The 116,882-nt window shown below is 30.7% G+C and overlaps 11 protein-coding genes across 12 annotated transcripts; 2 read left to right on the top strand and 9 right to left on the bottom strand.

The window, feature by feature from the left end:
- Window positions 1-18,389: 18,389 nt before the first annotated feature.
- LOC130811390 (uncharacterized) lies at window positions 18,390-19,975 on the bottom strand. The gene has a single exon (XM_057677681.1). It carries the CDS (start codon window positions 19,639-19,641, stop codon window positions 18,571-18,573), a length of 1,071 nt encoding a protein of 356 aa, XP_057533664.1. The 5' UTR covers window positions 19,642-19,975; the 3' UTR covers window positions 18,390-18,570.
- Window positions 19,976-23,853: 3,878 nt separating this feature from the next.
- LOC130811392 (protein CURVATURE THYLAKOID 1A, chloroplastic) lies at window positions 23,854-28,328 on the top strand. Its single transcript, XM_057677683.1, has 5 exons — window positions 23,854-24,262; window positions 26,411-26,505; window positions 26,617-26,724; window positions 27,427-27,498; window positions 28,058-28,328. Exons 1-5 carry the CDS (start codon window positions 24,100-24,102, stop codon window positions 28,121-28,123), a joined length of 504 nt encoding a protein of 167 aa, XP_057533666.1. The 5' UTR covers window positions 23,854-24,099; the 3' UTR covers window positions 28,124-28,328.
- Window positions 28,329-30,847: 2,519 nt separating this feature from the next.
- LOC130811391 (uncharacterized) lies at window positions 30,848-36,901 on the top strand. The gene is made up of 3 exons (XM_057677682.1): window positions 30,848-31,043; window positions 32,099-32,917; window positions 36,628-36,901. Exon 2 carries the CDS (start codon window positions 32,170-32,172, stop codon window positions 32,905-32,907), a length of 738 nt encoding a protein of 245 aa, XP_057533665.1. The 5' UTR covers window positions 30,848-31,043; window positions 32,099-32,169; the 3' UTR covers window positions 32,908-32,917; window positions 36,628-36,901.
- A 723-nt stretch (window positions 36,902-37,624) lies between these two features.
- On the bottom strand, window positions 37,625-39,242 carry LOC130811393 (eukaryotic translation initiation factor 1A). Its single transcript, XM_057677684.1, has 2 exons — window positions 38,750-39,242; window positions 37,625-37,979 (listed from the first exon to the last, which is right to left on the bottom strand). Exons 1-2 carry the CDS (start codon window positions 39,002-39,004, stop codon window positions 37,800-37,802), a joined length of 435 nt encoding a protein of 144 aa, XP_057533667.1. The 5' UTR covers window positions 39,005-39,242; the 3' UTR covers window positions 37,625-37,799.
- Window positions 39,243-40,256: 1,014 nt separating this feature from the next.
- LOC130811389 (BTB/POZ domain-containing protein POB1-like) lies at window positions 40,257-48,121 on the bottom strand. 2 transcript variants are annotated; one of them, XM_057677680.1, is made up of 6 exons: window positions 47,660-48,121; window positions 44,279-44,398; window positions 42,434-42,555; window positions 42,276-42,339; window positions 41,726-42,005; window positions 40,257-41,538 (listed from the first exon to the last, which is right to left on the bottom strand). In XM_057677680.1, exons 1-6 carry the CDS (start codon window positions 47,931-47,933, stop codon window positions 40,722-40,724), a joined length of 1,677 nt encoding a protein of 558 aa, XP_057533663.1. In that variant the 5' UTR covers window positions 47,934-48,121; the 3' UTR covers window positions 40,257-40,721. The 2 variants fall into 2 exon arrangements, with proteins under 2 accessions (XP_057533663.1, XP_057533662.1); XM_057677679.1 differs by having other exon boundaries at window positions 42,434-42,552; window positions 47,660-48,113.
- Window positions 48,122-56,240: 8,119 nt separating this feature from the next.
- LOC130811388 (uncharacterized) lies at window positions 56,241-60,907 on the bottom strand. Its single transcript, XM_057677678.1, has 3 exons — window positions 60,425-60,907; window positions 56,908-57,037; window positions 56,241-56,808 (listed from the first exon to the last, which is right to left on the bottom strand). The coding sequence occupies exons 1-3, from the start codon at window positions 60,586-60,588 to the stop codon at window positions 56,752-56,754; spliced, it is 351 nt and encodes a 116-aa protein (XP_057533661.1). The 5' UTR covers window positions 60,589-60,907; the 3' UTR covers window positions 56,241-56,751.
- A 628-nt stretch (window positions 60,908-61,535) lies between these two features.
- Window positions 61,536-66,042, bottom strand: LOC130811387 (uncharacterized protein At5g41620-like). Its single transcript, XM_057677677.1, has 3 exons — window positions 65,399-66,042; window positions 64,067-64,192; window positions 61,536-63,225 (listed from the first exon to the last, which is right to left on the bottom strand). The coding sequence occupies exons 1-3, from the start codon at window positions 65,822-65,824 to the stop codon at window positions 61,783-61,785; spliced, it is 1,995 nt and encodes a 664-aa protein (XP_057533660.1). The 5' UTR covers window positions 65,825-66,042; the 3' UTR covers window positions 61,536-61,782.
- Window positions 66,043-71,396: 5,354 nt separating this feature from the next.
- On the bottom strand, window positions 71,397-77,479 carry LOC130810216 (putative phosphatidylinositol 4-phosphate 5-kinase 11). Its single transcript, XM_057676192.1, has 7 exons — window positions 77,334-77,479; window positions 75,432-75,597; window positions 74,744-74,857; window positions 74,028-74,215; window positions 73,447-73,535; window positions 72,802-73,012; window positions 71,397-72,077 (listed from the first exon to the last, which is right to left on the bottom strand). The coding sequence occupies exons 1-7, from the start codon at window positions 77,477-77,479 to the stop codon at window positions 71,696-71,698; spliced, it is 1,296 nt and encodes a 431-aa protein (XP_057532175.1). The 3' UTR covers window positions 71,397-71,695.
- A 6,886-nt stretch (window positions 77,480-84,365) lies between these two features.
- Window positions 84,366-88,798, bottom strand: LOC130811386 (F-box/kelch-repeat protein At3g61590). The gene is made up of 2 exons (XM_057677676.1): window positions 88,257-88,798; window positions 84,366-86,599 (listed from the first exon to the last, which is right to left on the bottom strand). The coding sequence occupies exon 2, from the start codon at window positions 86,580-86,582 to the stop codon at window positions 85,374-85,376; it is 1,209 nt and encodes a 402-aa protein (XP_057533659.1). The 5' UTR covers window positions 86,583-86,599; window positions 88,257-88,798; the 3' UTR covers window positions 84,366-85,373.
- Window positions 88,799-102,742: 13,944 nt separating this feature from the next.
- Window positions 102,743-104,061, bottom strand: LOC130811385 (uncharacterized). Its single transcript, XM_057677675.1, has one exon. The coding sequence runs from the start codon at window positions 103,788-103,790 to the stop codon at window positions 102,993-102,995; it is 798 nt and encodes a 265-aa protein (XP_057533658.1). The 5' UTR covers window positions 103,791-104,061; the 3' UTR covers window positions 102,743-102,992.
- Window positions 104,062-105,284: 1,223 nt separating this feature from the next.
- LOC130811384 (BAG family molecular chaperone regulator 6) lies at window positions 105,285-111,887 on the bottom strand. Its single transcript, XM_057677674.1, has 3 exons — window positions 111,566-111,887; window positions 107,359-109,253; window positions 105,285-107,244 (listed from the first exon to the last, which is right to left on the bottom strand). The coding sequence occupies exons 2-3, from the start codon at window positions 109,198-109,200 to the stop codon at window positions 105,418-105,420; spliced, it is 3,669 nt and encodes a 1,222-aa protein (XP_057533657.1). The 5' UTR covers window positions 109,201-109,253; window positions 111,566-111,887; the 3' UTR covers window positions 105,285-105,417.
- Between the last annotated feature and the right edge of the window lie 4,995 nt (window positions 111,888-116,882).

Genomic DNA, 116,882 nt, shown 5'->3' with positions numbered 1-116,882 from the left:
CCATCTTGCTTGAATTTGGTGCTTTACATCTCTAACATTCTCTCATTTTGAGAATTAATATTCCAAAATACTTAGAGATGGTCATTTTCATAACAACATTTTTTTCCATCGATCACCTAAGGTTCTCCCATTTGCTCTTTTTTTCATGAAAATTGCGTTGAAAGTAGTTTGTTTTAGAGCAACTTGTTCACTACCCTTTTCTTTCTAGAGTCAATCCTAGAAAAGTAACAAGCTAATTTAAATCGAACTCCATTGAATAAAATTGAAATGAATTAAAATTTATCAAATTGATGCATTGGTTAGGTTATGAAATTCTATTAATATGAAAAATTGATCACTAAATTTAAAAATCACCACATGATTTTTGACATAAACACAAACTTATTGTATATTCATCTCAAATTATTTTGATCGATTAAATTTTCAATAAGTTCAAAATAATTCAATTCAATCAAACGTTACATAATTTTAGTACTTTGAGTAAAAACAAACTAATATCGTGTAGATGTTTATATGTAGAAATCGTAAACTTAATTTAGTTCGATTCAATAAAATAACTTTTATAATTCAATTGATTTTAATTGAAAAGAATTTCCAAGCTTAACAAATGTCGTTTACCAAATTTTTTTTCTAACTATTTGACAAACAAAATACAAAAGCCAAGAGCAAAACAAAAATGCCAAATAAAAATCATTTATAAGTAACCTTTAAGTCCTAAATACAACTTTAAGGTAATTAATTTTTATACACACAAATTGTTGAATGAGGCAATTCCACTATGAGAATCACCCAATACATGGATTAAATACTAGTTGAATTATTTAAAGTTAAACATTGATGTATAACTTTGTTAGTTAAACACTAGTGGAAAAAACCACATCTGTTGCATGACATATGCTGCGGTTATATACAAACGCATCATAAAAGAAATAGGCAAAAAATATATATAGAGCATATGCTGCGATTTTTCATGAACCGCAACAAATAACTGTTTTAAAAATTTGCAAATAAAGAAATGATGGTATATACTGCGGTTCTTAAAGAACCGCAACAAATAATGGTATAAATGCTCCGGTTCACCATAAACCGCAGCATAAAAGTGATTCTTTTTTTGAAAAGCGCCTTTTAACGTTCCATTTTCAAGAGTTTGCAGCTACTGTTTTCATTTTACAAGTTATACGCACTGTTTCATCAAACGTATTCCTTAAGCTTTTCTTTCTTCCTCAAGCTTTACCTGGTGTTTCATCTTGTTTTCATTTTAACGTATTCCATTTTTCATCTTGTTTCAAACATAAAATTTTCAAGCTTTAAATCGTCGAAAGCTGTTGTTCTTAAACCACATAATCAAGCATTTTTTTTCTTGTTCTTTTTCAAGACCCACGAAATTAAGGTACAATTCTCTTTTTTAATTTCTTAAACCTTTAATGGTTGCAAGCTATTCAAGACCCACGAAATTTAGGGCTTTTTTTATACTAATTTTGTTTTTGTGTTTCATTGTAGGTTACATACCCACGAAATCAAGGTAATTTCTTAAACTTTTAAGTTTTGCAAGTTCATATTTTCATTTTTTACTTGTAATTTAGTGCTAAAGATATCAATTTCTAGAGTTTTTATATGTTTAGGACTTGAAATTTTCTTGTACATATATATGTTAAGTTTGACAAATTCTCAAGTGGGTAATTGAAATTTTGTGCGAGGACATCAATTTTTCACAATTTTGTTTTCTTTGTTGGGATTTTCTGTTGTAATGATGTTTGTGTTGTTAGTAGTAAATGGGCATTATTGATATCAATTTTGTTGTTAGTAGTTAATTGTTATTTTGAAAATTTATATTCTACCTATTTTTATTATTACTTTGTTAATTAGGCTTAATTTTGAGTTGTATTATTTGTAGAGTTAATTAGGTTTAGTTGAATGAATGTTTTTATTAATATATACGAAGGGTTAGTTAAATAAATGATATTATTAATTAGAATATACATATTATTATTAGGGTTAATTAGGGTTAAATGAATGATTATTACTTTGTTGAATTGGTCGATTAGGTTAAGTATATAAATATTTTGATTTATGTATTTTGTTTTTAATTAATCACACTTAGGATGACAAAAGACCGTTCTTGGATGTATGATAGCATTGAATCGTCTGAATTTTTTGATGGGGTATTAGAATTTTGTAGTATTTCCGTTGAACATCAAGTTAGGAGGGGGGGAGGGGGGAGTTGGTTTTTATTGTCCATGTGTCAAGTGTGGCAATGTATCAAAGTTAAATAGTGTTGACATCCTTAGGGAGCACATACTTCAACGTGGGTTTACGCCTCAATATCATGTTTGGGTTTGGCAAGGTGAGGAGGGAGTTTACAAAGAAAAAAGTGTTGTTGAGGATGTCAATATTGTGGATGTTAATGAGGATGTAATAGATCGTGTTGATGGGTATGAGACAGATAAAGAGAATGTCGATGAGGAAGTAGATCATTTTGATGAGATGATGGAGGGAGTCGAGGATGAGTTAGGAAAACGTCCTTGTGTTTTTGACTTGTTGATAGAGGCTTCTCAAAAGCGTTTGTACCCTGGATGTACAAAGTTCACCAAACTACCAGTCGTGTTGACAATTTTCAACATTAAGTCAAAGTTTAATTGGAGTGACATTAGTTTCACAATGTTATTAGAAGCGTTAGGTGAGATGCTTCCTGAGGGAAATGAACTTCCAAAGTCGACATATTATACCCAAAAGCTCATGTGTCCTTTCGGCTAAGAGTGCCAGAAGATTCATGCGTGTCCGAATGATTGTGTATTGTATCGGAATGAAAATGAGAACTTAGAAGGGTGTCCTAGGTGTGGGTTATTGCGTTACAAGCGTAAAGGGGCTCGGGATGCTAAAGGGCCCCGGCTAAAGGGCCCCCGGTTTTCCTGGAACCGCAACATATAATGTTTTTTTGTGCTGCGGTTTTAAACCGCAACACTTAAAATAAGTCATTTGTTGCTATCACTAATGCTTATGGTCAAAACCGTAGTATATAGTGGCCAAAAAACCGCAACATTTAAGGTTTTTTCCACTAGTGAAATGACTTTTACATTGACCTTTTGATTAAGCTATGGCTTTTGACTTGTTAATTGGTGAAAAAAGTCAAACCAACGTATATGGTTAATGGTAAATGACTTTATAGTTAGTTGAAAAGTTGGCTTTAAAGTCAAAATAAAAAGTTGAATTTGTTATTTCTTCCGTTTTATTTCAAATGTCACATCTGCTTTTTACACGTTGCCAATATACTAATTCAATAAACATTTGTCAAATACTCTATAATCCCGTAATTTTTTGCCAAAAAGTCTCATGATGTTTTGTGAATTTTTTTAATAAAATGGGATTAGTTCATAAATATGGGTGTGATGAGTTGGCCTTAAAGTGGGTCCAAAGGAGTGCATTGAAAATAGAGAAGTGATAATAGTTTATTCGCACCCACGTTCACCGTACACGTGGTAGCTTATAACTCGATCTACGCGTCCATCTTTTCTTGGTTTTTGTGGGAAGTTAGTGATGCTGAGGGGCCAACGCAACAAAGTCCACCCATGTCATGTGGCTTACTTGGATTTTTGTCTCTTCATTTTACCCTTTTTCTTTATTATTTTTTAAATATCAAGATTCAAGTCAATAATTAACAAAATAGATATTACCAAACGATTCTTTATTAGTGTATAATATTTGCTATATTTTTGTTTTTGATTATATTAAATTTGTTGTTATATTATTATTTTTGCAAAAAAATTACATAAATATCTATTTTACTTTTTTTCACTTTAATTTTCTTTTATTTATATACAATTAAACCAATCTCATCAAAGTGATTATATTTTCGTCTTTTTTCATTAATATTTTTTTATTACTTATACACGGTCTAAATTTAGTAAAAAATACAAATCGTAAGTATTTGTAAGATATTCTTGTATGGAACAGTTTACAGTGAAAAATATTATGTCGTTTGATCTCTCACAAAAGCAGAACTTATTAAATTGGATTAGATTATGGCGCATAGATACTTTCAAATCCGGGGTTGGCCGATTACCAAACGGCTTTCTTTGGCTTCTTATGCTTTTTTACTTGATTTGCTAAGGATTTCCATACTCAACGGTGCTTGTTCATTGTCGACAAAGATATAGAGGGTGTTTGGCAAAAAAAAAAATTGTTGAATAATTTTAGCTATTTTGATACTAAAAAAAATTAAGTGGTCAAACCAGTCAATGCTAATATTTGATAAATTAGTTAGTTGAAACAACTTATTATTATGAATAAGTTGTTTTTGAACAAGCTGCTCATAGCAGCGAGTTCAAAATCTGAGCAGCGAGTTCAAAATCAGCTGGTCATATCAGTTAATAAAATTCGCTGATTAAATAAGCTATTATATTCAGCTATCATCTACCAGCTATCAGTTGTTTACCAATTAACCCATACTCTTTTGTACCAGTTAAATTACAATAGGAGTATCACCAATTTGTACAATTTTTAAGAATAAATGTTACTCTTATAATCTCAATGAAATAGAAAAAATATCAATTCAAAATTATGCTTCATTCCTCCTTTCCAAACGTGACATTTATTTATTAGATTCTACTCATTGGTCAACATTAATTTATATTGTATTTTTAATCTATAAGTTTAAATAGTCAAATGACATCATGCTCGATTCACCTTAATATAAATTATATTACTTCATTATCAACTTTTATTATTTTCAACTATTTATGATTAGAGATATTTTAGATTTAAATACATTGGATACGGAAAAAAAAATGAAATCCAAGGTATCTTAATTACTTAAATGAGGTTACATAGAAAATGATTATTTAGATGGCTTTTTAGAAATAACGTTAAATAAAAGATAATATATGAAGTATATAAAATTATTTAAAAATATATTTATAATTAGCGGATGAAAAATTGATTTGATTATATATACATTATACATGATACTCATACAATAAATGATTAATAGGGTTTGGCACTGTATTATCATAAAGTGCAAGTCCAATTTCTACCTTGTTCCATCACCTACCACCACTCATGACTAATCCATGGAATTAAACGAAATAAAATATTTATTTCGTTTCATTATATTTGTAATTGATAGTGAATAATATTCACATAACATATTATAATCAATCATAAATATTTAAAAACGGAGTTAATAATTTATGAATTTTGAAAATCCCAATTTCCAACCTAGGTAAAATCTTGAATGATAAATAAATGTTAAATATACGTGCTTATTGTCATTTGATTTGCAACTAATTTTTATTTAGGATAATCGCATTTACATCGCACCCTTTCACCTTTTGTTAATGGTCCTCACTTCTTGCTATTCTCTTTTTAATCTCATTTACAAATTCGTTATTTCTTTTAATCTCAACCACATAATTCTTTATTCGATTTATTATTTGACATATATATATATAATATATAAATTATAAATTAAAAAGTAATATTTATACCATATAATATTTGACGAGCAACACCACCACCACCGCTAGAGTTATAATCTCTAAAAATTAAGGTCCAATCTCTAAAATTTAAGGTTGACTATATAAATCGATATACATAGTATTAGTTAGTAAAAAAAAATAATAAATGTAACAAAGTATGACTTTTCATAGCTAGAATTCTTCCATTTAGAAAAGGGCACAAACGAGATAAATCATGTGTGTTTCAAAATTGAAGATGTCATGTCATCTACTGTTGCAAATTGAAGGACATTTTGTTATAACTTGGTTGTTAAGGTAGTTATTGGATGTGATGCAATTAACTCTTCCTTCAATTTTAATTTATTTCACTAAACAAAGGTTTTGGTCTTTAATTTTCATGTATTTTGATGATTTATCTATGAATTTTTCTAGAGTCAAGAGCCTTTTTGGCTACAATTCCTTTATGAGTATGAATTGTCGCATTCATCCCCTTTTCCAGATTCTAATTATAGTTTTCTATGAGCAAGTTACATTGGATATGATGATGATAATGATAAATTGGAATACAATGTATCAAAATTAAAAGAACGTCTCAAAATTCTAACTCTAGAAAATCAAAATGACATAATATATGCCTCGATCTCTATGAAATATTAGTATATTTAAAAAGTGGTTTAGACATTAAAAAATAGATAAACTAACTTGTATAAAAATAATCCGAATATTTTCATAAAATAATAATTGCAAAACTAAATAAACGCACTTTAAATTAATAAAAGGTTTTTAGTTCATGAGAGTATGGGATAGTACTACAAGGTTTACCATGCCATAGTGGTTGATGCTTCATAACAAACAAGACCATGGTCAACTGGTCATCACAATAGCTTTTTTGTTTCATCGTCTTTTAATTTCTGTGTTATAGAAGTGAATGTTGGATTATTTTTTACAATTTTTCTTCTAAAAAGTTATAAGAAACTATAAGAAATTATTTTATATGCATTCTTTGAAAATACTACCTAATGTGACATATTTGACATTCGTTGACTGGCAAATATGAGATTAGACCAGCACGTAAGACATACAAGACCCCTTTAATTTCCCCTAATCTCCTTAATTACAACAGAACAGGTTCCTATAAATAAAAATGGAAGGAAACCGGTAAAAGGTAAAGAGGGAAGGGGAATGAAAGGGGTCACTTGCATCTCACATGTTGGTCAAACCTCATATTTGCCGGTCAATAAACTTTTTCTGTTAGGTAGTACACATGCGGGGTTTTTTTTTTTTTTTTGCAAAAGTGATATCATCATGTAATTTCCTATATTAAAAATGTTCCTTCCGTCCTATTGAATTTACATCATTTTAATTTTTGTCCGTCTCATTTAATTTGCATTATTTTTATTTTTGAACAAACTACTTTCTTTTAATCTCATTCATATTTTAGCGCTTATTTAATTTTACCTACACGATTAATTTTAATTTTTATTTTTTACCACCAAATTAAGAAGGAGAGACTAGTAGTATTAGGTTTACCGTTACATCATTGAATTTGAAAGGTGTAGGACATGGAGCTAGATCCGACGGCTGAAACAGCAGAGTGAGAGATGAGAATGACAAATGAAGAAATGAAATCCTAACCGTAGATGAATACAAAAAATAAAAGGCCAGGAAAATGCCCGGTCATGCGGTCAGGTGTCCCACGTGTAATGTGATTGCTATGGTGGGGACCACACATAAAGCTGAATAAGTAAGGTGTACCCGTATTAAATTGGTGTTCTGTGTGTTGAAATCATACCAAATGGGTTTGTGGGTCCCAAATCTGACGTAGGTTTCTTACACCCACCAATCATCTTCTTTCATCACACGGGAAACCACCACGCCACGTCTTCAATCCTATATATTTCTATATTGTCTTTTTCTTTTTGTTTTTTAAAATTTTTTTTTAGAAGAAAAGTATCCAATTGTGAGAGTTAAAAGGTGTTTATTCAGATTATCAGGTTGATTTCGGGTCACATGTTTTATGTCGGTTTGAAATCGGGTCTTGTGTCCAGATTGATTTTTATATAGTTTAAAATTCATTTTGAAGTTAGACCAAACTGAATTTGGTTACAAAATGGGATAAATATCGAATCATCGTGATTATTTTGAATACTTTTAGTTGGAGTTAAAGGAGAATCAAATTTCATCTTTGTTAAAATAAATATCGTTTGTTTATAGTAAAGTTCTGAAATCGATCTTCACTTAATTTTTCATTTCGCTTTATTATGAAAAAATATATTAAAAAAATAAAAGATTGTTAAGAGTTATGAAAACATCAATGATATAAGCAACTGTCTTTTGATTTTTATAAATAGTAACTAACATTTTATTAATTGATTTGACCAATCAAAAGTATATTATGATATGCTTGCTAGTTGCTACATATAAAAATGTAAATTAATTGTTATTTATTAGGAAAATGTATTCAAATAGTCGAAAGTCTAAATTTTTAGTTTTAATGTAAAATTCATTTAGAAACTAATTTTTTGTTTAACTAATACCGGAATCACAAGATAAGGAATTAACCAAAATATCCCTGTCCAACACTAGTTTAGATATTTTTTGGTTGCAATTTTTGTTCTTTTACAAGGTCCAAACTCCAAAGTATAAAATACGAACTGAATCTTCAAATAGTTTAATAGAGATATACTCTCTAATGTTACTCTTAAACTTTACTAGGTAAAATTAGATTTTACTTAGTTGAAATATATACTCCCTCCGAATCAATTTAGTTATCCAATTTTCTTATTTGGCAAAGTCTTTTTAGTTGTCCCATTTCTATTTTTATCAATCTTTTTTACCTAAATATCCTTAGTTCACACAAGTACTTACGAATATACCCCCATATACCTTACTTACCCAACTACCCTTCACTATTTACTTTTCACTACTTACCCTTTACTACTTATCCTTTTTAATGGACCCCACACCATCCTTAATAACCGTGTCCAAACAAATGGAACATCTAAATTGATTCGGAGGGAGTATTACTTTTTTGAGTAAAACTTTTATTATAATTCTCACTTAGCCTCATCATATCGTACAATTTAATCAAATAAAATAAAATTTTAGTAGGATTGTAGAGTATAGTGCTTGATTGCTTGACTTAGGGGTGACTTGGCGAGAATCTTTTATTATAATTCATAAGTTCTAATTAAATCAAACAATAGAAAGTATTAAATCTTTGAATTTTTGATTCCATTCAAAAGGGTTGTGCTTAAAGATGGCAATCGAGAAAAGATATCATTGAAAATTTATTTAAGTAGACCAGTTCGATTTGGACAAGAATAATTGAGTCGATTTAATATTAATTAAAAATGGGTCATGTACTGAATCAATCTTCAATCGAGTCCAGTTGATTCATATACGACTATGGTAATTAAGTATTTGATATTGATAGGCTATATATGAGGTTTAATTTGGAAAGCAAAAAATGTCATTTGAGTAAAGAAGTAAAATGTTGGAGCTTTGGAGATATATGGAAGAATAAGTGTTGTTATTTTACTGTTGCTTGTCCTAAAGTGAAATCGACTTTTAATGTTTGTAAGTTTCATCTTGAAGCAAAAGAAAGGTTGAGTTGGCTTCAGGTTGTACTTTGTTCTGTTCAAATCGGGTGAATCTTGATAGCTTTTTAAGTTGTTAATTGTATTGATTTTATTGCACGTAAAATTATTAATCTATGATTTTATGGTTTTTTATTCATCAAGGGCTTTAACATTGATCTAACACATTATTGATTGTTATTTGTTAGACTTGAATCTATAGTTCACAATAGAAACACAACTAATAAGCACAAACCTAACATATACCAAGACATTTAGTATTTTGATATATTTATCGAGGAAAGTTTATATTTGCTATTAAGCCCTTTTTTTTCTATGATTATAAGTCTAACAAAAACAAGTTAGCTCGAAGGGCTTAATGGGTTGTCCCTAGGAAACATCTTTGATGTCTAATTTAATAATGATAATAAGAATAATAAAATGATTACCTAAATTATCCAACTATAAGTACACAATAATGATAATAAGAGCAGCAATTGACGTACCTCAATCCTCATGGATGATGTATAAGGATTGTATTAGTTATAGAATATTTGTTGGTAGAATGGGAAAACTAAGGATGGTTAAAAGTTCTCATTACCCTTAACTATGAACGTTGTAATGATTAGACTTTTATATATATGCATTATTTGCTTGGTCGTTGTTATACAAGCACACTATCTTACCAGGTAAAGAAGTTGATTCTTTGCCGATGTATAAGAAGCCAACGTAATAAAAGGTTACGGGTTTAAATCTTAACCACTCTTTATTTAAAGTGGAATATTCAGTGCCTGTGTGCATCTACACTTCTAGCCCAATGGACTTTCATGTGGGAGGGCGTGTTAGAGAGATCTTAACTATTAGCTTAAGCTTTTTGTTGAGTTAGTTCCTTATGACAATATCTTAGGGTTCTATTGTCCTCAGAAGCAAGCTTCTTCGTAATGAGTATGTTAGAACGTCGCTATGAGCAAAAACTCATAATACATTCTCAAATAACTAAATTGGTGAATATATTTCAATAGGTTATTTTAATATGTTATTTTAATTGTTTATTTCTCTTATTATGTATCATTAAAAATCAATACTAATATACATTAAGATAAAATAAGATTTTACTAGAATTTGTTTTAATATATAGATTAAATAAAGAATAATAATTAAATTTAATTTAATTGGTGAATAATATTAAAAAACAAACTAAAGAAATGAGATCTTTAGTAGAATAGGGGTAATATTAATAATTCCAACTTATCCATCCTTTGAAAAATATCTTAAATATTAATTATTCCGTAATTATCCTAAGTATGAGATTTACTTTCTCCAAAGAGTAAACTAGTTTAATATGTAGATTAAAACATTTGTATTTTATATTTCCTCCGTTCCTTAAAAAATTTTTGACAATAAATGCGCATAGAAATTAAGAAAAATAGAATCATTTAGATAATGAATATACTCCTATTATTTTATTGAATAATAAATTTAATGGAGTTAAGAAAAGTGAGAACCATAAATATTAAAAAAATATTAAAAGAAAGCTAGTGAAAAAATATAGAGACCAGAACTAATAATAAATATTTTGATAAAGTTAATGGAATATATTTGAGAACTATAAAAATTATTAAAATGTTAGAATGAAATTAATAGAAGATATACTGAGATCATAATCATTATTAAAATATTAAAAAAATAAAGACAAATAAAATTATTTTTATATAAAATTTATAATATAAATAAAAAAAATATATAAAAACAAAAAATAAAAACTTTTTTAAAACAAGGAGTGGAGAACATCTTAAACTTAATTTCTTATAAAGTGATGACTAACGATGATGGATCTCCACCTTACCGGTATAAGGTATTTGCTTAATTTTAGTTTTTTTTTTTAAAAGAACAAAATGTAGACGCGGCGGTTCTAACCGACAGGGTGACGTGCCCTGCAAATGCATGATCTAATACGCAATATGGAGTGGGACCCATCTTGACATGGACCCACCCTAGTATCTTTTCTTTTCTGTTTTACTCTACGTGTAAGATTAGCAACTAATATTTTGAGAGACCGTTTTTTAAAAGATGTCTTTTAAATCCAACCCATTAAAATTTAATGTCTACTTATATAAATCATAATGCTTATTTATTATATCTTTGATATCTACTCATAATGTCTCAAATGTTTACTTATATTATTTTTAATACCTACTTACAGTATCTCCAAAAACATATATTAGGCCGACCTAATTAGAGCTCACAAGAATTTGTGGAAGGTTAGAACTAGCAAGGTAGTGTCTCATACAAACCACTTAACTTAATACTTAATTTACATTATTTTTTATTTTTAGTCTGTCGTATTGATTTTACATTTCATTTATTAATAGTCACTATTCTTTTAAAATACATGTACCAACTTATTCTCTTTTCATATTAGCCTCTCATTTTCATTATCAATTGTTTTTTTATCTTGTTTTCTAACGTAATTTTCATTTTCGCTAATTTTCATTTGAAAATATAAAAATATCAAAAAAAAAGAAATTTAAAAATATCAAACAAAATGAAAGTATATAGATATTGTTTCTATATATATTAAGCAAGATAGTAATAAAGTATATTTCAGAAATAATACTTTGTATATTTACAATAATAAACTTTATATTATAACAATTGTGATTGAATTAATGGCATTATTTCATGCATTTGCATATGAAATTAAGTTAGTAAAAATATGGTTAGAGAAACAAATAAAATCACAACATAAATTCATGTGTGAGATAGTTTCATCGTAAGACGTTCTCTATATGAGTTGAATAGCCATCTAATACGACTATTAACATATAAGCTCCTAATTTTAAGGTCGTTTCACCTAGAGACATCTCATCCAAGAGTAACTCATAAAAAATTGGAAGCAATGGAAGGGCAGCCTTAGTTTGTAGGTTTCTCTGTCTTTGAAGACCTTTCTCGAGCCGAGGGACTCTTTGACCGTACTCTCTTCTATGGGTATGAACTGCCGTCGTTCTTCCCTTCCCAAACCCTAATCATAGTTTTTTCTATGAACGGGATACACTGGGTATGATGATGATGATGGAAGGACAGCCTTAGTTTGATGGACTATTTTTTTTAACCTTGTTATCATCGTAATTATCGGAAGACATCCATTATGACTACCTTACTACCTTTTTACTAAGGCCCAAGGCCCTAATTAAGTAAGCCCATGCTAATCAATATACGACGTAAATGGGTTCTGTGGCCCAGAAATGACAACATAAAGTTAAAACTTTAATCAACTACTCTTAGGGTATGTTTGGATGGATGTAAATATTTTAAGGGGTGAAAAAAAAAATCAAAGTAAGAAAATAAAATTGATAAATGAAAAATTAGTGAAATTTAATTGTTGTAGTGGTGGAAGAATGGTTGCAAAGTGATGAAAAATGAAGGGAGCTCTCAATTTTATGGGGTAAATATTTATTCTAGGGGAGGGTGGGGGAATATATTACCTCCATAATAGGGGAAATTATCTTCTTTTTCCTTAATTATTTTTATTTTATGCTCATTTTACCTTCTTCACAACTATCTCAACTACTTCAAATGCATCTCTATTTGCTTTTATTTCATTAGTTTGACTTTATTTCCCCCTTAATTATTTACACACAATCTAAGCATGTCCTTAGTGAGATGACTTTAAAACAAAAAAATTCATATTCTTATAATTTATACTAGTTTGGTTACTAATTTTATGTGTGGAGCATATTTAATAATGAGACCAACTTATACAACAGTTTATGAACGTTCAATGCAGATATAATAACTCGACTCTCAAAGTGTAGGACTAAGAGCAAAAGTAAGGTGCTGTTAAGCTCTTTTGGCTTAAGATTGTTATATGTTGTAAAAACATAGCACTAGTTTTATATTGAGACTGTCGAACTGTGAGGCGACTTAAATAGGGTCAATCCAAACTAGTTAAAAAAATTACTTTCTGTATAAGTGAGAATTTGATTTTCATTGTTTTTTTTTCATGTTATTTTACTATTGATTCTTTTATATAGACCCGTCTAACAGTGAGACGGTTCATAAGCAATGTGTTGCCTTAGGGCCATTAGATTTGCATATTGTATCTAATATATTGCCTCCTATAGTAAAACTTAAAAGTATATTACTAATTTACTATCTCTATCTCATAGCATTACCCTTAAGGCCACACTTGTGTTAAAATATTAAATATTAGGATAGAAATCCGTGTAATGCTCGGATTTTTAAGTATGTTAATATTTTTATGAAATTTTAGATTTCAAACGATACTTCACATTTTTCTTAAAAATCAAAATTGTAATTATGTTTGTCTAACTAACAATATAAGTGACTGGTTTTAATAATCAACATTGTGAATTTTATGTACTTCAAGTAATTTCCTAAATTGCTGTATAATTTTATACACGGTGTAATTTTGTAGTTAATATGATTATTAAATATTTATGAGAGAAAAAAAGTCAAATTAAGAAGACAAGACTATTAGAGTATTTGATTATGAGAATATGAATATTGTTAAGGGTAAAAAAATGGTTGAGAAGTGACACAAAAGAATGAATGGAGGAGTTGGTCCCCTCATTTTTTGGTAAATATTTATCCTAATGCTTTAACTCTTTTTCTCTCAAAATAAGAATAATTATCTCCCATTTCCTTTGTCGTCGTGATACTATTATCAGTGATGGATCTAGAATCTAAAAACACTAATAGCACCAATAAATAAAGTATCAACAAGCATTATAAAAAAATCCTCAAAATTCATTAATTTATTTAAAAATTTAAGCAAAAACCATTTTATCAGTAAGCAAGATCCATTAGTAGGATTAAAGCAAGACACAAAAATAAATAAATTTTACACTTTCACTATAAAATTATTAACATTGAACTCAATTTTACTTGGGCATATTAGATTAGTACAGGTTGTGTTAAAGTCATAACATTTTCCTAATTTTTTATCTTAAGTTCTAAACTAACAAAGCTTATAAAACTACAAATATTGATATAATTTAACTAATTTTTTCAGTATGGTTCATGATTTGAATTGAAAATGGATGAAATTTAGAAGTACTCCCTCCATCTATTCCTATTTAGTGTTCATACTTTTCATTTTAAACAATTTTATTTGTTGTTATAAATTAATTAAGCTTAAATATCTACATATATTAATATAATTTAATTAGTTTTTTCAATATGATTCTAAAAGATAATTAAATATCATCTCTGTTTGAAAATAAGTTCTACGTATAATAATTTAGATTATTTTAAAAAAATAATACACGGTACACATTAAGTTCAAATTTCACCTAAGTACAGTTATTAAGTAACTTTGTTCCATAAATTTTTTCCTCACTATCCAATATACTTATTTAATGTTTAAACTCTAATAATTTTTACATTATGATGAAATTATAAAAAGTAGATATTAGTAATATTTACTTTGAGACGAATCAAGCTTTGCCCTCAAGTTAATCAAAACATTTTCAATTTGAGCCCATTTTATGAAGAGAAGAAATAAGCTAGAAAATTTAAAAAATATCAAGGGTAGCATATGCTACCCTAGGTTATAGTGAACATTCACCAATGACTTTTATATTGTCTAATTTTCATCTTTCCATTGAAATTCACTTAAACTTACTTTTTCTCTATAGTTTGATAGATCCTAAGTACAAATGAGGTGAAAATCATAGAAAATAATAAGTGGTAAATAAAACATAGTGGAAGAATTTTGTAAATAAGATAAAAACGTAAGTTAAATAAATATTGCATAATAATTAAAGAAATAATATGAGACATGATAAAAATATAAAAGGGCAAATTCTATAAATTAAACTAAAAAAGAAAATAACACTAATTTAACGGAATAGAGGGAGTACGTACATTGATAGCTTTAGTTTACCCAAGACTATAACTTAGCTCGGCAAAGTTTATGGAAAGAAAAGATTGATTCAGAATTGATTGTCGAAGCCAAATTGAGTTAAGTCTTGGAATCATCAAGATTGCATAAAAAATGTGTGTTTGGTTGATGAAACATTGTGAAGAAGTGTACAAAGAAATTATTGCCATGTTGATGCAATACATGATCAGGAATAAACATGAAATTTTATAGAAGTAAAATTTTGATTTCCTGTTTAAGCATTCAACTGAGAGGTCTTCCGCTCGACCAAATAAAAACCAAATTTATAGTCAATAGGTTTCAATCAAAGTTGCTCGATCGACCAAAGGTTCCGCTTGATCATATTTTGTTGATTTCACGAATTGAGATGATTGAAACATTGTGAAGAAGTATCACTACAATAAAAATTACTTTTCGCGACATAGGATTTAGTAATATAAAAAAATGTCATTAATTTATATTTTTAACAATATAAAAGTGATTTAGTGACAGTTTATTTGACCTTTATTGACATATGTAATTGTTACTATAGTCCATAGTGATATTTATGAGAAATGTCACTAGATCCTATGTCGCTAAAAACTTTAGCATTATTTTTTTATTATGCTGCTAAAGGGTTACTAAATCCACTATATATATCATTACATCAAAATTAAAATAATGTCATTTAAATTAAATGTCACTGAATATATCTTATTAAAAGTATATTATATTGTAGTGTTGGGAAAAGAGTTATTGCCATTTTGGTGCAATACTTTGGGGAATAGTCATATGAAATTTTATAAAAGCAAAATTTTGATGTCCAGTTGAAGCACTCAACTAGGACCGCCCGGGTCTTGGACCTTAAAGGTCTAGATTCGACCCGATCTTAATTTTAAGGGTCTAGGTTTACCTATTTTTGGACTTTATGGATCCGGATTGAATATGGATCCATGACCTTAGGCTCCAGGTTCGGGTTCGGGTCCGGGTCTACACTTTTGAGACCCATATCATACCCATGGACCCATTTACATCTTTTTTTTAAAAAATTATATATTAACTATTATGTGTATTTAATTGTTTGATTTGAAATTTTGTTATATTTTTGAACATTGTGTGATTTTGAACTTTGTCAGTTCATGTAATTTAAACTGTGGACATTGTATCTATACTTTAAGAATTAAAGGCTTAATAATTATTTCGTTATAAGAACTTAAATGTTGAAAAACTTTATACATTTCGCTCACTTGCTTTGTTGATTTAACAAAATTTCACATGATTTTTTCGAGTGTTAATGTGGTTTAGGTGAATAGTAAAAAAGTCAACTATAATAATTGTATAAAACAGAGAATATATTAAATTATATTAATCTTGATTTAGTTTAATTACTTAATTTTTAGGTCCTAATTTTTTTTTAAAAAAAGTAAAATAAAAAATAATACAATCTTACACAATACTTCGAAGGGTGGAGCAATAATACACCACAAACTTTAAAGCTCTATTTGTTTTATTTTTTAAAAAAATTTTGAGTCATAAAAACAAATAACTGAGCTAAATTAAAAGCAATATAAACTTATGTCAACTAATATTTAAAATTATTAAATTTAAAAATCCTGTACAGTTAGACACTTTATATGTGCTTAAACCCATCCTTATACTCCTATTAAGTAATGGCCTAATGAGTGCTTAGCTTGTTTGATGCATTATTAGATAATTATGAGTTAACTTGCATTGTTAGATATTTTAAGTAAGGCAGCTAGCATATTAATCAACTAATTAAATGAATAATTATTGATTAACAACCTATGATAGGTTCATGTGAATAAAGTAATCTTGCATAAGCTATAATGGCTTTAATCTGGTCTCAATCATGAGCAAGACTTCACAACTACTTAGATATAATATTTTTATTTGTCTTCTATAGAAATGGAATATAATTGATAGTCCAATCTGTTGGAAGAATGATGTTATGTAAGAAAGATATATTACTATTACTATACTATTTAAAATTATATTGTAAAATCAATTTTATTATTTTTTCATTCAGAGTAGATAAGAGATCTCGTACATATAGAAAAAGAAAAATTTATTCTTTCTCATGTGCGACGAGAATTAAAACCTTGTCATAACGATACAAGAAGAAACTCTCCGATTTTTTTCATTAGACTAATATAGTAAAAAAGCCATTTATTATTTTGATTCCTTTTATAAAAGAAGCCTAGCTTTAATTTCCCTTTTTCTTTTCCATCTTATCTATTTTTTTTTTTGGGAGATTTCCATCTTTTTCTTTGGTAATGAAAAATTAATCTTCTTTTGCATTATGATTACTTCTATATTTTTGTGAAACTGGTTTGAAATATGGAATTAGGGCATGTTTTTGAAAAGGAATGGACCTTACAACTTTAATACCAAATTATCTTATGTGGATTTCAAGCTCATCAATAGAAGTATATTATTCTTATATACTTTAAGAAAAAAACATTTTGTGGGTTAAAAATTTATTTTAGAATTAGAGTGAAACAACAAAAATATAATACGAAAGTATTTATGAGCGACAAAAAAATAAAAATGAAGTTTCTTCTAATTTGACGGTCCTGTGTTGTAGCTTGATTTACATATAAAGATCATGCTTCAATCCACCTTAAACTCTTCATTGCATTAGTTATGTCTAACCAATTAGATACCTTTTTTTAAAAAAATTATATCTAATTATCGTAATTAATTTAAAAAATGCTTATGATTAAAATTATGAGTCCGCCACTAATTATCGGTGATTCTCTCATGTATAAAAGAGCATGATTACATAAATAGTTGATGATATTTAATAAATTTGTCAGCATTATGACTTGTTTTATTTCACTTTTTAAAAGTCATAATAATAGACTAATGGGAAATGTGTATAATATACCTGTCTTTTTTTTTAAAAATAATTTTTTAGGCATGGTTTTTTGATGTTATATGCTGGAATTGATAGATCTATTCTACCAAACTGTTTGTATTTATATTCATTTCCTGTAATTTTGTATACAACCAACAAGTTAACAACCTCTTTTGGCTAAAATTATGTACTACATTCTAATATCTTTAAATAACTCCTACCTAATTAAGTGCACATTATAGAGTTAGATATATTTACGCAATTTAATAAAGAGGTTTTTTTTCTGATCTATAACTTTACATAAATAATAAGTGCACTTGATTTAATAAACCCTTTAATATAGTCTATTATAAACCATAACCAAAAAACTATAAATTTTTTACGACCTAATCAAAATGAGGGACAAATTTAATGTAAAATCTGTTTGGCAAATATTATTAGTTGGAGTTATAAGCTGATTTTACCAACTAGAAATATTAGCCAATAAACTTAATTATTTAGATGATTGATCAACCAAAAAATCAAAAACTAAAAATCAAAGAAAAAGAAATCTACAAACATTGAAACACTCCTTTACTCTATAATCATAAATCATAATGCAAGAAGATTAGGGAAAACTTTTTCATTGATTACATGATATATTATTTACAAGTTTTCAAGGTATGCTTATAAAATAAGAGTAGAAAATATTGTACACAAACTATATATTTATCCAAGGAAGAGAATAACAAATTTAAATGTGAAAAAAATGAAATAAAATAATTAAATTGGTCATATTCAAGGAGCTAAATCTTCTTCAAGAACACCTTGAGTTCTAGACATAGAACCCATAGGTAACTTACTATTACCAATCCATTTTATTTGAAGAGAGATATTTTTTTCAGCTATTTTTTCCATTTTTTCCAATTTCCGCAATCTAAATATTTTGTAACCAATAACGAAACACAATACAATCGTCGTCAAACTTATGATTCCAACTAAAAATCCAATCATCCACCATAACCATATCGCGATGTTTCTCTTTCTTTCTCGTCTACTTTTAGATGTAATTGAAGGGGAAAATAAAGGTGAAGGAGAAGATGAAGGTGGAGGTGATAAAATAGAGTCATTATGTATAGGCATTGCTATAGCAAAATGCCCTAAACCTTGTGATAAACACGTATTAGGACTTAACATATCACTCAATTCAACTAAACTACTTATAGGATCAAATCTAACACATTTTCTCAACATGTTTTCCTTTGTGTTATTATGTCTCCCTACTCGGGCCGATGATAATGATGACAATGTAAATTCTTCTGATCGTGTAAACTTAACCTTCATAATAACCTCACCTTTCGAGGTGAGATTAAGAAGGTTAAGCCTATTAAAGCTCGTATTTCCACTTAAATCTGATGCATTATATACTGCGATTCCTATTACTTTTGTAAGAAACGTGTAACCAGGTAAATCAAAATAATGAGAAGATAAATTTCCAAAATTTTCATACATAATGGATAATCTTTTTACATAAGGTATTGTGATAATTTTTGGTGGAATATCAAAATAACTAAAATTAGCTCCTTGAGACCATAATGTTCTACTCCTTAACCTTAAAATAGAAATTTTCATATTAGAAAATTTAGAAGGGAGATTAGTAATGTTGTATAGAACACCAGTATGAGATTTATGAGCTAATGATCTAGTAGAGTAATTATAGAGATAATCATCTAGATTAGTAGAATAATTACTCGTATAAGCAGAATATACTGAATGTGATGATGACGATAAAATAAAACCCGAGAAATTTAAGATGAGAATAACCCATATAGTAAAAATTGCATACCTAATGTTGGAATTTGGACCCATTGAGATTTTCCCACATTATTGCTTATGAAAATTTAATCTTAAATCATAGGATTAGTGCCTTAATTACTCCATAATCAGCAAAAAGTGAGATTAATAATATGATTTGTGTGTGTTTAATTTGATGATTAACAGTATGAGAGAATTATTAATTATTATGGTTTATATGATGAAAATGGAAATGTTTTAGCCAGAAAAAATGGAAATTAATAGGGAAATAAATGGGAATAGGAAGAAATTTAAGGGAAAAAAAAGGGTGTACTGGATAGAGTAGTATAATTATGTAGAAGAAGGGAAAGGAGCATGCTAGACTGGCATCACCAGAGAATAAAAAGGAAGAAATGCTTTTTGAGTTGTTCAATAAGCTTAGACTTTGGTTTTTATTTCTTGACACTTAGTCACCTAAGAATACGACATTATTTATTGACCAAATACAAATCATCATCATGATGGAATCAGTATTGAATGTATTTTGTTTATAGAAACTATGATCAAACTCTGGGGACAAATAGAAGACAATAACTCCTACTCATAATAAAGGATGCGGTCAAAGAAATCTCCGACTCAAGAAGGATGCCCAAATAGAAAATTTCATGCAGCGAGAGAAAATGAGTGAAGTTAAACTTGCATATCTGCACCTTTCAACAAAAATTTTGATTATTAACACAAAAATAAAAAAGATAAAAATAAGTATATGAGTTATCATGTAAATAGGCAAAGAACAAGAGCAAATACAAATATTACTTTAAAATAATATTCTCTCTCCCTTTTTGTCCCTCTCATTTTGCACAAGTTGTAAAATGAGTGAAAATTAGTGGAAATGAAAATTGAGTTAGAGAATAAGACAAAAAACAAATTGATGTTAGAAATGAAACGTTAAGATGGAGAAAAAGTATAAGTTTGATGATGAGATTAAAAGAAAGAGAGTGAGACCATTGCCAAAAAGAAAAATGTGCAATATTAATAGGACAAATGGTATAAATTAAGAGGAATAGAGAGAGTACTACTTGTAGTTTGTCCTATTGAATTAGCATCAAAGGAAATGTATGTTTTTAATTTAAAGGAAAATGTGAATATTTTATTATAAATAATTAAAAGAAAGAATAACTTGTGCGGAAGAAATAAAAAGAAAGTTAAAATATACAAATGAGATGAGAAAAAAGTGATGAGCCATTGTCTAAAAATAAAAATGATGTAAAATGAGTGGGATAAACCAAAATAGCAAATAGTGCTAAATGATAAAAGAGGGAGTATAAATGATTATGGTTATGGTTTTTGATCATGTGTATTTGATAGTTACTTTTTGGTTTGCACTTAGCTTTGTAGTGGTATTTATTTTTAAGTTTTAAATTCGAGTCAGTTGATTTATGACTTTTTTTTTTTTACTTTTTACTATACTCCTAACTAATTTTTACCAAACATCTTCAAAATAGTGAGCTAAAGTCGCTAAGCCTATCAAATTAATCAGTATTTTCAATTTGTCAGATCATCCAACAACACTAAGATGATTAATTTTATGATATGATCAATGATTGGATTAGAGGATTATTATATGGTTAAATGCGTACAAGTAGGTTGGTGCAATTTGTAAAAGATTGTTTGGTAGATGCTTATTATGAGTAAGAGAACATTGTATGATGCACGAATTGTGCTTTTAATCAATTAGTGGACTATTTGCCAATTGATTAGAAGCTTTTAATCACTATAATTTAAATTTGAATAAATAAATTATTATTGTTGTTATTATATCATTTGTCTATTTCGATCACTTATCACTTATATTGTAAAAATTTTATATGGGTGAAAGCAACAAAATAAAAATCAAAACGGCAAAAAAAATATATATAAAGCAATATAATTATTGTAAAGTATTTTATTTGTGGCTTTGAATTTGCATCAATAACTCAGATATATAAATAATTTTTTAATTTATATGATACGAATTCGAATGGACATAGGAAGTAACTGATCGAAAGACTTATTAACTAACTAACAACCAACAAAAATTAATTACTAATCCCACAAACAATGAATTATCAAAATTAGGTGTACAAACGAGTAATATATACTCTCTTATGTTTGTTAGGTTGAAAGACATGAAGGAAAAGGAAGGAGAGGTAATTAAATAAAAAGATTACTTAATGATTAAAGGTATCGGATGGGATTTGTGTTTAAAGTAAATTTCAATAATTCATAGACTTTGGAGTTTTTCATAAACAATGAAGTACCTAATATATATACCCAAAAAAAAGTAACATAATTTTAAATCTAATTTCTGTAAATTTGCCTAAAATTAATTTGACTTAAATGAATGTTATACAATTTTTAAAAACATAAAATATATCTAATTTAAATCGATCTATTTAAGTTATTTTATTAATTTAAGTAACATATGATAATGATAATCTAACTCGATCCAATTACCACTTTTAGTTAAATATTTAAATTCAAATCTAATTTAGAGAACATTTGTTAATGTTTTTTTATTACAAGGCTGGTAGGGAAAACTAGAGGAATACGTGAAATCGAACTCAAGATCTTGTCTGAAAAAGACGATATTTGTTCTAACTGAAACAATTAGACCCGTTTTATTGTTAATTAACATATTAAAGTATAAGATTAAATAACATTCAATAATCAAACAAATTGTTTGACTTTCAAGAACCTAAAATAACTATCACTAAAGAATATTTAATGTAGTAGTAGTACTACATAAATTATCAACTAAAATGGATTTCATTTGCTGAGACCTAATAAATTGAAATTCATCTGTCTATTTAATTATGATCATTACAACATTTTCTTCCCTCATTTAGGGAGGTTGAAGATTACACAAGTAGGAGTATTAAGTTACCACTAGTAGAATTTCAAATAATTTTATCTAAGAATTTAAAAATAATAAGATTTTATGCAAATAAAAAAAATTTCTTTTCAAATGTGATAATACTGATCATACTTTTGATGCGTTATTCTCAAGCAAAATACTAAGAGAAGCAAATGTTGCTTAGTAATCAATTCATCTATTATGTAACTGTTTTTTGATCTAATCTTAGAAAAATTATTTTATGTCGACAATTTTATGAGATTAAAAATATAGTGAAGGTAATTTAGAAAACTTAATTAGTTTTAAATATTAAATTGAGTAAAACTCGAAATAAATAATAATGCATAATGTTTATGAAACCTTTTTATGTACTATACATACATGCACTACTCAAATGCATTCTTACACCTTGTAAAGAACAATCATTTTTTATACAATGCGCCATATTTATAATTTAAAATGTCCCAACTCCCAATCCTTATATAAATATATACCAATATTCTCTTTAATTCTCATAAACATATTTATTTTCCACTCCTATTTTGATATTATTTAAAGTACATTTAACTTTTAAGTATTTCATATTATTATTCTCTCAAATTCTCACAAATTATAATACTTTATTCGTCCCAAAATTAATGCAACATTAGGGCTTTTACAACTATTCATTAATCCTATTAATATGTATTCAGTTTTTTATTTATAAGTTGAAATATAGTCAAGTGAGATTTTGTTGAATTCGTTTCGATGCAAACACTTTTTATATTTCTACCGTTTCATTATATTTGCTACATATAGCTTTTTAAGCAATCCAATGCGTAATTTTAATCATTTTATCTAAAACTATTCTTAACTAAAAATTATTAAAATTTGATATAATAAAAGTATGCGATTAAACGATTTATACAAGATCTCACTTGAATATATTTCTTCTTACACATTAGTCATAATATATAAAATAAACATGAAAGATGAATAATACCATTATATCTATGTAGTGCGTATTTCAGAACAGAGAAAGTATTTTTCTTATCATACAAAGTTAAAAATATTATAGATCAAATTAATACATTAGAATACTTACATTGAAATACATAAAAAGCAACCATTTAATGTATTGAAGCCGATGAGGTCTTAGTAAATAACGGTGATTTATTAAGTTAATAAATTATCCTTATGTGATAGGATTTGATAATTTATGATTTTAATTCACCTTTTTTTATTTTATTTATTTAATATTATTTTTTTATCTTTTTATAATTAAGTTTACAAATTAGGATGATTGATTAAGAATTATTGTATTGAAACCATTTCATTGTCTCAAAATTGCCACAAAAAATTCAAAATTTGTTTGAAAACCTACACTAATAAAGTGATAGAGAAGTCAAAGGTGGATTTTAAGATAGGGAATCACCCAATCAAAGCTCTTCTAACGCCACGTGTCACTCAATACAATCACCTCTAACAAATAACAAAAAGTTCCCAAGGATATGCTTTGAATGGTGGAAAACTAAGAAACCCCCAAAACATACCCAATTTCAACTTATCAAATTTTCTTGCAAAACCAACAATTTCCCACCTCCATTTTTTCCTTTCATCACAAAACAGAAGTGGGTTTTTGTTAAAGGAAGGTAAAAATGGCAGCTTCTTATGCAGGGACATCTTCTTCAATGGCGGCTGCAACAACTGGGTTGTTGCCAAGTGTCCAGGCTAACCAAACCCCACGCTTTTTAGCCATGCCTTACATTCCTCCTCGCACTTCTTCTTCATCTTTGAGGATAATTTCCAGGAATTTTTATGGTATATTTCATTCACACATTTCGTCAAACACTTAGTTGACTCGTAGTTTTAGTTGTCAATGCTCATAAGTCATTGTTGTTTTGATTTTCTTTGTTTATAATTGATGTAATGGAGTTTGTTCGAATGATTTGGGTTCCAGATTTACTGTCTTTGAGCTGTAAGATTTAACCATTGTAGATAACTGTGAAGTATAATGTTACTGCTACTTAAAATTGATTACTAGTTGATATGTTTAATTTGTTTCTGCATTTTGACTTCCAATTAGCTTTTTTATACTGGAAAATATTAATAAGCTGTTTGTTGGGATTGTGTACTTAGGAAAGAATGGTATTTTTGGCAAGTGATGATGTTTTTTCTGCTTTGACATGGTTTTTGAAGTGTTAAATCTAGTTGGTTCTAGTAATTAGTGTTGTAAACCATTGAAAGTTGGGCTGGACCATGTTGAAGCACCTTTATGAAGTAAGATAATTACAAGTTCATGTCCATTAGTTGGTTTGTTTGAGTGATTATTCATTATCATCAATCCAAAGATGAGTATGAGACATCTATACACTCTAGGGATTTTGGAAGAATGATAATATAGAGCTCTGTCCTTGCAAGTTAAGAGGTTTGAAGTTTGGCTCAACTTTTGAGCTGTTGACTGAAAGTGATCGAGGATGCCTAGTCAAAGGGATGTTTAGAGGGACATCTTTTCTGCATCTCAAAGCATGAAGGAAAATGGTAGTTTACATATGAGGGGTTTTTGGTTGAGGCCGCAATTTGAAAAGTAATTTAGTTAACCCATAGTCATATGATTCACTAATCTCCTTGCGAATCGCGAATCAAGAAAAGCGAATTATGGTCGGTTTTAGGCTATTTTAGAGTCATTTTGAGCGAATTGCGAATTCAAAAAGCGAATTAATTAACGAATTATATTACACCATGCTGAGTCAACCTATTACCTACCTGTAGATGTTTTGATTGAGTCTATTTTCAACTTTGTCAAAAATTGGGGCAATTTCCTAGCTTTACGTTTAATAGGTCCCTCTTTTGCTACTTTCATTATCGATAATATTAATTGAAGGGTGTGAAGTTCTAACATATTTTGACTAACCTCTAGTCATATGGATGGAAAAATCTTTGTGATAAACTGATTTTAAGTGATGCTTCAACAGTATGGAAGCAAGAACATAAGAGTATTAGTTTGTTACAAGTGTCTAAGAAACAGGAATCAGAATCTAAGCATTGATGTGTTATAGTTATGCCTACCAATGGATTATGTGCGAGGAATAATGATATCCATACAAGTCCTTTTACGAGTGAACAATAACCTTTGCTGGCGTTGTTAATCTATCATTTCTGCCACCCCTCTTAGCTATGTTGGTTTCCTTGTCAAAGGAGGTATTTCTCATGCTGTCACTTTAATAAATTCTCCACAAACATCATTTTGCCTTTTTCGTAATCCCGTACACTTTCCTGCATAGTTGTTAGCTTTGATTGATTACGGAATGACTAATAAGTGGGTGTACGACATGGAACCAAATAGGTGTCCGCCACATTGATCATTTTTCCATTTGTTCTCTCTTCATCTGATGTGAGCATATATTACTAATCATCTTGTGAATCGTATCATCTTAATACAGTATTAATTCAAGCCTATTTCGTGGTTAGTTAAATACCCTAAAGCGTTTCCTTGGATGTTGTGTCGGGGGACAAAGTATCTATGAGGCAAATATAATGAATTACGTGAATATTTGAATAGATGAATAAACATTTTGAACCTTAGGAAACATGTTTTTGTTCGGAATTGTTTTTATCGTGCTTGGTTGTCGAATATGTGATCACAAATGAAGAGTAAACTATGTAGCTGAAGTTGCATACATGATAGTCATACTAGTGACAACCTTAATTTGAAAAACATATAAGAAGATAGTTGTTATTTGGCATGTACACAACAAGACCCGCATAAGAAGAAAGTAGGCCGCATAGAAACCCGATGAGGTTCCATTCTAAAACCAATTGGTTTAGGAAGAATAGCCCATTAGGTGTATATGATAGTCAATCTCTCTTTAATTCTTTGATGTGGGATCACAAGTGGGTTATTTTCCAGCAATTTTGGCTTGTTCTTTGTATTACTATCGCTTAACGAATTATGTTGTCTCTCTGCAGAGTCATCGAGGTTTTCTTCTCTACAGGTTAAGGCATCTTCAACAGAAGAGAGCTCAGTTGATGCAAATGAATTATTTGATGATTTGAAAGAGAAAGTAAGTGTAGAAAATCACATCATACAAACACCAAGACCTTTTATTTTGTCATGGATTTACTTTTGAAAAGGTTAATCCTTACTTTCAAACTATTTTATTTGCTTTTTCCAGTGGGACAAACTTGAGAATAAGTCCACAGTTATCATATATGGTGGTGGGGCAATTGTTGCTATTTGGCTATCTTCCATTCTTGTCGGTGCTATCAATTCAATCCCTTTGGTATGTGAATTCTCTCTACCACACTCCCTGATTATGGTTATGGACTTACGGTTATATAGTAGAATGTTTAATTTGGATTTTTATTCTGTACTAGTAGCTAATTTGCACCCCTTTCCTTTGAACAAACCCGGGATTTTAACAAGGGGGTCCTCGAAATTGATTATAACAGTTTGACAAAAACAAAAAAATTGAAGGGGCCATGGAATTTTTGCTTGAGATGTTCAATATATTTACAATTTTTCTTGAGATACTATGGATAATTTATGACCTATGTTACTTGGACTCGGGTACTGATGTTGGATATTGGTACATGTCCAAGTGTCGGATACGTCTAAATATTCAATTTTACGCCTAAAATGAAGTGTCTGATTGTCATACCAATGTCCAAGCATCAAGGATTGGACACGGGTACGTGAAGCAAAATAAAGAGTCCGAGTAACATAGTTTATGATTTATAGCGGGGCTTTGGCACTCCCAAGCCTCTTCATGTGTTGGCCACTGTATATGACAATCTAAAAGGATTATTCAAGTGTAATTTGCCAAAATGTGGCGCTCTGACGAGCTTCTTATATGCGGGTTTTAATTAGATAAATTGAATCATGAGGCTGAATTGGTTGATTGAATCACAAACTGGCAAATTTCTCCTGGTGGCTAGTTCTTTTGAGAAGTATATTTGAGCTAATCTAGTTTTCGTAATCGCAGCTTCCAAAGATCATGGAGTTGGTTGGGCTCGGATACACCGGTTGGTTTGTTTACCGATACCTTCTTTTCAAGGTAAAGTGTTCCTGTTTCTTCTTTTGCGAAATGAACTCAAACTGCCCGTTTTTTTTATCATCTCGTTTTTCTATCCCTATCTGTCAATTTTGCGTCTATGTTCCTAGACTTAGTCTCTTTATCGCGTTTTGCTGAGTTTTGATCCCTCAAAGTTTGAGGCTGGATCTGCAGTATTCATGGATTCGGATATGGGTCCTGAAAATCTAGACCCACGGATCTGGGTTCGGATCTAGTTTTTGATCATGAAAACGGATGTGGATCTGGGTCCATCCAGATGCGACCCCTTGCCATCCCTACGGCTCAAACTACCTATATCTAATAGTTGTAGATTACTAGATTTGATCTGTTTTTCGTATGCGTTGACGAAGCTGTTTACCATCAATTAGCGAATACTTAGTTTTTCGTATGCATTTAGCTCGAGTAACTTACAACTTACAAGCCTACTAAGCCGATCATATGATGCAATCTTCATACGCAGTTCGGCATCCTTGCACATTGCTTAATCAAAATGTGAAAAAACAAAACGACACTAACCCTTCATTCGTTTCATTCTGTTCAGTCTAGTAGAAAGGAACTAGCAGAAGACATTGAATCATTGAAGAAGAAAATTGCTGGAACCGAGTAAATCTTCACCGTGCAACGTATGATTACAAGCGAAAAGGAATTCGATTCTTACGCGTGTTGTATAATAGGCCATAGAGCTATTATGTATTCCATTTGCATCTGTCTCCAGTTTTAGTATTGGATTGTTTATGTGTATACATCAACTAGTTTTTATGTGGTTCAAATGGCTGTTTTGTTCATTATAGCAAAAGGTTTATATTGCCTGATTTTGGACTCTTTTGATTTCACACTGATAATATGTACATGTTGCCTTATCAGATATACTTCTCTGTCACACTAAGATTGCTATATTATGCATTTCTGTATAAGAGCTTTTGAGAAGAAATATAAGGATCTCAATGGAAAAAGTAATTGAACTTGGAGATGTATATATTACTCCCTATGAAGTCCCATATTTGATCATCATACAAGTAGGTGCAAGTGATGTGCAACATCATATATGTCATAGCTTTTAATAAAAAGTGTTTTTAAACATTATAAAAAAACATGCGCATAGTTAGGCTTAAACTGAATAATTGTTATCACACAAATATTATAAAAAAATATGCGCATAGTTAGGCTTAAACTGAATAATTGTTATCACACAAGTAAGCTCCTACTAAAAGCAACACATATTGATATCTCTAAGTATGTAGTTTTATACAGCTTGAATGATGTCAGTTGACATCTTCAAATAGCCTTACATCCTCCTTGGATGAGATGAAAAGAAACAATAAATTTGTAGATGAAATAGAAAGAGAAAACATGAGCAAACATCTAAATATGATATTGTAGCTTAGTAAATATAGCAAAACTAACCTATTATTACTTTTTATTTTGGTAAAGATAAATTCTTTTATTCCAAGAGATAGAGAAAGGGAATTGGTTTTCTTATTGGTACTCCTTATTGAGAATCTGATTCCTATCACAAAGATAAAAGAAAAATCTTAACTAGTAAATCAACCTATTAATCTCAGTAGACTAACGTATAATTAAAATCCTAAAAAGTTCTTCAACTATACATTTTGTATTTGTCTAAACATTATATACAGTAGAAGCCTACAATTGAATTATTATAAACAATGAATTATAAACAATAATACTCCCAAAAATCACTACTAATTAAGCCATGTCTTGCAGTACAATTAGAATAGTCAATAATTATGAACTCTCCTTGAATCTACTAGGTGTTAATTTGCAACCTTTGATCATACTTTAGACTTGTTGATTAGTCAAAAGGACAAAAAAAGTACTTGATAAATTGATTTCAACCAACCGAAGAACTATTTTGTTAGACAAAATGAAACGTTTGCCTAAATTGTCTTTTGGCTAATTAACTTATTTTTTTTCTCTAATAACAACAAACAATAAACAATAAACAATAACCAATATGTAATATTTCTAAACATCTTTCTTAACATATGGCTTAACACGTTAGTTTGAAAGCCAATAATTTCAGACAAAACAAACCAATTAAATAACCAATAATAGGCAATTTAGCAAACACCTAATGAAAGTTGTAATTATAGTTTGTAAATCCTTGAGAAAATCAAAGTATAATACTACTAGTGTTTGAAGTTGAAGTTGAGGATATCTCGTAGAGTTAGCCTTGTCGTCTACGGGTTTTCTTTCATTTTTTGATAAAAATATTAATCCGTTTTATTTGTGCTCCAAGGATTCTCTAGCCTTGTACTCACGCTGTTTTCTATGAAGTTCAAAAAAAAAGTGTTCACGACAATTAAAAAAAAATTTATTTAAATATTAAAAATATTATTTTATTGAATAACAAAATTTAGGTGAAAAGTGAGAACCATAAATATAAAAAGTATTAATAGTGGAAAAAATCGAGACCACAACCAATAAAAAAATTTTATAAAGTTAATTGGAAATATGTGGGGACCATACAAAATATTAAAATATTAAAATGAAGTTAGTGGAAGATATTTGGAGACTATAAATATTATTAAAATATTTTTTATCCAGAATTTATAATATAAATAGAAATATTCTTTATCAGAAGAATAAATAGAACACTATAAAATAACAAATAAAAATTTCTATAGGAAACGAACGGAGTATTAAATAAAAAGGGGATTTTTAATGTGATGATACTCAGTTTTTCAATTTTTCACTAATTTTTTTTTAATTTGCATGGTATCTTGAGCTTTTAACTTTTCCATGTGGTAAACAAAACGTTAACTTTTTGATATATTATCAATGATACCCTTGAGTTTTGTCATTTTATCAATGATACCTGTAAGTTTTTTTATTATCAATGGTACCATCGTATTATTTAGCTTCTTACAATCGTAATCTTTTTCAATTTTGTCCGTCCAAAATCGTTAACTTTTTTATTTTTCTTTTATTTTTCAATTTAAAACATAAATAAGTTAACGGTTTTGGACGATTTTTATCGAAAAAAGTTTTAAAAGGTTACAGTTGTAAGACACTTAATAATACGAGAGTATCATTGATAATAAAAAAAAATTTAGAGGTACTATTAATAAAATGTCAAAACTCAGAGGTACCATTGATAATTTTCCTATATTTTTTGGTTAAATTAAGTACTTATTTCGACTGGAAATATGTGATCATTTAGGGTGATCACAAGTCTTTTTATTAAAAATGTTACATTAGGTAAAAATAGCAAAAGTTAAAAAAAAAAAAAAACTTCCTATTAACACCCTGAAATATTTAGAAAATCAAGAACACTGTATAAATTAAAAAATATTTGTCTAACTCGTTAGAAAAGCTGAAAATCCAAAGCTACCCCTAAAATTTTCGTAGAAAATTGAAGTACAATGCGAAAATCGAAATGACTGAATGCCCAAGGAGGTATTTTTTTTCTTCTATTTTCATCTTGCCCCATCTTTACTGGAAGAAGCCGCCACCCGCTCTTGCTTTGTGCCGGCCACCTTCTCTGCCGTCGACCGCCGTGCCAGGTATGTTGCCTTATGTTCTCCTTTCTTCTTCTCTCTCGATCTGTTTCTTTGCTCTTTCTTTTCTTCTTTATCTTTTTTCTCTTCACTGTACTATATGGAGGTTCTCTCTTTCTTGCCATTTGAGTTTTTGATTGTTTAATTAAAGCAAATGCTGTAACTTTGTTTGATGATTGAGTACTTTGAACTGTAAATTTTATGCTAATAGAATGATTCTGAAAAAAAAAACTCACTTGTTTGATGGCCATTTATAAAAGCAAATGCTGTAACTATGTCTATGGAGTTTTGAAAAATTCGAGGTACCCAGGGATAGAAGTTGTTTGATGATTCCAATTTTGTTAAATTTGAACCAATATCATTTTGATGAACCAATTCGTAATCCTTATGTAATTTAATTTTATTTGTTTAGGGTTTTTGTTTAAAAATTAGGGCTTTTGAATTTTGTGTTATGTGTTATTTTGATGATTTTAGAATATAAATTATAGATGTATTATTTAAATTGGATAATATAATGATTAAATAATGGTCAATTAAAGTTTAAATTGTGATTAATTGGTTTGATGGTTCAAACTTCAAAGGTAGTATTATAGTTGTATGATTCAAACTTTTTTTTAGGCTAAATGTAATTTTTTTTTATGCACTTGAATATAATTTTCTAATTTTCATCCCCTAGTACTTACCCTTTGTTAATTCTTCTAATTTAGTGGAAGTTTTATAGATTTATGTATACTAAGTATTCTTCCTTCATCTGAAATTGTATCCGACCTTAGATTTCAATTTATGTGTTGATTTGATGGATGATTATCGTTGTTTGCAACATGGGTACTTGGTTTAAATGATTTTCTTAATGATAATTTTAGTCATTTTATTTGCTAATGTTTACATATTATTTTTTTGATGTAATGTAGTTACATACGTTCTATTCGAGTTTTTTTGAAAACCATTTTGTTTTTATATGGGTTCTTGGTATGATTGGAAAGTCTGGTTTTTTGACAATTTTTTAGAGTCTTGGAGAATTTACATTTGATTTAATATGCATTTTTATTGTAATTTCTCAGGTGTCTTCAACACTGCCATCTAAGACTATATTTTTCTGCTTAGATACCTACATTTTGGTTTAGTCTGGAAAATGTTTAGGATTTCTGTTATCAGAAGATTAACTAGTTCTAATATTGCTATTGGAAACCTCAATCACCAACTTTTGCAACAATGTTCTGTGAGTGGTACTTCAAAAGGTAAAGGAAAACTCAAGACGGTGCAGACATTGAGGCGATCTAAGGTTGTGAAAAAGAAAGGATCTGACAGTGGGGGCCGCAAGACTGGACTTGTGGCTGAGCTTGAAGAGATGGCCCAAAAGTGCTTGAATGCTCCCACCCCTGTAAGATTCTTGAAGGTTAAGGAGAGAGCGCGTGAGGCTGAGCGTGAGAAATTAGGTCTCATTAGTAAGGAGCGTCAAAGAGAGATGGATTTATTGAAGAAGCAGGCTAAAGAAGGAACTGGTCTTGAGAAGCCATCTATTATTGGTACTCCAGGCTTGGATTTGATTTCTTTGGGTATAGTTGATGCGGATGCTATCCCAAAGTATGAGCTGACTGTTGACGATGGTCGTCGACTTGCCAAAGAGTATAGTAGGGTTTTGATGAGAAGGCATCGTGCAAGGCAAAAGGCGGAGACTACACTTTTGAGATTGAAGAAAGAGGCAATTGAGGCTTTGCCTGAGCATCTGAAAGCTGCGGCTATGGTTCCTGATTTGACCCCATTCCCTGCAAACCGGTTCATGGCTACACTGACTCCACCTATTGAAGGATACATAGACAAAATCAGGGCGGCAGCTGCAAAGCAATCTACGAAAACCAAGCTGAGATGATTTTGTTAAGGTATGTTTTACCCATTTTTTCCTTCAGTTTAAATTTTGTTTGATAGATGACTGATCCTGGGAAATATGCTATTAGCTATGCTTTGTTGCTTTGGTACAGTCGTCATTCTTGAAATTCTTGAATGTGTATTTTTGCTCTTTTTTTCACTCTTGAACAGGTTGTTCATAAAAGATCTTTCTATTGAATTTTGTTGAAGTCTTTACTTCTACAGAGGGCCAAATGGTTGTATGAGTCTGTATGAAGCATATATTGAGTTTAGTTATTTATTCCTTTGTTGAAGCAGGCTCATACTTATTTGTTCACCTGTTAGCCCACATCTCTTAGTCTTTGTTGTTTAGTGCACTTTACCTCTTCCAGCCTAATAAATGGATTGTGCTGCTACTCCATGGGATCATTGACACCTTGTTTGGATAGCTTTTAACAAATGATAAAGGAGTAAGAAAAGGTTGGGGAGGGAACAATACACAGGGATTAATAGTCATGGAATGCTAGTTTTAATATTATTTTGCTGCTACTTCCATCTCATACTACTGCTGTGCCTTACCATCAGCTTCATCTTGGAAAAATTAAAAGTTCATTAAGCCTAATTTTTTTTTTCCCAATTTTTGAGAATTTTTTTTTTTAATAAAATAAGTCAAATTTCTCCCCATTCCCCCTCCCATCTTTTTTTGTTTCTCTTGATTCCATCTTGTATCTGAACAAGGGAAAACATACTGCTCTTCTCTTCTCATTATATCTCTATCCCTAATAATTGTAATGACTTTGCATAATTGTATGTGATCAGGGAATTAGAGCCTAAAATCTTGTTTTTGGCTTTATACGATGAGCATGCATCGAATTTTGTGGGTGGATTATTTTTCCCAAGCTAGCAGTCTGTAAATCAGTTGTAATGTTTATAATTTCTTTATACGTAATTGTACTTTGAATGGTTACCAAAATCGTAGTTCTTTTGAGTTTGAAATTGAACTTCATACCTTAGGAATAGTTTCAGGATGAAGTGTTAGATATGATACTCAAGCAACAACAAAAAAATGCTAAAACTATAATTCCTACATGAACCAAAACAAATCAATGCGAGAGATTGTTAGTAACAAATAGAAGAATTATACTACATTTGCCCCATCCAACCTAATTACACATAATTAGAAAGAAAATCAATGCTTGTGTAAACCTTCCTCTTGCAGGTTTAATACTTAATGTTTCAAGTCTAATCACCATAATGCTTCAAGTCCTGTTACTCTGTTAGCACTTTGGAGTTTGGACCTAAAGCCTAAGCCTAAGTGCCTGACTATCTAATAATTTTAGTTGTCATTCACATATAACTATATAAGTGGACATAAGTACTTTCCTAAGAATTAAATTTAGCATATATGCTTCCACTCTCTTTCTTCTTACTCCACTTCTATGGATTTTTCTATAGACCTAACATCTTAGTTTTTTTTTTTTTTTTTCACTTTTTTCCTCATCATGGAGTTTCACATTGTAGATCAATCATCAAAACTTGTAATTGCACATCTGCAAGCTCAATACATTTTACAATTGCTCCTAGAGACTCATGGACCAAGACACATAATCAAGAAATGGTTTACATTAATAACCAAACTATGCTATATATTCTCCATTTATAAGTGTACAAAAAAGTATTTTAACTGATTAGCAATTTTTCTTGACCGAGATGTGTAGTCAAGAGTAGCAACTATTCTTGACTGCAATGGAAATCCTCTAGTGAAAATCAACCGCCAGTGGGAAGAAGCTCCTTGAGCTTAGTTCTCAATGACATGATAGATTAAAATCTTTTTTGTTTGGTTCAAATTAGCAAATAGAGGTTTAATTAGTAAAATTTTGGTGACAAAACAAACTTCCTTGAACCCTCGCTTTGTGGGGATGCTTTGTGCACCGGGCTGCCCTTTTTTAGTTGATCTAGCAATATGCGAATTGCATTGGAGTAATCTAATGTATAGCAATATGCTGGTTGTAAAATAAAAGTACACTCACATCAAAGCCCTGGTAAAAGTTAAGAGGAATTTATGGATCATTTTAAGTTTTTGAACAACTAACAACTTAACTGTGTACAGCATTAATCTGGGACACATTGTGCTTGCGTCATTGTGATATTGTATATCTGGTTTATTGGAAACAAAAATTGGGTATGGCATAGTATCATTGATTTTGAATTGTTGCCTTACTGATGATTGAAGGTTATGAATTCACTTACAGTACCTATGGTGCACCTCCCTCTGCACGTAATGCTTACCAGTAATTTCTTTTCTCTTTTTCTGATATTAACATGGAGAAAGGTTTCTGAGATGAAATACTTGGATTTTGTCCGCATCAGTTGTTGATTTTGTATGGGTTGTCGTGCTTGGTATTTGCTAGTGAAATATGCTATGTAGTCTTAGGTAGGGGCGTTATTTTCTCTTTATTTTTTAGACCCATATTGCACATGTTTTTTTAGTGGGGAACTGTGTTCTATGGTTTTCAACTGATTTAGATAGCGAACTACATATGATGGACGTAAATTGCCTTTTTAGAGCAAAAAAACTTCCTTTTGGTTCCATCCCTTCATGGCTTGTTGGTACTAAATGTTGGTAATGAAAATGATTTGTAGTGTAAATTTCGTAATCTATACCATCTTATTCTCAGGGTAATAAAAAGTTAGATCATGAAAAAGTTTTGTTTACAAATTATCACTTTGTGAAGAAAATGTGATGATTGAAGTAGAACAAGCATGACTATTAAACTTGTCAAGAAATTTTCTCACCAAAATTACACTAAATTTGCTTACCATTCCTACTGTCTAATACTGACTACCAAACGGGCTGTTATTGATTTCAGTTTTATAAATATAGTTGGTATTGCAACTAAGATTCCTTGGCTGAAAATACAAACCTTGTGTGGAAGCTTTTTGAGAATCCTAAATGCTAGAGGGGAAGCATTTTGAGGTTATCCTAGTTATATATCGCCATTTAACCAGATATCACATCAATCCTGAAATTGCACTAGGAAGTCCTTATATGACACTAAACTTGTGACGAGGGGATTCGCCTGAAGCCAATAGCTAATTTAGCTGCAATTGGAAAGATGTTTCCAGGAATCATCCCATTTGCTTTTGTTGGTGAAGATGATACAAGATACAATACGATACCAGAATGAGAGATAAAAGGTCAGCCATTGAACTTTCCAGAACACAACTGCATATCAAGAAAGCAGAACGGTATTCAATACTTTCTTAGTCCTGACTATATATGCCAAGAAAAAAAAGGATCTATAGGGACCAGATAAGCCCTTTGTGAATGTGTTTTCATGTCATCTTGCCTCTTAGTTCTTTTTGAAGTTATGTTCACTCCATTTTAGTTGAGTGGTCTATGTTGCGGGTTAGATTAGGATCAAACATTGTGGAAGCTAGTTGCTTTTGCCCCTATATGGCTATTTAATCATGGCCCCATGGATCCTCGTAGATATTCAGATTGAGAGAAATGGCTGATGTTTAGTTGTTACTTTCCAAACTTTCGTCGCTTGTCAAACATTGTTGTGATGGTTAGTTCGTTCATGGTGAAAACCTGGATGGCCGATTTATTGCACTGCTTTGTGATTTTTTTATGTTTGTGATGTTATATAGTCTTCAAACAGTATTGATAATTATGTCATTGCCATTGGACTTGTCATTAGCTTTGCAACTCATTCTTATTACATGGCCGGCATTTTTGCAGTTATCAAGTGTTTATGACTATCTAGTAAGGCGGCCAAGACTATTGTTCAAGGCAAAACGATTCAAGTTGAGTCACTACAATGTGTTCTTGGATTTACAATGCATTTGTGTAACCAATAATTTTCGTGCGAGTGAGACGGAAGACACCTGCAGTAACCATAGAAATTTTGTTCCACCTCGACTTTGTAGTTCTCATTACTGAGCACATTCTGATCACAGACCATTGTTCTCTTGCTTTTCTGTTATACTAGTAATGTTGGGAAGAAAGTTTTACATTTGATTTTTGCTAATATACTTTGATTATTCTAGTCTATATACCAACTTGAAGATGACTTTCAAGTATGAAAACATGGACTACAGCATGTATCAAGTTTATACTTTTCCGTCCTAAAGTTGTATGAACGACAAAGGGAGTATTGCCTTTTAGAGGCTGTAGTTTGATGTCAAATATCAACACATTACTTTGGTTAAACAAAAAAGATGATGGGTGTTTAGCAATTAACTGTTGGCTTCTTAGTTGACTTGTTTAACTAGCTGGAAATATTAGTTGTTTTTATGCAAATTTAAGCTAGCTGAAAAAGCCAGTTATGTTGAAAGATGTTTTATAAATTTAGGTATTGACTGTTTATTGGGGAAAAAGGAAACAATAAGGAAAAAAGTCAACCAAAAAGCTAACTGAAAATCTTTTCGTTTCGGCTTAAAAACAAGCTTTTCAACTGGCTTAGCCATTTACGAAACAAGTTAATTGACTGTTTGACCAACTAATATTTCAAAGCCAAAAATCAATTAACAAAGCCAAGTAAAAAGCGATATTCAAAAAAAAAAAAAAACTCAATTTTACACGCTACAACATCCTCAGCCTTAAATCAAGTGACCAACCCATAACTTTCATGAATTCACCTGTCCCAACTCCCAAGTGGGATACTATATACAACAGGCAAAACAGTGTGTCAAGTAACATACTACCAGGATAATTCAATGGTAGACGAAACAAGAAAGATCGAAATAAGACCCAAATTTATTAACGCATCGAGAGCCTTGAGCATAAACATTGCCACACAAAATAGTAATGATTCATTCATGTAAAAGAGAATAGTACAAACTTTGATCAAACTCAAACATATAGTTGGGCAATATAAGGTTCAACATTAATAGTACAAGCATTTGAACTGCTTAAATTTTGTCAATGTCTTCATCCTCGAACTCAATGTAGTCATCAGCACCACCATCGTCCTCCTCATCGAGATTGGCAATTCCTTCATTGAGCCTAATGTTGTCGGGCAACTCACCATAAGCCTTCAACAATCTAGCTTCATCTGGCATGTACTTCAGAATAATATCTGCCTTGTCATCCTAATCAAAATCAGAGCAGATGTTTAGCTTCAATATGACATATGCAGAGTAGAAACCAAAAATACCATGAAAACTCAATTGCTCTTAGGTCCCAAACACACCCAAACAACTTTTATAATCTTATAGGTTCATATTCATTGACACCAGTGGTACATAAATACAATTCAAATCTACAAGGAGGAAGTGGTATGTTTGCAAACTGAATAAACCTTATAGCTGTTTGGCTTTAACGCGGTTTCTTGATTCATGTGTTTTTATCATCATATCAATTAGAGTATTCTAAAATCAATCAATCAATATCAGTTACTAAGAAAGAGTGCAAGTTGTAGCCAAGTTTTTGATAAAAACAAAATTGATCATTAAGTCTAAAAAAATTAATTCTTTTGGCCAAACTAAAGATTACAAGTAATATTCTGAAAATCGTTCGTTAGCGTGTACAAGCAATTATGATTGACCAATTCAAGGGTAAACCAGATTTTTGCTTGTTAATAGAGCAACTCAATTTCCAATAAATTAACAATTAAGTGGATGAAAAAATCACATGAACAAAGAAAGAATCAACCAGCGTATAACATAATCTATAGAAAAAGAAAAAATTAAACTTGCAAAATTTTAAAACTGGGAATTTTCACAATCAATCATGTTTCTATTGTCTCGGATCCTCATCCTATCCAAATTCAAATCAACACGCAACCACAAACCCTATGAACAACAATCAATCAACCGATTATGAATAAAAATAGATAAAAAAAATAAAAAGGAGGAAAAACCTGATAATCGCGAAGTCCGACGAGGATAATATCACCAGCAGCAATCCAAACCTTCTTATGCATCTTACCGCGAATATGACAAAGACGTTTAACATTATCGATACACATAGCTTCACATCTACCATTACCAAGCATACGAAGAACTTGAGCGTATTCCTGTCCATCTTCCTTAAAAACAAGCTCTCTTTTCTCATCATCAGCTTCATTCTTTCCTCTCTTCCTGTTCTTTCCTCCCTTTCCCTTGTTCTTCGGCATCTTTCCTTTTCTCTTTCTTCAGAAAACCCTAGATCGAACGGTTGTGAGAGAGAGGGGAGATAAGATTAGGTTTTTCTCTATTTAGGTTTTCGGGCGATAACGGGTTTTCGAATCTATCTCCACACCCTTATTTCTCTTTTAACTTTTCTTAAACGAGATGGAAAAATAAAGGGGGGGATTTCTATCTAATTTATAATAATAATACATGTGACCGTTTTTAAGAGTCGGCTTACGTGCCCATCAAGCTCGATCCATATTCAGAGTTTCACAACCCTACCCGTTTTATATCACACAGTTTAATCATTATTTAACTCATATTTTAGTATTTAAATTAATTTTTTTCGTCAAAAAAAAATTAAAACAGGGAATATATATATATATATATATATATATATATATATATATATATATATATATATATATATATATATATATATATATATATATAAAAGGTTATTTTTGTTTCATTTAAAATGATTATTTGTTTATTATTATTCATATTTAAAATTTAGTAAGAAATGATAATTGATTATTTTTACCACAAATTTTAATCATATATAAAATTTACCTTGAATTTGTTTGTTGTTAATAATAACGAATAAAAAGAAGACCAAGTTATAATTTTTAAAAGGAAAAAAATAAATCAAAGAATTAGCATTTGGGTCGTTGTGAACAACGAACTAGTCTGGTATTTTTTTTTTACTTTGCAAATTATGATTTGGTCTTGCTTTTGTTCGCTATTACTAACAACAAACAAAATTGTGTCAAATATTTTTGACGTTTAGCATGTTCTTCTATTATTCATTTCAAACTTATTTTTAATTTTTTTTATTAAAATAAAACCACTAAACAATTTAGGACTTATTTTTAAATTTTCTATTAAAATAAACCTAATCATTTCAAATATTCACCCTCTTTATATAGAGAATATAATAATGAGTCATGACATTGTTCAAGTAAATAACATCACGAATAATCAACTTTTAGCGAATCAATTATATTCTTCATAATATTCAGTAGCATTTTTTATAATTACTTTTCACAATTTATAAAAAAATTAATCAATTTTCAACCCGTCTTGTATATAACCATCTCATGGTGAAACGAGCTTAAAAATAACCGAGTACAATAAATTTGTAATTTTTTAGACTATTTAACCCTATATGAGGAATATCTCACGGTGAAACCGTCTCATACATAAATTTGTGATTTTTTTGGTTGCCTTTAGTATCCTTTTACCCAAAAAAATAACTTGGTACAATAAATTTGTACAATATGCTTTAATTTGCATTGTTTATGTTAAAAACCAAACATTACAAAGCACAAAATTCATTCAAAAATGATTGTATCCCTCATTTCTCATCAGTAGAGCCAGCACAAAACAACAAAGTTGCCATTCCATCTGAAGGCAATACAGTTAGTTATACAGAGTACTGTTTCGTACATAAGCAATCATTTCAAGCACATTTACATTGATTCTCCTTGTCTCTTCTTAGGCATGGCAAGGACTACCGATTACTGAACAACAGCAGCGAGTTTCCGTCGATCTTTGACGTCTCTCGAACTATCAAGTAAAAAAAGTTAAATGTTAACTCATCTGTATTGTCCTAGGCCTAAAGTCGGGATCTTGTCAAGCCCTAAGAAAAAGGAAATTAACATTAGACGAGAAGTTTGGATCGGAATGATAGCTTAAAGTTTCGGAAGACGACATAGAGCTTCAAATTGACCTAATAGTGAGCTCGGCTCTAAGATGTAGGATGCCGTTGATGAAATATAGACTATCATCGGCCATGAATGAAGTCCATGGTATGCCAAAGAGATTTCGATAACCTACTGCCTTACCCCCCATAAATGTGTAGTTCCCTTTGTATTTGCTTTGAAAATCTTCGGTGGGCTTCGACCTAGCGGCAAACTCGTAGTCAACTGCAAATGAAACCGAGCCTTTCTCTTGCATTCCGAGGAACAATCCAAAGCAATGGAAGGAGCTTTGCTGATCCATGTTGCAATGCGCTGAAAGGAAGAATCCTTGTCCACCTAAGTGAAATGCTTGAGAATATACTCGACCTGATGGGAATAGATTTGCACACTCCTCCCGCTTCAAATCCAAGTATACGACACATTGCGGACGAGGAAGTTCGAACTCAACCACCTTAACAGGGCGATACTTGTAGGCACGTTCCAAAAAGCGACGATTTGTGGAAGCTGATTCTTCAGCGGCCAATATCCGTTGCCGGTGTGGGGCTTCTGCCTTAAAGAAGAGCGCCTCTAGGACAAGCTTGGATGACACTTCGTGATCAAAGTCTGGACAGCTAAGAACCTTTCTCAACTTACGGCAGGTCATGTATGGAAAGCGGATAAATCGAGCAAGGCGGGTAGCCAGGATTTCTCGGCGTTCTTCGAGTTTAGGGTACTGCGCCCTCGCCCACTTTAAGACAAAGTCAAAAACAGCATCCTCAGATGCCACCTGCAAATCATCGCTGGAAAGAACAGCCTCAACTCCGGCAATGGGCAATGCCATGACCTCTTCTTGGAACCTTCAAATAGAAAACCTCACATTAGACACTTCGGTGATAAAGGCTACCAAATGATCACCAGGTAAGGAAGCAATCCCAAGATCAAAGACGGAAAGAAGATGGATACCACAGCAATTTAGATACCTTTATCAAAACAAAGAACTGAATCACCTAGGTCTACATTTTTTGAAAGTCATGAGAAACTTACTTGGTAATATCCTTGTAACGATCAGCAAGGTATTGCTTAGCTGCATCTGTCAACGGTTGAACTGCTTCAGCCATTAAAACACTGGATGGGAGATCTAGATAGAGTAGAGCAGACTCGGGGGTCATGGGCAAATTACGCAATAAACGGCTACAATATCTCATACATGAAGCAACTTCAAATTTATCTGCAGCCATTAAAACATCAAGCAAAGCGGGGGCTGTGTTTGCAGATAAGGTGTTGCTGTACATGAAGTTGAGAAGTTCCATTAAAGCAGCTTCCTCTGTCATGTTAAAGCAGCAGCTGTGAGTAAACTTATTCAAAAAGAAGTTTAGTTCAATTAGTGACCATTACAAGTTAGGCATAACTTCATCTCAATGTCAGTTGCAACAAAAATCCTTTGGTTCACAACAAGATGTTTCACCAACAATTAGCATAATATAGGTACAAATATACAAAGACGTGTACACAAATTTCAGCAGAGTTGGTTAAGAAAACACAATAGTCAATATAATTCAGGCTAAAGAAGATCAAGAGAAGTTTGAAAGCATACCAGATGCATTAATACGTAGAGTCACATGCCTCTGTTCAGATTCCCTCATACCATTTGAAAATAGCTACACCAGCATAAAGAAACAAAAAAAATGTGTCACCAATCATGACATTCATAAATAGATCTCCATGTGTATCATAAAGAAAGCATTCAGCTACCTTGTAGAAAAAAGGACTTTTGGCCGCTAAGATGGGAGAGCTGATATGCAATGTTTCAACTCTGACAACTGTTGAACATTCCATACTCCATGATGAATCATTGCTATTGGCTCCTTCATCTCCTAAACAGTCACAAATCAAGCTCTTAAACACAACCTATAGTGTGTCATAAAAATAGACAAAAAAAATGCATATTTATCCTCTACAAAGTGACCCACAGGAAGTATTAAGGAAATAAACTTTTTGACATTCAACTTAGATTCTTCAGAAAGACAAATATCTTATAGGAACTGAGCAACTGCTGCATGCTTCAACTACGTAGCCTGCATGATATGCACGACGGCAATAACCACTGGTTAGCTTTCCCTTTTCCATGGGCAGGAGTACCGAGGACCATGGATGAAAAAGTGCTCAAGAGAGATGTTTACATTCCTAAATAGCAAAGACATTGGGATTTAATGATATTTTAAACTAGATTCACAAGGATTCTATATGGTGTGCTAGGACACAAAAAGAAGCTGAATTATATCTCAGGGTAACACCACCTTGTCTTAAACTTAAAATGGAATCAATTGGGCAGAAGGGTGACAGGAATCGAGTCAGCTTTTGTAATTCTCTTATCTTAGATATCAACATGGTTGGATAAACGGATATTGCAGAGAACCCCAAAATTATGAGGATTCAATGTAGATCAACAGCCCATATTGAACAGTTCTAAATATCAGTAATATAAACTATCATTGTCAGGCTCCTTCTTTTGGCTTTTTTCACCTTTTCCGATTTTATCTGTTGGTTAGAGTGCGCTTGAACAATATAGCTTATATACTCCTTTAATTATCATTCATTTTTTCCTCTTGCAATTCTCGTACTAACTTCAGAAAATAGTTAATGTTAAAATTAAGAAAATGTGACTTCTGAAATTGTATTGGAGACTTGCATTGAGTAATTACAATATGAATATTAAAATTTGAGATATTAAGAAGTGAATAGTGAATTGAATAGCTTGTAGAATGGGACACCACAAAAGAAATGTACGGAGTATGAATTTTGGTGCTTTTTTGTAAATTTTTTCAAAATTTTTTGATTAAAATTGTAAATTCTGACATCAAGTCCCTGAGATACAGATTTAACAACTAGGCGAGTAGTAAGGGAAAAGGTGCCAACATAACAACGTTTAGGCCAAATAATCCTCACAGCAAGACAGGTCACAGAGAACCACGCCCAAGTTAATGATTTATTAATGTGCATCAATTTCCTGAATTCAAGCTAGTAATTAGCAAGTGTCAATATGTTTTCTTTAAGTAGACACATCTATGCTATTCAAAAACCTAAAAAAATGTGACACCATTGTCAATGGTAAAATTTGACAAATTTGTTATGGGAGCGAGTTGCTTGTAAAAAATCCATTTACTATATATAATTTTCTTACTACCACAAAATATAATAAAAAGTGATAAAATTCTCAAGTAGAATGGAGAGCCCACTAAATTTATTAGCAGCACTAAACAAGTTTATTAGGCTAAAAAATCTATTAGTTAGGTTAAATTTGAATTTTTTGATTTATGTGAAACAAAATATTTAAATGATAAAAAGATAATGGAGGAGGATTTGAACTCCCAACAAAATCCCGACAATTCAGTTCAGATTTCAACCAAAAATAACTCTACTGTCTTTGCTATGATGCAACTTTATACGGTCTAAAATAAATTAAATTTTAAAACTTCAGGGGGCAGAACCCCAACGTGCCCCAACGAAGTTTCACCAATAAGTATAATTAAGCTTTTGCAAATAATTCATTTTAAAGGACAGAAATTGGTGAACAGGAGTTTAAAAATATTCAGGCACCTGAAGGTGATTCTTCAATCATTGCAACAGCTTCTTCGTCATCATTCTCACATCCTAAAACTTCATCAGCGTCGGATTGATTTAAAACCTGCTCGTCAGGACACACTGTAGCATCTGTACCTGATGAAACAAAAATCAATTGTATCAAAAAGACATCTCTTGTTCCGCATTTACTTTTTATTCATCAAGTAAAATATACAACATTACAACCCAGTAATCTAACACATGAATAAGAGAAAATGCAATGTACTCGTCGCCAAGGTAAATATTTCGAGCCTTCACAAAAGGTTTACACAGAAGAAAGCATGCATGGCGACAATAATGATCTAATGTCACCCCGCACTAAAAATCTATCTGCTTTCAAGATTTTTATTCAGTCACACACCTACAGTACTTTCATACAGACCCAAAATGAGACTGTCCTTGCGGTCTTTCATTCAGAATATGTCTTTGAGTTGGGATTATTAATAAACTTTAATAAATAGTTCATCAAATCATTTGCATTTGTCATATTAATGTGAAGCTACAAAGGATGTTTACAATCAAGGGTAAATAGGAAACAACTCTTTGTTATTGGGGTGGTAATGACATGTAATTGTGAGCGATTTGAACCTAAACTGCTCACTCTCGTCCCTTAATTTTCCATGTTCACCCAAGATACCTAAATCATACTCAACGTAGAAAAGAAAACATCAACTTTCAAAATGTCATAAAGTCATGTGCGGTACAGTACACTCCGTGACTTCACAGATCACACCTACAAAACCATTTGTTAAGTAAGTTAGTGGGTGAACTACGTCACCAAGTTTTAGGACTTAGTTAAGCAAATAGTTAAGTTGGTTAGTAGTGGGATGAGAAAGACCCAAATCCTGATTTATGATTGGTTGAAGGAGAATAATCATAGTACTCAATCTGTTGCAAATGATTGGGTGATGTATGCTCGAGGAGCAAGCCCTCAACGCACTAAGGACGAGTAGAAAGTGCATAGGACGAGTTGGGGGACCAAAATGGCACCTATAATGGCAAAAATTGACATACAACTCACATGGACCTGCTTTGCCTATTCGCCTGTGGCCCGGACAAACAGGTTATCCCAGGCATTTTCTGCCAGATTTCGTTGTATGATGTCCCATTTTAATCAAAGCCTTAATATTTCCTATATAAGCCTCTACATGTCCTAGGTTATTTTGCAAGCCAAAAGTTTCATTATTAGCTACCTCTTTTTACTTTATTACTCCCTAAATTAGCCACTCTTCCCTAAACGTATTCTCCATTGAATACTAACTAGGATGGTGGATATAGCCTAATTTAGTGAACCACATTAAAATCTATGAGTTATTGTTATTCATATTACTTTGCAATTCATCATATCCTTGCATTTTTGGTTTAGTTCAAGAATTGCACCTTCAAACACTCATCCTTCCTCACTTTTCTATCTTGCATGTATGATTCCTTTCACCATCTATACCCTCAGCTTGAGACAATCAATACAATAAGGACACTTACTTAAGTCCAAAGGACACAACATCCTGAACATATTTTGGATCATTATATGGAAACAAAACATTGTATATTATTTATGGTGTGTTAAGTAAATAATTATTTATATGGATTTTTAATTGACTTTTGACTTTTACCTTATTAATTGATCAAAAAGTTTTTAAAAAGTTTTTGGTTTATGGCTATAAGCTAGCTGAAAAACTAGTTTTTAAGCTGAAATAAAAAGTCACATTGATTAGTTTTTATTATTGACTTTTGGTTTGTTAGATCTCTTTTTTCTCTAATAAACAATTGACTTATCAACTAGCTTAAAAACCAACAAATACAGTCAACACTAACCAACAACCAACAACAAAAAACCATTTTGCAAACACCCTCTTACAATAAAGAGATGTGGTTTAGAGGTGAAGTGTCTAATTTTGTTAACTAGAGGTTTGGGGTTCAAATCCTGCCCCCTAATTTTTTTGTTTAAATAATTTTGCCTCGAGTCTAAGATCCTCAAGTCATTCAAATGAAGCACCTCCACAGATAAATTAAGATACAATTTTTGAACATCCAAATTCCAAATCACTGAAGTCTGAAAATTTAGAAGTCCACCCGTGTTTTTTTTCATTGATTCAAAAAAAATTCACCTTTTTTTGGGATTAGATTTGGCATTGTTATTGTAATGCCTCTCTATTTTTAAAATATTGGCTTCTCGCCACCGATTTATCTTTCCTTCCTTTATTCTCACTCACAATTCCGATATTTTGGACTGCAAATTATGCACCACAAAACCCCTAAATTCAGTTGTTAGTTAACGGTGACTTGAGTGCACAAATTAAGATGTGCATAGAGTGTGTGCATTCAAAGGTGTGGGTTAAAGTGTGAGTTGAATGTGTGTTTAAGCGTGTTTGTTAATGCACGAAGAGAAGTTATGACTGTATTGATGAAGTCACTTAAACATGGGAATAATGGCGTGTATTATGAGGTATGATGAATGTACTTAATGAGGAAGCTTAGAAGTCCAAGGTGCTCGAACAAGGCACTAGAAGGATGAACCTTGCCTTAAACAAGGCATAAACAAAGAAGACAAACGAGCACCTATGTGGCTTGAGTGAGCACTTCAGCAGCTGCAGTCAGTAGCAGAAGGTCCTGTGCATTTGCTCAAACGAGCAGGGTTGTCAGAAGGGCCTAGGATGTTGTTTTGTGGATTGGAATGCTTGCAACTGTTATGACATTATTAATGTAATACATTAAGTACTTAGACTCTATAAATAGAGAGCTCATATGCTCATTGTAATCATCCACGAAATAACCCTTAAGCCTAAACGCATAGCCTTGATCTTTTCTTCTATTCTCAATTGTAATTCTTCATTGTAAGAGTTCTTGAAACTCTATCATTATAATATAATCAAGATACTACACACCTTTGAGGACGTAATCTATATTGGGTGAACATTGTTAATCTTAGTATTCTTTATTGCATTGTTTATTCCTACACATATTGTCATTTCATTGAAAGTATAATTTATTCATCTAGGTACTTCAATGACATTAGAGTTTGTGTTTTATATAGTTTTTATTTCATCAACAGTCACAAACATTCCCCATCGCATGGCTAACCGAAAATAATCCCCTCACTAAAGTATAGATTCAACTCAAACCCATTTCACAAATTCAAATAGCCACCGCAAAAATGTACTAACAACCACAAAAATGTCACACTAACAACCAAAAAGTTCAATTCAACAAAAAGCATCTCCAGAAATTACACCCTTTTCAGCTCAAACATAATCCATTATAATTTCAGGACCACCTTATAAAAAACCTAAAATAATCGCAATCCAAATTCAAAATGACATTTCAAAACAAAAACACAAATAAAATTAAGAAACAAACCATTATTATTCTCCTCTTTATCAGCTTGAACATCCTTCTTTAAATCTTCCCTCCTACGTTTACGATTACGAGCCCAATCAAGTAAGCTACAACAACCTTCAGCTTCCGATTTCGAATCCGACGGTCCAGCCATAATCTCGATCCGAAGAATCCTGTCTGAAAAATTGCTATCATTAAAAGCGAATCCAAAATTCCCCTCTTTTGGTGACTTATCATCGTATTCAGAATCCATAACTGTTCTTGGATCGAACAAATCTCGGTTCATATTTTTCATCTAAAATTTACAAATTCAAAATCAAATTAAGGGAATTTCAAACGTTGATTGTTTAATTGATTGATTTCTTTAAACCTAAAGGAATTGATTTGATTGTTGTAGCTTGTAAGAGAAAAGAGGAGAAGAACAACAGAAATCTGTCTTCTTCTCTCTCTTCTCTATCTTCAAATTCAATAATTTTAATAAACAAAAAGATAAAATCAGAATTTATTTATTTATTTGTGACTTGCGAGTATATTGGTAATGCTAAAGTTACTGGGTGGTTATCACAATAAGAGAGAGAATAGAGATTTTTATTTACGTGGCAGATGATGATTGGATGAATGAATATAGCCGTTTAGGTAACTTGTGAGTTGGTAAGAATTGAAATGGGGGTTTGACTAAGGTTAGACAATATGTCAAAATTAGACATCCTATTAATTAATTAATTAATACTCCATACAATTAACATTAGTTTGATATGATTTTTTAACATTATTTATCAATCACTCTTAATTAATATTTTAATTTTATTTTAAATGTTAAAATATAACTAAATGAGATATTATATGATTCGTTGCAATGTAATATTCATCATCATCTTAACCCAGTGTATCCCGCCCATAATATTGTAAAAACCTAATGGAACAATTGTTGTAAAATAAAGGGAGTATTAGTAAAGATATTTAATTAGGAGATTTTCCAATAGCGTAAGGTAGGAATTTTGGTAGACCAATGGTCTTACGCTCGTGATTGGTTAAACATTATTAACGAATAACAACTAACTAATTAATAATTTTATCGAATATTTTCATTAACAACTGACTAACGAAACGACTAACCGATGAAAACAATAAAAACTATAAGTTGGTTGAAATAAACCAACTAAATTGGCCAATGTATAATTGTTGAGTCAACTCTCAAATCTCAACATGATGGAGGTGAGTTCGATCACCTCGTAGCATACTCCTTGGCTTGCACGTTTGAGAGTGAAGTGGTGAGTGCAAGGAAGTAGAGCTTATGCTTTGGGTTAATCAATGAAGTGATTGATGAGGGTGGATTAGAGTGCCTAAATGATAAGGAGGAACGAAGATTGGAGGGTCTTGAAGATGGCTCGACTGGCCGAGTGTATAGGGCTCGATCGAGCCAACAAGCAGCAAGCACCCAGTGAGTTCTGGTCAGTGGCTCGACCAGGCGAGCAATGGTGCTCGACTTGAGCGACCAGCAGGTCCCTCATTCAACAGTTTCTGTTTCGTATGCGTTTTTTGTGGGGTTTAAGCCCTTTTGACTAGGTTATTCTAATATGTTTTAGGGCTATATAAAAAATCTTAAAACATCATTAGGTGAGAGTGAGAGGGAGAGGCATATACAAGAGAGTAAAACTAGGGTTCACACCACAAGAGTTCTTACTCTTTGTATGTAACACTCCGTATTTTATCAGGTTAAAAATGTAATAAAATAAAACAAATTAAATAAATAAGTATTATTAAATTATATTATTTACATGGACAATTGTAATTATCGGTAACGTGTTTTATCGCGTAGTGTTTTTTTTTTGAAAAAAAAGAAGAAATAAATAAATAAATAAATAATAATAATAATAATAATAATAATAATAATAATAATAATAATAATAATAATAATAATTAAAAAAAATAAAATTAGGGGAAGGGAAAGGGTGGCCGGTTGGAAGGAGTAGGGGAGGAGTCTTGTAACTCCTCTCATAAGTGTGCATTATGGCATATTTAGTTCATTTCTTAATTGCCTATTAATCCTATAAGCATCATTTGAATTCTTCACTTTTCTAATCTTTCAAGTGAACATAAAAATTCAGAAAATTTCTCCTCTTTGCTCTCTTGTTTCGGCATCTCAAAGAAAAAAAAATTGTTGTTCCATCCAATCTTTTGATCAAAAAGGTAAGTTTAGTTGAATTGTTAACTATAGATTTTATATACAAGATTTCTAAGATGAATTATATTTTATGTATGATGATATCCAATGACTTTTAGGAGGATTGAGTATTATATATATATATATATATATATATATATATATATATATATATATATATATATATATGTATATATATATATATATATATATATATATATATATATATATATATATATATATACATATATATATATATATATATATATATATATATATATATATATATATATATATATATATATATATATATATATATATACATATATATATATATATATACATATATATATATATATACATATATATATATATATATATATATATATATATATATATATATATATATATACATACATATATATATATATATATACATACATATATATATATATATACATATACATATATATATATATATATACATATATATATATATATATATATATATATATATATATATATATATATATATATATATATATATATACATATATATATATATATACATATATATATATATATATATATATATATACATATATATATATATATACATATATATATATATATATATATATATATATATATATATACATATATATATATATATATATATATATATATATATATATATATATATACATATATATATATATATATATATACATATATATATATATATACATATACATATATATATATATATATATACATATATATATATACATATACATATATATATATATATATATATATATATATATATATATATATATATACATATATATATATATATATATATATATATATATATATATATATATATATATATATATATATATATATATATACATATATATATATATATATACATATATATATATATATATATATATATATATATATATATATATATATATATATATATATATACATATATATATACATATATATATATATATATATATATATATATATATATATATATATATATATATATATATATATATATATATATATATATATATATATATATATATATAGTTTTCTCTAATAATCATTTAATAAACTTTAATTTGTTAAATAGATTAAGTTATGTTTCTTTCAAAAAAAAAAAAAAACTTCTTGATCTATATTCTTTAACAAAGTTTAAATTTGTTATATGAATTAAGAATTAAGTTTATATTGATATTTAAATTTCTTTTATGATTTAAATTTCTCTAACTAAATTTCAATTTGTTAAAAGAAATTTAAATGGTATGGATCAGATAATGTAGTCATCCAAAAATTTATAAATTTTTTAGCAAAATTTAATTTGCTTGAAGGACTGTGTTTATATATATATGTCTTGATTTAAAAGAGTGATTTGGTTTTATGAATTCTCTACAAAATTTTAATTTGTTAAGAGAATTAAATATTTAATTTAATTATCATAATTTGAAATTTTAAGTTTCTTGAAGGATCTTGTGGATGGGCATGTTTCTTTTTATTTGATGGCTTTTATGCTTTGTTGATGGGGTTTTGTGTATTAATATATGTGTGGAAATATCAGCTGGTTGTGTGATAGAAAAATTTGTCTTATTTGTTTTATCTTAGTAGTTGTGAAATTGGTCTTGTTAGATTTATTTTGTTCATGAGATTAAAAGAGTTAATAATTTGAATAATGTATATATATATAAAAAAAATAATAATAGTAATAAGAATATAATAGGAGTTTCGGACAGCAGTTGCTGCCTCGGTATTGGCGCCGATCCGGAAACGTTAGTCGTAATCATTGTTGTTTTATGTACCCGATGTGTTAAAAACTCGTTAAACGCTTAAAATAATTAAAAATAGTAATTGGATGTTAGAAATTATGAAATTTGGTACCCAAGGTAATTCACGCGTTCCGGACACAATGGCGAAGTCGGATTTTCCATTTGAATTTTCTAAACTGTCCGAATTGACCATTCAAGTTTCTGGTTAAATTCGAATTTTTGGAACTAGTAAGATTTGGGTGAAACTATTTTTAAAATTATTAATTCCTAATAGCGTCTTAATGGTATGGAGTGGATTAGATGTGTAAACACGTTCTAATACGTGATTTTTGTGTGTGTATGGTGTCTAGGACCTCGATTCATAAGAGGGTGAAATTCCTATCGTGATTGAACTTCGTTTTGTTTGCAGCGCTTCAAGGTACACGCTTAGACCATACTGTTTATGTGATTGAACCTGCTACGTGTTGTCACACGACGACTAGTAGGTTGATTGCAGGTGGGGACTGGAGTGAGGGCTCGACTTAGAACCCGTAATCATCAAGACTATGTTTCCTTTTTGTGATAAGATTATGAGTAGAAATAACTCCGAATTATGTAACAAGAGATTGTGTTGGTTTCTTTTCGCTTGAGGCCATTAGGCTCTCGAGTTGTACGTAAGAACTTCCGCTGACTTGTTTCTTTCGCTTTGGCACTGTTTTCTATTTTAATTATATTTCTTTAACGACGGAACGTTGACGATCCTAGAGGAGACTTTTCTCTAAAGTCCGAAGAGTGAACCGGAATTCGTATTTTCATATGAATTTCCGAGCCACTTAAACCGGGCTGTTACATTGTATTTGCATATTTGTGAGAGATTGGAGAAAAGGTTCAATCTTTGCTTTGGGAGATTGTTCTTAAAGCTTTGTAAGGTGAGTCATTAATGTATTCTTGCTTATATTAATGATAAGATACTTTGTTTGAGGGGGAGGTATTATTAGATACCTCATATATTGTGTTTGCTTCTTCCGTTATTGTGCTCTGTTTTTGTGGTTTACTTTGCATTTATTTTGTTTATTGTTCTTCATCAAATATCATAGTCCATTCCCATCAATAATCAATTGTTAAACGGTCCTAATAATATTAATATACACTAGTAAATTTATACACTTGATTTTGACTTTCAAATCTTTAATTGATTAATGAAAAAAAAAAACTTAACGTGGTTTTAAGTGTGACCCTTAGTCTTGGATATTTATAATCTCAAAATTGAGTCTTTGTTGCAAACTTTTTTACCTAAAATAAACTATAATTAGATTAGATTGTCAAATTGATACACTTATGAGCATATGATTATACGATTTTCTAAAAATTTTCATACCAATTTGTAAGAGCCATAAATAAAGCCATTAGAGGTTTGAAAGAGAAACGAAAGAATATCCATTTGGTAAAAAGAATTAAATAAGAAGTTTTTGTACTTGAACATTGTGATAATTTTTTATTTATACTATAAATAAAATATTACATTTATGCCATAGATACTAAATATGTGTTAGAGTAGCCTAACGAATGCGGAAGTGTGCGCCTAAAAGTGATATAAAGGTTAATAATCATAGTTTGAAGGTGCACTAAAGAAACATAGTTATATATGCGAGTATTATGGTAATTTAAACTAGAAAAGTAATGCAAATATTAATACCACGATTTAAGGTGGATCACTATTAATTAAGCTACATCGACCAGCTAGTGTATCATTATGTGTTTTTAAGGAATTTAGGTGCTTAAAAGCTTATTACAATATTAAAGAAATTACATTAATGGGGTTGAGTGTTTGTGAGTTATACATTGAGTAGAGAATTATATAAGTGTGATAAGGATAGAGAATGAGAGGCTCAAGCTTAAAGCTTGAATCTACACAATACAACAATAGAAATAGAACTTATATATCAAAGAAAAAAACAAAAACAAGTAAGCAACAGGCGTAAAACAGAGTAGCCAAGCTGCAGCTGGCTTGACCTGGGCTAGGTCGAGCGGCTGCCAGGAGTTGTTTCTAACTCCTTTTACAGCCTGTGCAACAGTCCTCTTAATCCCGTATGGTCCTCTCATTGTACCCAAAGCATCTACAGGTGTTGTAGTGTACTAATGCCTTAATGATCAAGGCCAAAATTCACTTCCACGCATTCCGCTACCTCTATGCACACAATGTGTGTGTACTACTTCAAGTACATGAATGTCCTTTTTACAATTCATCAAAGTACATGATCAAGGTCTAGTAACTAAATTGTTACTTTTAACCTTTGACAAAATTCTTCTACACTTCATTAGTCATGTAACATATGATTTAATGACCCGTTTGATAGGTGGTATTAAACGGTGGTAATGGAATGAAATTTAGCGTAATTTTAGTTGACAGATCTCTTAGCTACCTTGATGGCAATGCTTGTCAAACTTCAATCATCTCATTTTCTTCATAAATTTCATTCTAATGCGTTACCAATAAAAGAGATGGTATAAGGTGGTAATGAATATTAGCAGGGCTGTCCCTAGATATTTTGGGGCCCTAGGCAAAATAGCACATTGAGATCTTTTTTCTTTGCAATTTATCATCTACATGGACCCTTCTACAACCATTAATTTTTCTTTTTTGACCTAGGGCCCTAGGCGATGGCCCTTTTTGCCCACCTCTAAGGCCGGCCCCAAATATTAGTACACAAAAAAACATTTTTATGATTGAAGATTCATTATCATGAGAATGACATGGGACTTTTGATGAAATTTTACACTACAAATTATTTTCATTACCACTAACCAGATAGACCGTAGGAGTTACAAAACTTAAGTCAAACTTCTTTCATGGAGTTGTCAATTCCTCCTTAGATTGATAATATGGCTTAATCATAACCATATAATCCAACCATTGATGATGATCCAAATCCCAAATCACTTGTTGATAGAGGTGATGATGATCTCTATTGTATTATTGTATTCTTGCTTTGTTTGTTTGAATCTCGATTGTGTGCTCTGTTTTTCTTGAGCTTCCTTACCTTCTTTTCCATTTGAGCGTCAAATCTTTTTTGAACATATGATGTATTAACTATTAACTTGAAATTAGAAGTCAAAGACTATTTTTAAATTTTATACTACTATTCTAGTAATTTACAACACTAATTTAAAATATTAATGATTGAAATTCCAATTTAGATTTATAATCTGTCGTTTAAAGTTGTACAAAAAAGTCTAATGTCGTATTTATTTAATTATCTATCAAATACAAATTGACTTTTTATTTTTTATGGAAATGTGAGAATTTGATAATAACAAACAGAACGATTGAACCGCATAGATGATTTTAAAAGGGAATTAAAATATACGAATGAGATTAAAAGAATATGATAGTAACCATTTACAAATAAGAAAACGATACAGAATGAGTGAGACATCAAAATAGAAAATGATACAATGAAAAGGGCAAAGATTATTTCTTAATGCGTTTCTTATACCGTGACGTATAAAAACTACCTTGGCATTGTGGTTTTAAGGTTTTTCTTTGGCACCCTTATAATATAAGTTTAACTTTTATTATCGAATGCTAGTATTTGGTATAATAGTTGATAGAAACAATATATTAAAAAGAATCAACTATTTTTAACAAACCGATCTCAACAATGACTTTACAATCAGCTTGTTAAACCAATTATAATATTGATCGTTCCAATCTGCTACTAACTAATAGTGGTTTGCCATACCCATTAACATTTTTGATTAAGAATCAAATTTCCTTTTTTGGAGTTTTGGAATTTTTGTAATGAAGGTTGGCTATAATTTATAAAAAAAAAAAGGTAAATTGTGTTAACAATGTTAGAAAATGTTTGAAGAGCACAAGAGCTCCCTTCACTCCAAGAACCAAAAAGTGAAGGCAAACCTCATCTCCTTGTTCATGCCCACCCTTTAAAGCTAGTTTACACTTATGTTCAGCTTTAATGGGTATTCATGAACTAGCAGCTGTAGTTTTCACCCCCATTCATTTCCTTTTAGTAATGGAGCTAGAGAGCTCTTATACATCCATTATTCTTTCTTCTAAAGATGTATAAAAATGAAACTAAAAGTTTTTATCTTTATTTGTTAATTATGATGCATCATACATGACTCTCTTTATATAGTAGATATGAAAAATTACTCGGGTTCAAATGACTCATTGAATCATGTGTAACTTTTTACTTATGTGAAGTTACATATGACGTTTAATACCAAGGGTCAATCAAAAATAACTTTTTTGTTAAATTTATTATTAATAAGGGTAAGGTTGCATAGATCTTCCTAAATTACATTTTAGGTGGGACCCACTTAACGAATTTAGGATAATGAAATGTTTGTGGTAAGATCCAAATGAGCATTCTTTATAGTATATTCCTTTCTTCTATTCTAGATCAACTATTGCATTTTCTCAATAATATAGTATTATTGTCCTTAGAAATTAATGAAGATCCTCTCAATTAGTGCTATGGATTCCTTTGGGATATGATTGTGCCTTCCATCCTGTTTGAGATGTGAAGAGAAAAAGCAGAATTCTGTTGAGTATGGAATCTGGGGTGATTTATGATCGTCATCAAAATATGCCTTATTATCGTCATCAAAGACCTGATTTGAAAATCGAGATTTATATTTGAAACGGATTATGATATTGGTAGCCCGTAGCCCCAAACGTATAATGCGTGTAATGCACACTCATGCGAAAGAGCATGTGACATGAATGACACACACACTCGAGAGCGAGACACATATTATGAGCAAGATCGAGAGATCATTAACGAGCCAAATCGAAAGCATTCGGTTGTGCAGTCCATACTCATGGGTCGTTAAATCATGCACGTTTGAAGGTTGACATTCTCGAAGGAGTTATAAACAATTGTGATTCTTCGAGGATGATTCCGACTTCAGGCTCAAGCATAAATCAATCCTTAAAATAGAAGCGACATATTGAGTTTGTAAATGAGGTGAAAAATTCATCGAGGAACAAAATTTTGCTTCTTCGAGCTTTTTGATCAAATCCCTTCACGAACGCACATTACCTCCACACTTGACACGGCGTAGAATACTCCATAAATCTCGTGGAAAGAACGTTTCAACGTGCGATCAATTGTGTTTTGCTTGTTTCATGACGGTTCATGAAGTCCCACTACGTGGCCATCAAGACAGCGCAGGGCTGCGACCTACATAAGGCAACAAACTCCGGAAATATCACACGATTTGAAGATAATAGAGCATGAAAAATCACAATGGCATGGAAATCAATGGAGCTTAGAAATGACCTTTCCATGAATTTCATGTTTGATGGGGCCATCTAGCTCTGCTCCGAGTTCTATAAGTTTCATGACGGTGTAGTTGATGTCGGTCACTGTGAAGGACAGGAGAGACGAGTATCCCTTTTGAACGTGCTCACTGTAAGCCAGCCTTAGACATTGTTAGATAATCGCCAAACAGTATCAACAAATGTATATTAGTAAAATGTTTGATAAAACACGGGCATACACATAGAAAAAAAAATCGCGGATGTCATTGTGGGTTGCAGCTAGAGGTGTTCAAACCAACCAGCTGACCCGATATTTACCCGAGCTTGGAACCGAATTCGACTTAACCCGACTTCAAAATGAATTTAAATAATGTAAAAATCAATGTGAATACAAAACCCGAGTTTGAACCCACCTGGAATACCTGACACGAAATTGACCCAATGACACGAATGAACACCTCTAGTTACAGCAATGGTAGGCTGGTAGCAATGTCACAAAACTTCGCGGTGTTATGACTCATTCATAGACATTGCAATATGAATTCTTGACTTGAAAAAAAATCTTTATTATCATAGTGATTCAAGTTTTCTTGAACATATATATTTAAATTAAAGCTTATAATAGACTTTTAAGAACCTAATACACTTTAATAATGACTCATATGTTAGAATAACAACTTATAATGAGTGTTACTCCATGATTTTGCAATTTCTTGTTGATATCCTTTCTTGATTGAATATTCTTATGACATCTTCTTGCACAATGAAAAGTGCTAAAACATTTAAGAACTAACACAACAATTCTTGAGTAACAATTGTTAAGTGTTATGTACTAGAACATTTCAAAAGAGATTTGGACGAATATTTGAGGAATGTTTTGTCCAATCTTCATGTTCACCGCTCTATTCCTTGCAAAAGGAACTTTATAGTACTATCAAAAGAACCTAAGATGTCTATTGCAGAGTATTTCACTAAGGCGAAAACTATTTGGGATAAAAATTGACGGTTTATAGGAGAAAACTAGGTCATGTCCCATTTAGTTGATGCGAAAGAGCTCTCTGAGGGAGCCATGTTGACAGTCTATAGAAGAGTTGTGCTTTATACACCTCGATAAAATGGTGTTGTTGAGAGAAAACATAGACACCTATTAAAAGACATCAAGAACCTTATTTTTCCGGTCCAAACTCCCATCAAAATTTCGGGGAGGATGTGTTTCGAGTGCTACATATCTCATAAACAGAAATTCCCTTATCCTCTTTGACTCATATCTCACCATATGAAAAACTTTTTGGCACAAAACCAAGCAATACCCATCTTAGAGATTTTGGTTGTCCGTGTTACATGTCTGCTCCTAAAGCAGGAGGAATAAAATTGAGCTTTGAGCATATCCGTGTATCTTCATTGGTTATCCTATTGCTCAAAAATGATACAAACAATCCTCTTTTTCAATTGAATAATTGATCAGCATTGTTTAATGTTGCAATTTACTCACTTACCACATTCACTAATTCTAATCCTTATTCTAATGACAAAATTTACTTACCAGTTCAATTGAAATCCAAGAAAAAAATTTGAAAATTTCACAATGTGAGCAAACAATAAACCTGGAAAATATAGTAAAAAAAAAAAAAGAATTCCACATAGTGCAATTCTGTTACATAATGCAGTACATGTTATTGAGTTTGTGTTAGTGCAAGTGTAAAATCACCCAATGTTGGAGGTGATTGTGATCACATCGTTGCTCATTCCATAGTATATGTAGTTGATGAGGATGGTGAGAATGCAAGAGGAAACAAGTGGCATGAAATTGGTGCTTCAAGAAAACAAAGAGGGGGTAGCACACAGGCTACCTTGAAGAAGGCGTTAAGTGCCTTGAACAAGACAGCGTGCAACAAATGCTAGAAGAGTATGATGCAGTGTGCTTGAACGAGCACAAATAGGTACTCAAACGAGCACATGCTGTCAGAGGCCCTGATGCGTTTTTTTGTTTTGGGTGCGAGGCTTAGGAACGTTATGTCTTTTGCTAGGATGCTTTTACTAATATTGTGGGCTACATATAAGGCCTAAATTAGTATCAAAATAGAAGTGTGGTGGCTAAGATATAGAGAAAAATAGAGTTTGAGAGCCTAAAGTGTGTCTCCCTTGTATCAGTATGAAATCTCCATCAAAGGAGTAAACTTTGAGCTCAAGTGTATGCGTTCTTAGTTTGTGAGTGATATTTCATTATTGTTATTATTATTCATTAATGAAAAATTTTCTATTTTGAGAGGTAGGTGTTCAAGACACCATTTATATTGTGTGTGCTTCATTCATCAAAGCATTCATCTTTTTGCTTGTGTGTGTCCATACTCCTTTTACCCTTCTTCTACACATATTCTCATCATTTGAGGGTACAAGATCCTTCCCGTTCAATTTGTTATGAAAAATTTCTATTCTTCATAAACTTATTTCTTCAAGCATACATGTATATATAGCCTTAGACAAACATTTTGTAATCTATCTCTCTTTTGGTGAATATACAATTTTCTTCATCATCCTTTCTCCTTAAAGTTTCCTTATGCATGGCACGGAATCTCCATTCTATACCTTGTTCTTGATCCTTTAATCCTTGATTTCTAACTCTAACACAAAAGATACTAAAATCTATGTTCCAAGAAGATAATAGCAGCCATCCAACATGCACTTGGTCTCTCAGACTCTTCTTTTTAGGTCTATAGGCTCTACTACACTCTCACAATGGTACAAACACCTTGACACTTCTTTTTGAGCTAAATCGTGGGAATAAATTCATAAAATTTGTTGGTTAAACGTTAAACAAATTCGTGTATAACATGAGTCCCAATCCAAGTAACATAGCCGAACCTAAGGCATCTTGCATAATGTTCTAATACTTTACGATTCTCAAACCCGAGCTTAGCTCGAGGGACTAGCCTGTGTAGCCAAACACAACCTAGTAAGATCAGAACACAATTATGTCCTCAACAGCTATTGCTATATTTCTGACATTTGAAACAAGAGAAAAATCCAAAATCTTCCATTTCAACAAATGTGACCTTATGTGTTACATAGCATATCCTAGGCCTCAACCATCAGCTTAAGTTTTAAGTTTTTGATTGAGATGGTTCCTTGACATGGTATCACAACAACGTGACAAGAGGTCACGGATTTGAATCTCAACCACCCCTCAAATTCAAGTGGAATATTTTGCACCAAGTACGAGGAGGGCCTATGCTGCATCCACGAATTCAATTGATCAAATTGGAACATATTTTAGATTCAGGTCATCAATCATAAACCATAATTCATCATTCTCCACCCCAAACAACCTCTAAACAAATTAAAAATCATCCCAAATAAACCCAACTCAATACCCACCAAATCAACCCTAAAATACTCAATTTTGACTACACAAAACGATTCAAATTGTAATGTTTCAAAGCATGATTGATGGGAAACAAATCAAAAGTTCAAATATTTCTGGGTTTAAATGATATACACTGATTGAATTCAAAAAAGAAAGCATAGTAAATGGGTACCTAGAAGAGTGCAACAAAGCAAGCTTGAAGGAATCAGAATGAAGCTCAGCCCAACGAGGAGTACATACATTGACAGTGAAACCCAAGCCTTGAGAGTAAAAATTGGCAGCTTTGGGCACATCTTTGTGAAGCTGCATCACCCATCTGAATACTGCTCCTCCCATCTTTACTTTGGTGTTTGGAATTGGAATGTGCTGAGCTTTGGAAGGTTTTCTGGGTTTTGATTACACTGTACGCCGATGGAACCGGAGGGCCATGTCAGAATCCAACCCAGAATATGGTAAGCGTCAAAGTGGTACTTGGCAAGTTTCGAGGATCGAATCTTAGCTAGTCGCCCCCCGCCAAACCAATAAAAACGACTTAGAGCAAGTAACGTTTTTTATAAGCAAGTTTCTGAGATTAAATCTCTCTTAATTTTTTCCGGAGTGATTCTTCATGAAGTGAGATTAAAAGATGATTCGTTAAAGAATATTGAATTTTGTATTAGTTGGAGTAATAATCGTCCTTTATAGTTAAAGTGTTGGGATTGAATTTCAATTATTTTTTTTTCCCTTAACCTAGCCTATAATCCCAAAAACAAATATGGGTGATTTTTCAAGAGGTGTGAGTAAAAGATATGAAGTATAGAGCAATTAGAGAAATATGTAAATTAAGAATATAGTCATAACTTAAAATTTATGTGGAAATTTTATATAGCGATCTTGAGTTTTTAGCTTTTCCACAAATATTTTTTAAATCTGCTTGATGACTTTGAGCTTTCAACTTTTCCATGTGGTTGACAAAATGTTAAATTTATTGTTATATTAAGTACTTATTTCGACTAAATTTTGAAATACATAGTCAATTAGGATGATCATTACATTTGTTTTTTGAAAAAAATGTCAATTACGTTAGGTAAAAATAATTAACAAAAAAAATTCCCTTTTGTCTACGACATAAACACAACATAAATTGTTTGGTTAGTTGTGCTTGAACCTATTTATACAAAGCACGTTGGCACGACACATAGCACACTAGCATGGTGCTGATGAGGACGATCTCCCATGTTGATTTGTTATAGCTCATGTCGTCATATTCATATATTGAAATTAAAACTTTAACATTATTGTTGTGAGGCATAATACGTTTAGTTTCTCCCGTGTCTTATTCAGGCCAACTGACAAAAGAAAGCACAAGTACACTATTTGCCTAGAGCTTACACCAATTGTTCATACATCATATAATGTAGATGTGTATAAAATGTGGAATAATACAATAACATTCTTGTCAAAGTGTAGCAAAATTTCCCCTAGGTATCATCCCAACTAGAAGTATTCACAATGCATATATTCCTGCATAAGCTTTTGTTAAGGTGCACCTCAGGAATCCTTCGATTGAACGTTTCGTCCCTCCAATCTTGCTTCTAGAAGCCTAGCCTTCAACGTGCTCTCCTTGCCGCCTTTAGACCATTTTGAAGAAGACTCGGAGATTTCATGGTCTTGTGAACCGATTTTGGACTCCCAATTCTTCACCGGACTAGCAAGATCGGCTAACAAGAAATGGCCGTCTGCCAATTCACTCTCTGGATGAATCCTCTCCCCCTCGACCGATGACGAGTTATTCCTTAAGAGATTGTTTATAATACGGTTTGAGTGCCCTCCGTGGCTGCCAAATCGTCGACTCCTCCTGTCAATTAAACCTTCGTCGGCCTCATTTTGAGTGTGACCATTACTTAAGGTCATTCGAGCCATATGTTTTTGGAACCGTGCTTGCAAGCTCGATAAACTACGCCCATTACTTAACTCTTGGCATTCAAGCTTTGCATTATCTGTCTTCACCGATTCTTCGTGACCTCTTTCATCAGAAGAACTTTTTGCGTAAATTCCGTTGGGGTATTCCCCGCCAAGATTCTTTGTCAGCTCAAAACAATTCGACTCGCTATCAATAGATTCATTATCATCCTCATCGACATTTTTAGGGGCGCTTGTTGCTTCGTTCAAGGGAAACGATTCCAATGACTGACGACGAATGCCACTGCCCTTTGAACTTCGGTTGAGCAAGTCAACATCGTCTCTCGAAACCAAAGTTTGCCTGGCTTTTAAGAAAGTTTCTATTTCAGGCCTAAGCTTATCGAGGATCATGCACTTCTCTCCCAAATCCTTGTGCATTTCTTCCACGAGCTTCATCTGCACCCGTTCATCCAACCACGCCTCTGAAATATGAAGAACCAAGTTGTCGACATGCTCTCGGTGAACCTGTTCCTTCTCGCTCCTGTACTTCTGCGACCTAAGTTCGTGCTCGTAGTCTCTTATTCCCATAGCAAACTCATCACATAATTCCTCAAGGAGAATCCGTGCTCGTCTCTCTCTTTCTAGTTCGGTCAAAGCTTCAGAGAAGGAAATTTTCATTTCGGAAATCTCTCGGGCCATCTTGCGATGCAAACTTTCAGATCGTTTTCTTAATTTTCTCTCGTTTTCTAGTTCTTGCTTCACGGATTGCAAGGCGGACTGTACTCGATCTTGATCAAAGTTCCTTTTGACAAGTTTATGCTCCGTAACTTGCTTCATCAGTTCATCTATTACCTGCCTGTCTTTTTGTTTGTCGCGCAACAGATCTTTGATTCTTGTTCGAGCATTGTTTAAATCTGACTTCAGAGCTTTTAGCAGCGACACGTTTGATGTGTGCTGCTCCTCAAGGGACCAAATGCGATTGAGAATTTTGAGCAACTCCGTGGATGTTTTAAGGCTGTAACTTGGATCACCCATTCTCCCCCGGAAATCCAAAGAACTACCAGGAGTAGCAGCGGGATTGTATGGCGTTACCTATTTAGAATATAACAAAAAGTGTGTATAAGCGTACCCGACTAGTTTAAGAAAATGTAAGCTAGATAATAATCTTAGAGCTACTCTTGTGAGGGACCGTCTCTCAGTGAGATGACCTCAAAACAATTAGCCCATATGCTAATGATTGTATTAGTTGGATTATTCAACCCATGTATGGAGAACATCTCATAGTAAGACTGTCTCACACAACAATTTGTGTATATTTTAACATTTAATTCTCGACTTTGACACAATATTCTTTTAGAAGGCTAACACCGATCTCGATTTGTGACTCGGAAAATAATATTGAAGGAATTTAACTACTCATAGTATGTTCAGAAAAAGGCGATCACGACAAAGGGGAGTTCCTTAAAAGGATGTTGATTGGAGGATGCAAGAAGGGGATGACAGGGATTCCTTTCCTTCTTTCTATCATTAGATCTTTCTAGTAAGTTGGAAAGGTTTGGAATGGAAACTTCGCTTTCCTTCCTCTCAATTCATTGTTGGTTAATTTTTTCTATCTTCTTCCCCATAAACAGAGCGAAAACATACAATAATTTTAAGGCCTTGTTCATTTTACATTTTTTCTTAATTTTTGGGTCCAAGAAATTAACTTAATTTATGAGCCGAGCATCGTGCACATGCTTAAAATCACCCCTAACCTTCCGTACCTTTGCCATCCCTCCAAGATTATTAATTTGTTGTCAACAATTTGCCCATTTCTATTCATAAGGGAAATTAACGATCTTAAAATTATTCAAATGCCCACCTCAGACTCCAAGCCATGCGACATAAAATCACGAAAAACCAGGGCAAAGATAGAATGGAACCAAGATTTTACCTCCATAGAACTGCTATAAGTTGCAGGAGACACTGGTTGAATTTCACGTCCATTCCTGTTGACTGATCGATGATGTCGCAAAAGCGTTGCTGCTATATGCCTGTGGAAGCTTTCCGCACTTTCAGGCTGAAACCGGCATAAACAATAACACATTGATCAATTCAATTAAGGAAAATAGGCAAAAAGACTTCAAACTAAATATAGATGTGAACAACATGCCAAAAGTGGAAACTTGCAGTTGGAAATATAATCATAGATTATAAGCTAATCATGGTAACAAAACTTTGATGCATTTTTACTCGGACTCTAGATTTTGCTTCACATACCTGTGTCCGATCCTTGATGCTCAGACATTGGTATGGAACTTAAACACTTCATTTTAGGCGTAAAATTGAATATTTAACGTATCCGACACTTGTACACGTACCAGTATTCGATATCAGTATTCAGTACTTGAGTCCAAGTAACATAACTTGCAATATGTAACTAAATCCATATTTAGGGGTCGAAGGATGGCAGAAGCGTGGTTCACATACCAAAGATCATGCACCGAAGCAACAAAGAAGATAAAAATCCTAAAACTCAGACTTAGGAGTAGAAGATATCATCACTGCAACGAAAAATTAACAAACATGACCGACCCCCATAAAAAACTATTGATCGGGGTCTGAGGAGGGAAGAAAGGCAGCAACTCATACCCATAAAGGAGAGCACGCCAAAAGAGTCCCTCAACTCGAGAAACAATAATAGACACCAATCTGGACATTCTGGAGTATGCAACTCATCTCTGAATAATAGCAAGGCCAATCTAAAGCATGTCCCAGACCCATGCTTGCAATAACACTTAAGTACATCATAATAAATGTTTCACAAGATTAGGCTTGTGACCTAGAATGGCATAATTCAAACTACCTGCATTATACTATCACATACTAGATGTATTTTGCAGCTCAAAAGGGGAATATGAACTCATCACAGGAATGCAAATACACACACAAATTAAGATTCTTTACTCAAACCATTCAGAAGAAACTACACTAACCATTGAAATTCACAAGGAATCAGTCAAACCCAAAATGCAAAACCCATAAAAACTAGCAAAAAAACAACACAAACCCACATAAAAAAATCGAAGTTTTAACCAAATTAAACAATAAACCAAACCCAAAATTCAAAACCCACAAATACCAGCAAAAAACAACACAAACCCACATAAAAAAAATCAAATTTTAACCAAATTAAATAACCAATCAAACCAAAATTCAAAATCACAAAAATCATTCAAAAAAACAAAAACCCAGATTAAAAAAAATCAAAAAATTACCAAATTACCTGATCTTCAGAAGCAATACTATCAAATGGGTCTTCCTCCACAACAGTATGAATCTGCAAACCCTTATTTTTCTGAAACCCACCACCATTACTAACCCCTTTATGATGTTTACTCATTTTAGCAATGGAATTAAGATGAGGTAAAATCTCCCACAAATTAGCACCCAATTGTCTTGCAGTCACTGATGAACTACTCCCACAAAAATTATCACCATTACTACAATTAATACCACAATTATTATTGGTATGAATTTGGGTTTTTTCTTCTCCTTGTTCTTGCTCTTTTTTTTGAATTTTTGGCTCAAAAGACCAAGTAGGTGGTGGAGTACAAACCCCTCCTCTACTTTTCCCAATCAATCTTCCGCGTTTTAACTTTAATCCCAGGAATTCCTCCTTTTCTTCGCTTCCTTTTTCTCTCTCCTCCATTTTTTCTTACTAATATTTTTTCTCCAAAAAAAACCCCACAAAAAATCAAACCGTTGTAAGCTGCTGAAGTGATTATACTGCTATTGCTGATGCCTGATGGATTTTCTTTCTATGAATAGTTCCTGTCCCAGATTTTGCTTTCTTCTCCCATTCTTTCACTGTCCAAAAAAAGTGATCTTTGAAAAATATATTTGTATTAACCCTCTTCTATGGTACTTATTACATTTGATGTTTTAGACTTTTCTAATATGATATTTTATTATTATAGATATTGAATTATACAAATCTAAATATCTGAATATTATAAGAAGTTTATATTATGAAGGTATGTGATTAGTCGATTCAAAAAAGATTTTAATTATATTTTTTCTTATATAATAGCCGCGATATATAAAATAAGTTTGAGTGGTGAATAATGTCAATAATATATCAAGTATTTTAGAACGATAAAATACTAACTAGTAATGCGTCTTTTTTTACTTTGCTACAATAATTTCTATAGAAATGTCTTCTTTAATTTTTTATTTCCGTCAAAACATTTTAACTCTTTTGTAATATAATTCTTATAATTTAAATAGTTTAATTATTTATTAATATTTATATAATATACAACTGTGATAATTTCTAGATACAGTAAACTATAGTGTATATAGTGTGTCTTGTGTTGATTGAGGTTGAAAAGGTTGCAACTTTATGTTGTTTTCATGGTTATTTACATGGGTGAAAATTGAATTTGGGTGCCGTGGAATGTTTGAAGTTTGAACCATAGATGTGTAGGTAGGTATATAGGAGTATATTAGCTAGTAATAGATTGGGATCTTGCTTTCTCTAGTGCAATGAATGAGGGCAACAATGATAAACTTAGTCATCTTTATGTTTTGTTTTAAATTTTAAAAATGCTATGTTATCAACTAATTATGTAGATACTCTAAAATTAGTGTTGTGATATAGTATATAGACTATAAGATAAATATAAGATTTTGTTTGAGAAGCTAAAGGGATCCAAAGTCACGAGTTTGGATTATATTTCTAGGGTGACATGTATTACAATCAAATTTTTAATTCAAATCAATCTTGTAAGAGCGTAATAAAATATATAATATATAGCTTGGGCTATAAACGTTAATGTACGCTTCTCAATTTTCATGATATTTCGTCTTCTAATAAACAGTTTAGGCATTTTCATGATGATTAAATTCTTTCCTCAAATTTCGTATTTTGCTTTATTTTTTATTTTTCACCTAATATATCATTTTCATAAGGCAAACGGAATATTTTTGTAAATAAAAAAAATGATAAATAGAACAAGAATAAGCTATTAAGTCTAACCTTTTTTTAAAAATATACTCCTTGGAATATAATGTTTGCATCATTTGCATTGATATGCACAATTTCAATCATAGAAAAATTTAATTATATTAAGTGAAAAAATTTTAAAAGATGATATTATGAGATCGCATGTTGAGACAAATATGATAATATTTCTCTTTTTGTCAAGAAACTTAGGTTACGTTTGTTTAAGGATGGAAGAGTAAGTCAACATATGCCTCAAAATCCTTTCAGAGTTATTTATCTGGGGTGTCACTCCAAAAAAGCTCTTGACAAAAATATACGTAATAAAAAGGAATGAATAATGTAATTGATGTTACTAATCATAAAAGACATACCTCATAACAAAGATAATGAAAGTGTTTACAAATCCAAAAGTGGTGAATGAGTGACATAGCTATTAATATCATCGCCTGTTAAATTGGTTTTAGAACAGACATGGCCTTTTGCCAGCTGATTATTTTTTGTGAGTTGTTCATCTTTATGCTTAAATTATACGAAAATAAGCTTGATAATGTGGGTCTTTTGACCCTAAAACAAATTCATTTGAGTATTATTTCATGTATTATTAATTATTTTAGATCAAACCCTATTTGTAAATGTTTTATAAAAAGTAAACATTGTGCAAGTAAATATTTTTTGGACTTCTTTAAATTTACAATATATCACTCAAATATAGAAGGATTATTTAAAGGATGGGGCAAATGAGACAACACTAGTCGATAATTTTTAGCTATTATGCAATATTATTACAAGTAACATTGAGGAAGTAATAGAAAAAGGTGGTGCGGTTTTTAATGATTAAGTAAAAGAAATATTTCTTACCATGACATTCCTAGCTAGAGAAATGCTCAATTTATAAATATATTGAATAAATAACTAAATTTGTTCTGATATGTATAGATAATTACGTATCTCTAATTTTTAAATTTGTTATTGAAAATGACATATGAATAAAATGTCACTTTTAGTTGCAAACTTAAATAACAAACTAAATACATGCATATATTAAGAATGACATTCATATGAAAAATCCAAATCAAAATAATTAACTCACCGATTTTATTTATTTCATTCTGCAATTATGATGGTAAAATAATTAGTCAGAATTATATATTATATGGTGTCTAATAATTTGTTGCAATTATGGGTATTTATATATTGGATTCCTTCAAAAACCCATTTGGGACCCTTACCTATCATCTTCAATTGGATTTTGGAATTATATTGATTTATTTTTGTTCTCATAATTATTACTTTGTTTTCCGTGGAGTAATATTGCATATTTGTCGTGAATCAAATATGTCAATAATTGTACAAAGATTTAAAAATAAACAGACTATTATTAAAAAAGAATGAAAATGTGTAGATGAAAAAAAAAAAGAAAATGATAAAATATTTTTATAAAAAAAATTATAATAAAATAAAAAATATGAATTAAAAAAAAAAAGTGTGGCAATTTCTTAAGGTGAGGAAGAATATAAATTAGCTACCCACAATCAAATGAAGTGGAGACAAGCTCCTATGTTAATGCATGGACAAATCACATGTCTATGCTTTCAAAGCAATTATCTTGAATTAAGGCTTAAGACATTGTTTTCTTTATGAATTAGTGAACTCTATTGAGATTGTCCAATTTAATTGAATATGCATGAATAAGTTCATGATATACTTAATATACGTTCATAATAGAAAATAAGAAAAAATATGAAAGAGCTAATTAAAAATTTTCAAAAAATTTGGATGAATTAGTTGGTTAGATAACTTAATAAGTTGAGTTGATTGAAACAATTTATTGATATAAATAAACCAACTTATTACACACTAAGAAAATTAGCGTATTCTCTCATTCTAGTTGCCTCATCAATTCAACTGGGTGAGCTATATGTCATCCAACTCTCTTCTATGCGGGGCCTATCTATTTGAGAGAATATCTCAGTGCGCACATTCCTCTTTGCCCTAATTGGAGAGGGTATGAGTATGGTATATCCACTGCCTTCCTCCCCATTTGGACCCCGACTTATAAGGAATACTGAATCGATGACTATAACATCAATACAACTATTCACGTGACTATATCACCCTCATTTTTGTTTCTCTCATATTCATGTTCTTGTATTTCTTTTTATACCAATCAGTTTTCAATCATCTATTAAACTTTACCAAATACTCTTAAAATCACCAAACAATTTTAGCTGATTAAATTAATCCATAAAATTAACTAATTTAAATAAGTTTATTTAATAAACAATCAACTATCATCTATCAACAAGTGGTTTGCAAAAAATCTTTCAAGAAATTCACATTAACGAGAAAAGGTAATAATACCACATCAAAATCACCTTGTTGTCATAAAAGACAAAACATAGGACATGTCACAAAAAATAGAGTAGTATTATAAGACTTGTTTGTGTTATGGTGTTTGTGGTCCAAATTTTCTTTCTTTGTAGTTTCTTCTCTTTTGCATTTTCCCATAAAGAACATACACACAAATTGGTATTATAATTACTTGAAAACATTTTGTTAGCATAGGCTCATATTAATAAATTAGACCTCTCCATCTCTTGAGAATATTTAGTTTTACCTAGGTCAAAAATGTACTAAGATTTCCTCATCAAAAATCTTTTATTTGTTGGTAATTGTGATCATGCAATTACACATGCGTAATTATTATGGATGTAAGTATGTTTAACAAGATTATTATATCGTAATTTAATTCAGTTTTTAATAATAATAATGATTTAATTTATTCAAAGTATATGATTATAGTATTGGCTGAGACAATATTTTAATTAAAAATACACATAAAAACGTAATCGTGTGAGAGTTTATTTATTCTATTATTTAATCAAAATAAATCTTTTCATATATTTATTTAAATTAAATGAAGTAAATGTTAAAGAATAAAGGGAGTAATAACTTTTGTTGTAAATCATTGATAGTGAGTTTATTTTCCATGTCATGGAGGACATCCTCCAAATAGATTTGAAAAAATGTAAGCTTCCAATGAGAATTAGTGGTTGATTCTCTTAGTTGCGTGAATTATTATGTATTGTTTGGATGAATAATGCTCTCATTAGATGGAAAATTAGAAAATAAAAGTTGACATAAAAAATATATAAACAAAAATATTATTAAAAGGATTGCTAACAATAATGTAAAATAAATAAAATGCATCAAACAATGGGGAATCTATAATAGTAAATTGGGACAGGTCCCACCATAAAATTTAAATCATAAAAAATTTCTTTAAAAAATCCGTATAAAACGTAGAATATTTTAAGAAAAAAAAAAACATTTAATTTTTTAAAATTCATCTTATTAGTTATCATAGTCAATTTCGATGATTCAATGATTGAAATTCTGGATCCACGCAATGCGTACCTAGCACGAGTTTGGTAAATAATCATAAATCCCTTTAATTAAAATTATATAGGTGATATTAATATAAAAATATATATTAATAAAAAAATTAATAAATTGATAAAAATTATTTTATATAAAAAAATTTAATATATTAATTAAACGAAACAGACAAAATAAATTTACATCAAATTGAAAGGAACACAATAAATGGAGTATAATCTACCTAACGAATTCAAGCCACGAGGTAATATGAGATTGCTATTTACAGACAATAAGACAAGCAGTCATGGACCATTTACGATAGGGTTCAGTCTTCCCTACCGTTAGTGGAGTGGAACCCATACAAATTTTCCACCTTTTTGTTTGGTGTTTTGAAGTTTTTAAATTTTATATTCGTATAAATTAGTAAAAAAAATGTTTTATATAATGTAGTTTTTGTTATAAAACTAATTCAATAAAAAATTAAAAGGTTTAGTTGATGATTAAAGACTTCTATTATATTATGTTATATTTACATGCTAGTTGTTTAATAAATTCTCTTGTGACTGCTTGTTACTTGGCCCTGTACTGTACATCTGTATTTTATCTTGCACATATGATGATATGAATAGATGACGGTGATTATAATGGTTTGTTTGGTTGTTGGTATTAAATTGTGGTAACATGATTGATTTATAGTGAAAATCTTCGATAAATATATCATGTCACTCCCATGTTAATAAAACTTTCATCATAAAAAGTTCTTTTGTTCACAAATTTTCATTACAATATAATACCACCATTTTTAATGGCAATGCATTAGAATGAATTTTATGAAAAAAATAATAACAATTAGCAAGCATGACCATAAAGCTTGTAAAGAAAATTTTCCAATTAAATTTACATTAGCTTTTCATTACTATTCCCACCATTTATTATCAATACCCAAATTGGCCGTGAATATACATTTAAGGAAGTTTGTGCTGAAAATAACATATATACAAAGTTAGTGTTTGTTTACAAAGTTAAATAACTTTTTATTTTGCTTCACGTATCCATGTTTGATCCTTGATGCTCGATATGTCACTTAAGCACTTCATTTTAGGCGTAAAATCAAATATTTAGACATATCCGTCACTTGGACACGTATCAGCATTCGACATTAGTACCCGAGTCCAAGTAACACATGTTAAATAGCTAGCTCATAGATTTGCTATGGAGTTGAAGAGGTTGAGGACTATTATTATTAGCAAACTCATGATCTTGGACTAGGAATACTTTGGTGCACAAGAATTCTTGAAATCTAGTTGAGTAAAGCTGAGGATTCACAGCTGAAATTGTTTTAGAATCATATTGCAAGGATTTTATAGCATGCTCCATCCTTTTGAGCATAGTGTAGTTTTGTAAGAAATCAATGATTCCAATGAACAAATATACATTGTTAGCTTGATCATGTAATCTTGATCTTGATCTTGATCTTGTGCTTGATGGACTATCCCTTTCTTCATTGTCATTACCTTTAGCCAATTTACCCATCACCCTTGCTGGAACTTTTGCTCCAAATCTTGTAATATTAGGCCTGTAAATTATTATCACAACATTGTTAAGTTGGGGGGGAGGGGGGTTAGAGATACATAAAGTACATAAACTTTACCCTGAAATAAAAAAAGTTACTCCAATAGAAGGAGAACTGATCTTTATGTAGATGGTGAAAATCAAATCTTATAACAAGAGTGAGTGTGGGTAAAACCTTCAGCCTTGGAGTTAGGAAGGTTAGACATACGTAAGTTGTGATCTTACTCTTGTAATAATAAATATTATTTCTATTAACATTTATTTGATTTTAGGGTAAGGATAATCCCACCAATAGAAAGGCACAACTTATGATTTTCAGTTTCTATTAACCCTTGATTGTAAGTATCATACACAACTTGATCATATGAATAAACTTGCATGATATCATAAGTCATATTAATTTCTATATTCCATCATATTTTCATACAATTCTTTGACTCCATCCAATTTTGACAGATGAAAAGCATAAAGCTTAAGATTGATAATTTGTTATAGGGCTTGTAAATAAGACTTATACAACATGACAGTCGACTGCACATAAACTCAATGAGGTTTCTTCCTAAAAGCATAATACTCCAAAAACTATCTGAAAGAACAGTTTGTTGAAGCATCTGACCAACTTATCCTTTCAAGACCAATCTCAAATCACCATTAATTTGGAGCAATCTCATCTTATAACTAGACTTAATTCTAATACTTAGAGAATTTAAATCAAGATTATGGCTAACCTGTCAGATGTAAAATGTGAAAAAGTAGGGTCTCGCCTATGAAAAGTTTCCACAAGTTCAGCGCGAGAATGGTCCATGTCCACTTTTACTTGTCTAGATTCCAAAGCCTGAGGATGGTCAATGCCATTTTGTAGTTGTATAGGATTTTTCAATGAATCTGCACGCATGAAAAAACTAAGGATGTATGATTTATATATTAGAAGTCCAAAATGTTAAATCCATTGCAAGTTAAGAGACTTGTTCTACTCTGGTTGTCTATACAATTATTCGTGTATTATTGATCAAATCAATCATCTTAATTATTATGCTAGTCATCTAGGCATGGGTAAAGCTATGATTGAGCGAAAAGGCCACGGCCCGACTGCCCCCTTCAAAAATGTGTAAAAATGTGATATTCATAAGATATTTCATTTATAACTCTACGTTTAAGTCAAAATATTTGTTGGTGTTGTTGTCAATACATCTAAGTTACTCAAATAGTACCTTAATAGTTTTTTTTACCTCTGTTACCTAAATATAAAGATGTTAATTTGAAAATTTTTTTAGCTCGTACCAATTTCCTGACCTAGAGATAAACTTTAAATGGGCCAAAACAAGCACTATAATACATGAACTTGAATGGAGATAAGTAGATTGAACATTCACCTCGTCTTGGTTCCATATGCATACCAAGTAACAAGCTGTAATCCATGATTCCTTGCTCCTCTAGAAATTTGCAATCTACCTTGATTTGCCTATAAATCAACCACAAGCCTCCTTATACATGAAAAGTTGAGTAAAATAAGGAATGAAAACTGAACGTGATAAAAGGTTAATGGTTTATATCTTATTCATCCGCAGTGGTAGATTTAGGGTTTAGAGTCTTATGGAACACCAACAAATAAATGAAATTTCGGCAGAGTTTTATTTGTAAAATTAACAACTAAAATATTTTTAGTTTATGCAAAATGACATGTAGAAATGCAATAATTTCAAGCCAAAGCCAATGTAATATAAAAGCGATCAATTACATCATCATCACTTCATTTCAAGTGAAGTGATTAGAGTTAACTTTGAGGAGGAATTTAGCTGCATCCTCACTTTAAACCGAAATGGCTTTCGAAGTGATTAGCGTTAACTGTGAGGAGGGACTTAGCTGCATCCTCACTTCAAACTGAAATGGCTTTCGTGTGAGGGATATAATAGAGCATATAACATATGGCAGATTATATGATTGAAATACTTACTCTAAGATTCGATTTCGAGTAGTTGGGTCAAGAAAGAAGCAAAGATCAAATGCAAGATCTTTTAATGTTAATGTATCTTGGCTTCCATTTTTGGTGGCACTTCTTCCTTGTGAAGAGCCTTTCAGATCATACCGTTTGTTTATAAGCAATTCTGTCCGCAATACATTCTCCATCACAACAAAAAAGACCTACAATGAGACGAGGAATTTGATCATCACAATATTGTTTAATTTTAGCTGAGAAACTAGACCTTTTCAAGGTGTCTGTGTCAGAGAATATAAAATATCATGATGTTTCAATTATAAGTTTAAGTTTTTAGTTTGAGTTTTTTTAAACATGGTATAAGCGCTAGCATGATAAGAGGTCACATGTTCGAATCTCAACCACCCCTCATTTAAAGTGGAATATTTGGCGTTAAGCATGAGGAGAGTTTGTGTTATCCACGCTTTTAATCTAAAGGGCTCTCATGTGACGGACGTGTCAGAGTATATACTATATTGTAAGACCTTAACCATAAGCTTAAACTTTTATTGAGTTGGTTCCTTAACGTTGGTTGGTTTAGTTGTCTTGTTTGAACACTATAGCATTAGCTACTTTATTGGTAGTTCAACCAAATAACTGGCCAAAAACCCAGAGTTAACCAACAAAGTGAGCAAAAATGATCAATTTCACAACAAGGCCTTTATCGAAAGCAATTGGTATGTAGAGCTTGTTACCTTTTCACCACCATTACTAGGTCTTGAAGCATGAAGGCCATAATACTTGGCCAAGAGAGAGTTTTCATTATTTAGAATATGATTATAGTAACTTGGAAGCATGTCCATCAACACCTATAAAATGTAAGGTAGAAAAATTACAATTTTCTCTTATCGACTTGTTTAAATTTTAAAATTAGATAGTGAGAATGATGATAAAAGTTTAAGTTATTTTACTAAAAAACGATATCATAAGGTTTTACAAAATTCGATCTCATAAATTATCACAAAAATGAAAATAACGAAGAAAACACACAGTTAAAGTGTATAAAACGTATTATGAAGCCTTAACAACAACTTAAGTTTGCTTAATCTTATGGTTGAGTTAATTCTTTAACATGGTATTAGAGTCATTGTGACAAGAGGTCACTAGTTCAGCTCAACCACTCCTCATTTAAAATGGAATATTCAATGTTTGTGCACTTCCATACTTCTAGGCCAATGGGCTCTCATGTGTGGGTTGTTAGAGTATTATAAAACATAGTACTGTTATGAGATCTCAACCATCAGCTTAAGTTTTTGGTTGAGTTGGTTCCTTAATACACATAACTAAAATTGAGAGTTTCGTTACAATGATGAGAATACTGAGTCTCATTACAATCGTTTAATATCAATAACTAAACGTCCGACAAAAGAATGATGAGAATACCTTAGCCTCAGATTTGCGCAAGGTTTTAATGACGAATCGGTCATCTTGAGACACATAGAAGGGCTTACCACCGCATCCACGATGTGTTAATTCCATAAGTGTTTCATGGTTGCATACTGCTTGCATGTAATCCTCACAGTTTACACCTCCAAGATCTTGTATGTTTCTATAATTACACATAACATTTATATTAGGGCATCTTCGGTGTATAGTTGTCACGGGCAGATAGTTGTTAGTTATCTAAATAGTTATTAAGTGTGGATAATAGTTGTACAAATTGTTAGACATTCCCTATGTTTTTGAGATTTTGCTGCATTTTACTTTTCATATTATCCAACCAATTGTTTCAATCATTAATATCTTTAATTATTTATAACAAAAAATTATTATAATTAATTTTAATAGCCATGTGAATTAAGACGTACTCCTATGTAAAGCAATTTTTGCAAAATGTTGGTGATAGAGTGAGTAATAACTATGTGTAGTTTTTTTTATTTATTTTAAAACACTACAAGTAATTGTTATGTTATGAACTTAGAAACAATAATGTTTTATAAATTTTCTTAACCTCATTAATGTTGTAAATATGACTTTAATTTTATTAATCAAACATATAAAATAAAGTTACATAAACTTAGTAGGTTACAAAATATATGACAAATTCAAATCTTTGCTTAACATACACCAAATGTGAACTTCATCATCGGGAACACCATATATCGAATATAGTAACAAGAAGATTTTGTATGTGAACTTGATATTAATTTTAGGCGAGATGCGCTCTTTCCTAAAACATAATTTCCTCCCTATTACAGTGCTTGGGAATATAAACCGGAAATATGTTCTGTGATACAAAGACTTGCACTAAATTCTTAGCATAAGAAACTTAGATCGATGTAAGAGAAACTTAGATTGAAGAAGAAACGGAAATTACAATCGAGGATTGCAAGTTCTCTATTTAAAGAGCTAGAGAGGATAAGAAATTCAGAAATTATATGTATGTCTCATGTAAATCTCATGTCATAAATAACTTACACATGCCTTCTATATTTATAGAAGAGTTTCCAACCATTCATAAAGTAATATGTTACTTCATGAACCGCAACTTCGATTCACGAACCAATCGATCATAAATCAATACATCCCAATATATTCAGTTAGTATAACCATATTAATCGTAGGTAGTTATAGCATAACTAACAAAACCAAAAAAAAACGAACATTGCGAAAACAATCGCGGCCGCGACCAAGCCAACTCGCAAGCCGCGACCTGTTCTTATACCAAAACAGAAACTTTTGAAATCTTAGGATATTTCCAATCAATTATTAATTTAATTAATTTATTTGATTTAATTAATTTATTATTTCCGATAACCATTAACGTTCTAAATGACAACAATTAATCTACTAATAATTTATTAAACTGATATGGTGAACATGTCCATAATTGAATAAAAAACTGTTAAAATGTGAAAGTCAATTGATATTAATAATTATTGCATTGAGATTTGAGACAAATCAAACAAGATCTCACTTGACTATGTTTTAACTTATAAATTAACAATAAAATACAAATTAAGACCAGTTGATGAACAGTGTCTAAAAGCAACTTGTTGTGAAATGTTAGGAATAGAGGGAGTAATAGTCATGTGAATTATTACTATAAGATCAAAGTAGCTCTTAGAATGTTGTTGGAATTTAATATGTGAAACACTAATTTTGATTTCAAAATGCTATAAGTTATAACATTATATACTTAAATTACTATTTTACTGAACAATAATGTTTGATGAATTTTTTTTAATCTTATTAAATCACTACCATATTTATTAAACGACTGCAACGTTAAATATATTCGTGATTAAATAAATAACAACTGAAATACGAAAGTTAGTGAAAAACCTAAAAAGTGAGGGATTATAATCTTTCCAGACAAATTCAGTGATAGTACCAGCAGGAAGACTGGATGATTTAGGATAATGTATGTTTGTAGTTCTTGCTGATTTGAAACTACGAGGAAATGAAAGCTGTATCCTAAGCAAGGCCATGCACCTGCATATTTAACATATGTATACAATGCTCAAATTAGCATATATTGCCAAAAATGAAAATGTTGCAAAGTTAAAAAAAAACAATTGAAAATAAAAATGTTGACAAACTTATAAGGACAGAGGGAGAGGGAGTATATACTATATTTAATTAGCCACCTTTCTAACTTCAAATGCAACGGTAACGTGACTAGCTAACATGTACAACAAAAGCATTTTATTACTTTAATATGACCAAGTAACTTCACTATAATCGGTCTTTGGAAGGTCGAATATATGCAATCTTACGGTTCTGATAGGAGAACTTGGTTAATTGCGTATGTTGTAACTTGTAACATTTTCAACATACTCCGATACTCATCCACTCTATGGTTTTGGCTAACAGAAGAATCTCTTGGTGAAGATATGTTAAACATTCATAAAGGTGAATTCAAAATACTAATATAAAATGAATTGAATAATAGCCTTTATATGTTTGAGTAACCAATTCTACTACCATTTTTCAATTTTATATTTTACACGATTCAACATTAATAAAAAAGTTTAATCAAATAGTCTATTTGAACTATGTCCAAGGCCTGGTTCCCCTAGCTAGTACGCTATTGATAGGCCATGCACTTATTAAGCGGCATTGAAATTCATAATCTAATGTGTTGTATATGTCCAACTATAAAAAAGGAGTGCATTGTTAACGAACCAAGTAAACCAAAGTCGTTGATTGTTAAGGTCTTATGATATATTATGTATGCTTTAACATGCTCTTTCACATGAGAGCTCATTATGTTAGAAGTGTGGATGCAACATAAAACCTCTTCATACTTGGCGAGAATTTCCCTTGAATTTGAAGGGTGGTCAAGATTCGAACATGTGACTTTTTTATCACACGTTGGCTTTGATGTCATATTAGGAAACCAATTCAACCAAAATTTTAAATTGATGGTTGAAGTGCTAAGATATGTTATATATACCCCAAGAGACATGACTAAAAGAATTGTTTGAAACTCGAATAATTTTCCAATAGAAGCACAAAATTAAGTAAATTGATTTATTTTCAAAAAACCCTTTGAGTGTTGCATATTCCCATAATATAAGTTCATTCAAAACTTAATCTTTCTATAAATGGGGAGAGTCGTATTGCCATTATATTTAAGATTCATTTTCCTTTTCATTTCGTGAAAAAACAAGCAACTTTTACCAAATTTCTTTCTTCATATAACACCCTTTAGGAAAATTAACAAAAGACTTAAAAGCATATAATAATGGATTGCTAATAAACTTGAGCTTCCAATAGTTGAATGTCATACATGATTTAACACATTGCACATACTTGATAAAATATACCTAAAATTTCATAGATAAAATGATACCCATTAAATCATGCATTATTATACAATATATTTTTTGATAAATTGATTAGAAATTTACATTGCTAGGAACATATTAATTACAAATTAGATGTCAAAAGCATAAATTGCATCATGGTTATAAAGAATTTATCAAATTTAAGGAAATTACCATAAATATAATTTCTTTATTTCATAAAGAATATATAATCGACCTCATAAACCAAAATAAATAATTTTAGATGACAAAAATATAATTAATTAATCAAGAACAAAAATAGTTTACCTAAATTTCTCAGGCACCCAATATAAGTGCGACAATTACAAGAAAATCTAGAAATTCATGATGAAAATCAACTAGGTTTCAACAAAAAAAAATCCCTCCTTTTGTTGTCTCTTTGTTCTTCAACCCTTCTATAAAATCAAGGAATAATAGAAAGGATAATTAAGAGATTTAATTTGATTTAACTAATTATTAATTGGGTAAATGGGATTAATTAAAATTGAAAAAGGAAAATTTTTTTTGAAAGGAATTGAAAAGGACAATTTTCATTAAACGTATTTTTTGCCTTTTGTTTTAAGCCATTTTTGTGAAATAAGTTTCCGAAGGGAATGCCTAATGTGCGTTGTTGAATGTGATTTGTTGTTTGTGGAGGGGTCATTGTATTTTACACACCATTTTCTATTTTGATGGTTAATATTTCCTACTTTCTTCAACGTTAAAACGAGTTTTTTTTTTTGGTTGGAGAAAATTTTCGCTTTTTATAAAATGTTTTAAGTATGATTCATCTAGTGTTTCCTTTTCTCGATCTACCCTATAATCATTAAAAACCGCAAAAAAATTAAAGAATTTTCTTTAAAAAAAGAATATATCCTAACCTCACTCCCTTGTCCCTATTTCTATATGTGTTAATAAGACTTCATACTTCGTGCCATAGAAATTGCAACAAGTATATGAAATTGTTTTTTAATTATTTTATTGTTTGGTTCATTTATAATAAGACCAAACATTTAAAATGTGTGGATCGGATAAAAAGCTAAATAAAATATGTAAATCTATATAGATTTGCTTAGCGGTTGAAAATTTTTCACTCTGAAGTTTTGATTGTCATTACTTAAAGAAATATTAACTCCTTATTTCCCGACTTAATAGAAGATTCTCTAGCCTTCCTCCCATCAGCGACAAACCTTTGTTGATTCCCAAAAGAGCTTGGCCCATTGAAAAATTTTGGAACATCATATAAAAGCAAAATTTAGTACAATTATTACAATGGAAAAAAATTGTGAGGTTAGTGATTAAAAGTATGGTTGGTTTTTTTTTTTAATGAATTATTTGGGACCCTTTAATTTGTGGGCTAAAATTCGCCAATGCATGGGATAAAAAATAAGAGCCCTTCTCATACAAATCAATAAAACTGATTATATCTTTTTTGGTAAAAATCTCATATAAGAATTTATGTAATTATTTTTTTGATAGGGTCAACCTTGACTTTGATCATCATGTCATATTTAAATGAGCAATTACTAAGGACGTGTTTTATAGTGTTTTATAGTGAAACTGCCTTTTACAATAATTTGTAAAAAAAAAAAAAAATTGGTCCAAGTAAATTCTCTCATATTACTCATACATAGGCTTCTGGCAGAAAGACCAAACGGGGCACCAATTCAAGTTTAGGACACGTAGTATGACAATTTGGATGAAGTTAGGCCCATAAGCAATGGGCTTAAAGATTTTGATTTGGGGTAAGATTGTTCACAAATTTTTATATGAGACGGTCTCATTGTGAAACATGCCTCATATTTGGGTTAAATAATCCAATAATAGAAACTTTTAGTTTATGAACTTCTAATTTTGAGTCGTTTCATCGTGAGACAGTCTCATACAAAACAAGCTGTTTTTTTAGTTAAATGACCTTGATGGTTATGGATTATAGATAGTGGAGCATCAGATCATATATATATATATATATATATAGTGACCTAAATAAGTTTTCTTCTTATGAATCAATTTGGAGCCATTGCATATTGATGTTTGGGAATCGGGATCCTTTTAGTTACTTGAGTAGACTCAATTTTACCATATTCATTACAATTGTAGATGATTTTAGTAGAACTAAATAGTCCATTACATAAACACAAATTCTTATTTTAAGCGGTCTTACTATGAGATAATCTTAAATTGAGCTAAATAGTCCAATTAAATTAATTAAAATATTTATTTTGGTATTTAAAACATTTATTTTTGAACTTGGGATAAATATAGACTTGTCTCACGATGAAACACTTATACACGATTTTCTTGTTTGTATTGTTGATATTAACGGCCCATTTGGTTGATGGTAATGAAATAATAGGAATGAAATGTTGTAATGGCAATAGTAATGAAGGAATGGATATGAGAATTGGTAATGAAGATTCTTTTGTTTGGTATGCATGACTAAAGAATGGTAATGGAAGATAATATTCCATTGATTGTATTTGGTTGTTAGTAATAAAAAATGGTAATGACTCCTAGTTTCATGATTGTATATTTGTATCTAAAAACATTATTGTATCTAAATTATTCTATCTAATGATTCTTTTTTTAGTAATAATATTTTTTTGGATAATTACATACATTACCTTTTTTTCTTCATTATTTTTTTTCTTCAGCTCGAAACAACATTACCTTATTTTATTACCACAGTAATACTTCATTACCATTACCGCCTAATACCATGTTGTTTGATGGTAATGAAAATGGCCCTTTTTGGTAATTTCATTACCTTATTTTATTACCATCCATTACCATTGAAGGTATCCAACCAACCAAAATTTTCATTACTTAATTTTATTACCATTACCGCCCTCTAATACCATGTACCAAACGGGGCGTAAATGTTATAGAAGATAATAAAAAGTTAGTGTAATTTTAGTAGGAAATTCTTTTGATAAATTTATTTGCATACTTAATCTACTTCAATCAACTCATTTTATTCACTAAATTCATTCTAATGAATTGTCATTTGAAAATATAGTATTAGATGATAAATTATTTTGAACAAAAATTTTTACATGTTCAAAATTTCATCGCAATGGAAATAAAATAATACATTTAAAAAAAAATTCACTACAAATAATTCTCATTATGGCTAATGAATATTAACAATTAAACCAGGCTTAAAAAATTAAAATTGTAAAAATTAAAGATGGAGTGGTAGGTAATAGATGTACCCCAAGTTGTATAGCAGCCTTAGATGATTGTAACTTGTAAGAGGTAATATTAACCCTAAATTAATAAACCTACATCAGCTTGCATGTGGGTATTAATTTAAATATTAATGCCACAACTGATTAATTTTAAATACCACATGCATTCTACTTTGTCCCTTTGTCTCACTTGTAAATTCCGAGAGTATAATAAATATACTATAATTATTTAATTTTTTTGAGTTTTGTTAAATGTTAGTAATATGTGAGAGAGGAAAAAAATAATTTGATATAATAAAGCCGGGAAGGATCTAAACATGCATTGCCAATCATAAAAAAGTTGTAAAAAACATAATTATAAAAAAGTTTTACAAAATATCAAACATGTCAAAAATATATATATATAGCAAAATAACTAAAATAGAGAAGAAAGGAATGTTTTTCAGGAGAATTAAGAGAAATATAGATCAAATGAAAAGATAAGTTTAAATATATACTCAGTGTAGATGATGAAAATTAAAGAATATGAGTCATAGTCAATAATAAAAATGTAGCAGAACCAATAAGACAAACTAATTAAAAAACTATAGCAAAACCCGTAAGACAAAGTAACAAGGTCATCTCGTAAATTTTAGAGCTCCAATGCCAATTGATCTTATAGATCCGATTAAACTTACTATCCAACTAGACAATAGATTTTGAAAAAGAGATAGTATAGCAAAAATTATTAACTTCTAATTTCGTATTAGTTCACAGATATTAAAAAAAACTAATGATATATGTGATATTTTTTTTACTTAGTTATTCTTGTATAAAATAAATAAAATAAGTATAAAAATATATTTTTAGATCGCGATATTATAGATCATTTTGCATATGCTGAAGGGCATAGTAACTAAGGCTAATAAAAGTGTAAAGGGCTAAAGCATGATCTTCCCTTAGGGTAGAGTACCTAGGTTGTGGTCATAGGCCTAGTCAGCTCCCCAAGTTCCCCATTTTCACTCCACTTCCTTTGTGTCCTACCATGATACTAAAAGCTTTAATTACTCTAAATCATAAATTAGTTTACATAACATATATATAATCATAAATTAGTATACATAACATATATTTAATCCTAAACACATGTAAATATATATCTTTAATTACATAATTTTTATTAGTATAAATCAAACAATTCTCCTTCTATCATATTGAATATGTATATTCACATAAATTTAGCATAAAAAAAATATTATTTTAATTCCTTTTAATTTACATCATATAACTCAAAAAAACTCTCATATATTTAATTTATATGGTGCAAATATATGATCTTGCCAATTTGAAATATTCATAGCTAAGAACAATTAAACTTATAGGTTTCTAAAATCAATATTCCCTCTATTCTTCAAATTTGCTACATTATATTTAAAACAATTTTCTTTAATTTATGTAATAAAATTAAATTCAAAGAGACAATTAATTGAAAGTCGAATTTTATCTCAGTTAAAAAATAGATACCAATTTTCAAAATAGACACTAAATTCGATTCTCATCTAGTCATTCTTTCCCCTTCTCTCAACCTACCTATAACTCAAATAAAAAAAGGGAGAGAAATGACTACTCCCTTTGTCCCCACAAAATTGCTCGCCTTTCTCATAGTGTAAATATTATTTGTATTTAAAAATACAAAATACAAGTGAATGAAGAAACAAATGATCAAATAAAACGAGAAAATAAGTTTAATAATAAAATTAAAAAGAAATAGATGAAATTAATTGGGTTCAATAGTTCAAAATATTTATGTCAAATACTATTTAATTGGGTTCACTAGTTTAGATTCAAAACATTTATGTCAAATACTATTTGTTTTGTAGGAAAATTGATTCCTACTAACCGCAAATTACTACTGATAGAGATATTTTCCCATATAACATATCACAATCAAAAATATCACTATCAAATACAAGTATTTCAAAATGAAAGAAATAAGTTTATTATTCAAGAAATAATTTTATTATTAGTAGACATAATAATTGAATATATGAAATGAAAGAAAACCCTCCAATATAAGAAGAGAAAGGTATGAAAGGTATGGCATGCCATCCCATTATTTGACTTTAGAGTCCCCTTCCTTAGAAAGACAAAACAAAATGGTCCCAAATCCCCCAAATACCCATCCATCTCAAGGCACCCTTTAAATCTTTAATTTATTTATTTATTTATTTATTTTTTAAAATGATAAAATCTTTTATCTTGATTTGTGGTTTCAAAATAGAAATTTTGCTCAAAATAGCTCAACAATAGCTGAATTCATCATTTTCCCAAGTTTTCTCAACAAAAAAAAAAGATCTTCCACCATACACCAAATGGACAAAAATAATGTTCACAACCAACCATACATACAAGGACAATTACATGATAATAATTTAATATTATTTTTTAATGATATTTATTAGTCTCGTTTATTTTGCATCATTTCAAAATTATGCGGGTTTTAAAACCTTAAATGATGCAAAATAAACGAAATAATAGGAAAAGAAAAAAAAAACAGAAAAGACATAATATGTCAATTTTGTCTGCTTCACAGTATAAAACAACCAATTTGTTGTTTATAGAAGTATAAAACAAACAAAAAAAAAGACATAATAAATTAAAGAAAAAAGTGAGAATGATTTAACACATAAATTTGATTTTTCAATCCCAAGGTGATCAGAACTTGTACTTGAAGTTCAGCTAAGAAAATGCAAAAAGATTATAAATGTGTTTGAGATGCAGACATTTTCCAGCTGGTATGTTTTTCCTGTTCACTCTTCTGAAAGATAGATATCAATTTAAGCCAAAAAATAAAAAAAAACTAAAATAAAAAAAATAAAAAAGATTTGGTATTTTGGTGGGGTTAGGTAGATTTTTCTTTTTTTTTTCCGGGGTAAGCCTGAAGAATCCTCAATGGGTTATACGAAAATGAAAATTTTCCTTTCTTAGCGGTAATGATCGAACCTTGTCGAAAGAACAAAAGTGAAAGTCTTCGATCACCAATAGACGAACCATCATCGGTATCATCATCATCATCATATAGACGAACCATTTCTTAGTAGTAAGGCTCAAGAACCCTAAACGAGTTATAGGAAAGGAAATGAACCGTTTCTTAGTAGTAATGCTCGAACTTTGTCGAAAAAACGAAAGTGAGTCTTCAATCACCAGGTAGACGAACCATCATCATTATCATCATCATCATATCATTGAATTCCGTCAAAGATAGGGTCAACGCAATAGACGAACCATTAAGGAAAAAAAAAATTTATAAAATTAAAAAAAAATAAATTCACCCACGTGATATACCTATTGGAATGAGTATTGAGTAGCAAATAGCAATGCTTTTAAGCAGAAACTTCAAGCCTAGGTTCAAAGCAAAAACCAGTGAAAAGCTGAAGGGGGAACCTCTTAGTAACTGGGCATTTTTGAGACCATTTCCATTGTTTCTGGTTCATGTCAAACAAAAGCAAAGCCGGTGCGCCGTAGCTCTGAATGTAGATCAGATCACCCGTACCGCTACTAGCGAAAACATCATCGAATTCTCCGAACCCTTGGAAGTACTTATGCGGCATCCGAGCAACCTCTTGCCATTCAGTTCCATTTAAGACCCAGATGCCGATCCCTTTGATGATGTCCGAACGATCCTGTTTTCCGATCCCCCCAACCATAACCAACTTCTCCTTGAGGTTCATCAATCGACCACATGTCAACGAGCATGGGGCGGGGATGAAATTCCGCATCAGTAACCCATGAGATGAACGGCTCGAGAGATTGTATTTGATCAAGCCATGACGATTATCGGGCATTCCACCACCGGTAGAGTAAAGCAAGAAGTAAAGCGAACCATCACATATCACACACTCATCACCCGCTCTCCACCCATTCAACACTTCCGTAAGTGAGATCACCCACATCATAGTCTCAGAGTTGTAAACATGAATGGAAAGATCCCATTGATAAAAGTTATTCGGGACTTGTTTCGATTTAACAATGGACACATTGTACTTATGAGACTTCTTGTCTACGGATATTGCAAGAGCACTGTAATCGGAGAATTTACCGGAAGGTTCAACGAGCTTTTTGCTACTTCTAGTAATCGGATTGTAAACATAGAGATCGCTTTGGCTATCGTTGTTCAAAAAGCAAACAAGACCGAAAGAGGAAGCGACAAACCAATTCGAGGTAACAAAGTAAGGGAGATCAATGCCATACCATTTCTTAAGGGCGGGATCATATGAATACCCGAAACACTCATCATTGTTGGTAAACATGAAATACCAGGGCTTATGTGATAGAACATTGACAGTAAAATTCCACATAAAACGCTTCGAAGTGACTATTTCGTGCCATCGCTTGCAAACACACCCGGCTCTAAAAATGCTCGCGATAGGGAGACAGGCAAGGATTCTCTCTAATATGTCATCCGGGAGAGCCGAGTCAACGGACACGACGTCTTTGCTCACTTCATCATCGAATTCGGAGTAAGAATCAAAATTGACAGGGTTGATTACAGAGCCATACTGATAATGGCTAACCCATGTATCCCTATCCATAGTTGCTAAAAGGTGACCTGCAAAGAAAAAAGTCCTAGATTACTTTAAACTAATCAACCCTATGAACAAAAACATTATACACCTAATAAGGATGACCAAAACCAATAAGAAATGCTCCGTTTGAAGAAAAACCTCAAATAACTAAGAATTAAGATGGCTATGCCAAATGCATGACTTTTAAGTGTTTCAAAATACATGTTTCATATTCAAAATCATGGGTTCGCCTAATGGTTGATGTCTTCTTTTCTAACATTGTAATCGGAGTTCCATTCTCATCACCTACCACCCTTGTAATCGGAGTTCCATTCTCATCACCTACAGTAAGATCTATTGATGTTCATCCAGGTCATCGGGTTGATTTCAAATTAGTTGTTTCAGGTCGGTTTGAAATCGGGTTCTGCGTTCATATTTTTTTTACATAAATGTAAATCATTTTTCAAATTAGGTCAAATCGGGTTCAGTTACAAGGTTGGGTAAATTTCGAGTCTTCAGGTCTGTTTCGAACACCTCTGGTAAGATCAATTCTCCTTTCCCTCGTCACCAAAACCAATTAGAAATGCTTCTTTTGAAGAAAAACCTCAAACAACTAAGAATTAAGATGCCTATGCCAAATGCATGATTTTTAAGTGTTTCAAAATACATGTTTCATATTGAAAATCATGGGTTCGCCTAATGGTAAAGGTTTTCTTTCCCACCCTTGTAATCCGAGTTCCATTCTCATCGCCTACAGTAAGATCAATTCTCATTTCCCTCTCGCCTAGAGGGGATTCATCCTAACCCCATAGTCAAAAAAATAAAAACAAGTTTTATATCATCTTAAATAAAGAATTTCTGTGATCTTACATTCAACATAATTTTCAATGTTCAACCAACACCAACTACAACAATCACTATATATGATACATCTCAAGAGATGGATTCAGATGCATGCAGCCATTCTACTCTTTACATGTATAACACTTCAAGGGAAATCTACCTGACCTTGCTTAATCAAGTGTGAAGAAATCATACACACACAAAAAATTATTGTAATAGTAATTAAACAAACATTGATTAAACATTACATCAAATTGAAATTATATAAAATTAAAGCATCAAAATTAGAATTTGAACTCTATATATTCATAGAAACACAACAAATAACACAATAAATAGGAGAAATAAAAAGCACTCCAAGAAGAAACAACTTTTTTCAGAAAAATACAAAAAGAAGGGTGAAAAAAGTGAAAAAACACCAAAAAATCAGCAGCTCAGATTCAAATCTTCAATTATCATCACATTTAACTCATAACCCACAATTAGTACATACTTTGAAAATCTAAAATTTAAAGCATAAAAATTAGGTCTAATTAAAATGAAGAAATGATAATAAAATAACTAATACAAAATGTTAGGTACATAATTAGCCTAACAGAACCAAGTACTCCTAAATCAGATAATCAATCACCAAAATGACAGAATCCCACCAGCACTTGCCATGTCAATGAAACAACTACTCATAATTAATAATTAATAATCAAAACTAATTCAACAAACAATTTCCATAATTAAAAAATTTAAAACTTTGATATAACCACAAAAAATCAAAAAATCTAGAAAAACATAAAAATATTAACAAACAAATCCCAGAAGAATATACTAAAATGGAATTTCAAGTACTAGAGGAAAAAATACCTTGATGGGGAAAAGAGAGCTCGTTTTAATTAATCAAATTAATTTCCCACAATATTAGAAAAACAAAAATTCCAAATTCCAATGTTCTTTAAACAAATGGGTACATCCAGATTCAGCAGAAAACTTCAGATTCAGGAAAAATGGGTGTTGTATGGAGGAAATGTAGGAAATTATCACATAAAATTGAAAAAAATGGTAAAAATGAAATAATCCCAGAAAAATTAAGAACCCATTTATGGTTTATAACTAGCAAACATGTGTTATGTTATGGAGAAGAAAAGGATAAAGAGAGAAAGATTATTTGTGGGTTTTGCCTTATTCTTTTGTTGGATTTGGTTTAGTAGGTTGAGAGTTGAGGGAATACAGTGGAAAGGCGGTTTTCTTGCTCACACACAAAAACAAGAAAACCCACCAAAGCCAAGAGAAATGAAGAGAAGAAAGAAGGTGGGAGATGTTGTGAGATGGGGATGGGTGTGTATTTGAGGCTTGAACTTATAAGTTCAATATTTGTGTGAATTTTGGTGGGTTTTTATGGGAAGGGGCCTATTGACAATTGTCAAATTATCACAACTTTTTTGGCTTAAGATCTTATAGGATTTGAATTTGACAAATGATTAATAGCTTATAGTTAACAGGTTAACAGGTGGTGACTGGCTAAGGTGGTTGATTTAATTAATCGATTTGATAAACTGATTTTGAACATGTTTCGAGAAACAACTTATACAAAAATAATTGTTTCATAATAACAAATTGATTCAAGCAGCTAAATGTCACCATTTTTGTTGGTGGGTTTTAGGGGGAAAGGGTCTATTGAAAATTGTCAAATTATCACATTTTTTGGCTTATACTCTTATGAGGGTTTGACAAATAACTGATAGTTCATAGTTGATAGCCGGTTAATTGTTGAAGTTATTGATTTGATCAATTGGTTTGAAGAACTGATTTTGAACACGTTTTGAGAAACAACTTATAAGAAAATAGTTGTTTCATAACAAGTTGATTCAACCAGTTTACTCACCAAACACTAGCATTTGATGGTTTAACCAACTAATCATCTAAATATGTCAAAATAAGTTATTTTGTTAAACATCTCTGAGGGTAGATAGCTCTTAGCTAATTAGAGTAGTTGATTTCACTACCTTGTACAAAAGTAAAAATAGTTGATTCATAATAATAAATTGTTAAAACCAATTAATCTACCAAACATTAACATTAGATGATTTAACCACCTAACAACCGATTTGTGAAAAATAAACGAATAATTGAATAAGACACATTATACTAACATGTGTTATAGATCATGAGCTATGATAGTGTATTTTTTTTGACTAAAATTCTTAATTTTGAACTAATGAACCAATGGTGCATATATTATAAGATTGAATATGTTTAGCATAAATAATTTTATTTACAAAAAAGCCCTTATATTAAAAATAATAAACTAATTAAAGAAAATTTTAAATAGTACATATATTATCTAGAAATCAAAACAATGAATTGGAGATATCATCAAATAAAAAATGAATTGGAGAAATTAAAACTTCAAACCATTGGAAAATATGACTATTGTGAGATTTCTTCTTGTAGTAGTTGCCTTAAAGAATTGGCATGTACATTAGAAGATGTAAAAAAGGTATTTTTAAATTGGTGATTTATAGGAATATAATTACATGAAGCTATTTCCTATATATTTGCACTTGTGGGTAAATTGATTTATCTCTCCATTACTGGTAGACTCAAAGTTTTTCGATTAAAAGTTAACTAGTGGTTTTTTTTTACTTTTTTGGTAGTCTTTGATTTAGTTATTAGACTTATTTAATAATATTATTTTGTGATAATCAAGCAGCTCTCGATATTATATTGCATAAAATCATGTATATCATGAAAAAATTAAACATATTAACATTGATTGTCATTTCATTAGTAATTAAATTACTTCCAAATTAATTTTCTTATTTATTATAGTCCTTCTAAGTCTCAAGTTGATTTATTTTTCCAAAATGCTTCCAATAGCTCAACCAAGCACTCTCCTTCACAAGCTTGGAGTATTAAAGCTGAAGCTAATATAATTTATTTTTGATGTGTTGTTCTTGCCTTATTGGTTCTAAACCACCAAAAAAGACATACTTTTTTATGATAGCATAATATTATAGTGGAATTATTATCTTATAATATAAATTTTGTATTTTGTTGGAAAATTAGAAAAACTAAAAGAAGAAACTATAAATAGCCAAGATAATGTAATTTGGAATAAAATATTTGATTAAATAAGTTGTTTTTAGAAAAATATCTTCATATTTATTTTTAAAAATAAAAGTATAAAATAATATAGAAATAATGTGAATTAGCTGGGTACTTTTTCCCTCTAAGAAAAAAGTATTTGTTTAATATAAATTGATGTGATGATGAATATGTTTTTTTTTCGTAAAATGTTTAATACCATAACTTTTAAAATTCTTTTTAGCACGATTTCTAAAATAACAATACAAATTAGTGTGATAAAATAAAAATTATTCGAAATATGAAGAAATATTTGGAGTAGACAACTCATAATTTATATTAAGAGTTCAGCTTAGTTTCTACTCTAAAATCAATTGATAATGAAAATAATATTGTAAAACTTATAATTTGATTAAATATTCTACCAAACTCGTATACATATGTATGTATATTAAATTAAAAATTATTTGGAAAAACTACTGAAAATAATTCAACCTTTTATTACATGTTTGATTATTTTCGACAATTTTTCCTACTATTTTTAATATAATCATATGATAACTATAACTAGATGACTTGATACCATTGAAGTGAAGGTTAATAAGAAAATAAGTATTGTGATATATTGTATTATTCCACTTGATTCCCAAAAAAAAAGGGGAAGGCTCAATACCTTACGTGGGAATATAATTAATAAGCTCATAATTTACACTCCTATTTTATGGAGGTGGAACCAATCCTTCTTCATATCAACATTTAGTCCTTTTCTAACATTCCCATCATCTCATGTGTACTTCGTGTTGTCTATTTGAATTGTCACACCTTATTTTATTCCACTTTTATGCATAGTTATATGTTCCATTTAATTTACTATTTTTAAATATGTCCTAATATTTTATTGATTATGTTATTAGACCAATTATGCAGCGAAAGATGATAATTGTTACCTTTTACACATGCACGACTATACAGACGACTAAGAACATAAGCTTTCTTGATTAATTCGTCTGTTTGGTTTGATTTATAAATAATCTTGAATGACTACTTATCTTGAAAGAAGACACTGATTCCCCTAAGGAATACAAGGCCTTAATCCTCACAATTCTCTCAATGATCAACATGATCTTGGAGAAGTATGAATTTGTGAAGGCTTGAACACACTCAACCTTACAAGACAGAAAATGGAAAACAAAACAGAAACAAACACTTTGTTCTCTGAATGAATGATTACTATAATCGTTGATGAATTAAAACTGAACGTGTATGAATACAATTTGTGAGGAGAGTCTTATTTATAGATTTGGCTTTCATCCTCTAACGGCTAACAATCAAGAAAAGGCGCCTAAAATCCTAACGGCTATAACAGAAAACAGAAGCCTTAAACAGAATGTGTTGGGTCTTCTATTTGCGTTTGGTAACACCAAGTTGTTCCTTATTCTTCCTCTTCTAGATACAGGACTATGTATGCTTTCCTCAAGGTTGTATCATGTATGTTCATAGCATTGAGTAATTGTTCCTCAACTCCTTGTTCATCAGCTTCATTTGCTTGGGGTGGGCTGGGTTCAGCTCCTCGTTCCTCAATACTTGTGTCTTCATTGTTTGTGTGCTCAACGTTGTTGTTCCCAGTATTAACCTTGTGCTGCTCATATTTAGAGGGTGGTCTTGTTGCAGTTATTGATTGATTTTTGATTATGTAATTGATTGATTTTTGTTTATGTTTTTATATTGTCTCATCCAATCTCATTTATAAATTCAATTTGTTTCTTAATCTCATCAACATATTTATTTCATATATACTTGTCTTTTATCTTATTTTTCTACTAAAAGATATCATCTACAAGGATCATATTTTGTTAATTTAGATATTTGATCTCAAAATTTATGTACTACTCTTTCCGAATTTTTTTTTTTGTTTTTCTTTCATTTGGAATATAGGAAGAAACTAAGAAAAATAATAATGAGCATTAAAAAGGTTTATTGATTGAAATACTTAAGAATTATTATAATGAGGAAAAGACCACCATTATTATGAAAGAATTAATTAAATTTTAGAGTTACAAATAAATACGTGAATATGTGATGTACTTTCTCTTAGGAAAATACATTAGACAAATTAGATTATTTTTGTCAATAAAGATGTAATAAAGATGTCCGAAAATGAAAGATTCATGATGATAATGACTTTGTAAACTTTTCATTTAGAAAAAATGAGAAGGACAAATAAGAACGAAGAAAATATTTATTTTTAATTCTTAATTAAAGAGATATCGTATAACTCTTTTATCAATTAATTAATCTAATTAATTTCAAAAATGGGTTTAACTTTTACTATTTATAGAAGGATCAAGTCCTTTTCATCCCCTGCTTTTAGATGATTTTTAAGGCCCTATAATTAGAAAATAATAAAAATAAAAAATTATTATTTGTTATTATTTATGTTTCTTTTATTCAACAATCATGGCTTTGAGTCAAAATTAATTTTTAAAAAATTATAGAATAAGATAAAAAAAAATAAATAATAGATAAAAGAAATTAAAGTTATAGATGACATTAAAAACAATTAATAAAAAAATAATGCAAATTCAGAAAAACAAGTTAATTAAAGTAAAAAATCAATAGAGAGCACTTAGCACTTCCTTATCAATCCCACTTAGGAAGATACCTTTCGTTTCTACTTGTAGTTGAAAAAGAAATATGGAAAAGAAAAAGACAAGGAGAATCAATTGGTTGCAGCCATGTGGCTAACTTAAGCCTTTTTCTTATTGGATTTATAACCACAAATGTATTATTAACCACTCTAATTGAGTTTCTTTTTTTAGGTTCAGAAAAAAGTATACCTTAGTTTTTTAACCTTTGCATATACCCAATTGACTTGTTAAATCAATGAATGGGCGGACTTAAAATAAAAAATAAGGCAAACTGAAAAAGATAACGCGAATATATACTATGATTAGAGTGTATAAGAAGAAGACGATACATGTTGATTTTGCAATTTAAAAAGAATGATTGAAATTTGATTACATAATATCTAAATATTTTATGTTTTTAAAAAGAATTTATTACATAATCTTTATTTCCAATTAAAAATATGAGAAGATTAACTGCTTTAAAATAAGACATTAAAAATATAATTAATGAGTTACTTTTAAGAAGAACATATTGGTATCATGAATTATTACAAGCAACAAGCCTTATCATTCTTAAGAAGAAAATATTGATATAAGTCAAATTTTTCATCCTAAAATTATTATATAACTAGTAGTATTTTTCAATATTTGCAATTTATTCAATTTGTATTAATTTAAGAATAATTTGTAAATTACATATTTAATGTTTAGCACTTTTGCGAATTATAGCCTTGATATTTATTTTTTGCAAATTACAGCCACCAAAGTAGCAAAGTTTATAGGTTCAGACCAAAATACAAGAATACCGACCATTTTGGTGGTAAGAATTTTAGGTTAAGTGGTCAGAATTCTGTATTTTTGGCATGAACCTGTAAACTTTAATACTTTGGCAACTATAATTTACAAAAAATAAACATTAAAGTAATTCGCAAAAGTGTTAACTTTTAAAGTTGTAATTCGCAAATTATTCTTAATTAAATTAACTAATCTTAAATATATGTGACTTACAAGACGATCCATGCATTACATTTACAAGGGTATCTTTAATCAATTTATTTTATGTTTACTATATTTTCATATCAATTAATGACATTCTAAACTAATACAAATAAATCAAAAATTTCAAAAAAAATTAGGCATGTCCAATAACGAAAGGTTGCCATAATTCATAAATCTGATAGGATGGCGTTAACGGAAATAGGAGTATATAGTTTTAGACAGCTAATGAAACCTCCAACGTTACTTTAACAGCATAGACGTTGCAACTTACACGTCGTGACATGCTTTCTCTTGGTCTCTCTATACCTTTTAGAATATATCAGTTGTATTTTGACTAAAATTTAGTGGACACGTGAATTAAGTTGGATAATAAGATAATAATATATGCGGACAATAAAAATAAATAGTTTGAATGAAGAAATTAAGAGAATAAATTTGTAAATAAGATTAAAAGAAGATTGAAATATTATACGTAAAAAAAAATAAAATTAATAAAACTAAACTAAAATAAAAAGTGAAATGATTTTTTTTTTCTGCTTTTCACTATAACAAGGTAGAAAGGTGTCAAAAACCAAGCAAAAGAGGAGGTGATGAATAGAACATATGCGATTAGCATATGCTTAACCATAAACCAAAATATTACCTAACATGTGTATTATTCCCTATGTTATAATATTTTAATATTTAAAATCTATTTTTAAGCGAAATACTGAATTGATGACTATAACTATGACTATGACTATAATTATACTCTAACTATAAATTTCTATATATATACTAAATCGTTTTGTATAACGATAATTTGTACTCCCTAGCCTCTCCAAAAATATTAATAATGAACTCACCAAATTATTTATAACCTAAAATTAAGTATTTTCAATTTCTTAATCATATTTGTTCTTTGGTTAGCAGCTATTATAATTTTGCTATTGATATACGTGGACGACTCGATGGAGCATTAGTCATGAACCAAAATAAATAATGGTATTAATTATTCAATATGATGCCACAAGCAATAACCTAAACCTGACATAGATTAAAGACCTCAACTAACAAAATAATAAAGATGATGACAATACTTAAACGCCACAACCATTGAACTACTTATTTTGAAGTACTTTTACAAAGAAATTATACCAAACTAGAAATCCGTGTAATGCACGGATTTTTAAATACGTTAATATTTTAATGAAATTTTAGATTGCAAATCATATTTTACATTTTTTTTAAAATTTAAAATTGTAGTTATGGTAGTCTAACAATATAAATGACTAATTTTAATGATCAATCAATTGAATTTTATGTCATTTTAGTTTTAAATAACAATTGATGGAAAAAGTGGTTATTATGTACTTGAATAAATTGCTGTATAAGTTTATACACAGTGTACAATTATACTGGAATAAATCGTTTATTCCATAGTATAATTTTCTACGCGGTGTAATTTCTGAATTTTATCAGACAATATATAATGTTCTACATAGTACATTATATATTTCCAATTATAATATTTTAAACAGTGCATTTATACACAACTGTGTAATTGGAATAATTGTGATTTATTGCATTCATTAATGTATGAGTTTTTCCGAAAATATAAACTTTTAAATATGGTAACTGTAAAAAATGCAAATCAGTCAAATTCCATTAATACCAACCAATGAAAAAAAAAGACAAATAACATGCTCACAATCAAACTTTCTTTTTGCTATTATACACTAAAATCAATAGAATGTATGATTGTATATGGAAACTCACCTCATTTCTCAACATATATTAATTAAATTTATGTCCCATTATTTCACTATCCTTGATATTTTTTATTTTTTTGCTTTAGAAAGGCGTTCAATATAGTAATTTAAGTAGTTTTTAGTGGTCTAATGATGTATAACTAGTACTACTTTTTAAAATATTATTGTTTGACAAAGTAGTAGTTTATAAAGCGTTTATAAACACTACTTTTATAAATATCCTTCCTCTATAAATTTGTTATTTAAACAAAGGAAAATATATTCCTTCAAATCGTTTCACTTTCTTTCCCTCCATTTCTCTCAAAATCCAAACGTAGTGTTAATTTCTAACAATTGAAATTGAAAACTATAACCATCTAAAATTGACAACTATTTAAATAGCTAACAACTATTATAGACGTTTTAGAGCTAACCGACCAAACATTTTACTTGTAAGGATCCAAAACTCACATTCACGCAATGAACCATCTTGGGTTATAAATTGAAACTAGTCAAATTGTTCATATATTTTGTTTAAAAAGATAAATAAATGATATTTAAAATTGTAACCCTAATAAGCTAGGCTTCAAATACTCAATATAAGAGTCATTTAATTTCTACTCACAATTTAATTAAATAGATGATTAAAATAATTATGATATAATGCTATGATGACTTGTACAAATAAAGGGTTGTGATATTATAATAGTTCTAGAAGTATAAAAAATGATTAGGACTATTATAATGGGCGCCTTTTCCTTCGCCATCTTTTGTGTTAGGAAAAGTTTGGAGTAACGCTCATTATAAAGCCGCCGACGTTGCACGAACTTTTGTATTTGGACGCAAAAGATGGTAATGTGAGATTTTGTCCATATTGTTCATACATCACTACCTAAGAGATCGACTTTTTATATGACCTAATAACTACTTGTTTTGTTCAAAGCATTATTTACCTTATGATCGTGAAAAATAGTAGAAAAATATTGAGATGAAAAATAAAATATAAAAGTAAATAAATGATAGAAATAAGTAATTAAGACGAAGAAAAGAGATTATTGCAAAAGAGTCTAAAATAAATGAGACGATCTAAAGTGGAAAACCGTGCTGATTATGATAGACAAAGAGTCATATAGTATATTATTCTTGTTTATTCATTATGAAATTATTGTTTGTCTATCAAAAATAGTGCTAATTAAAAGGATATTGGGAAAAATAAAATTTTCTTGTTTACTCATTTTGACATTATTGCTGATATATGAATATTATACTCCCTCCAATTTACCATTAACGTTCCATTTACTTTATGCACTCTATCCAATGCACTTATTCAATCCTTAATATTTCTAATTGTGTATTATTAAAAATTATGAAAAGTTGATATGAATAATCCTTGCATTGAGAAGAATCAAACAAGATCCCACATGACTATGTTTTAACTCGTAGATTAATAATAAAATACAAATTAAGAGTAAGATGAATAGTGTCCAAAAAGCAAATGGGACGTTAGTGCTGAATTGGAGTGAGTATAGCTTTGGTGCATCTGTGTACGTATACTTTTTCCATTTTCAAAAGCTTAAATGTAGAGAGTGTATGAAAGTTTAGAGAAGTATTTAAAATGATTGTTAATATTAATCATAACATTACATTGTATTTATACTAGAAAAGAAATATCTAAAATATTACACTTAATAATATAAATGCTAAAAATAAAGATTATATTATATGTAATATTATCTATAAATAGTAACAAGATAAAATAATTATATTTTCAAGATAATTATCATATCAATAGAATTATCTTAATTGATATGTTGAGATTAAAATAATACAAATTATATTCTCTATTATTAAATTTAATTTAGAGTATGATAATTAAACTATTGATATTAATACTGGGAGATTGAGGAAATAAGAGGATTATCGAGAAATAAATTGAAGATCTCACTTTAAAATGTAATACTTACTTAATTTCCAATTAAGGTAAAAAAATAATTCTTTATTCTTATTAAGTAGTATGACAATTGATAAAAGAGGATGAACTATATACTAACAATAATATGTGATTGTTATAAGATTGTTTCTTGCCTCATCTTATATGATATGTATATAATGTATATAAATATTGCATAACAGAAACTCGAAAATAGAATAACCCTAACCCATTTGACAAATTTTCCCACCAAGTATAAATCTAGTATAACATAAACTCGAAAATGCCCTCGAACTATGATGCTCGAACGAGCATTATAAATGGTCGAGTGAGCAGCTCATGCAGACCCTTTACTAACTGTAGCAGCTTCATGCTTCGTTTAAGGCACTCCTCATACGCACATTGCCTTAATTCGTTGTTAATCTTGTTAATAGTATTGTTAATTCAATTTATTTTACTGGTTGATTGGGTTAAATGATCAAATTAATATCTTGTCTAATTAATAAAATTAATAATCTCCCAATTGGTTTTTTTCAAAAAAAGCACATGCACATTTGCTCAAGGCTCCTTAAATATTTGAGGTTGTGCCCTATGTAAATCATAGTAATTGCTTAAGTGATAGAATATATAATATATCATGGGGATTAGCTTCAACCATCAACTTAAACTTTTAGTTGAGTTTTTTCTTGATATGGTATCGGAAGCCAACGTGATTGAAGGTCACATGTTCGTATATATCTTATCTACCCTTTTTAATTCAAGTGAAACATTTACAACTCGTTTGATAATCGGTACTAAATAGTGAAAATGGTAAATGAAAAGTTAGTGTAATTTTGATAGAATATCACTTAATAATTTTAATGGTCGTGCTTATTCTCCTTCAACAATCTCATTTCTTTCACAAAATTCATTTCAATGCATTGCGATTTGAAAAATGTGGTATTAAGTAGTAATGAAAAACACCGAACAATAAAACTTTTTTATGATGAAACTTTCATTATCTTGAGAATTAATGACATTATACATATCTTGAAAATTTACACTACTAATCAATCCTATCACCACTAATTAGTATTATTGACAAAAAGGTTGTTAATGCCATGTATGAGGAGGACATATGCTGCAACTACACTTCCAGCTCAAAGGGTTTTCATGTAAGGGAAGTAATAGAGTATATAATATATCCTAAAACCTTAACTATTAGCATAAACTTTTGATAAAGTTGATTCCTATTTAACAATAAATTCTACTCTAAGGCTCCAACACTAATATTTTCAAACCCAATTGGCAAGGATGTAACATACCTAATACTTGTATACGTCAATATGTCAAGTTGTCAATTTAAGCATCAAATTTATTTTCTATGTCCCTTCTGAGAAAACATTATTTAATTTAAATATATGAGAATTTTTAAATTAAATAGTATTTTCGTAAAAGGACAAAAAAGTAGTCGATAAAATTTTAATATAAAAATTTAATATTAATAATGCATTTGAAAATTCAGGGGTCCATCCAACTAGATGTTACAAATAAATTTAGTTTTATTCTCACACAACATGATAAAAATTCCATGCATGATAGTGGAGGACAATAAAAACATGTGTATAAGGTTTACCACTATAGGAGATAACTATGTTCATAGTCTTCGATCAAATCTTGACTACCAAGAAAAATATTATGTTGTCCTTTTATTTTAATTAAAGTTTTCTATGCTTTTTGCTTAATATAGAGGGCAAGCATCTTAACTTGAATGGTAAATGCAACCTTTCGTGCTACCTTTCAAAGTGCGTCACATGCAAGGGTTTTGGTCTTATATACCTTGACCTACAAGGCTACAAAGCGTTATAAAATTTGTTAAAACAAAAAATATTTAAAAATTTAAAAGGAAAATAATAATAAACTAAAAAAATAATAGTAGAGGCTCCTCACCATGAAAAACTAATAGTTACCCAAGTTAATACAATAGAAAAGTTAAAAAATACTTAATAGTTAACATCTGCAACATCTGCATGTATGTAGAGTTTACTACAATGAACCCTTTAATATTAGTAAATTTTGGATTCACCTTTACTTATATTTGGATAATCATGAGTTTAAAGACTTTACTACAAATGTCTCATTGACTTTAATTCTAGAGTTTAATTCTATTTTTGAAATGAATTCTATAATTATAATTTTTATTTTGGAAAACTCAATAAATTTGACTCGAATTTAAGTATGATAAAAAGTAAATAAACTTAGGTCTGAATTTAATATTTTAAACTTGAACATGATCCATAAATAAATATTAAACTCATTTTAAACTTATTAGAAAATTATCATCTAACTTTTAAATAGAAGAATATCATAAAAAAAAAATTGTAGAATGCTTATTTGTCCACTAGTGATGTTGGATCACTTTGATAGAGTGGAGGGGAAAAAGATGCAAAGTAAGCTAGTCCATATCTAAAATGCCTTTTGTGTTGTAGCCAATTACAAAGTGGTGTGATCATTCTTAACTTTCCAAGCTGCCACGAGTAATTATTATTTTGTTGATATTGCTTTAGATGTTAGGTTTTTTTAATGATTAGTAAGTTGGGAGAAATTTGATGAGAATTAAATTTAAAATAAGTTTTTGAGAAAAGTATTATTTATTATTTAATTGAGATAAGATTTAATTTTTAATTTTTAATTTTGGGTATTTGATTAGGTGTTAAAAGTTGTTTAATTAAACTAAATAATAAATAATCAATTAGAAAGGGGAAAATGTCCATGCATTGATTTTATATATTTGATTGTTTTGGGAAAGTTAGGGATTTATGTAAGTGGTATCATGGAATATCCTATTTATAAACATTGAGAGTGGATTATAGTATGCCTTTGTCAAATAATATTAATTAACTTTTGTACTTCTGATTTATGATTTAATTTTGTTATTAATAAATAACTCTATTTTAATTTAGTCTATACCATTTACCGTCTCTCTTTATTTATTAATAAGTATCTACCTTTTTATAAAAAACTCAATTTCTTTTGCTATCTATTCTAAGAGGCAAAGTCGTATGAAAGTAAGAGGCATTTATTTTTATACATATTTTCACTTTAAATTAAATAATTAAATTGGCCCATCCTAGCTCAGAATAGATAGGCCGGATATGTTTGACCAGTATAGATTTGATTCTCATTTGGACGTATCGGTCAACAACATGAATTGGTTTGAATCAGCTAAAACTCATCTTTAATTGTTAGATTGAACATTGAATTATGTGTACAGAGTCCTTATGTAGCAGCCAAATCAGAACAGATGAAGTATAATATACTATGAGACTTTTAACAAATCATTTAACCAACAAATTAAACTTTTGGTTGATTCCATTTATCATTATTATGTCAGAAGTTAGCGTCTGATAGTAACTCTTAAAATGATTAAGTGAAAAACAAGGCAAACAAGGTATATTGTAAGAAAATGAAAATAAGAGTAGTTACACTAAATATTTATATAGTTATTTTTATTAAAAGAAAAAGTATTGTATTCTAGCTAGTAATTTGAAATAGTTAAAAGAAAATAGTTACAAACTTAATAAAACGGATGAAATAAATGGAGAGACGAGTAAATCATGCTGATATGATGAGCTGATCACGGTAATAATGCACAGGTAGACAGCGTCCAACTCAACACAGCTAGGCTAGGCTAAAGCTAAGGCTCAGGCTAATCTGCTAAAGCTTGCTGTTGTATAGGCGGGTAATTTGCTGGACTCGATCCATTTGGCTCAAAAAAACAGACAGATTTAGACAATAATTTAGAAAAAAACAAAATTTATATCTGAATAGGTAATACCCGCCTGTTAAGTTGAATGTGCGGGTAATGACACATAATACCTACTAATAAACCCGCCCGCCCATTTATTTTATAAATATACTTCTACAATTTTTTAAATTTTTTATTTTAAAATTATATATAAGAAGATACAATACTCCTAATGCCCAAACTCTAATTAAGTCCACAGACTTACTTTGATAGTCCAACAATGTGAATATATAGAGTTTTAACTTCATTACCTTATGTATTCCTCTTGCACCGTCGTAAAAGTGCCTCATCTTTTAAGAATATTTTAATTTGAAGTCTTTTGGACAATACTTTGTATTATTTTGCTAAAAAAGAGGTCGGGTTGCGGCAAAAATATAAGGACTGCAATGGGCGGCGAATTTTTGAAAAATTGAGCCCGCAAATAAATTTTTATAAGTATGTCTAGTTTGCTATCCGTCTAAATCCATCCATCAACACCTCTACTTCAATTATACTCCTGACTCTTTTATTTCAAGTATTTTATCATTTAAGTGAAAAAAATATATCGTTTCAAATGATATTAAATGCACGAGACGAATGAGTAGAGCTGTAAAAAAAGGTTCACTATTTTAGCCTATTCGAAGTAAAGTGTTCAACTCAGCTTTGGATATGGAGGTCTAAATATGATCCAGATATATTCCCTTTGTTCTCATGTATTATTTTCTTAACTAGTATTCAATTTAAGAAAAAAGAAATATGTATATGAATTTTTATGTTTTATAAAAGTTAAAATATATTCGTATTAGATTTTATTATGTATAAAAGTTTATGATTATAGGAGGCCTAAAAACATACATTGAAACCCGTAATAAGCAAAATGGAAAACTAAAGCGCTTCTGATTTTACACCATCTAACATCCATCGCACTCTACATCATATACTTTCTATGTCTCTTTCAAATAACGTCATTTGACTTAAAAAACTCACATATAATATCAAATAATATCATTTTAGAAGGACAAAAAGTATCAATTACTTAGTATCTGCTATGTCTTAAAAAATATTTCGCTTTTATTTGTTTTTTGATAAATTTTCAAATGAAACAGTTTTATAGTAAAAACATATATATGTTGTTTGACAAGCTTTTGGTATTTGAAAATTGAAAATGATAGAAGTTTTAAATTTGGACCAACAATGATGCTCTTTCAAAATATTGATGATCAACAACTAACATTAAGCCACAAAATTGGAGATTGTAGAATACAACACAATCTACTAATCTAGTGTTAAAAAAATGTTTAGAAACCAAACATTATTACTTGTGACATTTTATAGTATACCAAAGTTCTAATCACACAAGTATTAGCAAAAATGAAAATTATACCCCACTTAATCAGTGATTAATTCAGTTAATCACAACATGATTGGAAATTAATACCACTTCCATTGATTAAATCTCAGCCGTTATCTACCATTCTCTAAATCCAACGCATCAGAAGTACTGATGTGTAACTTCTTCTGAAACCCTAAACCACAGAGAATAACTCCCCCTTTTCCCGCCATTTCTCTCCCATTCAACTCTTTCAGAACACCACTCGACTCGGACGAGTTCGACGCTGTTGACTCAGTACCATCAGAATTATCCACTGAGTCACCACCGCATGACTCGCTCTCTGAACTCAAATCAGATAATCCACGCCGATGATGATTCTTCCGATGACGATTTTTCTTGACGGAATCTCCCAAAAACTCACGGTAACCAATCGCTGAGATTCCAGAAAGTGTAGAGCCTACTTCAGACAATCCATCAATCGCCATAACTCCAACATTCAAAACTCCATGGAATCTTCCAGAAGGTCGTCGAATTTGAAGCGCAACACAGTAATGAACACCGGTTTGAAGAGGAAATGGGAAGTTTCCGAGAAGACAACGTACACAACCAAGAAGATTATCTTTCAAAACACCGACTGAAAAAATTTCAACCATAAAAGACGAATTCTCCGAAGAAAGAAATTCGTCCGAAACTTTGAAAATAAATTTGTCATTCCAATTAGGGTTTTCAGCATTGAGTTTGTCGATTCGAGTTCGAAGCTTAATGGAAGAAGGATCAAGGTAAACAATGGCGTAGGTTTGTAGACGGCGTATGTTACCGGAAGGTGGTTTTAGGTTTTGAACTGAAATTAAGTTGATTTCGAGAAAATGGTTTGATTCTTGTTGTTGCTGATGATGATGTCGTGGTGGAAGAGGCGCAGGAGATTTCATTTCTTTCTAGAAGATTCTTCAAAGAAATCAAGGAAAGAGAGGATTATAAAGTCGGTGATTTGGACGCAGTAATGGCAGTTTCGTCGCCGGTGACGGTGCTTTGACGGCGGCGAAGTTGATCTACCGGCGAAAGAAACGCCAATTAGGAGAGGAAAGAGATGGAGTGGATAATATACGATTGTTTTTGAAATGGTTTCTTTATGAGTTCTTTCTCCATTGTAATTTCTAAATTCCCTACTCAACTTTTGAAATTTGATTTTAGTATATAAAAAAAATTAGTTTAATTGGATTTTGGTGATAAAAATGAGCAAATATTCTTAATTGCAGGATCTATTTAATGACATTGAATAATAAAATATTATTATTGCAAAGACCGTTAAATACAAAAAAAGACTACGAACTTAAATGAATATTTCTTCTGTTCTAACATCAATTAATTAAAATATTTTCTTGCCTCATCTCAATTATTTTATTGTTATAATAAATTAATAGATTCGATTTGACTATATAAATTAAATTACTTTTAGTGGTTGTTTACATTGGTTCTTCTTTTTCATTCATTTCGATATTTTATAATTTTAATATGCAAGTGTTAAAGTGTACAACAATGCTAAAATCTTAATCCTTTATACCCTTTCTATTTATACCCTTAGATAATTTTCAATTTTTTCTCGCATATTTTAAAATTGCGAAATTACAAATTTCTGCTTGAGGCACATAAATATTTACTCAGAACACGTAAAAAAATCGGAGACAACCATGGTTTTACTATTAATTACCTTTTTATTATCAACAAAATATCAGAGTCATATGATATAGTAATATATGTCTATAATGAATTAAAAAAAAGCCAAATTCACTGATGAAATAAAATGAAAATCACTTTATCTAGTTTTCTATTTTTGATTTAATTTTTTTGAAAAAAACTGAAAATTATACACAAAATATGATAGCCAACGACCCTAGATTGTCCAATTAATGGAATATCTTTGAATTAAACTAAAAAATATTTTGAAAGTTTAACTACATAAGATTTTACAAACAATTATATTACCTAACATAACATAAAATTGAAATTTGTTATCAAATTAAGCGTCAAATAATTTATACTTTCTTTGTTCTATTATACTAACATTTTATTTTTTTACGTTATCAAATACCTTATTTTGATTAAAGTTATATGTAACTAAAAATTATAATAAATTATTATTATAAAAATAATATACTCTTAGAAAGATAAAAATAATATAATATTATTAAAAGGATGTTCAAATTTCACATATATTATACCGTGTTAAATAATAATTAATGGATATATACTTCCAAAAAGTATTTTCTAGTTGGCTATTTTAAAGAAACTTAGAGGTGCTTGTTATCAAAATCCTAACTAAAATTAGCTCGAATACGAAAAATGAGAAAATATAAATAAAATATAAATGAACTCGTTAATAAAATCTTACTAAAATTAGGTCGAATACGAAAAATGAGAAGATATAACTGAAATAAAAATATTTGTATAAGAAACATTGACAATTATACAACCATTTGCAGTTTATTAATCACATTCAGTTCATACACAACAATTACACAGATACCCTCAAAGACACAAGTAGAAGTACAAGTGTGACTATGATACCATACCCATTGGCCTCTCCCTTGGTGAGCCACTAGCAGATTTCCCGCAAGTCGGCCGAGACAGTTTAACTCTTGGATGCCTAGTCGATTTTGCTTTCTTCGTTTTAGCGAGCTTCTTCTCCAAGTTTTTCAACTTCCCGTTCAGGTTCGATATATCTTCTTGCTGCTGTTTGCCAGACACAAGTAGCTTTTCGAGCAACTCTCTAAGCCTCTCGTTTTCTTTTACTACATTCTCATCGATCTGCACCTCATTTTTGGTTGCGAAAACTGAATCATGATCCTCCACTGATCTTCCGACTGTTACATTTTCTTCTTTAGATTCCTGCACGTTAGATTCAGAAACAGCAAGTTCAGGATTCAGAGTTTCAGAGCTCGTCTGATTTTCACTGCTTAAAGGCTCTATTGTATTGCTGTGATCACTTTCAGGATCTGTGAGAGGTATCGTGTCTGTAAAACATTCCACACTTCCTGCTTCTTCTGATTGCTTCGCAACTTCATAGACTTTCAGAGGTGGGATTTCACTCTTTTCGTCTAACTGAACTCTCGTTTTAGCCACAGAGGCCTCTACGTCATCAGCCAAATCTGGCAGCCGTTCGCTTGCACCATCCTCAATAACTGATATCTCAATATTTGTCGGATCACTAGTGGAGCCAAATTCCGGGTTGCTCATAGTCTCCTCGCTAGATTTTTCAAGGGGGACATGATTTTCATGCTCGATGAGTACAATGTCCTTATCACCCACTCCCAAACTCTTCTGAAGGTGGTCCAGCTCTTGATCTTTAATCGAAATTTTTGAAGTTTCATCCTCAGCTAGCTCCTTGCCATCATCATTGGCAGCATCGCGAGACAGTTCTTCACTAGGCAAAGTGAGCTTTGAACAATCAAGATGATCATCATGAGGCTGTTCTTCACTAGGAGAAATGATCTCAGAACAGCTACAATCATGGTCTATCAGTGGTGACCTCTCCTTTCCATCTTCCTCCGTAGATTCTCGAAGTAGGTGATTATATGTTTCCTCGACCTCATCCCCAGCAACCACATCGGTCTGCATTACTGTTTCTCTGACACCGCTAACGTCAGCCAAAGACCCTTCCTTAATATCTTGCGGGGGTTCTAATGACAACCTGTCTTCTTGATCCTTGTTTGCAGATACCAAATCATTCTGTACTTGCACTTCTAGGTTCCCATCACTATCCACAGTAACTGGAGACTCCTCAACAACATCCCGAGGCAGTTCAGAAAGCAGTTCGGCTACTTGATCCTCATTCTCAGAGGTTATATACATTTGTTCTTTTGTCTCATCGACAGGGCTTGCATGTATTATAGACTTCTCTGATTCCGTTTGTGAATGTTCCTGGACAATTTCACTTGGATCAAGTACCGTTTCTTTCATTTCTGAACCCAAGCAAGAAGCTGCAACATCCTCATCAATACTTCCCAATGACACCGAGACCACCGTATCATCTTGAAGGTTTTGAGAATCTATATTTACAGGTAATAATTCTATGATTTCCTTTTTCTCTGAATCACATTCCTCATAATCACAAGTAGGAAGCTGGCCCGAGCCGATTCCCTCTCTTTCCGACACTTTTGTGATCCTGTAATCATTAGGGCTTGAGACTTTAGACGGTGTTTCATTATTATCAAACCCCTCTTGAAAAGCAGGGCATTTGGAATTTTTGTCATCAACTTCTGCAGTTGCGGAATTCAGCGTCAGTGGCACGAACTTCTGGCTCATTATAGAGTCGAGCTTCTCTTGTAAAATAATCAACTCTTTCGCTACAGATCTCCTAACATCTCGGATACTTTCATGCATCCCCTAAACAGATACAAAACGATAGTAAGCATCGAGTAATTTGCACAAATAGAAAAAGATGCATCAAATAACTCATGAGAAAAAATTCAACCAGAAACCACTAGGTCGCTTACATACCTGTATAGAATCCAGCTTCAGCAGCAGCCCCATTATCATCTCCCCAATAACCGCTTTCTCCTTGTCATCTACAGCCTTGCGAGACTCAAGATCTTCAATCTTCCTCTTCACCTGTGAAACACCTTCAGAAACTTCCGCAATTTGTTTGAGCTTCTTTAGTGGTTCCGATTTTCTGACATCATATCCATGGTATGCAGACTGGATTGTAACTGCTGCTTCAACTTCTGACATGACTTTTCTTTCCCTTCTGCTTCCTTGCTGAGATTCAGTCTCTTTTGCTGCTTGTGGTTCCTGAGCTTGTGATATGTCATTGCTGCTCTTAGTATCTTTGGCCTTATGACTATTTGTCTGCTGCACTGTATTTTTTTCCTCAACACTACCTGCCTCACCAACAGTGTGAGATACTTCAGAATTAGTCTGGATGGGTGCCTTCTCCTCCACACCCTTAACTTTTATTTCCTTCGGAAGCTGGTTACTAACATCCCCAACCTTATGTTCTTCAGAAGCCTGCAGTTTTTTGTCACCAGGGGGGCTAGGAGATCTTGAGCTACCGTTACCATTTTTCTTCCTTGGTGGATCAACTCTCAAACAGATTGGTGGTAGCTTAGACTTCTTAGTCGGGGATGACGGCTTTGCTTTCCCCACTTGTGCTTCACCACCCTTATGCACTTCCTCTTTTTTTGAGAACTTAGGAACAGAATCTTCGAGCTGCTTCACAGGAATTGTTTTTACATTGCTCTTTTTCTCAGATGCGACAGGTCCCTTTTTACCACCATCATCTCCTGATGTAATCTTTCCCTTCTCTTCTTCATTCTGAAGATGTTCAATCTTCCTTGGGACGACATTTAAAGTAGATGAAGAATCTTCTGCAGTTGATCCACCAGAAGTGTTCTCTGCTAAGCCCTTCGGATGATCCTTCAATAATCCATCAAAAGGCATCCAAATAATAGGATAAGACACTTGCTTATTTTGATCTTCCTTCTCCACATCTGGAGCCTTTTTTACCTCCTTGCTTCTATCATCTTGGTCATGACTTTTCCTCGTCTTTCCACCTCCCATCAGTTGACTGATGCTATTCATGTCCAGAGGAAACCATCCATACCTTTGGTTCGGATGATCTTCTACCAATGCTATCTGGTGAGGCTTCCCACCTTCACCATTCTGTGCTTCTGTGTCAACAGATCTCTTGTGCACCTGAGGATTCTTTACATAAGGAAGCACTTGCTGTCCATTAGCTGCATTTTCAAGCTTTCTTGGTAGCTCTTTGTTCATCGTAAACCCAGGAGGAATCCACAGGAGCGGATATGAGAAGTTGTTTGCCCCCGGGGCAACGAATGACTCACTTTTCTTTGTCTCCACTTCAGGCTCCTGCTCTTCGATCTTGATATTATTATGTCTTTTCACATTACATGAATGGTTTGGGCATTCACAGCAATAAAATTCACCTCTTGGTACACTCTTGTCAAATTCATATCTAGGTGGTACCTCCATGGAATAATGTGACAGAGGATCATAATACATGGGGTAAGATTGAGGGTAAGGAGGATAGCCACCGCAACAGTGATTATAAGCTGGAGGCATTGATGGCGGGAGGTGAGAGCATGGTGGTCTGAAATCGTAATATATTGGACGCTGGCCATGAGTGCAACAATTATGGCACTGCATCGGTGGAACTGGATAACCATGATTGTGATGCCATGGTTCATTGGTGCAAGAGGAACTTGATGGGCCTTCTTTGATTTGAGGAGAAACGGCTTCCCAGCTAGGATGATAATATTGAGAGGAGGGCATTTGGTTTGTCCGATAAGGGTATGTGTTCATGCCTCGATAGACTGGAAACATTCTCACCAGACCAAAAAACACTGTCCTGAATAAGTTGACAATGTCACTTGAAACTGCAAAAATAAGGCAATACTGTTAGTAACCCCTTGCACAATGTGATAGATGAATTGCAAATAAACACATAAGCAAACAACAATCAACCAAACGACGCAGTATATATTTTGATGGCATGAATAATACATGTATATTGCATACAATGCTAAGTGAAAAATAAGAACACCCATTGCAGTTGAAAAAATGTCTCCATCTAAACATCTCTGCTTGACACTCCTAAGTTTCCTTCCATGACTTTACACAGCATCTAGTATTGAAAACAACAGAATCTTTTAGATTGTGTTTGTGTGGGAGGGATGTCATTCTCCAATCTTGAACATATGTTTCCCATATGAACTCCCAATACACAAGTAAGTAGTACATTTTCCTATCCATAAAGACCATCCTCATCTCCTTCCTCCCATCCAACTCCACAGGATCTTTTCGGAGAAATATTATTCTCTAGTTCTAAACATAACTTTCCCAAACGTATGAACTATTTCCTATGTAGCATGTAACAAGGGATGCAGCACTTCCTTCCTAATTCCTAACCTTGAGAACACCCTTGTTTCCTTCCTCCCAAGAGGGCAAGTCCTATCTACTACACACTTAAATAATATATTTTAGAATGTGTTTGTTTGGGAGGAATCGTTCTCCAATTTTAAACATGAGCTTCCTAACAAAAACTGTTTCCTATGTAACAATGAATTCTGCATATTAGTCCTACCATTGAGACCACCTTCTCCTCTCCTACCTTCCATCTACCCCCCCTCCATTTTCTTTGTTATACATACTCTCTGTTTCAATCAAGAAGCTAACACAGGAAATTGAGCATTAGCAGCTTTTCCAATTCAAAGGAACCCCTTATAGAAAATCATTTACCTTAAATAGTTAGGAATTCAATAAAATTGAATAAGAGATAAGAATGACTGCAGAAGGTTGGCAACCACCACACTTCATGCATAGAAGGTTAGAATAACAACCATTTAAGGGCACAATGACACAGGAAACAACTAGAGACCTTAAAGTCGATTTACAATCTTTTTGCAGGAACTAATATTCACATTGTCTGAAATTACAACAGTTTTCCAAGCAGAACTTTTATTAAAGGTATCCACCTTCTGTTACATCACTCAACAGCCTTGAAAAAAAACTAGTCATCAACCATTATCATTTGGAAAAGATGATGGCTTTTCTTACAGAACTTCATATAAAACACAAGGCATAGAATTTTAGCATAGGAGTCTCACCGATCAACAGTGGACTTTAATCTGTTATTGAAAAAGATTTACCCTTTCCACAAAGAGTGTAAGTTGTGACTTCAAATCATATCTTAGACGTAGATAATGAAGGTTTGGGTATGCATCATGAATGAGGAAGCACTGGTGTTGCATCGGTGAATCTGGTGATGCATTGTTAGGGCAGGGACATCTCATTGAGATGAAAACATATAAGATCACATACATTCATTCAAGACAGGGTGTCGATGCCCTTGCTATGGTCATCATAACACGTTAAGACGGGTCATTACTTATCCTTTTTGCTGGAATGATTATGGTTCAATGGTAGCTTTTGCATATGAAGAGCCACAAAATTAGGTCTTTGAGTGGAAGTTACCCCTGATAAGTTATACCTTTATGAGTGAAATCATTAAAAAAACCTCGGGTTTAATCTCTTGTAAACTTTCTTGACTGAGTGATTTCATTTGACGGCTTTTCTCGCCTCTCGAAATAGTTTTACCTTCTCTTATTTGTCATCTTCATTCTTGTTCCGTTAAAGAGCAATTGCTCAAACTTATATTGTAGACATAAACCTTAAATTGTTGGGTACAAATTACAAAACCCGATTATATTAAAATAATACCAACATTTGATTGATTTTAGAGCGTAAGGTAAATGGGAAGAGTTGCTCGTGCCATATAATAACGTTAATTAGCAGAATTGAAGATCAACACCCGCACAAATAATTAATTTAACATGATTTTCCCGTCTAACAGTCAAACTAACAGAGAAAAAAATCAAATCAAACGAAGCCTAAACAAAAAAACAAATAGGATAAAGCAATTAAATTTAAAGAATTACATTTTTTTTCCTAGTAATTTCCAGCCCATCATCAACATCATCAAGTTCTACTGAAAGAAATACCATTAAAGCTCCAAAAATTCAGAAAAAGTTACCAGAAATAGCTCTGTGAAATGCAAAATGAACCAATATTCTCCAGATAATCATAAAAAAACCAATGCAATCAAGAATTTCTACACTAGTTTCAAACGTTTAGCATACTGAAATCAATAACCTAAATTGAAAAAGTAAATCGAAAAGAGAACACTTACAGCTTAATTAAGCACACAGACGAAATAATTACAAACAACCGCCGAACAATCCGCAACTCCAAATGAGTCAGTAAACAGTTCAAATCGATCCACAAACCCAGAAAAATTGATTGAAAGTTTTCTTTGAAAGCTTTTTTTAGTTTTTGAATTTTGGCGATGGACGATAATTTTTTCCTTTAGATAGAGATATCTGAAATGGGATCTTCCGGAAAGTATTTATTTAAAGGAAATGATGAACAAGTGCGAGAAGGAGCTCGAAAGAGATATTCAACCGTTAAGGTGGTTCCAGATTGTTCCCGCGACATTTGTCTCTCGATTTTTCTTTTAATTCACTCGATTCTAGAAACTATAATATAAAAATCTATCGTTTTCGTTGATATTTTTAGATCTTTTATTTAATAAAAAATTATCACAACAGCTAGTCTTTTGAGAGATGTATCTCAAACCTAGTCCATTAAAAGATTAATGTCTACTTACCGTTACTTACATTATTCTTGATGCTACTTGCATATCCTTAATGTCTACTTTCAATATCTTAAATATCTACTTACATTATTTTTAATGTATACTTACAATATTTTAAAAAATATATAATGGGTTGACCCACAAAGAGACCGTCTCTCACATAATTTGTGTTATCACAATTATAAATGTTCGCTAATTTTTTAATATAAAATTAAATTTTTAATTAAATATGAATTATACCAACACTTAGTGGTTGATTTTTAAAATAAGATCAAATTTTGTTAAATTATAGTTTTATCTTTGTTTTTTGTGAAATTTTTGTCAAATAATCTGTGATAAACAAAAGTTAGTATTATTTAAGATAATACTTTCTCTACTTTCATTTTTTTCTTATTGACTTTTTGCGTTTATTTAAATGTAAATTTTTTTAAAAGTTAAATAATTTTAAATGCGAGTTTTTAAAAATTCTAAAAAGTTGATATTTATAAATATATATTAAAACAAATCTATCAATATCCTACATAAATATGTTTTTCATACAGATCATGAAAAATCATGGTCAAAGTTTTATACTAAAATTTGTAAATTTTATTTAAAAAAACATATGAAAACGGGAGAATAACATCTCATTTGGTATTATTTATTATTAAATAAAAATTTGTCTTACTATAGGAAAATTAGTGAATCATATCATATACTGAATTACTGATATACCTATTATAATCCAAGAATAATTATGGCACGTGTCATGCTAATGAAAATGATTTTACCGCTCAAAACCATTCTATTACCTAATACTTCATAGTAATATGATACTGCCACGTGAGTTAGACTATACAAATTACAACTCCCCCACCTTAATAATAATAATAATAATAATAATAATAATAATAATAATAATAATGACTTCATAGTTATTCTCTCACCTTAATGTATACACTTGGACATTTTAAATTTTATGAAAACAACGGAAATTACAAAGCAACAATCCACAAACTAAATTCTAACATTTCATAATCCAACCAAAGGGTTGAATGCTTTGATAATTGAAACCTTTGATATGTTTTCAACAATATTTAAAGTCCTAAATCAATTTTATTTTCGTGTTCGTAATACAATTATAAATAATTGTCTTTGATTCCATTAAAATACTTTACGTAGTTACATTAAATTCAAAATTTTAAAACATTCGTTAACAAATTAAAATTACTAATATTAAACTTTTATTGCATATAATTTTTTTCAAGGTAAAAAATTACATATCCTGTGCATAGCACGGGTAAATATCTAGTGTTTGTATAATTTATGACACTTTTCCTAGTGTTATTTAATTAGCAAATACTTTTGGTTATATGCATGTTCAATCTAAGGTGTATGTCTTTTTCAATTACCATTATGTTTGTTTTTGGTGAAAATTAGTATAATGAGAAATTAGGTTAGATAATTGATAAAAAAAATTATTTGATGATAGATATGTGTGGTTAATATGAAAAAATAATAAAATTGTGGATGTGATTAAAAGGGAAGATGAGTCCATTACCAAAAAAAGAAATAGGTGCAAAACCAATTAAAAATATTAAAATGAAAAGTAGTATCGATTAAGAAGGACAAAGAGAGTAGTTTTGAGAATAAGTGTTGGCTATTTAGTCATAGTTATTAACCCAATATCTCGCACAAATTAGGGTCAGAAAGATGAAAGGTAGCAGACAAATCGTACTCGTACCTTCTCCAAGGAAAGTGCAAAGAAGAAAACACCCACTCAAATAATCCCCAAAAGGATGGTCCATGCAAAGAGAAATATGAGTGTTATACATATCGCCTGAAAAGACACCTACAACAACAAACTACATTAAAATTTTAATTGAACAATAATGAAGGTAAATGAGTAGCACATAATAAGGTAACTATACCACAAATACAAGGGTGAACATCTATAAGACTTTTCACCATTCTCAGTGGTGCATATCCAATCTTCCACTTTACATGTGCAAACCAATCAAAGTATAAATCATAAATATGAGAATTTTAAGTTAACTGTTTTCCTTTCATCTTTATAATAAAAGTTAATTTTAATTCATAACAAATAATCAATTCCTTTTTTTGCTAGTAGAGATTATTAACCTACCACTAAATTAATAAGATTCAAATTCAAATTTAAAAAAATTATACATTCCACAACTACGAAGAGGTCTTAGTAAATAAAAGTGATTTGTAAAATTAATAAATCACCTAATGTAGTGTTTGGGAACAAGTGTTTTATTTTAAATTATGGATTTTAATTATAAAATCATCAATGAAGAATTTGAAAATGACAAGGTTTGGGTAGTCATTTTCAAATCCTCAATTTTAACTACTTTAAAAACAATTGTGGAATTTGATCCAAATCCAAATTTGAAAATTTTTGAATTGCCAAACACTAGATTTAAGCCAATTCCAATTTTTCAAATGAAATCATTGTTGTCAAATATAGCATAATAGAATTTAATATTTACTGTTGGTCTTGCGCGAGACCGCCTCAATATGAGACGATAGCCCAATCAGCCCAATCAGCCCAAACATAATTTTTCTCAATATGCGCTCAAGTTTTGATTTATTTAAGTTCATAATTGATACCTTTAAGGTCAAAATTAATTTTTCAATTGATCATTTCAAGGTCAGAATTGATCATTTTTAGATCAAAATTGAACTTTTTTATAACAAAGCAGCGAAGAATTCTTGATCATTTCCAAAAAGCATTCATTTAATGGATCATTTTAAGGTCTTAATTGATCATTTTTAGATCAAATTGAAATTTTTATAACAAAGTAGCCATGAGCTCTGATCATTTCCAAGAGCATTCATTGAATCATTTGGCAAAACATAACTCGAGATCGACACTTCCTCCGCCTTTACATCAAGGATAAGCAAACACTATACTTACAACTTTATTTTCAAGTCCTAAATACTATCAAGGATGAAAGCGCAAGCCTCAAAGAGGTTTAACAAAGAAAAACAAATGAAAAATATAATGCAAAAATGAACACAAGTGTTTATGAGGTATCTTGAATACCTCCCCCTCAAATATAGCTTATTATAATGAATTCAACAATTACAAATATAATAAACCTCTCTTATCTTGAGAACAATCTCTCAAGATCACAAATACTAAAGCAAAGTAAGAACACTTTCAAGTTTCTAACAATGCAATAGCCCTCTTAACAATATGTGTGTTTGTGGTGAATGTTACTATGAGTGATGAATCCTATTTATAGCCAAGATATTCATCACTCTTAATATTCCCTCATAAATCACCATAAACATACATGTAACATCTCAATTAACATCCTAATTAACTATGACAATAAACATTATAGTAAACAATAGAGTAATGCACCACATAATTGCATAGTCACTTCACATTCTGACCAAAAACAGGATCCAATGTAGTCTGCTGGACTTCCGCTCGACCCGAGCCACTACCTCGCTCGGTCGAGCAAGCTTCCAGAGAAGCTACTGACTTGTTCTGCACACCTTGCTCGACCGAGCCAACACCGCTCGACCGGTCGAGCAATACTTTACTCAATCGAGCAATTGGTCGAGCCACTCACAGTCTGTTTCTCTTCTTGTTGCTTTGATCAAACAACTCTCATCAACCGTTCCAAACCTTAAACCACCCATATTCGACACATCTTTATCGACCCTCTCTAAAGTACAAGACAAAGCATGTTCGATTAAATGTTTAAAGTTAACGTCGTTATTAAGATTATTGGCACTTGCTTTAACAAAGGATAAGCAAACTATTGAGGAAAGAGCAATATCACCATTATTGATCGATAATTAAAGAGTACAAGTACTCTTATGTTCCATTATAATAATCATGTTGCATTGAATAAGAGTACTTATATGGCATATTGAATTGTGTAATGTTTTAAGACGATTATTGATAGTATTATTGACCATCCAGATTTGTTGCTTAAAGTTCATCCCATAACATAATAGAATAATACCATTTTATTAATTTTGTTATGAAATTGTGAAAATAGAACTATATTTAGGTAGAAATTGATCATTTTAACGTCAAAATTCAAAATTGAATTTTTTTTATTTTAACTTATCTGTTCAAGTTTAAAATTAATAAATGTCCAAAAACACTGGCAAAAACGAAGAAAAACATGTGAGGCTGCTACACGCACGAAATGAAGCGGCCCAAATTGACTCGGCCAAGTTTTTGGATAATATATTTATATCATCTCGTCTTATATGAGACCGTCTCACCATGAGACAGGTCCATATAATAGCACATTTCTTCATTGATTATTTTAAGATCATAAGTAATTATTTTAAGGGTATAAATAATCATTTTAAGACTATAAAAAATAATTATATTATATTAGAATTATCTGGTGATCCTTTAACGTCATAAGTGATCATTTTAAGACAAAAAAATATATATTGGGTTAGACCAATAGAAATGGTCTTACCGTAAGACCGTCTCATTTAAAAATTAGTGTATTTATATTTAATAATAGAATAAAAGTTTGGAAAATTTGTTGTGAATAATCCAACCTATTTTCAATTAACTGCCAATAATCATACCTTTTGAAATTTTTTTAATAATCTAACCTTTGCTTTCTGTTTATTGCCAATGGACCCTTTAAAAAATAATCTGCTATATTAGGTTAACTCTCATCTTCTCCTTCTTTATAATAATCCAACCTATTTACCATCACCTGCCAATAATCCCACCTTTTGAATTTTTTTTAATAATCAAACCTTTGTTTGCATTTTGTTGCTAGGTTTCCTTCAAAAAGCTAAATACTCAATTTTTCTCTGCCACTAGTTTATAATAATTCAACATAACTCATCCATACAT

This window comes from Amaranthus tricolor, chromosome 4 (assembly GCF_026212465.1).
Source record: "Amaranthus tricolor cultivar Red isolate AtriRed21 chromosome 4, ASM2621246v1, whole genome shotgun sequence".
In the NCBI taxonomy this organism is placed as follows: domain Eukaryota; kingdom Viridiplantae; phylum Streptophyta; class Magnoliopsida; order Caryophyllales; family Amaranthaceae; genus Amaranthus; species Amaranthus tricolor.
Note: the sequence above shows the minus strand (reverse complement) of the source record. Positions and strands in the feature narration are given on the sequence as shown.

Coding starts and splice junctions, on each gene's coding strand:
- LOC130811386 (XM_057677676.1), bottom strand. CDS start 86,582: ATGGATAGGGATACATGGGTTAGCCATTATCAGTATGGCTCTGTAATC.
- LOC130811392 (XM_057677683.1), top strand. CDS start 24,100: ATGGCAGCTTCTTATGCAGGGACATCTTCTTCAATGGCGGCTGCAACA. Junction 26,506..26,616: donor TTGATGATTTGAAAGAGAAA/GTAAGTGTAGAA, acceptor TGCTTTTTCCAG/TGGGACAAACTTGAGAATAA. Junction 26,725..27,426: donor CTATCAATTCAATCCCTTTG/GTATGTGAATTC, acceptor TCGTAATCGCAG/CTTCCAAAGATCATGGAGTT.
- LOC130811391 (XM_057677682.1), top strand. CDS start 32,170: ATGTTTAGGATTTCTGTTATCAGAAGATTAACTAGTTCTAATATTGCT.
- LOC130811384 (XM_057677674.1), bottom strand. CDS start 109,200: ATGTTTCCAGTCTATCGAGGCATGAACACATACCCTTATCGGACAAAC. Junction 107,245..107,358: donor TGAAGCTGGATTCTATACAG/GTATGTAAGCGA, acceptor GTATCTGTTTAG/GGGATGCATGAAAGTATCCG.
- LOC130811390 (XM_057677681.1), bottom strand. CDS start 19,641: ATGGGTCCAAATTCCAACATTAGGTATGCAATTTTTACTATATGGGTT.
- LOC130810216 (XM_057676192.1), bottom strand. CDS start 77,479: ATGGCCTTGCTTAGGATACAGCTTTCATTTCCTCGTAGTTTCAAATCA. Junction 74,216..74,743: donor CTAGTAATGGTGGTGAAAAG/GTAACAAGCTCT, acceptor GTCTCATTGTAG/GTCTTTTTTGTTGTGATGGA. Junction 72,078..72,801: donor TCACATTTTACATCTGACAG/GTTAGCCATAAT, acceptor AATAATTTACAG/GCCTAATATTACAAGATTTG.
- LOC130811387 (XM_057677677.1), bottom strand. CDS start 65,824: ATGGAGGAGAGAGAAAAAGGAAGCGAAGAAAAGGAGGAATTCCTGGGA. Junction 64,193..65,398: donor GTATTGCTTCTGAAGATCAG/GTAATTTGGTAA, acceptor TGCCGGTTTCAG/CCTGAAAGTGCGGAAAGCTT. Junction 63,226..64,066: donor CTTATAGCAGTTCTATGGAG/GTAAAATCTTGG, acceptor TATTCTAAATAG/GTAACGCCATACAATCCCGC.
- LOC130811389 (XM_057677680.1), bottom strand. CDS start 47,933: ATGAAAAATATGAACCGAGATTTGTTCGATCCAAGAACAGTTATGGAT. Junction 42,340..42,433: donor AAAGTCCTTTTTTCTACAAG/GTAGCTGAATGC, acceptor ATGCTGGTGTAG/CTATTTTCAAATGGTATGAG. Junction 41,539..41,725: donor CGTTACAAGGATATTACCAA/GTAAGTTTCTCA, acceptor TTCTATTTGAAG/GTTCCAAGAAGAGGTCATGG.
- LOC130811385 (XM_057677675.1), bottom strand. CDS start 103,790: ATGAAATCTCCTGCGCCTCTTCCACCACGACATCATCATCAGCAACAA.
- LOC130811388 (XM_057677678.1), bottom strand. CDS start 60,588: ATGGGAGGAGCAGTATTCAGATGGGTGATGCAGCTTCACAAAGATGTG. Junction 57,038..60,424: donor GCTTTGTTGCACTCTTCTAG/GTACCCATTTAC, acceptor GCTGGCTTACAG/TGAGCACGTTCAAAAGGGAT. Junction 56,809..56,907: donor AACATGAAATTCATGGAAAG/GTCATTTCTAAG, acceptor TGCCTTATGTAG/GTCGCAGCCCTGCGCTGTCT.
- LOC130811393 (XM_057677684.1), bottom strand. CDS start 39,004: ATGCCGAAGAACAAGGGAAAGGGAGGAAAGAACAGGAAGAGAGGAAAG. Junction 37,980..38,749: donor TCGGACTTCGCGATTATCAG/GTTTTTCCTCCT, acceptor GATTTTGATTAG/GATGACAAGGCAGATATTAT.